The 144179-nt window shown below is 39.1% G+C and overlaps 1 protein-coding gene and 1 long non-coding RNA gene across 2 annotated transcripts; both read right to left on the reverse strand.

The window, feature by feature from the left end:
- Positions 1-2397: 2397 nt before the first annotated feature.
- Positions 2398-29207, reverse strand: CHODL (chondrolectin). The gene is made up of 6 exons (XM_085593000.1): positions 29016-29207; positions 13370-13682; positions 12535-12692; positions 8376-8459; positions 6979-7081; positions 2398-2940 (listed from the first exon to the last, which is right to left on the reverse strand). Exons 1-6 carry the CDS (start codon positions 29107-29109, stop codon positions 2856-2858), a joined length of 837 nt encoding a protein of 278 aa, XP_085449126.1. The 5' UTR covers positions 29110-29207; the 3' UTR covers positions 2398-2855.
- A 1416-nt stretch (positions 29208-30623) lies between these two features.
- On the reverse strand, positions 30624-50716 carry LOC146768582 (uncharacterized). Its single transcript, XR_014958654.1, has 3 exons — positions 48332-50716; positions 48055-48143; positions 30624-45052 (listed from the first exon to the last, which is right to left on the reverse strand). It is a non-coding gene; the product is annotated as an uncharacterized LOC146768582 (long non-coding RNA).
- Positions 50717-144179: the final 93463 nt, after the last annotated feature.

The raw sequence follows: 144179 nt of genomic DNA on the forward strand, positions 1-144179 counted from the left end.
AAACAAAAAAAAAAACCAAAAAAAAAACACCAAGTCCCAAACTGCTTTCGTGTCTTTGTAAGAATTAGAGAACCAGGTCCAGACCAAAATCTGCAGCTTTATCAAAACATCTGTGATCACAAAGAACACAGATAAACATAATTATGATAGAAGAAGGTAAGAAGATGTTTCAGACACAGGCTCTCATATGAAAGACAGTTTTTTTAAAATTAATATGTTAGAGTTGCAAATTTTATCTTTCATAGTGAACCATTGTTTCTCCTATTACTCTAAAAAGAAGAGTATTTTCCTGCAAGTATAAATTTATTTGGATGAAGCAATTACATTAAAATGCTTAAGTAAAATGTGACCTGATTTTTGCATTATTTACCATACATCACTATTGTATATTGTGCTTCAGTCTGTTAATGAAATACAAAAGCCACCTGAAAGGAGATCCAGTCACTAGAAAATGTACTTCCCAGGAATACAGTAAGATTATTTTATTTGTGTGTTTTTTCTTGCTTCCCAAAATGTGAAGCATAAATGTATTTTGAGATATACATTGATAAACTGCCTCATCAGACTGAAAAAGTTCTGTTATAAATCCTGGCATAAAAAGATACATCCTATAAACTATTTTAATTTAAAAAGCCATTTTATTTTAACTAATTATGTCTAGATAAAACTAACATAACCTTAATCAATCATATATATCCTTTGGTCAACATCCACAGCTTCAGTTGCTTGCAAATTAACCTATGGAGGAACCAGTCAATACTATGTCAAAACACTTGGGCAGATTAATTGCAATTATAGTCAGTTCCAAGATGCTTTGAAACAAAGGATGGGTATGGTGATAAATATGGAATTATTTTGTCCCAATAGCCATTATTTCTTATTTCTACATAAAATCTGAGCACACTACAACAGAAGTGCTGGATGCCAAGTTCCCATCTGCCTTCATAAGGTATAGTTTGAGACAGGTCTGTGTCAATACCTGCCCAGCCATCACTTTCACTCTGTGAAAAGCTCTCCTGAAGGTGTTTTCATTCTCCTAACTCCTGCTTCAAAATCACTTCTACTGCCATATTGATAGTGACAACTTTACATGTCCTTTGGAAGTATGAAGCCTGAAGAAATAGTTAATCCTTAAGGTAAAGGGAGTGAATCCATCAAGACCATACAAAGGAACTAAGTTCTTTTTACCACAACTCATCTTAAGGAAGAGGTCTCCCTTCACCTCAGCTGAATTAAATCAATATTTACATCTGGTCTTGGTAATTTCTCATTGCAAAGGAATCTGAAGTAGGGGATTGAACAAAGAAAGAAGTTCCTACTGACTGGAAGAACTATAGAATATTTTAAGTAGGAATAACGATTCTTAACCTGAACTACAGGAGGAGTTTTCTTTGAAAAGGAAGAAAAACCACTGCAGCTTTGATACTTCCAAAAGTGCTTCAGCAATTGCACAGTCAGTATTAATGGCAACTTTCGAATTTTTTTCTGTGCTCAGGAAAAATTGAGAAACATTTATGTCTGAAGTGATGTGGTGAACATCAGCCAGCACAGTGCAGGCAATCCTTCAGTTCTGCTTTGGTCAGTCTCTCCCCAGCCAGTGGTAGTTATGAATCTGTGTTAAAGCCAGCAGGGTTTAACTCAGGCTCTTGACATTTTGCTGCAATGGCAATAAAATCCCTTAACTTTTGCTCTGACACCAGATTGTCACCAACAAATCAACCAGAGTGCTCCTGCCACCACCCCAGACTGCTCCCAATGACTGGCACAACCATTCTTAAGGCACAGAAAGCTCTTTACCAAAGAGAATGGACATTAATGATCCTAATCATAACTCCATATGTATCACAGTTACCTCTAAATCTATCCATCAATTAATATAATTAATGTGTTTCTAGATAATAGTCTGAGCAATGTCGGAATCAATCTATGAGTGCCATTTCCAAGAAATAGCCTTTGTCTTCTCTTTGTTCCAACATTATTCCTAACAAACTATTAGCTATATTTAAATGACTTTTAATGTCTTTTTATGTAGACTTACTGAAACAGTAATTTTAATCTTGCCCACTGTGGTTTTTTTTTTCCATCAGAAAAATAGTTTACTGAAGTAACAATTAATAGCTGCTTTTAAAGGGCACACTGTTAATGAGGTATCACTTTCCAAGTTATTTTTGTTGACCTTGGGCCCATATGACAAAAAGTTATAGTCATTCCCTGGAAAAATGAATTCATTCTATGACAGCAAAGGACTTTGATGAATCCTTGAATTTTGCCACATCAGGCTGATGTCACAACATGGTGACTGTTTATGTCAGCAACCATGTCATTATTTAATAAAATAATATTTGTTCCTGAGGTTCAAAAGCTGTGTCAAGTGTGCAAATAAATACTAAACAAATATTTTGTATCAAACTTTTATGCAAAGATAAATAATTGTTACACTGTAAAATTGTCAGTTCCATTTACTGTTCATTGACTATACAATACAATGCATGAGAGACTAAAAGAAACAGAGGTTTGTTTAACTACAAACAGTCTTAAAACTGACATACACTGTGAATATTTCCCCATAAAAACTTCAAATGCTCTGTTCATTTCATTGCTCACAGCTAGCTAACTTACATCTCTTAGCAAAATAAACACATACCCTTTATTTAGCATGACATATTTTGTTACTGAATTAATAAACAAACATCATATAAAAATGATCTGAACATTTGCCTCAAGGGGGAGCTTACAGTTCATTCTTGTAGATCCTTTGCATTTTCAAGCCATTCCAAGCTAATGTTCTTTGATGACATTATAATACAGCCTCACTGCAAAATGTTATTTTTGCTTTGTTTTCAGTCACTAAATAATTATACCTCCATGCTACTGTCCTTCCTAGGCGTCTTTGAAATCCATAGCGTGGACTGGTTTGGACTGGTTTTTGTTCTTCCTTTACTGAAAAATAAAAATATAAACTATTTTCAGTGCATGTGTGCCTTTGCAGTTCTTATTCAGCTCTGTGATCAGACCTGAGCACTCCATCCCCAAATCTCAAGGCCACATTTGGTGCTTTCACAGTGTGGGTTCCCCACCCACAGTGGCACTGTTACCAAAAATAACAGACTACCCTGCTTAGCAGTGCTGCTCCCAGGAACTGTATTTAATTGGCCTGGATGGCTTTTTTTTTTTTTTTTTTTTTTTTTTTTTTTTTTTTTCCAGTTCCCATCCAACCAACTCTGTACCTCTGATACAGAGTAGACTTTTCAGAGGATCCAGTTTGACCAGGGCTGGTGGGAGCTGAGCACTTCCCTTGTCTGGGGGGAAGCAGAGCACCCACACCCCTCCAAATCCATGCCCAAGGTGCAGCCCACCCACCCCGGTGGGTACCACACCCCTGCCCACCCTGGGACACCAATGGGTTCACTGAGCATCCTGCACCAGCAAGCCCCTTCCTTTCTGGGCTTCACCTGACACCTCATGAAGTGATGGCACATGAATCAAACTCCTAGCAATGAATGACTGGTAGAAAGCTTCCTTAAGGCTAGTTTTCAGTCAAAACTGTCAATAGTAGGTTTTGTGTTTGGTGTTTTTTCAATTAAAAAAAAAAATATATATAAAACTGGTTCCAAAGAGTACTTGCTCTGTAATACTGCTGATGTGTTTGCTCTGAGGCACCCTGGAAGTTTATGGCAGTATTTCCACATGGCTACAACTGCCACAATACACCATCTTCCCTCCCTTGGATTGGCATATGACAGGGCACTGCAGACTACTGAAATAGGAGCCACTTCAGGAGCCATTTCAATGAAGATGCTTCAATCTCTGGATAGAGTATTTCACACTGATGGGGTTTTTTTTTCCATTTAAGTAAAAACCAGAAGAGGAGAAGTAGCCCTACTTCTGTAAGGTGGTAACCTAAGAGTCCCAACAGTCCTATACATTCAGTTTTACTCCTTTCCTGGTGTGTAAATTAAGTGAGTCTGAGTTGATTTAAAATGTACTTCGAGGGTGCTGAATGCTGCAGTAGTTTTCAGTCCCTCCAGACTTACCTCTGAAGTCCCACAAAGTACTGCATTATGTACCTGAGCCCATTGGAGTGATTGAAAAGACTCCCTTTGGCTTCAGTGGACTTTAGATCAGGCCACAATGCTATAAACAAAGCAATGGCAATGAATCAAGTGGTTCCAGAGCTTCCTTCTTAAAGAAACGAAGTCACTGCCTCCTTCCAGATTAACCCAGCGAAAGCAGGCAGAATTAATGATGAAAGGCTTTGAATGGAGAGTCCTTGCCACACAGCAGGAACAATTTCTAAATACCTTGGATCAGAACTAGAGCTGTACCAAATGAGGTTATCTTCAGCAAACCTACGCTGATTTTCACTGCTGGTTCAGGAAACAGATTTTAGTGACAAAGGTAAGATGCAATAAATTGGTTATTGGTGTTTTGAGCGTATTAGTGTTTTGACCATCAAATGCAATCATAGAAACTGAGAAATATACCAGGTTGGAATTTAAACTTTCTGCAAGGCATTCAGATGATAATGGAGATGGGTCTTTGAAGCAGTTTCTCCTTGCTTCCCTGGAAGAAATGAAAGGGAGAGCATCTAAGCATGAATGAGCTGATAATTTCTGCTAGCTACAGGGACGAGGTGTTGCTTTGCCTTATTACTACCCTTCAAGAGCCCAATGACAGGCAAAATTAGTCATGACCTTTCAAGCTAGGCATGTCCTGGTTGGCCATGGGTTGTGGCTTTCAGAGGAAAGGTCACCATGTTGTGGAAGCCTAAAAAAGAATGAGAAGTCAGGTTCATGTGGAAAGTTGGGGATCCCTCCTTCCCCAGCAGGACAGAATCCCTTTGCTAAAGTTCTACAGTGTCCAGATGATAAGTTCAAGTGATTGTTTCTTTTTTTGATTTGTTTTTTGCCCAAGAACTGCATATTTGTGATGAGCCAAAATGGCTTGCAAGGCAGGTCGTAAGTGGAAATTGAAAATGGATAGGAAAATATTTTTTAAAAAACAAAATTTTGTTTCAAAACATAAATTACTTAATTTTTGGTAATTTAAATGCTTTTTTAAAATTGTTTAATTTCTTTAATTAAAGGTTTTGCTGTAACTCAAATTGGACATTCTGGGGGTGGGGTAGGTGGAAAACAGCCAAACAATAAAAAAAAGAACTGTGTTTTACACCAAAATAATTTTGTCCTTCATTTTTTTGTCATTTCATCTATCAAACTAACAGCTAACAGAAAAAAGGGAAATCTTCCAAGGTGAATTTCCAATATCTGCATCATGCAATTTTGAAGTCTTGGAAGTTCAGATGAATTATTTCTGGATGAACTGCTATAGCATCAAAGGCCTGATCAAAGCCCACTGAAGTCAACACTACTTTGATTTCAGTGGGCCATGAACCTCTCACTGCTTTCCCAGGAGTATTCAAGGGCTGAAACTTTTCTCAGCCCTTCTCCTCAGAAGAGAAGCATCTGCCAGAAAAGCTACTAAGATGTACCATACTTACCAAGAAATCCAGGGCCACTGTCATAAGGGTTCCAGAATTCAATTCCTATGCAACTGCTAGTGTTATACATATTATTATTTTACTACTCTTTTCTCCTTTGACCTTCCCACCTTCTGCAGCCTCAGTGGTGAGGTTTATATATAACATTTCACAGGCTTATATTTGCCTGTCATAAGACAGGTTAAAAAGTGTTCATTTTCCTTTTCTTTATAGAAAATGCATAAAATAAAAACACAGTTAAGTTTGTTATGCAGACTTCATAACGTCTGCTCTTTATGGCTACTTGTTTCAATGAGGCATGGTACCAAGGAGTACTGAAAATATCACTGTACATTCACTCATAGAGACAGAAACAGTCTTCACATTTGGAGTGTCTTCTCACCTGAAATAAGTTACTGCAGCTATTGGCAGGAAATACTAAGTAAAAATCATAAGGAAAAAATAAAGAGCTAAAAGCAAGGAGGAACCTTCTTAAAATTTTCTTAAGACCGTGATATCATATTCCTTTTAGTTATTCTTGTTCTTCAAGAGGGAAAACATGTTACAAATCTGCTTATTATTCTTAATATTTTATGTAAACAGAAGTTATCTATAAAACATATTTCCGTTTAAGCTCTTCTGGATTACATTAAGTTGAGAACACTTCCTGAACTAAAGGAAAAATGATATTTGAGAGTTTCAGAAATACTAGTTCAGAAAAAAAAATTATATGCTGTCATGTCTTTATGTAAATATATCATATTTTGAGAAAAATTAAAAGTCCAAAGAATTTTAAAACATGAAGCAAATTATACTGTATTTAAAAGGCTGAAATGTTTCTTTTTTGCATAATAGTAACCCTGCTTGATACCACAGCTATGAATACATATCTATTTATTTTATGCATCCTCTTTAGCACATACATGATGCACAAAGGATATCGCCCTAGTATGTGGCTCAAAGCAAGCTTTTGCTTTTCATTTTCAATTTCAGTGCTCCAGTGGTCCATCCGTTGTTTGCATGGTATGTGCAGTGGAACAGGATTAAGCAGCTGCTGGCCCTTAGGTTTGTCCTTGGAGTAAATTCTTACTTTAGCTTAGAAAGTGAGTCCTTGGGTCCACCCTGTATCCATGAGGGACCCCTCTACAATTTCCCACAGCCCAGGTACTTTGCAGGTGGTAATCACAATGAAAGAGGTGAAGCCAAAGTGCTGACAACTGCCCTGGCTATTGAGTGGTCTGCAAAGAGAATTTCTTCAGAAACAGGTGGAGTCCCAGCAGCAACATTCTTTGAGACCTGGAATTATTTCAGCATGTTGTGGAAAAGCCTGAAGGTGAATGTTCAGCTGTAACAGCTGTAAGCTACTTGCATTTTAATAGATGAAAAGGCGTGTATTTGCATATTTGGGGACAGATGTAAGCAGTCTTTCAGTGGGAATAGCTTGCCAAAGGAAATATGAATTCTGCATTATAAAACCACTATGGATGAGTATATTTTACCTTTTATGAAGCATCTGGAAACAGCAAGTCCCAAAAGCCACCAGTATCAACAGCAGCAGTGGTATAGTGGGTATTACAACATAAATTAAATTTGGAATTATACCTACAAGATAAAAGTTCTCATTAATGTTTCCCATGTTGAAAAGCTTTTAACCGCGTGAGTAAAAATCGGGAGTAAAATACCAGGAATACATTAACTCATACAAAAGAACACATATATTCCTTCTATAGGAAGACCTCCAAAGAGAACTCAGCAGTATCAAGGATAAAGCAGTACTTGAGTTATGTGCAAAACATATCTTCAGGTCTTCAATTCTGATATTTTCCAATTTTGTAATCCAAAATTCAAGTGTTTTAATGGAATACATCTCACAGCCTAATTTTTTTACAGTCCATTTTAACTGTAGACTCAGTTGTCCCTTGTATGTGGATTCCCTGCCCATGCAGGACCACAGGAGGAATGATCCTGGCTCTTCTCTTTCTCAAAGGACACATAAAGCCTCTCCTTGACTAATGAGGAGAGCTAAAGGTGCTCCACTGCAGGTTCCTGCACAAAAGGAGTGGGAAAAGGTACAAGAAGAGACTCTATCATCTGCCTACAATAGAGGATGAGGTCTGCAGCTTCCAGAAGGGTACTTTTTCCCAGTAACTATATGCCCATGTTCTGTACTAGTACATATTTAACGTACAAATTGTGGAGATTTGTTTACCTATTGTCCTATTTTGAAAATATTTTCTCTAGCAAGAATAAATGTGAATATTCATTTGCACAGTTTGTATTAAAAGGAATTATTGATTACAAACCAGAGTTCCTCAATATAATAATTCCTCTGGAGTTACAAATAATGGAAACACCAGTTAGGAAGCTGGCTCAAATCCAGACAACCAGTGGGCAAACATAATCCCATGGTGCAACCCTGTAAAATCCAGAGCTGCTCCTTAGACATGTTCAGTTCCTTGAAGCAAACCCAGGATACAACTCCTCCTGAGCCTCGGGGCTCTATTCAGAAGATAAATTGCTGAATGAAGCAGCCAGGGGCATTGCAGAATCTGGGCAGTAGGCACCCATTTCCCAAATATCAAGTGTCATCTCTACTGGGAATCTCAGCAAGGCACTGAACTCCTCTTAGCATGTGGTTTTCCAAAAACACAGGGTACCTGGGGGAGCTATGGACACGGTGTTTATTTTAATTTTGGAGAGACAAGGAAGTAATTTGTTTCAACAGCAACTAAGAGGACTAAGACTCTTGAAATGTTATTCAAATATATGTATTTTCAGGGCTCTTCCCAAGGAACCAGACTGTTTCTTCCTATTGACAAAAATGGAAACTGAAATATTTATTTAATTCCACTGTTAATATTTTTAGCAGAGCACTATTTCAACATGAACACATTACCTGTTTCAGTAGCAATAATATGATACTGATCTTCTGGTTTGCTTGTGTCATAAGGATTTCCTGCTGGCACTGTTGGAAAAATATCTGAAAAGGAGATCAGACATTTTAGGAAAACAGTAAAAAATATGGCCATTATGTTGTTAAATAAATTAATAGTAATTACATTTTCATTTATATTGGTAAAATTAATATTTTTATGATTTATTAAAAATACATGTAAACAGGATTTTATTACAAAATTGGAATTATATCTGGAAGAAGAATTACAAGCAATGCTATTCTGAACAACAGCCATATATTTGTAGCTGTTGCTGTCTGAAGAATTCATTTTTCCTATGTTCCAGTTCATAATTGTGCCTGTTAAACTTGAGTAATTTTGGAGGCTCTTGAATGCTATCCTTATAATTATGCATTCACCAACATAACAGAATTTAAGGTGTCAAAATTTCTTACCGTATTCTGGCTCTGCTCTGTCTCCTAATTCTTTTTCTAAGACATTATCTGTTAAATCAATATTTGAAATTGGTTGTTGAAGAATGAAAAATGTGTGCAATAAAACAGATGTTTCCTTTTTTTTTTCATGCAGTATCACAGAAACGGATACATTCCCCAAACAATAATTGCTTAATTTTTCAGCATTTCATCTTCTTACCAAAGACTCTTTGCAGACTAGTGTTAAATCACCTCTAGTTCATACTTTTTGCTCCTTAGAAGAAGGCTATAGTTTAGTTTCAATTCTTGGTGGGACTGATTTAATGGCTAATAGTTAAACCCTAACTTCTTGTGCTGAATATAGTGCCTAACATATCCAAAGTTTCATTTGTGCAGACAGTTCTAAAATATATGAAGTTCTCTCTATCATAATAGTGCTATGAAACTACAGTTCTGAGTGTCTTGATAAATACAGACTGCTAGAAGAAATTAAAATAGCAATAAAGACAATTATTTCACCTGCTCTGGTAAAAAAATAGCTACATTTGGCCTTATATAAAGAAAGACACCAAGATACCCCAAAGAACTGAGCTACTGTCTCTTGAGAGCAGAAGAGGAGATGAGTTTTTAATTTGATTGCATAATCAAACCTACAGGAGCTGGACAAGAACTAAATCTGGTTGCAATTACCAACCTATAATTAAATTTAAGATTGCTGAATGATCAATATGATCCAAAGCCAGACTGAACACTGCAACAGTAAACACTGTCAAGGAAGGGCTTGGAAAAATAAAAGTGTCTACCAGAAATGTAGCTGCTGCTTGAGCAAGGCTGTCTAATGAGGACTGTCCTGGACTTGCTGATGATACAATTAGATGCAATTTTATCAGAGTCACCTACAAGCTGTTTTGGCCTGTGGCTGGTATCACATATTGAATACAGACAGGAGAGTTGTGAAAAACAACATACTCAGATAATAAACTGAAATTCAATATGCATGTGGCACTTTAGCACTCCTGGTGAAATGGATGCATTTTGCACTCGTAAGAGGTGACATTGAAGCCTTTACAGTGATTTGAGGGGGGAAAAAGGTCATTTTTAAGTCTCACTTGGTTTGAGATCACAAATGTAATTTTCCTATAAACATTTTGTAACTTTCTTCAGGCAGTGAAAGAAATGTCATATATCTATTTATATACATTTCTGCATCTACTCATTTCCTCCATGTGACAGAAAAATACATTTCTGGAGAATAGTCTGTTTTGCTAAAGAGCACAATTCCCATACTTTGAAAAATAAATGGCGACAATTCAGTAGTACTTTATTTAGCTGCATAACAATGTCGATACTAACAATAATCTACCTATACATTGTTTGCCTTATATGCCTCATCATAAACTAATAACCTACTTCTACCTAGAGAAAGAAATATAAATGTATTTTCATTGTTACTGTTATCACTTTGTTTCCTGACAATCCAAAATACCCAACATTTTCTCAGATGGCAAAAGCACTAGAAAAAGAAATTTTTTATCACATCTCAACAAGAATAGTAAGTAGTTCACTAGTACAGAATAATTATCTAATTTAAATGTGTTTCCTTTTAAAGTTAGGAAATACACCTGAAACCAAATCATTTTAATAAAGCCCGCAATTTCTGACATAAAAATGTTGGGGTTTTAACAGCATAAAATAATTTTATTTTGTTAGCCTATTTCAAAATATTTCAAACACTTCTAAAAGTGATTAAATTGTCACATTTCCTTGAAAGGCTTAGGATGATTACTGATCATCATAAAGGAGTGATAACCACTGAATTTCAAAAGCAGGAACAGATTTAGTGGATGATAGTATGCCAAAACTATGTCAGTATATCAACTCTGCCAAATAGTTAATATTTGCTTGCAATATTACTGTTAATATCCTCATTAAGTGACCAGAAAGTGAAAAAGTTATGTATCCACCAAAACCAGAGGAACAAAATAGCCTGGATCTCTACAGACAGACCTCTACAAAGAGAGTGATTATTTTTTGATCATCAGCATAGAGAAAGGCAGAAGGAAACTGCAGAATTACATAGCTCAAACAGCTGCTAAGAGTAGGATTTCATAGAATTATAGAATGGTTGGAAAGGACCTTAAATAATAGCTTTTTTCCAACCCCTTTCTATGGGCAGGAACACCTTCCACTAGACCAGGTTGCTCAGAGTCACATCCAAGCTGGCCTTGAACATTCCCATGGATGGGGCATCTACAGATTCATTGGGCAACCTGTGTCAGGGCCTCATCACCTTCACAGCAAAGAATTTCCTCCTACTAACTAATCTAATCCTACTCTCTGTCAGTTTGAAGCCATTCTCCTTGTCCTGGCACTCCAGACCCTTGTAAATTGTCTCTCTCCATCTTTCCTGTGGGTTCCCTTCAGGGACTGGAAGGCACCAAGTAGGTAATCTCAAAGCCTTCCCTTTTCCAGGCTGAACAATCCCAGTTCTCCCAGCCTCTCCTCCCAGCAGAGCTGCTCCATCCCTCTGCTCCCCTCGGTGCTCCTCTGGCCTGGCTGCAGCAGGTCCCTGTCCTTGCTGTGCTGGAGCCCAGAGCTGATGCAGCCCTGCAGGTGGGGTCTCAGCAGAGCGGGGCAGAGAGGCAGAATCCCCTCCCTGCCCTGCTGCCCACGGGGCTTGGCATGAGCCCAGCACACGGCGGGTTCTGGGCTGCCAATGGCCAGGGCACGTCCAGCCTCTCCCCACCAGCACCCCCAGTCCTTCCCCCAGGGCTGTTCTGGGTCTGTTCATCCCCAGCCTGGATTGGTACTGGGGTTGCCCTGACCCAGGAGCAGCAGCTTGGACTTGGTCTGTTAAACCTCATGAGATTCCCATGGGCTACTTCTTGAGTTTTTATTAATTAATAAATGAAATAAATCCATAATTTCCTATGAATTCTGACTTTTAGTTTAGTTTTGTAAAACAAATACACCAAAAGTTGTTTGAAAACATTTGCATGATCCTGCTGAAAAACACATTTTTATTTACTTTAAGTACCACCAAGAATAGAAAATTTTACAGGCTCAAACTGGAAAGTTTACTTTTTACGTCCTTTCTGGGTTTGCACCATGTTCTAGTTTATAGTTCATTTTTCCACTATTGACATATACAGAACTTATGTCATGTCTGAAAGTGCAGCCAAATTGCCTAAGATCTGTTTTTTCTGTCACCATCTCAACTAGCATGCATCTGCTTTTCCCATCTCTCTAAGTCTACATGCATGAATGCAGAAATTTTTTCCTGCCATTCTGGACTTCCTTCCTCATGCCACAACTTTCTTAAAAACCCACCACACATAATTTGGTATAAATGGCAGGGCTGCAACTACAAGGACAGTGCAATATTTTCTACAGGAGGACCAAGATGTCTTGGTCATCCTACCTAGAAAGTAGAAACTGTACACTTAAAACTCTTTGTGAAGTAAGGGAATTAATTAAATAAAAAAAAATCCCGGAGAATGCATGATAGTGTAGCTAATTTTGAAATAATTCTTATTAGATATAAACAGGCTTATTAAATGCATTAAAAATGTATTTTAATAGTTGTTATTGACATATAATATCCCCTGTTAATGCCAGCTCAGGCACGCACCAAAGGAACCAGTACCACAGGTCAAAAGATACTTGAAGATTCCCTCACAAACAAGACAATGTCCCACCAGTGAAATATAACTTCAGTTTTACCTACCTGGGGCATATTTGCAGATAAAATTGTGCTTCATGTTGCATCTATCATCATTCCATTGATAAAGGTATGGCCCTCCCAGACCAGGGTTTGCAGTTGGCTGATGATACATCACCACACAGGCTTCACTTCCACAGGAAGGCTCATCTGTGTACCAATTTCTAGTTTTTGAAGATAAGGTCCATCAGGATGACAAAAAAAAGAAAAGAGTTTGTATCAATGAAGAAATATCAACCCAGTCTCATCCTCTTCAAGACATCCTGCATTTCCCACAACCCTTCTGTGAAAGGCTCAAGCCAAACATCTCTGAATCTTAAAACAATTCTGAGCAAAGCACATCTGCAGAAATAACACCCTTTCCTTCTTTCCTCCCTATTAGAGTCATTTTTGTCCCCTTGTCTTGAGTTCTGTGAGTTGCTGCTACTCTGACCTTTGGCTTCATCAGGAAGTTAAAGGCTTTTCAAAAAGGGTAGAAACAGAACAATGTACGCTAAGCACCTCACAATAATTTATTTGGTGGCTGGAGGTGGCCAGAGCCTTGCAGAATTTACCTGCCTGCTTTCAGACCACACCCAAAAGACTCTGTGTCTAGCAAAACAACCTCCAAATGTCATGCAGAGGCAAATTCAATGTGTGGGAGCAAAGAAATTTGTAGGATGAAGCCACACAATGCCATCCTATCACAGCTTCAAATTCAAAACCCCGATTGCCAGCTACCCTTCATCTGGAGAAATCAAGTGGGAGATGCCACAAATTTCATGCCATAAAGCAAGGTTTGTCATTTCAGGCTCCATCCCTTTCCGTGGAACCTTCTCAACAAGCAGTTTCACACATTTACCTGAAAGGTGACATACTTCCATCAGCCCACTGGTAGAGGTCGGGGCAAGCACTCGAAGTGGCCAGTCCATCCCCACTTCTCCACAGCCCAATCCAGAAGTCGCCATCAGAAATCCCGGAGCCTGATCTGGTGAGGTTTTGCAGCATGTTTTCTATGAGCTGCTGCTCAGCTTCACTTTCCAAGCTCAGTAGAGCCCCGCCATCGATTTCACAAGCCTGGCGGGCCTCCTGGAAGCCCACGCGCCGAGACAAGTCCTGGAAATAGGCCAGTTTGTAACACGAGTGCTTGAAGGCCCCATAGCACACCTTCTGGCCTGAAAAACAAAACCATGGGACTGCTCAGAGTACAGCAATGAATATCAAAGCTGCAAGAAAAGAATAAGCACATAATGCATATGCTGGTGAAGGATGGGAGATTTTTGCCTGAGAGGATTCATGGTGATAACCTAGCACCACTGAAGTCCTTTGCTCTAATTTAAATTTCTAATAGCACACAGTTCATGGGAATCTATGCCATCTTGCTGTGGCCTGTGAAACTCTCCAAAACACTGAAAATTCCCAATAGGTTCTAGAATAATATTCTTTACTTCATAATGACTGTACCATCAGGACTCTGTTATAGCCAGGATCTTTTCGGAGGGTATTTCCTTGACTATTTCATACTAATGAACCAACTTCACTTTTATTGTGTAATCAGAGCTATTACATTTAAAAATAAAAGTTTTAAATGCACATGTTTAGTGGCAAGAAATTGTTTTTTTGATCCCCTAAGTTAACCTTGAGAGGCTGTATATGAGAGGAAATCAGCCACTCTTCACTACAATGTGCCTAAGTACAACCTGTAAAGGTCTATGGGAGGAGAGAATCTGCTCCTTACAGTTCTTTGTCTGAGAAAGATATATGTCTGTTTCCTCAAAAGGAAAAATAATTATAATTTTCAACTACTAAGATTCTCTAGAGTTTTTTCAAGATATACAAGAGGAATTAACACACTCACTTATCAGCCACAACTGAAATCCAGTATGTTTATTCAGGGACAGAAGTCTTCTAAATATAACCATCTCTTAAAAAAACTAAAATCAAGTTTTTCCCCTATTGAAATCTATTATTGGAGAAGAAAAGTAGGAAAATTTATTTTGTTGAGGAAAAATGACTGAAGGATACCAAAGTAACAAAAACTACCAGGCATTATTTAGACTGTTTAGAAATCAACAAAAGTCATTATTTTACTGGAAAATTTGACAATCACAACATGCTGAGCTGGAAGAGATCACTGAGGACCATGGAGTCCAACTCCCAGCCCTATGAAAAGAAGCTCAAGAGTCACACTTTGTGCCTGAGAGTGTCCAGATGCTCCTGGAGCTCTGTCAGGTTTGATGCAGTGACCACTTCCCTGGGCAGCCTATTCCAGTGCCCAATCACCCTCTAAGGGAAGAACATTTTCCTGCTACCCAGTCTAAACCTCTCCTGATACAGCTTCAGGCCATTCCCTTGGGTCCTGTCACTGGTCACTGTTGGCATCTGAAGTATTGATAGTTCCGAGACTGTAGAAAGTCTCTGTCTTTCAGCCCCGCTGCCAAAGCAGAAGCCATAATTGGTCTGTGCTGGTTTCAGGGTTGTTTATTCTGTTTATCTCTCACATGTTCTGCTGCCCTGCCCAGCTCTGTCCTGCAGGGCAGCGTGTGGGGCTCTGCCCTCAGTGGGATGTTACAAACATTAAATACCAGAAACTCCCTGGGCTGCATTTACAATAATGTGCCAATATCTGTCACCTACGTTGGACAGTGTGTCCCCAGCCTGAACCAACAGAAAAATGCCAACACCACAGTGAAACATGGAGGGCATGAAGAAGGAGAAAAAGGACAAGACACACCCAATTTCCTCCATCTTGTCCCCTTTGAACCCCTTATCTAGAATCCTAAAATTTTACTTTTGCACCCATGCCACACTTAATTATTACTTATATCAAACACTCAGAGCTGGTAATTCATCCTGTAAGATTGAAAACTCTTTTCCATGGACCGAGATCACAGGCAGTGTCTCTGGGGGCTCTGTCCAGGGGGGTTCCTGACCCTGCCAGGCTCCCAGACCTGCCAGGGCAGCCAGAGGGAAGCCCTGGATTCCCACAGTCACCAGAGGGAAGAGATCAGTGTCTGCCTCTCCCACTCGTGAGGATGCTGAAGACCACAATGAGGTCTCCCCTCAGTCTCCTCCAGGCTGAACAGACCAAGTGACCTGAGTGAGTCCTCATACGGCTTCCCCTCAAGGCCCTTCACCATCTTCATAGCTCTCCTTTGGGCACTCTTTAAGGGCTCTATATCCTTCTTATATTGAGGCACCCAAAACTGCTCACAGCACTTGAGGTAAAGCCACACCAGAACAAAGTTCAGTAGTCTATTGTACTAGATCAGATTTGCATTTGAAAATCTTGTATGTAGTCTCATTTTTAAGCAAAACCAGATACATGACTCATGTAAATAACATTTGAACAAGACTTATCCTGTTTCACCTTAAAAAAAAATGTAATTTGTCACTAGGAAACAGTAACATCCTCGCATAACTTCATCTATATTTATGTTTTCCCAGGAAATTTTTTTCTATGCACAAAGAGTAAACATCAAAGTAAATAAAAACCTTTAAAGCTACATAAAGTTCATTCTTTTTACATTAGCATTGCTTCATTTTTGTATTAATAAGTAGGATATTTCCAATAGCAGACAGCACAAGGGCTGAGTCAAAGACATCTCTGTATTTGCACAGAGCATAGTTTCAAGTACTTGCACAGAACAAGCAGATTGTATCAAAGATACATTCATATAGGAATGGAAAAACAGGACAAGCTCTTGAATTTTAGCTAAATCTGAAACTAACTCTTATTGTTTTGAGACCATTTCTGTTGTAGAAAGCTACATTATAGGGGCAGTAGGCAGATACTATGCTTAACTTTCTCGGGTTTCCTACAAGTCTTATAATCTTTCCTGAAAAAAAAAAATAAACTCTGACATCTTCACTTTATAATACCCTATTGAAGTTCATCTGGAGAAGGACTATCAGGAAGAAAAGCAACTTTTTAATCTCATTCTTACCTTGGCAGATTTCTGAAAATTTAGTTGTTTATCAGTAATTAATGTACCAAAATAACACAGGAACAAGAACAGTCTGACAAACTTGTGCCACAAGTATGGAAAAAAACAGGCTCCAAGATCAGGCAGAGAGCCAGTTTTGACTTTCTCTGATAACATCCTGACAACACAATGTATGCCCCAATTTCTTCCTGGCATTTCTCTTTATTCATATAGGTTAAGAGCCTTGCCCCCAATAAATGTAGCAAGGGCCATAGTCCTAGCTGGGCAGTGGTGCTGAAGAAGCAAGGGACAGAGCTTTTAACAGAGATTCACATGAAATAAAGGGCATCCTCCTAGACTTTGTGACCAAAAGAACTACTATAATCAAGGTAACAAAGTGATAAGTCTAAATTGTTGCAAAGTGGGAAGTGCAAGAGCAAAACCTCCATGTGACATCCCAGATCATTCCCTTCTTCTACAGTGCTGAAACTCCAATTTTGTTAGCATGATCAATTTTCCTCAGGAGATCTGTCTCACTGACAGGACAGAGTGCACAGGGCAGGAAGAGTTGATCAACATTTTGACCCTCACTGCTGGGTGAGTGGCAATGGCTCATTGCCAGAGTACACATGTGTATATAGCAGCACAAACATCCAAAGCCAAGCACTGAATTGTTCAGGACATTAATCACTTCCAAGGAAAAGTGACCACACCTTTCCCTGTAGCTGAAGATTGGATTCAAAGCATTAATTCAAGATGTACATGCAAATTGAGGATGAAAGCTTTGTCCGTTCTCTTGCTCTTTTTATTTTCCCAGACAATCTTTGAAATAAACTCTCCCATGACTCCTTTCATTCTGTGCACATACTTCTCCTTGAATCAAGTAGTAATTTATGAGCAAATTCAGGTGTCAAAATATCCTGGTCACAGTCTCAGTCATGCAGGAATATTCAACCAATTGCAGTGGGCAAGCTGATCATTATGGTTAATAATTCCTGCACTGTTCCTCCCTCTCATGGGAAAATATCATCTTTGCCTTTATAATACACAGTCCACTCCCCATCCCTGCACGTCTCTCAGGTGGCTGAAGTGCTCCCCTCACACTCTGTTCTCGTGTACAGCCTCTGCTTTTCTGTGACTCTCCCAAAATCTGAATCAAACCTTCTAGCAGAAGAAGTGGATCCTTGCTGGCTACCCAGCTGAGCTTTCTCAGGATGCTCATCTGCCAGCCAGCTGCTGTTTGGAGACTCAGGTAGAATCATAGAATCCTTTAGAATCCTGGCAAAGACCTTGAAGGCCATTGAGTCATGGCAAGTGCTGTTTCTGACCTGCTCCAAGGCTGGTATCCAGAAGCTGTGCTGTGTTCTTGTCCAACACAGGGGCTGCATCAATGCTCAGCTCCGTCGCCCACACCAAGGAAACCAGCTGAGGCTGTATGGAGCAGCAAGGAGGATGACAAGCATTTGTGATGCACAAAGGCAAAGAGCTACTGCAGCCCCTAATATGTGCCCAGCTTGCCACCATTGTGCACTCAGAGCAGGGAGTCCTCTCAGAGCCATCAGAATTTAGATGTGAAGGCCTAATTTCTATCCAAGGGTTTCCAAGTTAAAATCTTGAAGCTTTGTGGAAGAAATTTTCTTTCTTCCCTTAAACTGACCAGAATAATTTTTAAAGACACCATTTTTATTGCGGATATTTGGACAGGGTTAAATAACTCTAAAATCAAGTTTTACAACATGAAAGAATTGAACAAATTAAAATTTGCATGAAATCCAACTCCTAAATTACTGCTCTTTCATTTTTTGCTCTCTCTACCTGTGGTAAAAGAAATAATTTCTTCCTCACAGGCTGATCATTTCTGCGAGAATATATGTCCAGAAACCAACAAAGAAAACAGCAAGAAACAAAGAAATAATTGGCATTAAGACCCATAGACCCAAAGAGTGTGAATGAAGCGTGTGAGGCAGAGCAGTACGGTTTCTGGAAGAAGCTGTGAATTTCTCTTGTTCTAGTTAATTTAATCCCTGTGTTTAGGCAGTGACCTACACTGAATCTTTTCTTTCTTCTTTTGAGCAGACTTTGAACCAGTTCCACCACGGCAGATAAATGTGTTAATGGAAATCTGCAGTTGTGCCTTAATAGCTGGCAAATCATTTGACATTTTAGTGCTCTTCTCGGAACACACTGAGATGTCAGTTTTAAAGCTTCATTTTTTTTCCCTCTCGCTACTAATTTCTGAACTACAAAGCAGAAATAATTTACCGCTGAAAAATGACAGAATGGACAACATTGTACAGCAGACAAGTATGGAAATATCAACTATGTGCTACTTTACCTTATTCTACCATATTTCTGCAGACTCCACAGTTAGTTCTGAAGCAACATTTTGTTATTTCAGCTCTATAAATTGAGTTCTAATTTTCCTGTCACAATTAAATAGAAACTAGATTTGTAAGCAAGACTATCGGAATGAATCATGTTAAAATATTATGCAATGTGAATAATCTTTTTTTTTTTTTTGTCTCATCATCCCATTAGCTGATGAAAGCAAGTGAACAGGATTGCTCCAGAAAGTGCTAGCTACCATTTCTATCCATATGGGTCAATTTTCATCTTTGGGTGTTTCACAGAAGCTCCATAGTAGAATGTTCACAGCCTCAGGAAAAAAAAAAAAAAAAGTATTTTTAAACTAAATTACTCATTAAAATACTTCTGCAGATAATTCTACAGGGGGAAAAAAATCTAATTCAAGAAACAAATAAATAAGCAAATTGCAAGCTGTTATTTCAATCAGTTATATCTCCATTATGTTTTAATAACAAATCTTCATTAAACAAATAATAAGTTCCTTGATTACTGTCATGACAGAAGTTACAGCAAAGTGTCATTTAGAAGCAAAATTGCTGATAAAATACACAGGCAAAGATTTCTCTCCCTAAGAGCATCAGGCTTATTACTAAACTAAACCCCTGCAGGCCCATGGGGGGCACAAAGGTCATTTTGAGTGACACACCTTGCTTAGATGGAGTCTTTGAAGATATCAGGTAGAAGATAAGCTCCCTGCTGATAAAACCCATTCCTCTTCCTCTTGAACCTTACAAACTAACCTGCAATCCAGGATTTGATACCATTAACATCCACCTAGATTAGGTCAGCCACTGCATGTGCACAGCATATGTGAAGAGAGACAAAAATGAATGCACAAAACCTGATGTACTGAACTCCATTATGTTTTTGTATTTTGACTTTTTTTCTCCCCAAGGCAATGGATTCAGCAGAAAAATCAGAAGAGCATTTGGCAAAAACAAGTGTGAAATATTTAACATTAACCAGAGCAGCATGATCCTGATGGAGACCTCTGAAAACAAAGTGACAAAAACACAAGGACTTAAGTTAAAGAGATAATGAAATAGCAAAACAGAAATTTAAGGTAATTGACCAAAATATTCTCTGCCTGTGCTATGAAGACTAGTCTTGGTTTTGAGCTTGCATGAGTGCAGTGACCTCAGGGATGACTAACCAGCATCCAGGACACTGGGCACAATTTGTTTTCACCTGTCCCCATGTCAGAGGGACACCAAGTCAGTGATGCAGTCCAGAATGTGGCCAGGAAGAGACTAAGTGGTAATACATTTTCTTAATCACATTTTGTTTCTAAGCTGATGCATCTTGTCAGATGGTCTTTGTATCATCCAGTCAGAATTTGCCTGGATTCAGCTGCTGGTCATATTTTGCTATATTATGTTACTGCTGTTGATGTTTTACTGTATCATATTTTCATCCATCCACCAAATATAATTTTTATGATTCATATTACTTTTTAAAAAATAAACTGTGATAACATTTCATAATTACATTCTGTCTGCATTTATGATAAAATCAAGTTGCCATCTTCTCTCCCAAAGTTTGTAACACTGAAGACACATCGTTCTCCAGCTGAGTCAGTGTTCAAACCACTAATGTTTCTCAGCTCACAGTCCTGAGCAGTTTAAGGAGTTCCACATGCATTCAAATAAAATCTGCTGTACAGATCACATGCCAGCCTTTATCTGTACTGACAGCTTCATAGCAATCTCTTCCATACCTTAGCAGGTAATTTATCCTCCAATCCTCCTAATAACCAAGCCTTCTGAGAGAAAAGAAAGTTGTTACTGGTTTATTCTGGATTAAGGATTATGCCTAAATTGTTATCACACAGTTTTTTCTTAAGTGATCTCTCAGGGTGAAATATTTTCAAAGGTTCTAGGTCATTTTTAATGGCTTCTATAAAAAACCCTGAGGGCCACATTTGTCTATCCAGCAGCTGTGCTTCAGGCAGACATGCACAGCAGACAGCTTGTGTGCATCATATCAGAGCATGCAGCTCATGTCTAAATGGAGGCTGCCCCCAACCTCTTGTGCAAAACTCATCTATCCATCAACCATTCTTAAAATACTACTTGCAATGGAGTATCTTTCTTGCTAAATTCTTGGGCAAGTGAAAGTTATAGATGCATTCATAGACAAGAAGTCTAAAATGATAAATAGGATTTTTTTTCTATTCTTTCTCAAACACTGGCCAGATAATGTAACTTTAGCCATTAACCATCCCATATCTTAGCAAAGATGATGCAAGAAGTCTTTAGACACCAAGGAAATAGTTGTCTCTAGGACTAACACAACTTTTGTAAAAAGAAAAAAATAAACAGGGATGATGAAGTTTTAAGTAAAATCAAATTGCTGTATTATATCATTTATACAGAGATTTAGTACAGTTATGCAGCTTATGAAGCTACACAAGATGCATTTGTTCTGTCCAGTCCTTTTGCCATGGAAAGTGATTTTCAGTACATTTATTGCTGAAAATGGGGCTACACCTTAATGTCAGCCTTCACTAGTTCAGTTATTGTGTTTCTAAGCACTTTTGGGGATAGGGAATGGGCTTATTTCTGAATTACAACTGTTCTCAATAGACCCATAATAGCTACACCTTTAAAAAATCAAGCAATCAAAAAGGAGACAGTGCAAAGGAGCACCTGGCAGTGTCCATTTATATATTAAATATTCCTCATTCCTAACACCTGGATGTTGCCATCAGCTGAATAGAAGTGCAATTAAAATTGGATTTGAGAGCTTCCATGCACAGTGCAGAAAGATTGCTGGTAACAAAAATGGATAGTTAAGAGTACACATATGACCCCTTATGACAAGTATTGATCTAAGAAGGTTATTTTTGGGGAGGCTTGTCAAAGCCTCTGTGTGCCCTCTTTTTTAGGTCTTGGGAGGATGCAGGAAGATTCCTTGTCCTGCAAAATCTTCTTCATCAGGTTGAATAAATTGGCGGGAGAATTTGTCTTTTCCACAGCAGATTAAAAGTTTTTCTGGATTTTCAAAATCCCTGATGTGGTGCTTCAGGCTTGTTCTTGGTGTACTGGGAACTGGAATACCAGAGGGTATGAAAGCTGCCATCTTCACACAGCAATGATATGAGACTTATTCACTCATTTCCCAAAGAAAGCAACACACATTTATTTCTTGTACCTAGCTTCTCAGCCCTGGTGCACAAAGGAGGGAACATAGGCCATTGATAACAGAGGTGTAAAGCACTAGCTTGATGTCTAAACCTCATTAGAAGCTAATCAATACTTCACCCCCCATAATTACCATTGCAGGAAAACTACAATTACGTGAACCAATTCAGTGTGTCTTCAACTGGAAAATTAATATCCATTTTTATGAAAAGGTTTTAGTCACCTATTCAAATTATAACTCAGAGTCAAAAAAAAAAAATCTCCAAAGTATTTCCCAAAAACTATTTCTTTTTTTTTCCCCCAGGTCAAATCATTAAAGCCCTGACAGCTTTCCTTTCTTCTAAGTGAAACATGCCTTCATTTTGGCATCAGTTCTGGTTTCAGCTATCTAACACATCATAAATTTAAAGCATGAGATCCATTTAGCTTTTCCTGTAATAACTATTCCCCTTTCTTCTGATCATGTGAATTTACAGGTGTATATCACAGGGCTTGCCATGGCAGTCAGCCACTTCCTTCTCTAAAGGGCCAGCTCACAGTTGCACTGTCCTGGGGGTTCACAAAAAGTGGCAACACAGGTGCTAAAACAACCCCCTAAAGTTTCCAATTGCCTTCCCCTTTTTAAGGAAAAACTTGGACAAAGTCAGGCCGATGATAACACTCAAGTGTCAATGGCATCCATTTGAACCTATTCAAAAGAGGAAATACAGTGTATTGGAAAGCTCTACATATCTACAAGTCTGCTCTGGGATATGGATTATTTTACCCAGAACTTTAAAACCCCAGAACAAAAAATAGCCCAACCGAACAAAACATCCCCTTAAAAGCTGAAGTTGTTAGCAGTGGGCTTCCTTTGTTTTGATTTTGTTCTTTTTTTTTTTTAAATTCTTATCAACACAGTAACACAATACATTTTTATATATCATAACCTAAAGAAGACCAAGTACTCCATAATTTCAACAGTTTATTAAAAAAGCATCAACACTGATAAGACTGTCCCAGAGAAACTGTGGATGTCCCATGCCTGGAAGTGTTCAAGGTCAGGTTCAATGAGATTCTGAGCAACCTGGTCTAGTGTAAGGTGCCCCTGCCCATGGCAGAGGGTTGGAATGAGACCTTTAAGGTCCCTTCCAACCCAAACAATTCTGTGATTCAAATTAAGCCCATTCATCAATAGTTTCCTGTGTAGCCATGAAGCCCAGACCAGAATTCACAGAAGCTTTAAAGATAGGCATACTATGCAGCTAAATTGTTGTTAACTTGCTGTGGAATAGACATAATTGACAAAAATTGTAGTCTGAATGTCTTAAGTATGTGTGCCAGCCTAGGGGAGCAGGAATAGTTTTTTTCTCCTATTCCAAATCAGCAGATTTCCACAAATACCCACTTTTATACTCATCAGTCAGTTCCTTCAACAGGTTTTCTCCTAGGCATAAATGTAAGCACTTCTGACGGTTTCTGCTGATGGCTTATTTCTTACTTTTGCCTCTAGAAGGAAATAGTTCAATAACACTTTGGTCATAGAATCACAGAGTACCATTCATTTGGAAGAGACCTCCAAGGAGCATCAAGTCCAACTCCTGGCCCTGAATAGGACCATCCCCAAGAACCCCATTTGCCCAAGAGTGTTGGCCAACTCTTCCTGGAGGTCTGCCAGGCTTGGTGTGACGGAGCCTGTCAGGCAGTGACCACATCCCTGGGGAGTCTGCTCCTGTGCCCAACAATCCCCTGGGTGAAGAATCTGATATTCCTGATATTCAGTATGAATCTCCCCAGTCAGCAGATCCCCCCTATGTCAATTAAATGAAGAAAAAAGGAGAACAGAGAAAACCTACTCCTTCTCAATTATATTTCATAACAAGCATCATCCATTCTCAGTAATTTTCAGTGAAATTTGAATGTCCTTTTTCCAAGTAGGCGCAGTTTCATGAATTTGTAACCAAAGTATTTGCAATAGGTGTAGGTAATATATATGAGTGCAAATTATATTAATTTCCTTGGTTTAAGAGTTTCCTAGGGTGTAACACCCTTTATGCATTTCAGGAGTGTGGAGTGCTTTCTTTTTGAAGCAGTTCCACAATTAACAGAGAAACCTAGAAGCAAAGCCTTACTCGTTCACCTGCTCCTAAGAAAGTAGGAAAAGTCAATCCACATGGAATCATAAAATAGGTGACAGTTTACTTAAGGCAAAAATTGAGGGGAAGTTTAAGGGGAAGAAAATATGTTAAAATATTATAAAGGATAATTTACACTAAGAGAAAATTCAAAGGTTAATTCACATTATATGTAGTCTTTGAGACTACATGTAGTGGGATTAATCTCACCAAACTTCAGTTCTTTCCCAAAAACCTGTTCATACCTAAACTGACTTACTGACCTCCCTGTGTAGACAATTAAACAAAACAAACACAGATAGTGTTTGTTACAGCAGCTCTGCAGTATATTCAAAATCCAAATTTAAATTAAATTAATCTCATTCTTAAAATACAAACTTTTTCCTTCCCTTCTTATAAAGAGAGCCTCGAGTCATCAACTGGATCCTGCACCTACATTCAGATGCACTTGTAGACATGCCAATTTTTTAGTTAGGACTCATTATTTCTTAAGATTGCTTGAAACTGAAGGTCCCAGTGTTTGTCAGTGGTGGCAGGAGTGACTGCTTCAGCAAGAGACTCAACTTCCAACTAGTGAGTGACCAGTCATAGTATGGGATTAGAGTGTAGCAATTACTATCAAAGGATTGTTTCATCTTACCTATTGTACATTAGCATCTACCATCTCTGCTGATCAGAGATTTGCAATGAGAAAACCACTGTGGGAATTAGTTTCAGAAAAAATAATGCTTTATAAAGAACTCTTTATGAACCAAAGTACGTTCCTCTGCAAACATCTTCTAATTGAGAAGTTTGATCTACACAGGATCAGACCTGAAGTACACAGAGTTAAAATCAAGGTACAGAACATGAGTTCGACCAGGGAAGAAACCAGATTTCTCTTTCTGGGAGCAAGAAAAGCCATGTGAAAGCAAGCAGGCTGTCTATACCATTCCACAAGGTTTTTACCATAGCTCCTTCCATGGTAGGCATTTCCTTTTGGACTCTTTAGCCAAGTCAGTGCCTTTCTATTTTTGAACAAAATGCTCTGAGCAAAAAGCTGTATTCCTGGGAAAACAGCATGCTGGTCTGAGACACAGCACTAGGATTGTCTATGTATCTTTTCTTGTCCCTGAACAGAAATGCAGCCTGGCCAACCTGCACAACTCTCACCCATGGGAAAGGTAAGCTATACATGGTTGACAAAGGGGGAGGAGAGTCACCTCTAATACAGAAAGCTGACTCTAGAAACTGATTTAAGTACTTGGGTATTTCTACCCTGAACAGAAGGACTCCTCCACCATCAGATGTCTCATCAAAAATGGGTTCTCATTCCACAAGGTATTGTGGAATTTCTTGGTTTGCAGCAAGGTGTGTTTAGCAGAAATATGTATTATATTCAAAAGTCATCCCCTCATTTCACTCTAAGAGCCCAGCTCATTGATTTGTCCCCAGGAAGTCAGTGCTCAGTACAGCTGAATAAGGATGGGAAATAATAAAGGAGTCCATGGGAATTCAATGCCCATTTTCTCCTGCACCTCTCTGAGTCTCAGCTTTAGTGATTACTGAGGCCTTCAACTGAGCAAAAGAATCTTGTACTATCTGGGCATGCCTATCCAAGAAAACTTTTTCAGTATAGAACTAAATGCTGGATATTTCCAACAAAAATAGTTTAACACACACCTGTTGCACATACAGATGAGATGGCCATTTTTTTATCAGATATTTGCAGCTCAGAATTTGAAAAGATATAGCATCTTGAAACTTATACTTCACACAAAAAAACCAATAACCTACAACTGCACAGTAGAAGGTTTCATCTAGAGAAAATGCTTGCACTTTGACAGACAAAATTCAGGTGTAATAAGCAGGCCAAGCAAATTCAATTAAATGAAATTATGCATCTTTTGAGAAAGGGTTTGTTATCTCTAGTCAGACCAGTATCCATGAAGACATTGCTTACTTTGCAGTACTTTATGTAGAACACAAATCTTATCATAAGCCATGTGAATGAATATATCCACTTCCTTAAAGGCATCTGAAGCAACAAAGTCTGTAGGTTAGGGAAAACTCTGGTAGTTTCCTGACTCACCAAGTGTTTTTCCTATTTAGTGTTTTATATATCCAAATACTTTTGCACCAAAATAGATAAATATTGTTTTAAAATACTACATCACTATTTAATCTGCTATTGATGTACAGCAGTAGCAAAGAGCAAAACTTTAAAAGCCATAGAAATACAACTAGACAAACAGCAGTCATTAAGCTATAATATCTATGATTAATACATAGGCTGTTAAATGATTAGTAATAAGATTAGCTTGCATCTCTCCTGCCCAATAGATACTTAAAGTAATTGCATCTTTGCAAACTGCATTATCATCACTTCATGTACTTTATGATGTCATGGCACAGCAAGGCAGACTCAGCACTTTCTCCTGAGCCTTCTTTGGGTTTTTTTCTTATAGGAATCAATTCTCTGGCAACACTAGTTGGATACGGAGGCTGTGAGCACTGCTCACAAAACGTCTGTCTAGATATATTAAAAATTAAAAAACATTTTGCATCACTTTTTAAACTTCCCAAACTAAAGATGGCAAAGAAATAACACGAAAATGCAAATTGTTTGCTGCCAACAATAGTTTTAATTACATCCTAGGAAAATTAACATACTTGGAAAAAGCAGCAGAAACTCTTTACTTTAAAAAAATGGCATTACAAAAAGGCAGGCCTTTTCTTCTCTGTCCTCTTGATACTGTGATCAAAATGGTAGCAACTTTGCAGTTATTGCTAGGTCTGCTGCAAACTTACTGCAGTCAATGGGAGTCTTCACAAAGTCCAACCAGCAGTCAAGCAGTCTCACAAACAGCTTAGGTGAGTAATAGGAGCTATATATTTATTTGGAATGAGAGCAGTGGAATTTCCTACTATGCCAGATTATTAATCATGACTGAAGCATAAGTAAATTTTTTTAGGAATAGGTCTGTTTAAGATATAGACTTATGATTTCAAGCATTAGCTTGCTTAAGTCCAAACTGCTAGTTCTTATACAAGAGAAAGGTAAGAAGAGGTGACAGCACACACTGCCCAATTATTCAGTGGTTCCACTTCTTGCCTAAAATAATGTCAGCTACTGCTAGTACTACATCTATCATGTGCATGGGTCAGAACACGGGTGTGGTCCTTGAAAGAAAGAAACAAGGGGAAGAATAAAGTTCTTCCAGTACATAAAAATATCTACAATAAGCAAAAATAAATAAATGTGGTTGTTATTGCCTAGGAAACCTTTATCTAATGAATACAACTTCAACAAATAAAATAATAGTACATAAATGGTTCTTTCTGTAAGTGGCTTCAAACCCTCTCCTGTACTCTACTAGACAAGTATTATCAGCATAGTACAGTGACATGAGGCTCATCATATGATTTGAAAAGCTTCAGGGAAATATGGGGCAGAGTCTATGTCCTCTCAAAACCCCCAAAGCCTAATGTGCATCTAGGAACCGTTTGACAAGGCAGTAAACACACATCACACATGGCTTTAAAAGCTGGTCCTGTTTCCTATGTCTCTGCTACACACAGAAGCTGCAGTTTAAGATTAAGCGACTGGGTTTCTTCAGCCACACATGGATTCCTGCACTGACACTGCTAATGCCAAACGCATCTCATAGATAATTAATATTCACTATTCCTTAAAAATAGCAATGTTACATAGCAGTCATATAAATTGTAATACTTAGGACTTTGATGCATCATATAAGCCAGTATAATTCACAGTATAACAGAGGTATATTAAATGTTTCAGGCTATTGTTGAGGCAAACAAGCTTTTTCAAAATGTTGGAAGTACTGCTACTTAGATATTATTTCCTGAAGATATTGTTTTACCAAAAGCCCAAGAGCCCATCTCAGTTGTATCATTAGAACTTGCTTCAAATAGAGCATGATCAAAGTGGTCCAGTGACTGCCCTCCCTCAGCAACTAAAAAAGTTATCTGAATTCAGCAATCAAATGCTTGCAACAAAAAAAATAACCTACAAAAAAGTTTTGTTGATATGCCACTGTTACAGCCACTGAAACAATAGTACACAAATAATTTGCATTGTTCTGGAGACACTTTGTAAGAGCCATGTTCTTACCCACGTATAGACACACATAACTTGCTAACAAGCAGAGTGGAGTGTGGAAATCTTTGTTTCCAGGCAAATGCATGGATGTATAGGCACATGCAACATACCCCAAGTGCCTGCCAGCTTAATCTGGAGGATCTGAACCGAAGTAAGCTTAAAAGGGGTCTTTTCATTAAATTTAGCCATTTCTGAGTATATGCACCTGTATACTGCACAGTGGGAGTCCACAGCTCTTAAACTAAACCCAAGCTCCAGTGTCACATACAGCTTTCTAAAGTACTGTTTCCTTTTGGTTTTGAGAGTTGCGGGTGCACCCACACACAACAAAACTCTTTATGCCGCACATTCATAAAAGTTTGCCCTCTCCCGAACAATATCGCAGACAAAGAAGAAAAATCCCTGCCCGGCTGCCAACAAAACTCAGCGCACGGACGCTCCTCGGGAAGACGCTCTATCTTTTTAAGCAATTCGAGCGCAGCCGGAGCGCGCCGGGGATGAAGCAGCGCTAAGAATTAAGAATACGGGGCAGGACAGGAGCGGGGCTGCCGCAGGAGCCCGCAGCTACCGGCCCGGGGGTGAGCTGAGCATCCCGCAGCGCCCCGGTCCTCCGCAGCATCCCCGCGTTCCCCGCAGCATCCCCGCGTTCCCCGCAGCATCCCCGCGTTCCCCGCAGCATCCCCGCGTTCCCCGCAGCATCCCCGCTCCGCCGCGGGGCAGCAGCGCCCGGGAGGCGCCCCCAGCGCTCGCCGCCGGTGCGCGGAGGGTCCGGGCAGCGGGCTCGGTCCCGGCTCCGCCCTGCGCCGCTCCCGGAGCGCTGCGCTCCCGCGCCGGCCCCGCACCGCGCACTCACCGCTGAGGACGCGCCCGGCGAGCGCCCCGGGCCCGCACAGCACCGCGGCCGCCAGCACGGCCGCCAGCCCCAGCCCTCCTCCTGCGGCCCCCATGGCGCTGTCCCGCTGCCGGCTGGCTCCGAGAGGCGCTCGGGGCAGGGCGATGCCGGCCGGTGAGCGAGGGACGCGCACCCAGCTCCGCTGCTGCCCTCCGCCGCCTCCCCGCCGTCCTGCCTTTATCTGCTTCCCCCGGAGAGGGACCGCCCCCGCGCCGCCCCCAGCCCCAGCGCCCACCGCCCCCAGCCCCTGCCCCAACACCTATCCCAGCCCCTATCCCAGCCCCTGCCCCTGTCCCTGTCCCAGCCCCTGTCCCAGCTCCTATCCCAGCCCCAGCCCCTGTCCCAGCCCCTGTCCCAGCCCCTTCTCCAACCCCAGCCCCTGCCCCTGTCCCAGCCCCAACCCAACCTGTCCCAACCCCTGTCCCAGCCTGTCCCAACCCCTGTCCCAGCCTGTCTCAGCCCCTGTCCCTGTCCCAGCCCCTGTCCCAGCTCCTATCCCAGCCCCTGCCCCTGCCCCAGCCCCTGCCCCAGCTCCTATCCCAGCCCCTGCCCCTGTCCCAGCCCCAACCTGTCCCAACCCCTGTCTCAGCCCCTGTCCCGGCTGCAGTCCCTCCTGTCCCAGCCCCTGTCCCGGCCCCTGTCCCTGTCCCAGCGGCAGTCCCTCCTGTCCCAGCCCCTGTCCCTGCCCCTGTCCCTGTCCCTGCCCCTGTCCCTGTCCCTGTCCCTGTCCCTGTCCCTGTCCCTGTCCCTGTCCCAACCCCTGTCCCAGCCTGTCTCAGCCCCTGTCCCGGCCCCAGCCCCTGTCCCGACCCCTGCCCCTGTCCCAGCGGCAGTCCCTCCTGTCCCAGCCCCTGTCCCTGCCCCTGCCCCTGTCCCTGTCCCAGCCCATCCCAGCCCCTATCCCAGCCGCAGTCCCTCCTGTCCCAGCCCCTTGTCCCTGTCCCAGCCCCTTGTCCCTGTCCCAGCCCCTGTCCCTGTCCCAGCCCCTGTCCCTGTCCCAGCCGCAGTCCCTCCTGTCCCAGCCCCTTCTCCGAGCTGCCGCTCAGGTACGGGCTGCGCTGTCGCATCCCGCTCCTGGTTGGAGGCTGCGGGCGCCGGGTCCCTCCCAGCATCGCTGCCGGGTCATTTCGGGTTACTCACTGTCCCAGTGGCTTGGGAGTGTGATCCAAACCCAGGTCTGTTAGGGTTTCATATCTGTTTGAGGGCTTTGCAGACCTTCCTGGTCTGTGTTTTCTCTAAGAAGGATATAAATGTCCTGTTGCCAGCTTGAAAATGTGGGAATATAGGTATACAGGTATATACCTGGAAAGCACACATACACACTAGACTATAAGTATATATACTGGAAAGTCCCCTTTCCTCATTGCCCCAGAAGATACTGTAGTTAAATCCATGTTGCTGTCACTCTGAAAATGCACTGGAAATTCTCTGGATCTCTTCAAAGGACCACTTTCAAGACTTGTTCATTCTTCAGAGTCATGCTGAGGATTTATCTACAAATACAGTTCAGACATTTCTGTGATTACTTGTGTACTTTATGTATTTTGCTTTTAAATAATACATCTGCACTGTACTGCAGATGTGCTTAAGGAACATCTTGTATGCAAATTACTAGATGGTTGACCAGTTAATTTCTTCTTTCTCAGAACTCAAAGATCATATATGGCATATTGTTAAGTCATTTTCCCTTTGGCTGTTTATAGACAGGTTTAGAAGTCAATACATCTCAGACTATTATGGATTTTAAAACATTTGATGGATTCCTAGCTGCCTTAAAGCTACCTGGGATCAGTTTTAAACTAAAAAAAGCCCCAAACCCTTGAGGTTCATAAATAGCATTGGAAAATTATTTCAAGCACTGTTGTGTTTTGCTACCATTTTTTTCGATTTAATAGCAGAGCTATTTGTTTGTTTGACTGATACAGATTTTTCCCAATTAATTTATTCTTCCAGGCAATAACTAATTTTTGTCTGCATCTATAGGTAAGTTGAGCTGTGATCATACTGAACAATACATTCTGAAATGGAATAGTTACCTTAAATCTCCATGGCATCTGATATTCAACCTTTCCTTCATGTAAAGCTGATGGTATGCAGAAAGAGAAGAGCACAGTCCAGACCTAGGATGAATATAATGAGACTTTTAAAACATTTTTGGTAATGTGCATGCTTTTAACCTTCTCCTCTGTTGCTAATATGAGGGAGTCCAAGTTTCTTCAAAAATCTTGGATCTCAAGTGATGTCCAGACAAAGGAGGTGGGAGAATTTAGAAAGGTGTTAACAAGTATTCTGGAATGTGCAGTCTCCTACTCTCTCGGAAATGATGAATGGATAACAAAAAGGACAAACCTCTCTAAATTGATGGGAATCATATGTTGAATACTACCCATAGATACTGAAAAGTCTTCTATCTTTTTCTTACACCTTTGCAAGTTTTCTTAGCTTTATAACTCCTAAAGTAATTTTGAAATGCAGCAATTTTATATTTGCACAGCTGAAGAAAGGCTCCAGGCATCCCCACTACCTCTTTTCCAATGAAATTAGCAGGATACAAGGGAAACAAGGGAAAATTCTCTCTTCAGTAAATTGTGCATCACCTTTCTGACGTGCTTTGTGCTGGTTTGTTAGCCAAAATTGTATGCACAGTGCTGTCAAGTGACTGGGCAAACTAGAATTTTAGCAAACACAGTAATTGCATTCTAACTCTGAAGCCTAATGATACATAATTCAAGATTTTGGTACACAGAATATGAACAACATCCAGTGCACTAAAATTTTATACTTATTTTGGCTAAATCCTAGCAACTTGTATGTCCATGAAATTACTCTTTGGATGAGGACTATATTTTCTCTGGCATTATTTATTTGACATGTTGCAAAGTTATATTTCCTCATCTGGAGAACAAGAAACTGGAAAGAGAACAGTTTATCTGAACAAAAAGCTTTCAAAATGTTGTTTTCTTCAAATCAGGGCTAGGTACTTTTCTAAGGTAATTTTTCTTCTGAGTGAAATTATTTAATAAATCAAAGAAGAAAATATGTAAAATTGAGCTGTGTTGTTCCAAAAGTACATAAATCAATTTTAATAAATATAATCATTAAATGCTTCTCATTGCTTTATGAACACTTGAAGGACCAGATTTGGGCAATTTTAAAAGATGACTATTATTCAATATCACTAATCAATTTTCAAATAAACCTAGAAGGGTAAAGAGTACATTAAGTTGGAATAGTTGCTCTTTGCAGCAACTTAAGAGTTCCTCTACTTCATGATTCCCCAAGGTGATAGTGCTCTATACTCTGCTTTCATTAAATGCTGTTAAAAACCTGAGTTACAGCTGTTTTCTGAGTTCATTTCTCTATATTGAATTTTTAAAAAATTTTTTTACTCATTTATAAAATTCTCCCGACATTTGCCCATGAGCTTGGTCTTTGGAGCTACCCTGGTACACAACTGAAAGTAGGAGGAGAAAGCAGTGGCTTGCACATGGGTAATTTATTAGATAACTGCTAGAACTCCATCAATTTGATATCTCATTGGCTTACAAAAATGGTTTAAGCTACTTAGCTTCTTCTGCCAAGTTTCTTGGGGCTATAATGGCATGATATTTTTAATGGGTAATTTATTCTGTAATTATGGAAAAGAATTCAGTACTTATGTTAAAAACATTTGAGAAAATATAAGATATACTAGATGAGGGAAGGGGATGGCAAAAATTTTAAGTTTCCTTCACCCCTTTTAGCATTTACCCATAAATATTATACAGATCAAAAGGAAAAAAAAAATAAAAAGAGGAACAGGAGAGGAGAATGGAAGTGTACCATTATTTGGTATTCAAGTGTCTTAAAAAACTATGTCCACCCTGCGCGATAGGGTGTGGCTTAGAAATTCTCAACCTACCTGTGAATTAGTGGTTTGCATAACTGGAGCCAGTGGTCCCCCAGTTCCCCTGGCAGTGTTCCCACCTCAGCCTGTCCAGCTCCCAAGCCAGCAAATTCAGCATTACCTCGGGTGTTTCTGCAGAGTGCTGCATTGCACAGCACAAAATGCCACTGTGGCTCTATGTGCAATGCAGCAGGACTGACAGCTACAACAACTTCTGCCAAGGAGCACCAAAATAATTGAATTTCCTTCTATTATAATCCATTTAGATGTAACATATAGCAGAAGTAGCTTTTAAAAAAAAAAAAGAATAACAAAACAGTTTAGATAAACAGGATTTCTTAAAGGCCACAGGACTTTTTTTATATATCAGTACTAAAGCTTTAAGTTCACAAATTTTTTAATCTTCTGAAACTCTGTTATCTTGCATCTACTAAAATGACATGCTTCCCCCCACCACCGCCCCTTAAAGTCCCATTAAATCTAGTTCCTCAGTAAAATCTTCATGGATAGAGACCCAGCTTATTAATATCTCTTGGGTTTGGATCAAACTAATCAGTAATGGAACTCTGCATTTTAATTAAACCTGATTCTCAAACCAGCAGTGATTCTAAGTCAGCAGCAGTTCTGTCCCAAACTGAGATAAGAAACTGAGTTTCAAACTGCCAAAAAGAACATTTTGAAAACTTTAAAGCTTTATTATGAAAACATATTCAAGGCAAGGAGGCAAATGAAAACAACTAGTGTTTGAAAATGTATAAATTTATCTTTCTGGATAAAAGTACTTGTACACTGGAATTCACAGCTGAGACAAATTTCTAGCCTTTTCTTTCTCTGTCTTCTCAGTGGAAGCAACAAGTGCATAGCAACATTCCCTTAAAACATGTGCCTAGTTTCAAAGTCCAGCTGGTCTCCACTGGAGGAGGTTAAATTCTGTCTTTGGATGAGAACAAGCATGTGCATATCTTTACCTGATCTTTGACTTGAATGAGAACTCAAGTCCTGGTTATTTCTGTTTGCCAAATCCACACAGCAAATTTGTGAAAGTATTAAGATTAGTATTCCTCTTTCACACTTTTATCCTGCATCCTCTGCATACCAGAGGTGATGACAGAACTTCATTTAGCTGCTGGAGTCCCTATATTTTACAGCTACTAACAGTATTTACATAAGCCTTGTACCCTGCATGAAAGGTGTGCTGCATATTTCCCTCTTTCTGTGATCCTTGTGATTGTTTAATCTGATTTTGTGCTTATTTTCTCCTAAAAACTTTCTCTGTTTCTTAAAACATGACCACTGGGCCAAAACATCCATTCTTTCCTTCTAAAGTGCTTTCAGGCATTTGAAAAGAAAATGTGATTTAAAGGAGATGCAGTGGCCAATAAAGATGACTCAGGTCTGCTCAGCAGCAGAGATTACCTGACAGTCTCAGGATCTTTCCTTTCCATGTGGAACTGAGCTGTGGGTTGTGTTTTGCAGTTTCTTCTTTCCCCTGGAGGCATTTGTACCTACCAACAGAAAGGGTTCAAGGCTGTGGGGACAAAAGGAGTGTCATGTATTGTTTTGGGGTGCATAGTGATGTTTTCTTTCTAGCACTTCATTGCAAAGCTTCTCTTTTCCCTTGGCTCTACCAATACTTCTGTTCCTCTACTCCTCACCCTGTTATCCAATTTGATAATTCTGAGCGTGTTTCTGCAAGAATCCTGCAATGTTACCCTGTCTAAACCTTCTTCCCTCAGCAGTTGCTCTCCTGAACTGTGCAGATGCTGATAAAACTGCAGCTCATTTTTGCTCCTCCTGATAAGTCTGAGCCATGTCCTGCAAGCCCCATAATGCCATGAAAGCAACTCAGCAGTGCTGTTTAGTCCTGGTCTCCTAAACAGCAAGATTCAGTTAAGTCCTGATGCTGACACATGGAATCCACCATCAGATGAAGAAGTGAGAGTACTCAGGCAGCTGTGGAGTAGGAGGGATGTCTTCTCTTTCTTCTTCTCTGGAAAGTTCTTTGTATTTCTTAAGAAGAACAAGGAATCCTACTTGTTCCTCTGTCTTTGCTTTTGTCAATGTCTGAACTTTTTAACAAACTAAGCTAAAATCAGCATTGGAATAGCAGAGAAAATAAGACCTTTGCTTCACAGCTTTGTCTTCTTTTCTAATACATTCTGATCAAATTCTGCAATTTGTTTGCAAACACTCTCACCATGGCTTTGTGCTATGAGTTTGTGGTGCATGTGTTCCTCTTTCTTCCAAGCAGGAGAAGGGGCAATGTTGATGCTGACATTAGCCCAAGTCTTCTTCAGAGGAGCTGCTTATCCAGCCAGGATAGAACAGCTCATATCTCTTAGCCAGGCTGACTGATGGGTTTTCCCATGGTGCAGAGGGAGTGAAAGGGAGTATGTGTGTGCTGTGTCAAAGCAGACCAAACTATGCTCAGTATCAAGCTGGATACACCCACAGTGCAACGAAGATGTGTGCAGAGATGACTTCTGACACCTCTGCTGCCTGAGCTTTGTGGACTCTGAGTTAATGGAGGCAAGACCAACTGAGGCTGAAATACAAGAGCAAAGAAAAAGAAACACCAGAAACTACCAAGATTATCTCATGTGGCTCCAGAGACTGTCCTATTTGGATGTCAGCAGCTGATGATTCAAGATTTTCCTGCTGCCCTTCTGGTCCACTCTTGCCAGCCATAACAATACCACTTAAAAAAAAAAAAAAAACTCAAGGAGAAATATATTTCCTGGGAAAAAAACATTATCCTTCTTGAAGAGCCAAAATTCCAAAATTCCATGAAAGAAAAACAACAAAATTCCATGCAAGAGGCCTGACACAAGTCAGCTTACATCAGTGCTATGTAGTCAGGGCTTCCCAGCCTTGTGTGAACTTCCAGCCTGGCAAGGCCTCTCTGCCTGGGACTGAAATAGAAGTAAGAAATCCCTGGATCTCTCACCTGCATCTCCCTGCTGGCCTTGAAAAGGCTCATAGCTTGAAATTTTTGTATTGCCTCCCAGCTCATGACATCCTCATGTGCAGACACCAGATCTGATACATTTCTGTCACTGAAGTCCAGATTTCCACTAAGAAAGTGCTCAATTTTTGTGGTTCAGCTGCTGATGACTGGGTGCCAAGGCAGCTGTATGCCAGCCTTTCTGTCTGAGCAGTCAATGCCTCAGACTTGTGTACGTTTGGGATTTTTTGTGTATTGGAACAGTTTAAAAGTAAAAGTTTTCCGTAATGAAGATGGGCAGCTTGTATGAATACAGCTTGAGAAAGAGGAACAGGATTGGGTGGAGAAAAACTAGAGTCCAGCTGCTACCTAGATGCAAATTAGGCAAAACCTACAAGCACAGACTTGTTAGATTGAGCACATGTATCCTTTAAAATTCCAATTATGGAAAATGCTCAGCATAGCAAGATTATTGCCTTTCCTTCATACCCTACATTGCCCTGTTTGCTGGCTTTTTAGCATTTCATTTAAAAGACTGAACATTATGGCTCATTATTATCATGATCTGGTTCTCTGACTGGAAGCAAATGAGCTGTGATGATGACGCTCTGGAAGAAGCTGTCCCAAATGTCATATTGCTGTTCTAATCTAACGAGTAACACTACACCAGTGACCTCCATGGATTTCTTTGTCTTGAATAAATGGTGGGGCTTTCAGATGCAACACTATTTACATCTCAGGGGACTGTTCCATCATAGATCTGCCTTCATGGGGAGGGCTACCATGGCCTCACAACTCTGAGTATTTCAGATGGTCGTAATGGTGGCAGTGACTCCTCGCTGTTTTGGGATTCTAATTCCTGGAGAGCTGGGCTTAATTCAGTTGCAGATGTCAATTGTTGCTAATTCAGCTCTGCAGCAATAAGGTGGCTGATTCAGCAGGACAGAGAATTCATTTTCTTCTAGACACATATCTGGTATCTCTTTTCATGAGCTAAGCTTTTTGTGATCCTCCCTACCTTGCAGAAGCAGGAGTGCCAGTTATAACTACTGTTCTTGCATTCCCAATGAGGTTTAATCAATGCTAGGGATGCCAGGAACTCGGGAGACTGAGCTTTCAAGCTTCTGTCCAAAACTGGGCTTTGGCAAGTGACACCATCTGAACATGCTACAGCTCTTAAATTGTTCTGTTCTCCTCCTTTCCATTGCTTAATCCCTGTAACTTCTTGAAGTGCACCCGGGGAAGGAGGAGGTTAATCCACATAAAATACCCTGCATCAGCTAGTTGAATAGATAACATGCATGAAATAAAAAAAAAAAAAAATCCTCTCTCCCAAGCCTAATTAGTAGATTTTACTTCATCTTTACAGAGAAGACTGAATAATCTCATGAGACTACATTGCTGAATTGGAGTTTCCATTCTTTCAAAAGTCGAAGATTTTTTTCAAGGAAAGAAAATTAATAGACTCTGCATCACAAAAAGAAATCTAGAAATTAAGGACATAAAAATTCCTAAACAAAAAGTTGGATCTGTAAAATCCTGGGAAAGAATATATAACTTTATGGAAGAGAAGATTCAGTTCCTAAAGAACATTTGACAAAGCTTATTTTTATTGCAAGAGAATATACTACCCAGGATGCTCCTTCAAAAACAAAATTCTGAGGGGCTTTATCTTAAGTAAACCTAAGTAAAAATAAACATAGGCACTTCAAGAGTGCTCCTGCACTTGGCACAACAAGAGCTCTATGTAATAAGCTTGTGCAATACATTCTCTGACTTTAAATATGTGGCATACCTTAAGGATATATGCTCATTAAAATGATTCTTGTCAAAAACTATATTGCACGAACTGACCCATGGGTTTAAGAGTTTCTGAACTTGGAATGCCTTCAGCTCTCCAGAGTTGAACATCAAATGACAGGTAGTATCTATGGGGAGATGGGATGGAAATTGCTTCATGTCCTCTTGGAGGAAATTTGCTGCTGAAAACTGATTACAATGCTTGTTATTTCTTTTGGAGTCACCAGGCCATTCTTCTGTATGTGGTGCAAACCCTTGCCTTCAGTTTTGCAAATGAGCAGCAGAACAACTCAGCTGTTAGGGAATGGATGTAGTGAAACTGCTGACAGTACTGCCAAGAAAGCTTCCGCCGTATGGAGAGTTCCACAGGTGAGAAAATTAAGTTTAACCTTTTTGGATTGTCTTCCCAAGCAAAGGCCAGTGTCTCTGGATGTGTTTGGATTCTCTTTTTATCAAAATACTGCTAACAAGGACTTTGGTGAGGTAAATATGCTACTTAACCAAAAATAAAAGCTAGTTACTTTTCATAGAGGAGCAAAATAGAATTAACTAAGTTAAAACAGTAAAAGAGAAGAATAAAGGCTAAAAGTTACTATGGAGTCAGCCTGTGGGGTCTATTAGCTTAGCTTTGGAAGCATTCAAGTAGTAGAACTGCTCATGAGATTTTAAACTACACCTATAAGCAGCAACAGAAAACCTGTTCATTCATCTTTGAAAGCTCACATTACAGAAAAAAATATTTGTTCTCTTGGAGCTGTTGATTAATTAGGATTACTTCAATAGGAGAAAAAGCTTGAGAACTAATTTTTTTTTTAACATTTAGTTTTAGGGAGATACAAATATATCAAGTATTAGAGAACATGTATTATATAGACACACACACACACACACACACACACACACATATATATATATATATATATAGTTATTCTACATGTGTGTACATATTAAAGTCCCCACAGCTAAAATAGAGTGATAATATCTATAAAATAATCAAGTGCTGTAAGCATGAGTTTATCTGTCATAAAAAAATGCAAAAACATTCTAATTCCTATGTTCTGCAGAAGCTTCTTCAGCCATGAAACTGAAAAGAACATTGGTCATGTCATTTAGTGCATGTATCCATCTTTTTGCTGTAATTTAAAGAGTTCTAGAGGCATATCTGATACAATCAGGAATGTTAGATTGCCATATCTTCCTATCTTAACTTTAGCCAAGTGATCAGGTTTAGGTACTTGTGCCTTTTTTAAGTGTTTTGATTGTTTGGTTGGGTTGACTTGGGTTTTTCTGGAGGGAAATAATGCTAAACAAGCAATTAAAAGATTAAGAGTGTGCCTACTGGAGTCAGAGGGGTGTCAGGAAAGTGTCTTTGCACCTGTAAATGCCCAACTGCTACTTTTTTATTACTACATATAATTACTTTTTTAAAATAATATCAGGCTATTTTCCTCTTCTTTCTTTGTAGATTCTTCTTTCCCTTCTACCTGGATTTTTGCATTAGGCCAGACTCCTTTCTTACATTCAAACTGGGCAATCCAACTCTCAACAGAACCATACTGTTCTATCCTCACTTTTTCTTTCTTTCATGTTTAAATATTGTTATTCTTCAAGTTAGAAGAAAATTTCCCACTCAGGGAGATAACTTCAGTACATCATGATCTCTGACTAGATTAATCTTCTCCTTTGGATGCTGCATTACCTCCCTTTATCCCTCTTTATGCCCCAACTTCTACCCCACCAATATTTGTTGCACACAATTCCTCTCTGTAGAGAGCAGGGAGCAAAATTGATTAAATCATTAAATGCAAAAGATCTTAGTGCTTGTGCCTGTTCCAGCTGCCTAATATGCAAAACCTGAGAGTGTTTTTTCAGTAAGATGGACTACAGAATTGCAGCCAAGTAGATGCATGGATACTGTGATAAAATTAGTGGTCTTAGTTGGTTATGGAAATGTTGTGGTGCTGAATTAACTCAGGAAGTAATTGCTCTTGTCTAGTTGTTAAAAACATCAGAAAAATGCACGAGATAAATTACATATGCAGTAAGGCACTTTATTTCTAACAGTCTCCTGAGCATGCTAAGGAAATTAATATAACGACAAAGTATCTTTAGAACTTGCAACAGCTTTGCTGTAGGAATATCTGAGAGGAAATGAATTTTTACTTTAAATTTTGGTTTTCTTGTGTCTCCTGAAGTGTTCTTCCATTCACATTAAAATTGTTTTCCATCTTGAAATGCAGAGGCTGGGAATGAGAGGTTCTGCTGTCTGCTATGGAAGCTGCATTTCAGAAGGTTTGAGTATCTGTTTTTCTGATCTGTTTTCTGACCTGTTATAAACAAAATCTGAAAAATCTCAAGGCATCCTATTCTAATCACATGGGTGTGACAGACCTTGCCTTTCTTGCCTTGAGGCCCATGAGGTGCTTGCTGCTGACTTGAATAACCCAAGATTTTGGAATCCTTTTTCCACAAATAATACAAACTCAATATCTCTTTCGGGCTTTATTGATCTTGATTGACATGATGCCACAGAAATATTCCCAAATATCCTACATATGTTCCCAGGCTGTCATTATTTCATGGAGCTATATCTGAGATGGTTTTGAGCCACATGATGGGTTCTTCTGGAGATGGGTGGATTCCTCTGTAGTCCATGTGAATAAGGTCACAAACAAAATTTGATTTAAAAAATAATACCAATAGTTAAAAATCATTGCTTATAAAAACTGGGCAAAAATTGTGACATTGATACTGCTTTCTAGAGTGTCCCTACACTGCCATTCTCCAGGGGTATGAAGGGAAAAGAACTAAAAGAGTGAAACATGAACAATGAGCTAAAGGAAAATAACCTCTATTTCAAAAGGCTCAAAAAGCTCCTCAATGATTTTTCACACTAATTTGCAGACACCAGGAAAGACAAGGATGTTAAATTCCCTTTTGTTTCTTCTTGACCTGTGGATAACTTCTACAGCATCATTCCTGATGATTCAGTACTCCTCTGTTTAATATTTTTGCTCTAACCTTGTAGAGCACAGAAAAATAAACAAGAAAGTCTGCTTCCATCTTGAGGCCTTTCCTAAACCAAATATTTTCACACTTCCAGTACAAGCTGTCAAAAGTTACTTAGGAAAAGTTCTTAATTTTGGTTAAAATCTATTTGAGTTATAAGTTTGAGGTTTTCCTTCTGCATTATGAAAAAGAAAATTTATTTTATAGGCATAAAGCTTTGTTGTAAGCATTAATCTGTAGAAGCCTAATGGTTGAAATCCTCCATCAAGTAAATCCAGAGGAAACTATTATGTAGAAAATATCTTGTAAAATTATTTTTTCCTCATGATTCTAATTATAATTAACCTGGAAGCTAATTGTCACATTCTCATTTAAAAAATAATGAAAACATAGTTTTCTTCTTCATATTTCTTCATTCTGTGCTATTGACTGAAGCTGCCCTTTTCACATTGCTCCTTTCCCATTAACACTTTCCACTTTATAACAAGCTAGAACTAGATATGCCACATTAGAGCTTTCTGCAGCAAGAGTCAAGGCTTCTGAGAATCCCAATGGTCACAAGGAGAAGTTTGACAAATGGTATTAAAAAAAAAAAAAGAAAAAAAAACAAACGTATTTTGATAGTGTGTCAAAAGAACTCTTTACAATTTAGCCTACTTCAAGCGATAGACTTCTCACTCGCTTATGAGATCATCACACATGGTCCATATTCCATAATTTATACTTCATCAAGTTTTCAGATTTCAGATCTACTTGCTCATCCATGAAAATCAATATAACTTCTGTATCCATTTATTAAGCTGTGGTGGAAAGGACATGAATCATCAGTGGCTAACTTTACTTTGTTCAATATGATACAGCATTAACTTAATAGCCTCTGAAGATCACATTTAGCTCTATCCCAGCACTGTGGCAACCATTTTTCCTTTAATAATGATTTGTATGCCTTAGCCCATTCCAATGCTGTTAATGTGTTTCAGGCATTCAGAGATATAGAGCTCTTCAGATGTGCAGCATTCACGTGTATCACTGCAGACGCAAGGTGCAAAACAAAAGTGGCAAAGGAATATACATAAATGTTGGTTTACTTCAAGATTTTGTATTTTGACAAAGAAGCATATCATTTTCTAAATGTCACCTTGATGCCATAGAATCCCTATCGAATCATAGAAAGGTTGGACCAGGTTGCTCAGAGCCCCATCCAAACTGGCCTTGGACACTTTTCCAGTGCCTCACCACCATCACAGTAAAGACTTTCTTCCCAATCTCTAATCTAAACCTATTCTCTGTCAGTTTGAAGCCATTCCCCCTTGTCCTGTCATTCCAGGCCCTTGTAAATAGTGTCTCTCCATCTTCTTTGTAAGCTCCCTTCAGGTACAGCGAGGCTGCAATTAGATAGTCCCAAAACTGCTCTTTTCCTCATGGCTCCAACCACATGACGCTGAATTCTGCCCATCCTCTGCAGCCAGGACACTGAGGAATCATCCACAGGAATGCCATGGATTCCAGAATCTCGTAGTGTTCAGAATTTCATCGTGTTTAAGTACCTCAGATGACCCTTTGATTCACTGATGAACTTGAGAGGCTCAGTGAGGCTGTTGTAATAAAAAGGACTTGAGGCATCACTGGCTGACTTTTCAGGCTTAGAGAGACTGAGACAAAACCCTTCAACAGTTGCCTCAGCAATAAATTTAAAGAAATTTTGGGTGTGCTAGTAAGTTCTTGATGAAAGCTGCTTGTATTTGTACATTAACTAAATATGAGGGCTTCCTGTTCTTTTGTGGTGGGACAGAGCAGGTAAAAGTGAAGTGTCAAAACTAAGATGGACAAGATGGACATAAATCCCAGTTTTGCAGTCTGTAAGTGCAACTATCAAGTTACTTCTGTTGTGGATGCTGAGAAATGTTTACCAAACTGCTAAAGAGGTCTCCAGATACACTTTCACATGTGTTTTTATTAATTTTGGATTATTTGAGGCAAGAGTATTGGATCAAAGCTGTTTCAAGTCTTTTTCAAAGGATTGTGTTAAAGACCAGACTATGTTGGGACTGGACACGGAGCACACCTGTAATGTGGTGTTGTGAAGCCAGTTAATGCTGTTTCCCATTTCACTGGACCCAGACCCATTCTGCAGCTGTTTAACAACCTCTGCACTGATATAACACTGATACTTGCAGCCAGGGCAGGGGAAATAGATCTGATGAAGGAGAAGAGACTCACACAGGACCACAAATTGCACCTTGGACACCTTCTCACCTGAGAGCTGTGCTGCCCATTTGCAATATCCCTATAACTACAGGCAATTATAGCATGTGAATGGCATCCTTGAAAATTAAATTATAATGAGTATTCTGCTTTTTAAAACATACTTCCTGAATAGTATCATGTGGACATTAATTAATTCTGGTAGACTCAGAAGAGGATTATGAAACTACTGGCTAGTCTATCTAATCAATTTATTGCATCAAAGCAACAAATAAAGAAACAGAAATAGGAAAAAACCATTCTGGCTACAGACTAGGTTTTCTTATGCTGTGATTAAAAATATCAATTCCCTAAGGAGGAAGAGAATTATGCTGTAAGTCTGCCGTAGCATTCATGGTACCAGAGCTAATATAATAATCATTACTCACGTCATCTTTGTGAAATAGAGGAAGAGAACAAAGGTGAACTAAATGGTCATAAAAAGTACTGGAGTTAGGGAAGGTGCTTTTCTGGAACACAGATTTCTCTGCATGCTATGGATTTCATTTTGACAATTTAAATAGACCTGATCAGAAAGCAGAATTTTCCCTCTGGAGGAATAGTCTAATTTTTCTACCTGCAATTCCTAAAATGAAAAGTAAATGAGAAGACTCAGGAACAATAATTACAGTAAGAGCATAGCAAATGTATAAATACAAATCTGAGCAGTAATGCCTTACTTCTAATTCATAATGAAAGCAAAGTATTTAACCTGAAAATGAATGCTGCAGTGGAGTCACCTACTAGGAAAATCAAAACAAGTGAAGTTTTTCTTCTCAGAATGACCATTTCTGAGTCTCTACTCTTGCCAGTGGCCAATTTCAGGTGACAACAGTATGACAAAGAATAAACAAGGACAGCTGCAGGAAGGTGGGAAGGAAAAATCCCATATGAAACTAAACTACACTGAGATTGATGAATAGCACACGTAGACCTTTTCTGGAAGATCTTTAGCCTGAGGTTTGTTTCTAAGGGAAGTCAGGAACTTAAGGGTTGAAATGAGGCTTAAGAATGTGTCCCTCTGCTTCTCAGAGATCTGTGCTGCAGCTCCTCAGGACATTCCCAGCCACAGGGCAGATTGGCCCATTGCTGGTGCTGGGTCAGACTGGGCTTCACATGCAGGGAAGTGTGTCCTGGAAGTGCAGCACATGCTGAGGTCCCAAGGGTCTCTTACACATCCTTCTTGTGCTCAGCAGAGAAATTTTGACCTTCTCTTCACTGTTTTACCTTTGCTCCAATTTCATAACTCACCATAACTATGGTGGGTTGACCACCATAATTCTTGATGATGGCCTGGGTTAGAAGGGACTTTAAAGATTAATTCCTACCCCCAGACAGTTTTCACCAGGCTAGATTGCACAGAACCCCATCCAAACTAGCCTTGATTTCTTCCAGGGATGAGGCAGCCGCAGCATCTCTGGGCAAACTGTGCCAGCACCTCCCCATCCTCACAGTAAAGATTTTTATTCCTAATTTTAATTCCTAATCTAAACCTAATCTCTTTAAGTTTGAAAACATTCCCCTTTGTCCTGTCCAATGATAAGAAAGGGCAGTTTTGTCACTGTGTCCAAGCTTTGAGATGAGTTTCATTTCTAGCTTTTTCAGCATCCTGGAATGTACCTAGCAGTACTTCAGATCCCAGTCAGCAAAGTAAGGTTGACAGTACTGCTCTTACACCAGTTATCAGTATTTTCTTTTAAAAGAAGCATCTGATTTGAGGTAGGCAGGATTTCCTTCTGGATCATCCTAGCAGAGGTGGAAACAACAATGATCAGAGCATCTGGGCAGCTGAGAAGTATAAATAATAATGCTGAGCACAAATCATTCCAGCAAAGAGCTGCTTGCATAGAGGATCTCTTTGCTTCTATTTTATCAGTAGTGTTTTGTCTGTATTTTCTTTGCTAAGACATTGTGCTTCACTGCCATAGTGAAAACAGAACAGTAGAGCAGAATATTCCCTGTTGATAAATTTCTTCTGCAAATTAGTCAGCCTCATTTCTTCTCAAAGAGAAAAATGTCTCCTTTCATCTGCCATTTGGGTTGGTTGGTAATTAGTCTTCTGAGCTGTGTCACTGGACATCATCAGGCACTTGGAAATCTTGACAACCTCTTCAGCTGGTAGATAAGGCAGAAAAAACAGTTCTGTTTTTCTATTGTCTTCAATATTACAAAATATCAATATTTAATATTCATAAGTTAGCTGCTAAATGTTTACATGTTTAGTCACTGCAGTATTCAAGCTCTTACCATAATGCTAACCAATGAAAAGAATTTTATTTTTTAAAGAATTTTATGGTGTATTCACAGACTGTGTGCAGTATGCCATTTGCACAATTAAGCTCAGTCTGAAAAAAATGTCAGTTCAGAAGAACTAGAAATGATAACAGCAAAAAATGCATTCAGTACTAAAAAAGGTGCAGTGTTAAACACTATAGAAAAAAACTTGATGAATGTGTGCAGACCACAGTCAAACTACACAAAATTTGTGTCATTATGAAATTGTCAGAACAGTGATTGGGGAAAAAGACTTCTGATTTCGCTTTATCTGAGTGCTCCTGTTGCATGTCCAAACGGAGCAAGTGTTGCCAGGTATGTGGTTTCTTTTTTATTTCCTGCTGCTGTGCCAATCCAAAAAGAGAATTATTTACATTTGGTTGTCAGTTCTTCTGCCAATAACATATTTGCCTTTATATGTGTAACCTCCTTATCTCTTACACCTGTAAAATTGCACAGATTGAAGCCCTTATTAAGGACCAGACTAGTGCCAGTTTGAGCAGGGGTGAAATTAGGCCACCAGAGACCTCATTTCTCCTGGAAAATGCATGAGCTGGGAAGAAAAAGTAGCTTGGCTTTCAGATTTAAGCATGCTCTGACAGCACTGCTAGTAATAAAATCCAAACAAAAAGCACTGTTTTGCATGTGAACTGAACAAATGTAATCTGGAAGTTACCGACCCGCGGCGTACCCAGAATCCCCAAACCAGCGTGGTGTGGCAGGGCCATATGGCCCGTCTGAGAGAAGCTATTTGCAATACCCAAGCCTTGCATACCATTCTTTAGCTTAAAGAAAACTCTTAAGAGTTTGTGCTGGTTTTGGCTGGGGCAGAGTTAATTTTTCCCCACAGAGACTGGTGTTTTGGGTTTGTGCTGAACACGGAGCAGATAATATAGAGATGTTTTTGTTATTGCTGAGCGAGGCGTGCACAGAGCCAAGGCCCTTTCTGCTTTTCGTACTGCCATGCAGTTTACTTCACAAATATACATGTGTGCCTCTTCATCTGCCTGTTTTTTAGTGTACTGATAATGCCCACTACAGATGGTATTTTGTTCCCATGGATGGCGTGATGGTTCCATCAAAATTTTTGACAGAAGCCAGCCCGAAGGTTGTCTAGCCAACCACTCAGCCCACACACTGAGAGATGAGTCCACCAAATACATCCCTTTGCTGTCTGGGTTTTTCAAATTCCCAGCAAAACTTCTGAAAAAAATAAAAAATAGAGTGAAACCTTCCTGCCAATTGCATTAGGTAGCCAAAGGATGGCTCCATTAAAGTAAGCTGCTGGCCTGAGCATGGATCATCCTGGCTTATGCTGAGACATCCAGAAAAACAGAAGATACACAGCTTAAGTGGCTGTGGATATTTATTTTATTTCTATAGCTCCCCTCCAGGTCATTCTTTTATGTAATCATATAGTTTTAGTGAGTCTGGAGCTTTTAGAATATAGAGGTCTTCATTATAGATTTTCTGCCAAAGCCCTACTAACAATAAAGATTTTTTTAACTCTTTTTTAAGGAAAATTTGATAAAATGTATTTTCTATTTAAGTCAAAGGAGCAATCCTGTAAGGGTGAGGTTAAAACAAGCTAAGGCATCCTAAGATATTTAAAACTGACATTTATTAGAGCATATAAAAGCACAGTTTTATTGGTTCACTGCAGAATTTACAACTACAGTTAAGAATATTATCTTACAGTATATTTCAAAAAATTCTATTTTCTGTAACATACTAGCTACCTTAGCTGGTAAAAAGTTTTTCTGATATATGTACATTACTTTATTGACTTGCACTTTGCTCCATGATAGATTTATTCCTTTAAGTGACACCGAAAGTAATAAATATAAGACTTCAAAGGAAAAACACTTTTATTGGCACACTGGGGAGAGAAAGTAAAAGCAGTGTGTAAAAGCTTGGTACAAGCAGTCTGCATTTGTGAAATGAGACCAAGTTAATGAGGAAAACCAGTTAAAATGGAGCTTCAGCATACTGCTTGTTTTCCAAGAGTTAAAAAAATAAAACACTAAATGCTTGGTTGTAAATTTTTTGCTGAAGTACATGCAGCAGTATATTTTATTGTCATATGGAAAACTGAGGGGTTTTCCCGATTCCAAAAATATCCCACTGAAATCCTTGCCACAGTTTCTTATTATTGTAGGTACTGCTCAGACCTGGGCTATGGAGATGAAATTCACTGTCAGAGTTCATCAGGCTGTGTAGGAGGGCTGGAAAAAAATGCCACACATTTCTGTTGCAGTTAGGTTAGTTCAGGTTACTAGCACAGAGGCAGAGGTCTGGTCTTATGTGCACAGCAAGAAGCTCAAGAGCTGTTTTGCCCTGAGGAGGTGCCAGCTCTTTTCACATCCCGTAAGAAATGCGCTCACAATGCAAATAACTATACATTAATAGCCCAAAAAAAGGTGATAGTAGTTATAAAATCTTTTTTCTGATGCTGGGAGCCCCGAGGAGATTCCATATGAGAAGGATCTATGGTCAGGGCACAACTGGCAGTGCAGAACCCACCCAGTGAGGTTCACCAGCTTAAAGATCCTGGAATTCTGACAGAGCCTTGGTCAAAACACAAATTCCTCAATCAGTGACAACAGCCAGGACTGGGATATGCACTTAGGTTTGAAGAGTCCCTTGAACATGCACTTTAATCTTCTCATTAATAAAGCTGCAGTTCCTGAACAGGTGCATACAATATTCCAGTGGAACAGGACAATATGCATTTACTCAACATTGATGCACGTTGACTACAGGTACATCTACAAACTGTAACTGACTGTACAGATATTGACTAGACAGCTGTCAGATGGCATCCACAACACACAGCCACTCACCTAAATTAACCATTGTGGGGATCACAGACTCCTGTGGTGTTCTTCCAGGCTAACCAGTGCAAGGGCAGTCTGAGCTTTCTTGCTGAGATCTGAAATAAAGGCAAGCTACTGTGCATAGACAAGAAGATTGGCAGGTTTTTGGAAAATTGAATTGCCAATTAAAGTTAATATAATAATAATAATAATAATGTTACAGTTTTCAATATCTAGACATTAGTGATTTAGAATAATGAACCTCAAATTCCATTTTATCCAGGAATATTTATTTCAATGATACCTATATTATTCATCAAATCCATGAAGTGTCTTAAATTTTCTGTGTTAAACTTGACTACTCTCCCTGTACCTTACACACTGTGCTTATTTAACTCCTGCCTTCCCTCACTGTTTAAGAAGTCCCCCTCTGAAGTCTGAAGAGGAGGACCATGGCAGAGATCAACCTGCAGCCTGGAGAGGTCCATGATAGAGGAGGTGGTGGATTTGCTTTTATTTCTAATTGCCCTACCCTGATTTGATAGGTAATAAATTAAATTCATTTCCCCCAAGTCAAGTCTGCTTTGCCCATGATATTAATTAGTGAGTGATCTCTCCCTGTCCTTTATCTAGACCCCAAAATTTATTCTGTCCTTATTCTCTCTCCTGTGCAGTTGATGAGGGGAATAATAGAATGGTTTTGGTGGGTACCTGGCAGCCAGCTGAGGTCCAGCCACCACAGAATCAGTCAGTGCAGGGTTTCAGATGGAAAAACAGCTTTGGGCAAGCCAATATTCCCTGGCCAAAACAGACAGACAAGCAATTTCTAGAGGCCAATATAGACTCAACATTCCAGGTGTACAGTTCTCTGCATTTCTGCTTCTGCTGGTCATTCATATTCCAGCAGCCAGGCATGTCACACCTAGAAAGTGTAGATCTTCTGTGATGATAAGCTTTTGGAACCAAATGAAAATGGTCCTGATGTTTAACAGAATAATAAAAATTAGTATATTCTAAACCCATATCCTTCCTTTAAGGAGATCAAGCCAGATCAATTCAGTAACAGCAGATAAATCTCTTGTCCCTTTTAACATTTACTAGCAAAGGCAGTAATTAATGCAGTTCTTTATCCTGGCTTTAAGGCTGAGGGAGTTTTGTTAATTTGAGACTTCTCCGACCACCCAGAAGGGTGCCATCCTGGATCATTTGAAATAAAGGTGTTAGCAGAATTTTTCACTGTGAAACTTTGGCTGCATAAATTTATCAGTGTCATTTTTTGTTTCTACATGGTTAATTAGACCATGACAAATTTCCTGCTTTAGCAAGGTAGTTTCTAGGTTTCATATCATAATGTCATAAAACTTGTACTACGCACACTTTCTTGAAAGGACCTAACAGAATCTAGGAATCCAGATTAAATAAATAGTAGACATTCTTTCTACACATTCCAGCTACAAACCAATTGCATTTGTTTTTTTATTTTAACTTTTTTTAAAGGTATTAAAAACTGCAAAGAACAGGCAGAGTTGAACTGGGAGCACCCCTACCAAGCAGTCAATATGATCTGATGATAATCTGATGTAACTTTTCCCATAGCCTTGCAAATCAGCCTGATCTGCTCATTCACATTGTGTGTTTGCAGTGATAGGGCTAATACTTTCCTTTTTTTAACTAGAAGTAGTGACGTGATGAGAACTATCAGTTGGCATCGGTGATTACAATTTTCTATTAGCAGATGATGCTTATTTAAGTAAGAAACTTTGAAAAAGCAGATTTCTCTTTCACTGGTTATTTCATTAGATTTTGATCCTGAGTTAGACAGAATAGTGAAAATAATTATACATTTATCTTTTGAATAAGATATTTTATGATAGTTTGAATTGTGCTGTTCAGCTCTTTCTGATTAGAATCACTCAGATTTGAGATTCTAAGTTGCTTTGTGGCTGAGATGGCACAACCAGACATCCTGGCACTCAGAAGCATTCTTTTCTTACTAAATCTTTTGTAAACTCCCTGTCTAGCCTAAACCACTCTAGATGCACCAATCAGCATCAGTGGGAGAGTGAAGTTCATTATTACTGAGGCAGTGCAGTACCCTAACAGTACTTCTCCTTTAAAAGATCCTGGTTTATGAGAAGATCATAATCACAGAATGACCTGGGTTGAAAGGAACATTAAATATTATTTAGTTCCTCCTCGTTGCCATGGGCAGGGAGACTTTCCTAGACCAGGTTGCTCAGAGCACTGTCAAACAAATGGGATCCCTCACAGTAAAGATTTTTTTTTTTCTAATATCTATTTCCTCTAGCCTTAAGCAAATAATCTTTTCAGAGGGGAATTCATTGATCAGATAACCTTTTCAGTTTTAACACCTCTGAGCACACCTGTAGTTCCATTATTCTTACTTGATTTTCCTCTCACACTTTGTCATTACTTGTGGTCTATCCAAACATAAGTTCATAATTCTGATGGACTTGTAATGCTGTCTGTCTATATATAGTTATGGGAATAGGACATGCTGGAGAATTGTAGCCAGAGTCAGCAGTTAAAATATCTGCAATGAGGAAGGCAGGAATTTATGTTGATGGAATTGGAATCAAGCTCTGCAGGTGCCAGCCCATAGAAGTTCACTGAAACTTCATGGCCAACAGCCACAGAAATTAAATATCTGCTGAATAGGGTGTTAAATTAGCAGGGCTGCTGAAGCAGGCTTGCTGATACAACGTTGTCATATTTTAGTGTCAGAACTGTTTTGTGCATGTTTCTGACAAAAAAAAAGATTAATTTCACATGACAGATCACTTGTTCAAAGAGAGCAGGGCGATTAAGCTGTTAATACAGTTTTCTATTATTTCTATACAAGTATTCAAAGAGTATTTCTTTAAATACAGCTCGACGTTGTGTGGTAAAGGTTGAGGCACCTGTGCAGCAGTGAATGAAGGCTATCTAAATATGAATGACTAATTATCAAGGAACAGGAAAACACTAGTTGTCTTTCATGACTGAGATGGCTTCATCCTATTCAGAATAATCTGTTGGGAAAATAATTAGCATAAAGAAGATGGAGTTTTGATAAATAACTTTGATGTTCATAATTATAGTAATTTTTTGTATAATTTCTTTCCTTTATGCTTATGTTTTATTTCAGGTTTTTTCTTTCAGTCATAAAAGCTGATATTAAATATTAAAGCAAACCTATCTCATCTCACTGTAGACAGACTCCTTAGGAAAGATTCTCATCTTTGTATGATAACAGTGGACTTAGCATGGATTTGCTGTTGGGATTTCTTTCCATTTCTCTGAATTTGTCTTCCCTACCATAATAAATCACACTGATTAATGTATCAGGAAGGATGTAGAATTATTAAATTTAACAACACATTTAAGGAAACCTTTTTCCCTTTACTTGTATAGTATTTTATATTTAAAACTTTATTCTAAACAAAAATTCAACCTCTGAAGCGTTGAGCAGAGTGGAAATACTTGGATCATTTTGCCATCTAACAACTTCCTAACTTAGCTCCAGATTCTGAAGGAATAGTGACTGTTAGAGGGCTCTGGATGTTGCCCGCTTGAATGGTGCTTCTTGCTGTGCTTTATGGTATAAAAAGATTCTTATTCTGTCCCAGCTTTCTTTAAGGCTCTATAAAACATCTTAGTGTGCTGAGAAATATAATTTCTTTACACAAAAATTAAAAAAAAAAAAATCACTTTAGATATTAGTAATGCTTTTCAGATCTATTTAACGATGACTCTATAGAATAATTGCTACATCTCCTCTCTCATTCACTTTCTAAGGAATTAACTACTGGGTACTCCTAGTAGCTAATTTGGTGTTAAATTGCTCATATTGTTCTTCCTATCATAGACCAGTACTGACTGAACAGTTATTTATTTCCTTTTTCATTTATTCCAGCATTTGTGTGCATGTGTTTTTTAGTAGGAATGCTAAAATTTGGGTTGCTTGCTCTCTGAAACCCTGCTTAAAAACACCATGTTGTTGTAAAGGATATTTTAATGCTTTTTTTTCTCCACAAACCCTATTTTAAAAAGTCTATCAGCTTTCTCATAGGACATGTAGTTAAATTCTCTTCCTGTCTACTCACAACTCATCATTTAGGAGGATACCTATTTATGGCCAGCTATGCTACAAGAAGATGCATGAAACACAGAAGAGTGAAAGGATTAATTGTTGCATGTGTCCCATTGAAATCCAGGGAGAATTTAGTGCCATCAAATGGTTGTTTTGCAGCTGTGAAACAGCAGTGAGTGAAGATGAAGTCAGAGATAACTTGACCAGCACAAGTCCATGGAATCAACCAAAGGTGATGACAGATCTGGTCAAGGTCCTTGCAAAGCCACTGTCATATTTGAAAGGGCATGGAAATCACAGGGACACCTCTGATGAATGGGGAGCATAAATGTCATATTCATTTAAAAAATGGCCAAGTAATCTACCCAAGGAACTGCAGGCTGGTTAGCTGAACTCCAGTCCCATGAAGGAATCTACTTCAGAATGTATTTTAATGTGTGTAGAGCAGAATGTGGTGATGGGGAACAATTGTGGATTTACAAAGGGTAAAATCATGCCTAAGCTGTCTGATTACTTTCTGAAGTAAAACACGTTGGTCTGTGAATTAAGGAAGAGTAATAGATACAGAACCATAGAATGGTCTGGTTTGGAAGGGACCTTAAAGATCACTTAGTTCCAGTCTCCCTGCCATGGGCAGGGACACCATCCACTAGACCAGGTTGTCCAGAGCCCCATCCAACCTGGCCTTGAACACTTCCAGGGATGGGGCAGCCACAGGTTCTCTGGGCAGCCTGTGCCAGGGCCTCACCACCCTCTCAGGGAAGAATTGTTCTAATCTAAATCTACTTTCTTTCCGTTTGAATCCATTCCCTCTTGTCCTGTCTCTCCAGGCTCTTGTAAATAGTTTATTTCCATCTTCCTTGTTGGTTCCCTTGGAACCTGGAAGGCCACAATTAGGTCACCCCAAAGCCTTCCATTCTCCAGGCTGAGCAATCCCAATTCTCTCAGCCTTTCCTCATAGGAGTGCTGCTCAATTAAATACCATTTACCTTGACTTTATCAAAACTTTTGACACTTTCCACTTTGACACATTTTTGTTCAAATCACAGTTTTATGGCCCTAATTGTAGGCTATGAACAAGTGGAATATTGATGAAGATTACCCTGGGATCTGTCCTGTTTGATCTGTACCTGCAGCCTGAGGACAGGGAGACAATGGAGCAGGTTGTCCAGAGAGATTTCACAGACGCCATCCCTGAGGTTTTCAAGACCATCCTGGACAAAGCTCCGAGCCACCTGTATGACCTTGTAGCTGACACTGCTTTGAGCAGAAGAATGAGCAACAGACCTCAAGAGTCCTTTCCAAACTGTGAACTTAAATATGGGGTTTGAGTTACGGGAAATCACTGGCTGAAGGATCTGCTAATAGGTGAATTCCATTAAATTCTCATTTTCTGTAATCTTGATTTGGTGTAATTAATCTCAAATTGCAAATTTTTCTATAATATGGCAGAAATAGCAGAAAGGATAGAAAGACGTGGCAAGTGCACTGATAGTCTCAAAAAGTTGATTTGATTCCAATTCTTTATTTTTTTTCCTGATTACTTAGTGCTTTGGACATCATGGATTAAGGGAAAAAAAAAAAAAAAAAAAAAAAAAAAAAAACATGTATTTGGCTCCTTGAAGCCAGGTTCCTTAACCCTGTACAGTTTGTATTCTAGAAGCACATACACATGTTCCTGCACATCAGGGTAAAAGGAATTATCATCACCAGAAGCCTATGGTAAAAATTAATATCATTCAAATTAAATTGGTGTCCTTAATAAAAAAAAATTTCTTATTTTTTAAATTTATTTCTTTTCATTCTATGTAAGTCCAGTTGCTACTAGTAGTATGGAATGCCTTCTTAGGGACTTGCTACTACCCACACTGTCTTCCCACTTTGCTGACTTCTTAGTAATTTTTTGGTTCCTTTGAAATAGGAATATTCCTTCATTTTTATTAAAAATGCATTTTTAACTGTTGTTTGAGGTGTAGTTGCTCAGAATAATTTTCCTGAACATTGAGTTCCAGTTTGGTATTTCTGATGTGTTTGAGACCTCTGCACAAGAATGCTTTGATAGCACAGCTGTTTCCTAGTAGTTCCAGATTCTGGACCATGGGGATAAAGTGAAAAGTCTGGAGAATATCATCAGGGAAGTGGCTTTTATTTCAGGGTCTGTTTAGCAAGAAGTAATAGGAGGGGTCTGCACATGTTTCCCTGAAAATTATTTCCCAGTTTCATTTGTGTTTGTGAGAGGATGAAATAGCAAAATAAAGAAGATTTTATCTGATTACAATTTGAGCAATTGCAATTGATGATTCAATACTTTTTCTTAAGAAAATTTGTAAGAAATCATGAGCCAGACTGTTGTGAAATTCAAAATGATTAATTTATTTATTTGACACCAGTGCAAAAGAAATGTCATGAAAGGAGTGAAGATTAAAAATTCTGCTTGTTTTCATCAGCTGTGATGAAGAATGTAAATGTATGATAAAATAACCTTAGGGCAAAGTAGAGGCATATTCAAAGCATCCAATTAGCGAGTCTGGCAATGATATTAAAGAAATAATGATGAGACAAAACGTTTGAAATGTTGGCTAAATGATAGCGATGAGACAATTAGAAACTGGTGTGGCAAAGTGATTCAAGCCTTCACCAAAAGCTCTTTTACCAGTGATGAGAATCTGTTTTACTGCTATTCTCAAGGTCGTGTAATCCACTGCCTTCAACAGCAGCATCAACAATTGCCACACAGCTGGGGCCATGTGCAGGCACACGGAGCTGTGCTTGTCAGCAAATCCACAGGCAGAGAAGACCCCTGCCATGTCTCTGGTCATTCCATTTCTCAGATTCTTTACCCTTTCTCACTGTCCTAGCACTTCATTCTCCTACATAATTCCTACTTTTTCCCTTGTGTTAATTCCATATCCATGTGTCCATTTTTTGTCTCCTTCTGTCTGCATATAAATCTCCAATTCACCTAAGACACTTACACAAACACTACTTTAACACCTCATTTATCCATTGTCCTGATTCTCAAATTTTAATATTTCTCTATCAAAATTACCTCTGTCATTCAATTCCTTCTCCTCATCTGCATCCTGCCATGACACTTGTTTTCACCAGTAACAGCTTGACATTTAAAATAAAAGCATTATAATCCTTTTACCCACGCTGTTCAATTTTATTAGTGCCTGGATTTTTGAGCATACCTTTTATACACACTTTTTTAATGTTACTGTGCATGTAATTTCTCTTAAATTACTTTGATACTCCAAGATGCCCATGGTCTTCTATCTGAAAGAAAAATGAAGAAATAAGAAGGCTGAATAATGTAATTACTTGTGGGGATTTGATCCCAGCTGGACATCAGGTGCCCACCAAAGCCACTCTGTCATTCCCCTTTTCAGCTGGACAGAGTAAAAAATACAGGAAAAGGCTTGTGGGTCAAGCTAAGGACAGGGAGTGTCACTCCCAGTTACCAACAGGGGCAAAACAGACTTAACTTGGGGAAAATAGTTTAATTTGTTATCAATCAAATCATAGTAGGATGATAAGGAGTAAACTCAATTCTTAAAAACCCCTTCCAAGCAGCCCTCTACCCTTTGTAGGCTTAACCTTTTCCTAATTCTCCAACTCTTCCCCCTGCACACCACACGGGGATGGGGAATGGGGGCTTTGGTCAGTTCATCTCACATTATCTCTGATGTTATTTCAAATATTTTAGAGCCAGGTAAGAAAAAATTATATGCAAATTGCACAATAAAAATATTAAAAATATTAAAAATAAAAAAATAAAAATAAAAATAAAAATAAAAATAAAAATAAAAATAAAAATAAAAATAAAAATTAAAATTAAAATTAAAATTAAAATTAAAATTAAAATTAAAATTAAAATTAAAATAAATTAAGATATATATAATAACTATAAGTATAAATATATAATAAATATATAATGCATAAAAAAATAAACCAAAAAAAAAAACCACCTATGCAACAAAGTAAAGACAGCAGTATTTCAGGTCTAGATTTATCCTTCAGGTATTAATTGCTGGTACAAAACACCAGCACACGATTCTGGAATAAAGAGAGTGAGTTTAAAACAAAGCACCATTGCAGTCATAAGCAGGCATAGGCAGGAGAGACACTGTCCTTGATGAAGAGATTCTGAGGGGATTACCAATCACAAGTATTCTGCAATTATCCATGCTGAATTTTTGATGTATTAAAACTCCTGCACAATGTAACCAATGCTTTAGTCTTACAGTGAGCCATTATTTATTCAGACAGAAAAATATAAGAGATTATTCTGCCATGAGTACGAATGAAGATAATTTGTCATGCTAAAACATCATTGATGCTGGATCTTCAATATACCTGCTCTGAAAAAAAAATGGGTTTGAACTATCAAAAAAAAACCGCTGGATCAGATCATTATGATAAAACTAAGATAACTCTTCCCTTAAAAGTAGCAATATTTTTCAATCTAAACAGCCTCCAAAAAGCCACTCCATTTTGCTGTGTTTATCTTAGACTACTGTGATAGCCTGAATGCCACACTTGCTTGGTTATTTGTGCTGGTGGAGGCCTTTTTTTCCCTCGTGAGTGTCCTTTCTCTGAGAGAACCTCAGAACACTTATATTTGAAACTTAGGGAGGTTCATTTAATTAAATCCCTTTTCTATTATTGTATATGTATACTCTATTTGTTTCAAACAAGAGTAAGATATCCTATTCAAGTTGTACCATGAGTTAAATTCATGCTGCTCTGACTTGAACAATCCACAACATCAGCCAGGCAAAACTGGTGGTGTGAGCTCCAAATTGTATTATACACTTTGCCTCAGAAAATCTGTTGAGACACTATTGCAGTGACTTGTCCCCAAAGAGGTACAGCAAAGGCACCCAGAGATGCATTTCAGATTAGAATTTGCCTCTGCAGAGAATCATAACTATCATTCAAAGAAATTCTGAATACCATGTTGTCAGACTAAATGATCAACTCAAAATTCATTATTTATTGTTTGTCTCTCTTCCCTGATACAAAACAAGGAATCTATTGATTTTTTTTTCAAGCCAATTTTTATTGTGGTGCAAGGCATCAAAATTGCTATTAACTATAATATTGTTTGGGCAGTGAAATAGTCAGTGCTATTAGTTAATGTGCAAGCAAATATCGACCAGCAATTTTGAACAATAAATATAATGATACGAGACATGAGTGTTTGTTCAGCATTTATTCTTACAATCCAACAACTGAAGAAAATCTCAGAGTTGGAATCTAGCTACCATTAAAAATTATGCAGTGGTTTCTTTTCATCTAGGTTTGGAAAAACTGGCTGTGATCCAAAGGTCTGATGACTTTATCTTTAGAAGAAAATCAATGATATGCAAATAGTTATTGAATTGTCCTAGACTAAGCAAAGCAGCTCAAAGATTGAAACAAAAGGAGGGGTTTTAATTCAAAGAACAAATAACAGTTTGCTACTATTTCCCTTGGATGCAGCCAATGTTTGTATTAGTGGAGATTTTTTTGTTTTGTTAAGGAAAACTAATGGGATGCTGAGTGACAGGCACATCTAACAGTGTAGTTACCATGAACTTGTGACAGGAGGAGAAATATTTTAATTTTTTCATGTGAGAACACTTCTACAACAATCTCTCTGCCATGCCTAAGTGCAACACCGTGGCACAGTCTCTCCTGGTGCCCCTTGGCTTCCTGCATTCCCTTTTCTTGGGAAGGCTGCACTTCTCAGGCTCTGCTCCACTGATGGCACAAAGATGAATGCAGTTTGTTACCCAATAAATATAATTTTGTACCTGCTACTGGAACTCCACAGTCCCTGGGATGAGCTAACTTGAACAGGTGTCTCATGGCCAAGTCAATGGGAATGGCTTGCAAGGATAAAATAAGATTTAAAATCACAATTCAGAAAATAAATTTCTCAGACTAAATTATTGTATAGCTGATGAATCTTTAACACTAGCAGAATTGCTTATTTGGTGAGTTATTTTCATGCATAAGTAATGCCCCTTTTCAGATTTGAATATTGGAATTAGAGAGATTGCTGCTGGAGACCTGCTGAAAAGTGAGAAATATTTGCTATCTCCTTTGTGTAGGGCAGGATGTGGTGAAATGAAACAGAAGAGTAGCTGACCTCTTTATTGAAAACCAAATGATTTTTCTGTTAACATTAGCTTATATCACTAAAAGATGAAAGATTTATTATTGAATTACTAGGAAACACAAAGAATACAATTAAGATCTGAAACTGTGGCTGCATGTTTTTAATTCTTCATCACAGGCGGGTCTTTCATAAATCATTCATCTTTTATGAAATACATTATGAGAATATGCGTAATGCTCATTTTCTCAAAAAAGAAATTAGAAGGAAGTCAATTATTTCAGTAGACTATATTATTTTAAAACACTGTTTTCCATCAGTTTTGTCAGTTTGTCAGTGCAGAATAGCTGCCCTTCATTTTTTTTTAATTAATAACATGACACTGTCACTCAGGAAGTGTCTTACACTTGTCACTGCTGGGAGATATTGCCAGGGGTAATTCCCAGGGGTGGTTCCCAGGGGTCTCTGGATTGCCTTGGGAATGAGAGGGGCTGAACTGTGTTCCCAGAGTGGCCCTGCCCATCTCCTGCTCCAGGAATGCTGCCAGGGAAGGGGCTGGCAGCTCCAGGCAGTCCCTGGGCAATACTGGGGGACTGTGGGGCAGCTTTTGCTCCTTCCCAGGGAGCAGGGGGTAGGGAGAAAGCTCAGGGGAGAAGCTGTGGAATGAAGTGGAAGGAGACATGAGATTTAGAACACCACCACAGGCAAGGGGTCAATGCTAGGAAGGTGGTTTTGTACATGTAACAACTTTGACTGTGTTATTAATAAGGCTTTTTTTTTTTTAATTAAATAATTTGGAGTATTTGATTGTGAAAATGCTAATTGGACAAGTATACTGCTTACTGCCTATTCCCATAACAATATTTAGAGTGCAAGAGTATTTACCATACTGTCTCAGTTTAGAGACAAATTTAGGAGAAGATACTCTGGAATGGGTCATTTCCTCTAACTCTCTTTCTACCAACATAAAATAAATACTAGTGCAAAAAAGTGGAAAAGGAAAAACCAACAGTTTATTATCAAACTGAATGTCCACAAGGCATGGCAAAAATAAGCAAAGCAAGGTGTCCAGTTTATCTCGAAAGATTGCCCCAGGATTGATGCTGCAGCTTCTCCAAGGCCAGGGGAAGGAAAAGCTTCTTGCCTGGTCTAACAAAACCAAGCTAGCCAAACAAAACCCAGACCACACCTCAGCCCAGACACCCGGGGAGCGAGGCTTTGGAAAAAACACCAACAAGCCCAAGGCTCATCTCTGCTCTAGAACCCACCTCAAAGATACAGCAACCATTCTGGGCATAAAGCAGAGGATCAGGGAATACATTGTCACCCTAAAGCCCCTCAAGGCATATAGACAATACTCCTAATTTATATTAGATGCTAATTATTATAATTAAAAATTAATTTGTTTTTAAAATTGTGTTGGAAAGTGCACAAGTGATTAACTCTTCCTCTTGTATGATGAATAGTTAAAGCAATCTTGTCCCTCAGTTAATTTGTACATCAAGGACTCTTCTGGCATAATTTGCTGCCTGTTCTCATTTCATGTGAACTGCAGCAAGCCATATATTTGTTCAGCATCTCAAATACCTGACTTTCTCACAGGAAAACATCTTTACAAAATGCTTGAGAAACAGGAAAACTTCTATATAATTTACCACCCAAGGCATAGAAACAATGGTTTTTGGAGTGGGAAGTTAAACCCTGGCACTGCAAGGCTCAGGGTTCAGGTACTTACTGCCAGTAACAGCAAAGCTTATCCATAATTCTACTCATTCCTAAAAATATGAGTGACCATAACACTGATTGGGAGCTGTGGACAGGAGCAGAGACAAGAAAAGGATGCTGCTGGTTGCTCAGAAGAGTTCATGGTCTGGAATTGTATCTGGTCATTTACAAACTCAAATTCTGTCTTCAGGACCTCAGATGTGATGGTTCATGTCCAAAGATTCCTCTGCCTCTGGGCAGCAGGGTTTTGTGCACTGAGCAGGAGTAGGTTTTGAGGTGAGTTCTCTACAGAGCTGCAAAACCATCTTGCATGCACAGAAGTGTTAAATCCTTGTTGCTTTAACGACCACAGTATCCTCAGGCTGACAGGACCAGTGGTTGTTGTCACAGCTGACAGAGCTCAGCTCCACAGCTCCCATGGCCACTCTTCTGCTTTTCCCCACATCACCAATGGCTCAGAAAGGAGTGGGTGTTTTCCTTCTCCTCCCCCTCACAGTGAGAGGTGCTCTGGCAGGGAAGAGAGCAGATTTCACAGGAATCACTGTCTCTTTAGCACCACCAAAGTCTCTCTCTCAGAGAAATATCTGCCAGATAAAGGGTATCAAAGGTGATTTTTTTTTTACAGGATTCACCAGCAGAGGTGAAGATGGTACATTAGCAGAAAGTATTTGCTAATAAAATACTACTTCTCGTTTGGCTTGAAAGCTTTTAAGTGGAGCAGATGGCAGCACTATCAATGTAATGTAAGATAAGGGATGTTGGCTCATACTGGAATACTACTGACCTGACTATTTATGCACTTGGAGATTTATTTTTTTATTTTTAATAACTTGATTCCCTTTACCAGGCAAGAGTTACTTCCAAAGAGGCCCTGTTGTTGTCTGGAAGTCATTTGGAAACTATTCAAATATTGTAAAGGTCAAATTAAATGACTGGCCTTATTTCCAGAGTGATATACTTCAAACCATAAGATCCCTTCACAGCTGAAGAAATTATGAACCTTTTCTTACAGAGAGAGTGGATTTTTGATAAAGAATTATTGGGAGAGTTTTCTAAAAATAGGTGAAAGCAGGTTGAGAGCATTGGGAAAATCCAGTTGGTGCAGACATGGATTCACTTACTTTGCCTTCTTAGTTTCAGTACTCATCACTCAAGAAGCCACAAATAAAAGCCAGTTATCCAAATTTTGGAGGATTTGCTGGAGTGTTTGCTGGATCTGGAAGCCACCATTTTTTAAAAACTAGAATTACTACTGTGTATCTGAAACAGTGGAGCACATAGACTAGTACTAATGTATATTAGTATCATATTTTACTAGATGTAAAATATTGGACTGAAACCACAGTCCTGTTTGACCTCTAGTTAATACACATTGCCAAAATATTGTCTGACTTCTAATTGTTAAGTTTGGGTTTTCTACTTAACCTGTCTTGTTCATAGTGATTGATGGAGGACTGTAAGATCTTTAAATTTTAACAAGTAAATCAAATATCTTTGCTACAGAATCCAATACAGAATCTAAACCTATTAGCTTTTAAGGATATCTCGCCAGTAGGAAATTATTTAATCTATTTATTTTAATTCTTCTGCCTGTAGGACATCTCTCTATGTCTTGGAAATAACATTTGACAAGGACTTCAAGATTATATTGTTAAGATTATAATAATAATTAGATCCATTTGCAACATTTCCTAGTCATATTATAATACAACTGTACTGTAGAAAGAACTATTCAGTGCTTGGAAGAAAGAGTCTGACTGTTGTCTTGTGGACATTGCAGATTTTCAGGTGCTGTAAATCAACATTGCTTCCAAGAGCTAAATATCTTGGCTTCTATGCTTTAAACTGCTTTGTTCACAAAAAGCATTGTGATGGTAATTTTTTCCCTGGCAATGATCAGTTTTCCATTTGCAGGTTTGCTTTCCTCAATCTCACTTTCATTGAAAGTGAAATGAAGGAGGTTGGTTGGTTTTTTTTCACTTCAGCATTCCTTTGGTGATTTGATAAATGATGCTTAGTTAGCATAAATTTTGCTGACAAGAGGAGAGGCCTTTTTAATTCTATGTTGTCCCAGGATAAACGTCATAGATTTTTCATAAGTAATGGTGATTTTTAATTTCTTAGATAAAGTAATAGGTGTTAGACGTTATTTCCAGTTATTTACATGTATATTGATGTGGGCACTGTATTAAAATGTCCTGTCTGAGATCTGACTAATAGGTTTTGCTTTGTATTTTTACACTCAAAGTGAAATCTTACACATGAAATAGTAATTCCAAACACTGAACTTTGGCTCCCTGTGTCCCAACTAAACTCACTGTCAGACTTCTTTCCCTCTAAAACTTTTCTGTCCATAACTTTTCTGTTGACATATCTGTTATTAGCTGTTAGTCTCCTGTGCAAATATCACGTTTCTTGTCTCTCACTCAGTTCATAGGTCTTTCCAGCTTTTACTCTGGTTACAATTCCACTTAGGTATTTTGTGGAGCAGGTACACCTGCTCCCTATATTCCTTCCTTCCTGAAGATCATTTATGTCTTTTTTCATTCTTTCTAAAGAGCCACCTGTTCTCCAAGGTGACAGGATGGCTGTTTTGCTCCACTCCTCCATTCTGCACTGATTTGCTCATTTGCTTCACAGTATCTGAATTTCTCTGGCATGTTCATTCCCCTCCTCAGTCATGCTGATCTGCTCTTTACTTAATCAGGTGAGTCTTTTCTCCTTTCTGCAGGAAATATCTTTAGTGATGAGCAATATTTGACCTAACATCAGAGGTCTTAAAGACAATTTTTTTTTTTTTCCACAGGTGGTTTTAAATTAATCCTAATCCCCTGTAGATTTCTACAGTATCAGGCTTCCAAAATTATGAACTGAGCCTATATAACAAACATGTTGACTGAAAAAACAGGATATGATGTGACAGCCACAGCAGTGTATTAATAGGGATGAACTGTGCAGACTACAAAAAATACAATTTCTTAAATGCATGAGGTGAGATTTCTTTCTGCATATTTTCCATGGATGGGATCATTTACATGGTTTTGCTCTAGCCATGGTCTGAGATGAAGATGTGCTGAAACCACACAACAATGACTGTACCCGCTCATTGGGGTGGGGTGTGGGTATAATTCTGTCTCGTACACCATAAATCCTGTTTGGAAAAGGGTGATTTTGACTCTGAAATGGATTTCCACATGAACAGCAGAATGATACAAGCACAGTTGATGCTCTTTTTACATACTGAATCTTTGCAGTAAACTATAGAGGGTAATGTCAATGTCAAGAGCAGGTTGCAAGAATATATTATAAATGAAAGTGTTAGCTGGGTTTGGCATAGTAGCCTTTATTCTCTCCAACGAAATAGTAGTTACTTCATCCAGAACTGTGTAAGATATCAGTACATGAAGACTGAGTAGATGTTTGCTGCTCTTTTTGGCAGAATTTGGTGCAACAATGGGGCCATTTCTGGAGCACTGTCATGTGCAGCACCATCAGCCCCCCTGTGGATCAGACGAGAACCAAGATGTAAAGGTTGCTTAGGCACACTTTCAAGCTGATGGAATATTCTGGAGAGTTTAACGTGCCAAAGTAAACAGTATCTGAAACAAAAATGTAATGAACTCCAACTGGCCCCAAAGGACTTTTAAGTGCTTTTAATTTTCAGGCAGTTTCTTTCAACTCTTGGCCTCTGAAACACATTGTTCGCTGCTCCAAATAAGGATTGGCCTCAGTTAATGACAAATGTTTTTCATTAACTACGTTGTCGTGAGATAATCATCCTGGTTCTTTGACCTCTTAAGTGAAAGACAATTTCTGACACTGTAACAAATCTTTATCACTTTGTGCTTGCAAAATTTTAGTTATAGGACCATGTCTGTAAATTTAGACAAGGTGTAGGTCAAGTGTGACTCCCTCATCCTCAGCTGATGGAAAAACTGATGAACTATTAGTTTCTTTTTCTGTTTTTCCCTGTTTGTTGGTTTGGTTTGTTTTTTTGCCTCTGTGATTTGCAAAGTGTAAAAATCATGAAAATCATCACTATTTCAGTGTATACGCTTGCTGTGCAATTTTGTTACCTGGCCACTTCAGAAGTTGACTGTCAACACTATTTGTTGCCTGTTCTTTATGAAGTAGAAGCCAGGTCACTTTGCTAATTATTAGAGATAAGCAAGCCAAGCCAGACAGACAAAATGCAATACAGTATTAATAATGAAGTTTATAAAAATATTCATAATAAATAATGTAAATTTGAACAAGTTTTCTAGTATTAAACAAACTTTCTAATGAGTGTGTTGCAGTAACACATGGTGTAAGACCAGAACTATTTCCTGACCGTATTTTTCTCTCACTTAATCCCTGACAGTCCATGGGAAAGGTGCTGCCTGGAGTGACTACTGAGCTGACTCATTTTTATACACATTTCTCAGCTTGCAGCTTGCCTGCAATGTCCCTAAGACTTCTAATATGTCTTTTGTCTTCTTTCTTCAGGGAAAAATGCTGGAAATGTCATCCATCTACCCTTACGGATGCAAGAGTAAGGCTGTTGGATTCACAGAGTAAGATGATGATGTGTGTTTTGAGTCTCTTGAGATACTTGTCATGTTGAAATACACTTAGCAAAATGCCTCACACTGAACAAGAGAACAAGCAAGTTGCTGTCTTTGGACAGCAGATATGACCTGGATGAGGAACATTTGCACTGTGTTCTCCATCTCCCTTTTTCCCCTTACAGTGGCTGGGTTGGTGGGTGGGCAGTTAAGAGGACAATACAGCAACTACAATGCCATTTACCACCATTTCCAGCTATTCCTAAGTAGTTTCCTAGAATTGTCTGAGCAGAGATCAATAAAGCTTCTTTAAGAGTAAGCCCAGGTTTCTATTGGCATTTCTGTCTAAGAAATTGTAGAGGAATGAAAAAGAAGTTTTAACAATCCAGGCACCTGAAAACAAATAAAAATTCATGGAAACAGAGAAGTGACAGCATAGTTTGGTTTGTTGGGTTTTTTCTTCCCAGTTAATGAAAGGAAGAGGGGAACTGTGCATTGGATAGCATCCAGAAGAAGGATTTTTGATGTCTTCTGTAGGGCAGGTGTATGATGGAGCCAGACACCCTGGTTCCTGGATCATGCAGCCTGCATGCCCTTCCCATGACTATTCACCTAAGCTTTCTCTTCTAATGGAAACCTGAGTAATGAGGTTTCCTTGCACTATAAATGACATTGTAGCTTTGCAAACACATTTCCAGTTACAGAGATCCAGGCAGTATCTGCATCATTTCAGGCAGTGGCCCTGTTCCTCCACTGTTCTTCCAACACTTGTTCTTCACAAGTGTATGGGTCAAAAAACATGGTCAGGGCATTTGTGTCCCATGTGGCATTGAAGATCAAGGTTCACTTCCTAGAAATATGAAACAATTTCACTGAATGCAATTCCTATTATTGCATTCACAAAACCTTTGATGATGACAGACGTCTTAGATATTACCGCTCTATAATTATATTTAAGTATGCAATAAGGTTTTGGTCTTTTGTGATTCCTACCACGCTTGTGGAAGAGAAAGAGATTACAGGGCTGGGATAAATGGCACCTTGTGTCTCTATCTGCACTTCCCATCCCTTGTTTCCTAGGGGTGTAGGGAGCTCAGCTTGAGTGCCCAAGCCACTCTTTTCAGTTTGACAAATTGCAAAGTGAATGAACATGTTAACAAAAGTCTTGGGCATCTCTATCTCAAAGAAAGGTGTTGAAGTTTGTAATTTAAAATCTATCTCCTTCCTTCACACAATCCAGTTGAACACAGTGAGACAAGAGACAGAAAGGAGATTTTGTTTGCGCTTGACTTTGGGAGAACTTTTCCACTGAGTAGTTTTATTACAAATTTTAAAAATTATTTCTCAAATCTTGCTTAACCTCCTAACTACATTTTTAGTGAACCTGGCTAGCAACATCATTAACATCACCAAGTAACGACATTGCTATTGTAACAATGCTGTTTATAAGAGGGGAAGCAGTTCTGGAGGGGAATGGGGGAAGCAGAAGATTCATACAAAGGAAATCAGGGCTTTCCACCAGCAATTGTGTGATCTCACCATGAGAAATGTGCATCTGAGAATTTGGAAGGGAGTATAATCACTGTGCCTTTTACTGTACAGTATCGAGGAATCTTTCAGGTGCTACAGGATGGTATCCCCTGTAAGAGGGGCACAGGAGATTGCATCTCCTGTATTAATCAATGGAGATTGCATCTTCCATTAATTGTGTCTAGTTAAGCAATCAGTATCAATAAAGCTACTAATAAAATAGGGCATTTCTGTTTCCTAAGCAAGGATATTCTAAAGTACACTCAAATGAAACACCTTGCTTCTCCTTAGTTATGCATTGCAGATGGGCTATTGCTGTGGGAAAGAGCAGCATAAAGCAAAATATGATACTACAAACAAATAGTAATGGGAAAAAATAGTAATGGGAAATTGAACTTTTCATTCACCTTATGAGTAAAAGCACTTTTACACAATGGGACACCTGGTATTCTGCCAGAGTGAATTAGCAAATCAGTATTGGTGGAACTTGAGAGAAAGAATAGGAAACTGCATGTTTTATTTGCATTCTGCCAAAGGTGATTAGAATAGCATGTCCTAGCCTAATGACTTAAGCAGAAACAGAATATATTCTTTAAAAAGTGAACAAATTCTTAACTTCCTAACTGAATAGGTTCTATGAGTTCTAGCATAAGTATAATAAATACCCATATTGCTTACTTTTACACCATTTATTTAGTATTTTCATGGACTCTTCTCATGTATCAGTTACAAGAATTTCTGTGTCCTGCTTTTCATAAATGTTTCTGCTGATTCCCACAAGTCCTAGTTTCACTGTCTTTCAGCAGAGATGGGGATAACAATTCCATGCACTGAAAAAGAGGCTGGCAATTTGACAGAAATTAAAATGACAGGCAGTGGGATCGTTTCCATCCTCCAGCAGAGCCAGAAGCAATATAGCTGGATCAGTAGAGCAGTGAGCCAGAGGTGCTCAGTCCATCCCAGACCACAGCAATATGGCAGGATGCTTAGGGAAGCAATAGATTATTGTCCCTATCCCATTTGGTATCAATTAATAGGTTTTCTGAACTCTTCTTTGCTCACTATAGATGTCCCTGTAAATCTTTGGAAGCACAAAGTCCACTGCCCTCTTTTTCAGCTCTTAGTAAAGCTGAACTTTAATTACACATTTAAACTCATCTTTGGAAGCTTTATGGTGTTCATATATGATGAGTTCACTTGGCTTTATGTTTGACAACAGGCAATACCTGAGTTTGGAAACCAAGGACTACATTTTTAGCCTCACTGTACTACTATATAGCTAAGGAAGCCACAGGTGAAAATAGTATAGCTATGGGATGAATTAATCAAACAATGGCCAAGCTTAACACTTTAAAGTAAAAGTATGGTTATTACAAACAATTCAAGTAACACATTGGCCAAAGCTGCATTTAAACATGACAGATCCTTTCAGATTTCATGGAGTCTTGTGATCAACTCATTCCAAGGTATTGATTGGTATTAATTTTTGCTCTTTATCTATTTTGATACATCAATTTTATTTACAATTGAAGTAGATTTTTTTTACATATAAGCCATGAGTTAATCAGAATATATTTTTTCAGTAGTCTAAGGTAATGTCATTGTTTTTCAGATGTGCTTATTGCTATGTTTCTGTTTGAAAGCAGAATGCAAGATAGCCATCCATTTTACTCTAAAGGAACCCTGCTCATTTAATTCCTCTCTGTGTGGCCAAAAGAATTTACATTGTCTGTAGAAACGATTTCACAGCACAAGAAAAAGAGGCTTCATCTGCAATTTCATAAAATTTCTCTGTGGATTATTTTGCTGGTAATAAATTGATTTGAAAAGCATCTGTGTAATGTGAAGATGAGCTAGTACTCCTACAATTATAATTTCAACCTTTTGCCTGGTAGATATTTCTACTCATCTAGACTTTTTATCAACCTCTTAAAGCCATCTAGACCACATGCTAATCTATTGTGTCTTCCCCTAAGCAAGATCCTTTCTTTCTTCTTCTTTTAATCACACCTTCCTCATCCACAAGCCCATCACATCCAATTCTTATCACATCCATTCAAGTGCATTATGTAACTCAGAGTGGCTTTCTACATAATGAGAGGGGAATTCTTAAAATTTCAGTAATCCTACTGAAATAATCCACGAGATTTAAATTATATCCCTACATTTATCTTGAGTTTCATTTGTAATTTTGGAATACTAATTACTTAGTTTTTGCTAATCTCTCAAATGGTAGGTTTTTTTATGTGGTAGCAATTCTTGTTTTAATATACAATAAGCATAATACTGGATTAATAACAAAAGTAGCATTACTTTACTTTTGGGTCTTATTTCACTGAAATCTCTAAAAATCCACTGAGGAACCCAGGTATCATTCATAATCCTGTCCTTTGTGAAGAGATAAAATGTGTCTCTATTTTAACAATAAATTACTTGTATTTCTGTGATAAAATAGATTAAAAGCCATCATGCAGCAATGAAGGTCAAAATTCAAGGTGCATGGCTGTTGCAGATGGCAATAAGTAGAATATTCATTAATCCATAAAAAGGAGGTGATCTTTTCAAAATTGAGGTGATGGAGGGAGAAGCTGAGTCACAGAAAGATGAAAGAGTAGCCCACAGTTGCCTCAAAGAGCAAAAGGAGAGCAGAACATCAAATGCAAAATTATATAATATCCCAGGCTCTATTGAGTAGCTGCTCCATTCATCTCTGCACTCCTCAGTGGAGCTCTGAAAGAACTAAAGAATATGTAAATGAAACATTTGGTCAAAAGCATCCTGAATTTAATTCCACTGTTTTTACTTTGTCAAAATTGCTCTACAATTTAGATTTCTCTAAATCTATGCACTGCTAGTGAATCCACTTGCTCCTGCTAGACATCTTTTTCCAAAGAACAAGGTCAGTTTTAGTCCTTAATCCTACTGGGATGATTATTTGTTTTGCTCTAGGAAAATAACATGTATATAATTATTAGAAAAATCAGAAAAGACAGGTGTGTGTAAGCTCAAAACTTATACCTGATTCCTGTGTCAGCTGTCTTAAATTTACCTGTGATCAGGAGCTCAATAATTTGTGATCATCTGCATTACCAAAGATGCTTTATGAGTGCTAAAGCTAGATCAAATTAATTTTTCAGAATCATATTGATATCATTTTTAGATAAAGGACTGGGGTGTATCAGCGACAAAGAAATGTGGGATGTCAAGGTAATGTTAATGGGACTAAACCAAAACATTTTTCAGATAAAATGAAGCTCCACAAGAAAAAGGAAGGTAACAACCTTATTTCAGAACAGAGATGCTCAGGTCTGCTCTGTAATTCCCCCAGCTGGACCATCCCATTTCAGGCACTTACTCCACAGAGGGATAAGCTAAGGAGAATGCACAGAATGTGCTGCAAAGTTAATTACTTAGGAAAGCTTTTGTTTATTTACAAGTTGCAAGATAAAATAGCAAGAGAAGAGATCACAGCTCAGACAGCTCTTGAAGGCTACACAAGAAATTGCTTTCCAAACCATTTGTCTCTTACTGATGGGGCTGAAAGAATGGTCTCATTTCCTGCCCATATGGGATGAGAGCTTGAACAAATGTACAGCTTATTACCATTGCTTTACAAGCAGTTTTAGAAGCAGTTAGGAAAACTTCTGCTTTCAGATCAGAGTGTGGCTTCGTCAAAGGCCAGGTTGTCCAGAGAGCAGCCACACAAAGTGTATGTAGCTGAAAGAGATAAAAGAGGATTTGTTTCCCCATGTATCCTTGCTTCCAAGTCTCCATGCTCACTTGAATAGAGGCAATACACTTCAGAATCGTTCAAAACTTTTGAACTCCAGAACCTAAAAGAAAAAGCTGGCATGTTCCTGACATGGTCATTTATGTGAGTTCATATAAAATGTGTGAACATTAACTCTTTCTCTATGGTCTTTCACTACATGCTCCACTTACCTTATTTAAACTCTCCAAAAAAAAAAAAAAGGCAGATGAAAACTCCCTTCATTTACTATTGACAAGAGCATGTAGTGACAGGAAAAGGGGAAGTGGATTAAAACTGAAAGAGAGTAGGTTTAGGCTGGATGTAAGAAAGACAATCTTTACTGAGAGGTTGATGAGACACTGGGACAGGTTTCCCAGACAAGCTGTGGCTTCTCTGTCCCTGGAATTATCCACAACCTCTGACACAGGGGTTGTAGCAACCAGCAAACAGTCATAGCTCAAACATCCACCTGCTTAGGGAATGTATTTCAAAGCCATGGCAGGTATGTAGTAAAGAGAAACCAGCTCAGGGGGGCTCTGCTGCTACAGGGAAGGTAAGCTAGTACATACTAGGGAGTTACTAAGCCTTTACATCATCCCTGGTGGATTCCTACTACCCCAGCTGAAGGTTAATGGGATAATCTGCCCATAAATCCAAAAATGGGAAGGCTGAAGAATTCCTTGAAACAGAGTTCTCATACAGCTGCTGGAATGCCTGAGTCAGGTCATTGCTCCATGTGCTGCCTAAGTGTCCTTTGGGGAAAAGGAACAAATCCACACCCTGGCTGTGCTGGGTATTGTCCCACTGTAGCTTTTAAGGTCCACAGAGTGAACTGACTCACAGATTTCAGTGAAATATTACTGATTTAGCAGGACAGGTTACTTCTGAGTCAGTGCTCAGGTCAGTTCCCCAGCAGCAATTACGATGGCTGCTCAGTGCAGTTGTCTGGGTGCACAACCAAGGAAGGCAGAGGAAAATGAGGCAAAACCCCTCAAAACAGAGGCTTCTGATGATGATTTCACAGCAGAAGACAAGTTATTGTGAAACAACAAAATTAAGCCATGGTTAACAGGCAATACCTGAGGGCTTTGAATCAAAATCATAGCATAATTTAAATTGGAAAAGAACTCTAAATCATCAAGTCAAACACTAACCCAGCACTGCCAAGTTCACCATGTCCCTCAGTGCCATATCTACTTATCTAAATACATCCATAGCTGGTGATTCCACAAATTCCCTGGGCAGTTCAAATGCTTGACAGCCCTTTCAATTAAGAATTTTTTTGCTAACATCCAATCTCAACCTTGCCTGGTGTAGCTTCAGCCTGTTTCTTCTTGTGCCAGCTCCAGCTTCCTGTCCAGTATTGTAGGAGTGAAAAGGTCTTCCCTGAGCCTCCTTTTTCCCAGCTGAACACCCCCAGCTCCCACAGCTGCTCCTCACCAGACTTTGTGCTCCAGACCCTTTACCACATAATTATGTTGCCTTTATTATATTTCCTTTATTATATTACCTTTACCTACTAATTATGGTAGACCAAATGTCAGCTGCTTTCAAGTGAATGTTAAGCGAACTGAAAGCTCCAAGTTTTGTGGGATCAGGAGGACTTCACATAATGCTTCAGGTGGCCAAATTTTTCCAGGTACTAGTTTTTAAAACAATTTTTTTTTGATGGTATAGCTGTGCCATTATCCTTGTGTGCCCTACAGAAAATAAGGCTGGACCTGACTAATGGCAAAGACCACAACAAGTGAAAGAGCATATTTATATATACCAATGAAATTTTGCACCATGCTAATTTGCACTTGTAAATTTGTGGCCCTTGCAAAGGGTTTTTGGGCTTTTTGGTAGTTTTTAATGTAATTCACTATTCTGAAAACTTCTAGGATGAACTAGGTATCAGACTTGAAGCCAAATGTCCCCCACAAAGAGAGTTAAAATTGGAAGAATACAAGTTTAAAAATAAACTTTAACTCATGAAAATATTTATGACACGATTTCACATTAAGTATTTCTGGTTAAAATCTTTGAAAGTCTTTCTTGGTACAAAACAGGGAAGTTATTGGATCCAGGAAAAAAATTTGCTTAATGCTACACAATCTTTTGTCTGGCAAGGCCTTAAATGTAGGTGTTTAAGTGTACATTGCCTTTCCAATTCTTTTCACACTGTTTTCAGTAAACATGCAGAACTGAAATAAGGATACTGGGTATTTCTCTAAATGACTCCACTTTCACAAATGGATTCATATTGATTTTGTGAATGCATCTTCCAAACAAATAATCTGTTCCTGCCAGCTAGATGTGCCAGGCTCTACTTCAACTTAATTACCACACAAACATGCAAGAGACTGAAATAAAACCTTGCTAGTTGAAAATGAAGAAATTTTATCACATCTTCTACCCCAATTTCTTCAAGCAGATCATAGAATAACTGATTGATTTACACTTCTTCCACCTCCCTCATGAAGCCACCCCTCCCAGTCAAAATGTGAATAATACTGTGCTCTCTGCTACCCAGGTTTTACAGCAGTGCACAATTGGCTGTGAGTGCTGCAGCTATTGCTGCTTCCTAATAGATTTATGTGTTATCTATGCAAATCCCTTGTGCTATGAACACAAATCATGCTTCTCATGAGCTTAAAAATCCCTTAAAATAATGCTGCCTAAATTATAGCCTTGCTGAAAATACCTTTTCGTTTTTTGAACAGCTGTGTGTTTGAGCTCACTGCTAACTTAAGGCAATTGGATCATCCGGCTGAACTTTATTTCAAGGTTTGCTTTGGCAGTAGCCTGGTTGTTAAATATTGATGAATCTGTATTTGAAAGAAAAACTGTGCAGAGGTCTCAGCAGAGAGGGCAGGCAAGGAATATCACTCGGGACTGCAGAGGGATGCATCTGTGTTGGACAGAGCCCGTGCTGCTGCCCTGCTTGCTGTGTGTTGTATGAAGGGGAGTTTTTGGGAACAGGAGTAACTCTGCCTCTCCCCCCTGGTCCCTTCCCTGTGCACTGGCTGAGGTGATTCCTCTCTGCAGGAGCTGATTGTGCCTTCCCTGGCAGGAGTCAGGGATGATTTGGGGAGAGAAGCTGCCACGGTGCAGAGCAAGGCAAGGAAAGAAACTAAAGGGGAAATACAGAAAAGGAGGGAGTACAAAGAATAACTGCAGAATCCCTAAGAACATGAATATATATATATATATATATATATATATATATATATATATATGTATATATATCTTATGCATTTCTTCAGTGACTGCTGAAGGAAGTGGCCAAAGCTCCAGCTCAGAGTCCTATTCCCATCACTCTGTTTTAGGAACACAGGACTGCCAACACTCATCTCATTCCACGTCTCACACAACACAGTTCTGAGCACCAGATTCCCAGAAGTTTCCTGCAACAAGTTGCTATAGAATGATTTCTCACAAATCTAATATCTGGGTCAGTAGTGAGGTTCAAACACATAAAAATGAAAATCAGTCTTTTCAAAGAAAAAGTGATCCTATCAAAGGGAAGATCCCATCTAAAACCAGAAAATTGCTTTTTAAATTAATTTTCGGAACTTAAGGAACAAAGATGTATGCTACTGTTCCCAGACTCAAAAAAAAAAAAAAAATGCAGTATACTGTACTAGAGGAAAATAAGCACAAAAAATTTTCTTGTTTTCCCACTGAAACTCAAATAGCAACACTGGGGAAATGTCTCATCATTGGCAGCTGCCAGTGCTGTGCGTGTTAGTTTCAAATGACCACTTTTAATTACATTGCAGACAGTAAATGGAAGAAAGCAGGTGGGGTTTAGTGGAAAACTGGAGAGGCCTAACTTCTTAGAGTTTTATTTTAGTTTAAATCTCATAGAAAGAGAAAGAGATTTGTAGCTCTACTACACCCAGAATACAGGATCCAAGAAGATGGGGATATGTCATCCTAAAAGTTATTCAGCTGAATCTAAAAATTTTAATAAAATATCAGGGCTACATTGTGCCTACATCTATTTAAAAGTCATTGCTGCCTCAAAATCAATTACTACAGAACTGGAAACTCAAAGACTGTGGGATTTTAAGTTCATAGTACTATTGGCAACTGTTTCAGGTACCAAAACAAATTTTGCACCATATTAAAAATGTAAATATAAAGAAGATGCTGTTTAATACAATTTTATGGATTTGAAAATATTTGTTTGAATAGCTGTTATCAAATTATAATCTGAAAACATTCCCACAGCATTTTGCTTTTACTAAATGTTTTTATGTTTAACACAGGAATCATGCAGTAAAAGTAAAACAACCAAATAGAAGAAAGGACTAGATTCAGGGATGCACTTTGAATTATGGGATCTCTTATATGAGAGTAAAGCATTAGCTTTCATATTTGTAGCATTTAAAAAGCATTCTGCAGCATTGTTAGTAAGTATACCTAGTGCAGCATCGTGGTGAATGAGCATTGAAATTTTCCAGCAGAAAACAAATAGAGTCAAATTCCAACGTATGTAAAACTGATGCAAATCAATTTCCTGTCTGGGCTGAAAATCAAAGCTGGTTTTGATCCAAGTACTGTGCATAAATCAGGTATTCATCATATGTAAATTGGTACAGTTTCACTCCTTCCCTTTCAGTCATATTTTTCCAAAGGATAATTTTTCTGCTATATACATATGTACCCCACAAGCTGATCAGTTTAAAGCTCATCCAACTGTATATTCAAATCATTCATGCCTTCACAAAAAGCAGTGAGTCACATAGGTGACTTCAGTATCATTCTTGTGGCTGCAATGACATTAATGAGGTTCAGTGCTTCACACTGTCCTCAGGTGTTTCCATTCAATCTTAATCCCTAAAAAATAGGAATTGAGCTTCTAGAAAGAAAATATCCCCTGAGGAAGTAACTTTTGAAATATATTATAAATAAACCCATGATACTGACATTTATGACAACGAAGAAGAAATTTAGATTTTAAATGGAGTCATATTTAGAAAGCTTCATCAGGTATAGGAGCACTGCTATGAAGCCATTTTTAATCCCATTGTGCTCAAAATGAAAGGACATAATCTTTGTTCAGTGATGGGTATGTTTGTGAATAGCTTTGTCTTTGGAGGACTTATTTTTTAAATTGTAGATGAGTTCAAGATTAAATTGGGCAAAACACAGAAAGAAATACATATAGAAACTACAAAAAGTACATAGAAATACTGGGATTTCCTGAGTTAGTTTAGTTCAGATCTCAGATTTCAGCTTCCATTTCCACGGGTGCCAAAGTTTGGGTCTTTCTACGGATAACAAACATGAGAAATGCTGGAATTGATACAAGCCAGGAAATTCACTTCAAAGGAAATTAATATTAGATCCAGAATATGATAGACCATGTTTTGGCATCATTCTCTAAGGAGGGAAGATAAGAGATCATTCTGTATACAGTGTGGTAGGCTGGTGATTCATGGAAATTGAAAAAAAACAGCAATGTATTTATGGTTTTCACGTAACAAAGACACTGTGTTTTTATTATGGAAGAGCTTAAAATAACCTTCAGCATGAAGCATGACCTCCCCTGGTGACATAGACCATGTTCATGTGACCAGCTGGACATTGTTATCTAAATTGCTATAAGTCAATTTGTTCACTAATTTGGGACAATCATGTCTGAAGGCTCCTGTAATTTATCAGCAGGGTTTTTTTCAGTACTGTTTGAATAGCTCACATTTATCTTCTCTGCAAGCCCACAAACCCTAACTCCTTGCACAGGCTAGAAAAAAGTTGCATTCCACAAGAATGATGCCCATCACAGAGTCATGCTGAGGGTGAGACATCATTGGACTGAAATTTATTTAAGGCTATTGGACCTGCTCTTTATCTTATATTAGATGAGGTAATCCTGCAGGTATACTGGAATACTTAGTGAGGGAGTTCTCAGAAACTATTGGACTGCTCAAAGCTTCATATACACCTAGTGATTTCCAATCCTGAAGGAAGAAGTTGATAACTAGTTGGGAAATATTGCCTACAGGAGAAGTAAGACATTTGAGGGCATCCTGCCTCCTGAAAGACACTCACCTGTGCCAGGGATTTAGGTTTCTCAAGTGAGAAATTAATTTAATGTAGTGAAAGCAGATTCTAAGGCACTACAATCTCCTTGGTAATTCCCCTGAGCCCACCAGGGAAAGTGCAGGACTTGCTGCACCTCTCAGAGGCAGGAAGAAAGAATGAAACACCTACCCACGTGCACTTCTGCAGGATGTTGGTTTCCCTTCCAATCTACAAATTCTCACCAGCTGAGCAGTGTCAACCTATATCCTCTTGGAAAATTCACATCTTGATTTCTCTTGGAATTCCTTGGCATAACTCTGTTAGTAGACAGCACTGAGGACATCTGATGCCCCCTTTTTACAGCATTAAGACAACATTCCATAATTCCAGCTCACTTTTCCCAGCAGTGATGGTCACACCCCTTATAAAGTCTCTTTAAGAAGCTTTTTCTTCTGGAAGACCATTTTAGGGATTTAGTGGTCCATTCCATTTGATTTCTCCATTAAGTCCCAATCACAAGGAAAAGCAAGTAAGGACCAGGTATGGACTAAACACAGGAAACACAGGAAACACAGGAAATCCAGGAAGAGGAGCAGGATTTGCCCATTGTTTAAAGTGAGTCATGAATACAAGTCAACTCTTTTATGCATATTTTAATACTTTGTGCTTCATCTGAAAGGAAAAGTTCTTGAAAATGTGACCTAAAAACTCTGGCAGCAACTTCATCAGATATAAGCATGACTTGTTAAGCTGATAATGTTCTTCCTCCCCCCAGGAGCTTTGTGGTCACAGACTCCTGAGAACAAAGAAGCACCATATTTAGTGTACTATTCACCTGGAACCTTGCCAGGCATGCCAGATGAAGAGGTTTGTCATAACCCCTGTGCTCTCAATTGGTATGTTGCCTGTTGATATAGAGGATGGTGTTTCTGGAAAAAGATAGTGTGGGCCCCATACAGAAATTCTAAATATTGTCCAATCTATTCAAGCCAGTGAGAGGTATGGTATTGATTAGAGATGGACAAGTCTCTTCACCTTGTCTGAATAAGACAGAATAGGGTCATGAGTGTGTTGGAAAGATGACCACGTTCTTCTCACAATACATTACTTTAACATATCTTTGGCCTATTCCCAGATTTCCTTTTAAATCCTGTTTCCCCTCAGGACTGGAGAAGTCCCACACTAACTGTAGCCTCACTTCTAGTGAGTTGAATATTAGCAGAAGCTCTGTTTTATTTTTACCCCCTCTTATGCCATGAAAACATTCATCAAAATGTGGCATGATGATGAGGTGTTCACATGGCAGCAGGTGTGTCAGGCACTCCAGCTGTTGTACTTTCACCTCTACCATCAGCTGGAATCCTTTCAGACTTTGACAGCCACACTGATACAAGTGCAGTGTAGAAGTTTTGTTTCTATAACAGGTCTAATTCCTATCCAGTGCTTGATGGTGGGTTTTTTTCAGAGACTTTACACATATTTCTCACTTTCCTGGAAGGTGAGGGAAAGCAGGAGGGCAACACAGCAGCACATCCTTGCCAGTGTCTTCCTAACCACATATTTCAGCTGTAAGAAGAAAGGGAGGTAAAGCAGTGCCTGATGTGATGCAGTGGGCAGGCTACAAGAGCTCCTCAGAAAGCTGTGCTGAGTGTAGGCTGAGAGCTCTGGCAGTGCACTGGATACTTTAAAGCCTTGGGGACTTTTTGGAGTGACAGCTAAACCTCAGCAGTGCACAGGTACTGGGACCTTTGCTGAGGGCAGCCACGTGTTCCTCACCAGTTGCTGCAGGTGTTGCATCACTGGAAGTAAATTTGGCATATGAGCCAACGTGCCACCTGTCCTGAGACCCCACACACGGCTACACACCCCACAGGGGATGTGGGCACAGGTTTTGATCCAAGTAGAGGGTGAGGACTGGCCATGGCCACAAGGAGCAGGGGATCCCCCCAGGATGTGCCGTGGCAGACCCCAGCCTGTCCTGTGCATGATCACTGTGTGCACTGGAGATGGCATCACATCATGCTAGTGCTTTCACTTCATGTTTGTATGTCCTCTTCCTGAGAAAGCTGATTACAAACCTTTTGCCATATACTGGATTCATTCCATGAAAAACATTTGAAACTTTTGGGGTTTTTTTTTTTTTTTAGAAAACTCAGAAATGTCCTTTGTTTCCAAAACTGCGTTTTATAAAATCCAGACCATGAGCTAAACATAAAACTTCTGATCACCATTCAAATAAATTGATCTCCCTATCCACATAAAATGTGCTTTGTTGTTTCAACATAATTGTACAGTTCAGCTTTTATATTTAATTGAGGGGTTTCTGGCACATGTCAGACTGTAGAATGAAGAGAAAGAGAAAGCTATTGGCTCAGTCAGTCTAGGTTTTCACTGTCTGAATTACTTTAAGAAGTAGTCACAGAGGAGAGAAAAGAAAGACATGCTGGGACCATTGTTGGATGAGCTGATGAAGGAAAAAAGGGAATACATTGACATCCCTGGGCAATATTAAAAAAAATCTGATTTCTATTTCTGTAAAAACAATAATGGCCACAAGCCAGTTGCTTGCCACCTCCTAGGAGCTGTTTGTACCATAGACCTGCAGTTATGATTAGTTTTAATTTTTTTTTCATGTTTTCTGAAAATTTCTTATCAGCTCTTGGACTGTGCAAAGAAAAGAAAAAAAGTCAACTGGAAAAACAGACAGCAGATCAATAAACAGCAACAACTGGCAGAGTAACCCCACAGAACTAATCTTTTGGTATTTCCAGATTACTCTCCTGAAATCTGTAGGTTTAAATTACCTCTGGCTAAGGAACAAATGTGCCAATGACTAAGATATTTTGTAAAAAAATAGTCACTGTAAGTGCTGTCACCAGCTGCAGATGTATTGATGACCCAAGAGCTCCAAGTCACATGCTCCTCAAATGGAATTGGAGTTCAAATACTCCTTCCAAGCATTTTTGTTTAATTTAATTAGATGTCTCCTTACTCAGCCATCCTGCATATGTGGGTTTCAGTCCCAAGTGTCTGAACAAGTGTCTGCCCAGCAGACCCATTTGCCTGCATAAAGTAGCCAAACTCTACTTGTGGACAAGTGAGGAAAAGTTGGACACTCTCAGGCCAGAATTCCCCAGCGGTCCTAAATTCTGGTAAAACAGCAAGGAAAGGGAAAAAAGAAATTCAGGAAGTGTCCATCTGTCAGCACTCAAGCCCAAAAAAAGGACTGAAAAAGGCTCCTTGCTGCTGCTCCAGGCACTCTGACAGACCAGACACAAAATGAAAGGTTGAAAGCCCAAACTCTCTAGAGATACAGGGATTAAAGCAGTGATTTGGAGCAGCATGTCAGGACCAAACAGAAACTGAGGAAGCTCTGTGATGTTCTGATGTGCCACAGGCTGAGGTATAGCAATTGAACTGGCACATTTCTGCATGGTCAGGAGTTTGCTTCCACTCTGCCAGGGTAGCTCCAAGTCTTTGTAGAGACAAGTTGGGAAAGAATTCCACTCAATTTCTGAGTTCAGTCAGATAGTGAGTTTACTGGAGAACATTTTTAAGGGTTTACTTGGGCTGCAGATAAAGAAAAATGATGTATGGGGGGGAAAAGCAAAAGCAAGATTCCTTGCCAAAGTAAAACTTCTCTGATGGGTATGTATGTATATGAAAGTTTCAAAAAGTGTTTGTATCACAGGGTAGAGAGAAACAAATCTCCTTTGTGAACTACAGTTATAATATTACCAGAGAAATCCACCATGCTCTGGCAAACCAGAAAAAGGTGTCAGCAAGAAATCTTTGTGCAGACATGGGGGTGTTTCAACAGACAAAGCAGCGTGTCCTTTGGGGTTTGCATCCAGCTTGTATCACTTCCTTATTCTCTCTGAGCCTGGGCAAGCTAATCTTCCACCAAACCCCTGCCAGGTAGACACAATTTTAAATTGGAGCACCTGCTTTAGTGTAAGATAGACTGGGCTTATAGCAGAGTCTCAGCACTTGGTGTCTTGGGTTATGGTTTTTGACACATTCACTTTGCTGCCTGGACCATCTACTTGTAATTGCAAACTTGACTTTTAACATAATTAGTGGCAGAGCTCTGCTTTTTAATGTCAAAAGATTTGTTGGCTGCTTTTCCCAACCTGCTGCTCCCAGTGCTTGGAGCCCTCATTGAGCCTGAAAGCCCATTACTGGCTGTCATCAGTGAAATAAGATATAGGAAAAAATGCTGATGCATCATTTACTGCAACTGGAAACCACTTAATTAATATACTAGTTTTATGTGTTTAGTAATTAAAATTTAATTAATTCATTTTCCTTCTAAGTGTACAGAAGGGGTAACTACTCCTCTAACAAGTGCTTTATTTATTGTTTTAAAGGCATTTGGATTTTGTCTTATGAGATTTAAAACATTCTCTTCATATGCTTCCCTTTTCTCCTTCCAACTAGCTCATGAACTAAGAACTGAATCAGTAGAAATTATGCTCTGAGCTGATGGCTCATCTATTTCCTTTCTTTGGCTGCCTTTACAAGTAGGCAAAGAAGGTGCTGACTTGGCAGGCTTCAGAGCCAAGACTTTTTAAGACCAGCTAGTGATTTGGAGTTCTTGTGTTTTATATGCCTGGCTTGAAGCACTGTAGAGGCAATTGATTTTCAGAGGAATAGCACTCAGCACTTTGTAGAAATCCAGGCCCTTCATAGCACTTTCAGAGTTATTGAATACCTCTGAAAATCTGGGCCCAGGTCTTTGAGTTCAGGATCTGACTGGGAAAATCTGGGTGCAGTTTTTCTCCACTGGGCTTCACTGGGCAGGTGAAGCTCTTTGGAGGAGAGAGTTTTTCTTCAGATATCTCTTTCAACTTTCTCATGCTTCTTTTCTTTCCTGCTCTGTTTAGGAGCTGGAAGGAATTGGCACAGCTTTTAGATGAAAATAAAATGCATGATATATGCTCTTTGGGCCCCTGGAAGAACGCTGGAGTTCAGCTTGAGATCACAGATATTTGGGTGAAAAGCAGAATGACAGAGTATTTTGAATTTCTTATTTTGGATATAATTATAGGTAGATTCATAGAAGAGCATTGTGGCAAGCACATTTCTCTCCCTCTCAGGATTTTTCATGGAGGTGCACAGAGAGAAATGAAAGAGAAAACAATTTCTATTTCTGCTCCTTTTTTTCCTATGTGGAATGTGTTTGGAGAATTGTGTACCTGGAGTGAGTGCTTGGTTGGATTCTGGTGAGGATTGTTTGAACCTGATGGACAATCCAACCCAGCTGGGGCTAGGCTCTGGAGAGAGGGTCACGATTTGTGTGAGAGTTAGAGAAAGTAGTATGTAGTTTTAGTAACCTTTTTTTATATGGTATATTAATGTATTTTAGCATAGTTATAATAAAGAAATAATTCAGCCTTCTGAATTGAGTCAGACATTGTCATTTCTTCCCATTGGGTTTGCCTGCATTTACAATAGAGGATGAGTTCTGTTTTCTAGCCAGTGCCTTCTTCAAGTCACAAGAGTGGGAAGAGCATGAAGCAGGGCCACAAAACCAAAAGAGTTGTATATGTCCACACTCTCCTGGGACACAGCAATCCATGGAGGAGTGCAGCAGGGAAAAGGTCTGTGTGCTTTCTGCCTCACTTCCTGGAGCATCAGCAATCACACCTGACTGCTCTGGCTTCCAGCAAGATGGAGCTACAAATGTTTTCAGGCCACAGAGTGGGAATAGCCAGAGAGGAATAAAATTTAAAAAGACAAACCTCTCTGCATTCACTTTCTAACCAAGCGAAGCACTGAGAGAAGAGCAGTACCTACAAAGGATTTTTTTTTTTTCCCCAGATGCATAACAAAAAAGGAATCCTTTACCAGACAAAATTGTCTCAATTTTTATATAGGGACTATTCCATAAGCACTGAGCAGAGCTTAAGCTGGCCTATATCAAGTAGAACAGGCTGAGACTGAACAATATAAATGGAGTGAAATAACAAAAATCTTAAAGGGGGAGAGTTTCTTCAGGTTAAGAAAAGTTGACCTTAAATCAGCAAATTGAGCTGTCAGTCTAACATTGACAGCTGTGCTGTGCTATCCAAAACTCAGTCATGGGCTCCAGAGACTCTTCAGAGTGGGTTATCTCAGCACCTCAAAACAATCCAAGTATCAATTTTATAGGTCTAAGCAAACTTGTGGTGCAAAATGTGAGAGAAGATGAGGGGCATAAATTAAGAGCAGTATATTAATGATACACCTATAAAATTAGGTAAATGCACCAATCAGTTTTGGAAGAAAGGATATAGAGGAAGTGAATTAGAATTGTGTTTCTCTAAATTTCAATGGAAAAAATATTCTGATTCGTTATTCTCACTGAACTACTTTACTTTTTAGCTATAATTATTTCACCCACATGTGCAAATTTGGACAGAATTTAAAAGAAAAAAAATCATGTGCAAGACACTGTGTGGAAATCAGTGTGACAATTAACTCCACTTTAAACATTCTTCCAAAGAATCACTTCAGAGACACTTAATCATAATACAAAGATCAGGACAAGGAATATCTAAACATTCAAGAAGTTTACTTTAATGATAAGCAATAGCTTTCCTTCCTTCTCTCTGCCCCACTGTCATCACAAGAAGAAGCTTTCAGTATTTTAATATTAGATATTGCTCCCCATGCATAAACTATTTGCATTGCAATATAAATCTGAATAATATTTATTCCACTAATATGAATTAATCTCCTTAAAAATGCAGCATTGTGAAACTTTAAGTAGATAGAGAAAGCTTAAGAGTTTTCTTAGGAATTCTTCTGCTAATCCTCTATCATACCAATAGAAATCATGTAAGAGAGCAGAATAGAAAAAAAAAAAAAACAGCAAATCCTGTAATACCCAGTTACTTTTTAACTGTAGTGAGCTTTTACTAATTTATTACTAAAGGAGATTTGCTTTTGGACAAGAATAAAATTAGTATATGAAATTCATTATTGTCATCCAATATTAATATAAATACAGAAATTTATTATTACATATAGCATGCTGTCCAGTTGCACTTCCAGCATTTTACTTGGACCTTTTGTTAGACACATGTTATCTTGGCTGTAAATCCATAAGACAAAAGATCAAGGGTTTTTCAAAATTTTTCTTTTCCTTTCTCAAGAAAACTTCAATATAAAAAGGCATAATATATTGCTCACGATGAAAAAACATGACACTATAAAGGAAACTAAATTTACTGACTTTTTAATGACACCCTCCATAGGAATGTCTTTGTTCAGATAAAGATGGTGCCTTTCAAAGTATCAAATCTGGTTTGATAAAACTAAACAAACCACTAGTCCTTCAAAAATGTTGACTTGTAATTCAGTGAGATTAAAATAGATGAAATAGCAAACTAGACACAAAGGTCTCTCCTACTTAAATCTGAAAATTTTGCTTCACCAGTCAAATGGCAAAAAGTGCAACAATTCTGGTTGGACTTGTCTTAGACAAAGTATTCTAAGCATATTTTTATATTAAGGAAATATTTTTGCCAAACTGATCTACAGTTCAGCAGAGAAATGTTTATTTGACATCTATTTCAGTACCAAGATTAGCCTTTGGTAAATTCTAAGGAAACATATTTATCTCAACCTCCTTAATTTCTAACTCAGTGCTTCCCATCACACCATCGCTCTAACGTGTAGCTCATACATGTTGAGGCTGAGAATATTTATTGAGAAAGACTTGCAAAAATTGATTGCTAAGATCATGTGGCTTGGAGGAAGAAGGAAAGGAAAGGAAAACACCTTCAGGAGTTCAACAGGATAAAGTAAAATTTGGATTTAAAATATTTTTTGCCAAATTCACCTTGAAAATTGAAACTTCTTTGCCAAATTCACCTCGATTTGCCTTGAAAATCTTAGTTATACTCAGCAGAATTGTGGCAGATTCATCTTAAAAAGCCATATGAATGAGATTGTTAGCACCTCAGAATGCTAATAAATTTTCTCTTAATTCTATGAAATTTGTTTGAGGCTAGATAGCAACAATATTGTTCATGAACAATTTGAAAAGTCAAATGCATTTAAATATAACTGGCATAAACAAGAGCATTTTAAGACTATCATCTCCTCGAAAACACTCATCCTCTTTATCTGATGAAATCAAGAAAAAATAGGCCTGTACATAAGTCCAGCAAATTGAAAATGTTAAAGATAATAGCAAATAAAGTGTCACTTTGACATATGAGCAATCTTTTACTTTCTTTTGTAGACAAAAATGTTAGAAAAATAGATTATGAATTTTTCGCTCTGTTGTGTCTCAGAAAAGATAAATTAAACTTGTGAAATAACTATTAAGAAAACTATGCCATATTATTTAAATAGTATATTAAATTTACAAGCCACCAAGATGAACAAAGGACTGGAGTACCTCTCCTGTGAGGAAAGGCTGAGAGAATTGGAATTGTTTAGTCTAGAAACGAGAAAGATTCATGGTGACCTGATTGTGGCCCTCCAGTACCTCAAGGGAGACCACAGGAAAGATGGAGAGAGACAATTCAAAAGGGCCTGGAGTGACAGGACAAGGGGGAATGGCTTCAAATTGACAGAGAGTAGGATTAGATTAGATTAGATTAGATTAGATTAGATTAGATTAGATTAGATTATTAGGAAAAAAATCTTCCCTGTGAGTGTGGTGAGGTCCTGGCAGAGGTTTCCCAGAGACGCTGGGGATGCCCCATCCCTGGAAGTGTTCAAGGCCAGCTTGGATGGGGCTCTGAGCAACTTGATCCAATGGAGGGTGTCCCTGACCATGGCAGGAGGACAGAACCAGGTGACCTGTAAGGTCCCTTTCAACCCAGGCCATTCTAGGATTCTATCATTCTAAGAGATCTGCAGCAAATATTTTGTTCTGGGTGTGGTCCAGCCAACTGGGCATGACAACAGTAAGAGCTACTCTCCCTGGGGAGCAAAAACATCCCTGGCACCTTTCGCCTACCTTTACTATTTCCAAGCTGATCCTACATCATTACAGGAGGGGTTTGCAAAGTCTTCAGTGTAAATGAACTTGTTGGAGGAGCCGTGAAGGTGCCAAGACTTTTCCCTGCTGAGAGGAATGGAGGATTTCTTGCCCAGGGAAACGGAACACAGGCAGGGTGGCCTTTTCTCTTTTCTGCTGCTCCAGCAACACGGTGATTTTTAAGGTCCCTTCCAACCCAGGGCCATTCCAGGGCTGTGTGATTCCATGATTCTACGGCCATAACTGTGTTTGTGCAGTTGTCAGGCGCCAACACAAATTGAAGCAGCAGGTGGGTGGGATGAGGAATTCCGTAGTGCTTTGAGAACATCGTGGCTGTGCCTGAAGATTGAATGAAAAAATAAAGAGGTGTGGCAGCAGGTTAGTCTCTCAACCTGTATCTCAAGAAATTTGTACCTATCCAAGCAGACTTAGATCTTCTCTTTTGTTCTCTGGTCTGACTTGTAATCAATAAGCACTATTAAAATTAAATACCTCATTGGCCAAATGCCAGGATTCACAGGACTGTGAAAGCAAAATATGCAACTAATATCACTCTCAGGGCTACTCAAAAATAGAAAGTATTAATAAAATATTGACAGTTAAAATGTAAATACTGAATTTATTTTAGAAAATGCTGCTTTAACTGTTCCTGTTTATTTTCCCAACATTGTAATTTTTTTTCTAGTCTCCCTGTCTATCTTTTATTTCCTATCAAATATTGGAGTCTTAACATTTGCTGTATTGATGTTCAAGTGCTGTTCAGATTGCATGAAAAGAGATACAGTTTGAGGTAATCACTTCACAGAATAGGCAGCAGAATGAACCAAAATTTTCATGAAGCATCAGATTTTCCCTTCTGAATCAGAATTTTCATAATGGGGGGTTTATTTTCCTTTTTTTTTTTTTAATGGAGAAAAAAAACTGTCTTGTATTTTTAATTTCATTCCAAAAACCCAGAGAAAATCCGAAACTTCTGAAAATCCCCAATTCCCAAAAGTTTTGTTGTGATCAATGTTTAAAAAGTTTAGCAGCTCTCAAGATGGGTAATTCAATTGTAAAATCTAATTTTTATAATTCTGTTCAAAAAGTTATCAAAGTCTATTAGCCAAGCATCCAAAATGTTACAGTGCAATTTTAATGATCAATCACAAGACAGTAACACAGAGTCATCATAAAGGCCATGGATATTAACATTCATTGAACAAAAAAGATATGTCATTGATTTGTGTGAACCAATCTGGTCTGACAATCTGGTAAACAGCAACGAAAAAAGGGATATAAAATTCTTAGCTGGTATTTCACAAGAATAATTCAGCCAGTTTTTGCACAGAACATAGGCAAGGCTGGAGAAAATGAGGAAGAACAATTAAGCAAATGAATCCCCACCTCTGCAGAGCTGGCTGACCTATGGCAATGGCTGAACCTGGGCACCGATTCCAGCGAGCGCCGCCTCCGGAGCAGGAATACGTGCAGCAGCTCTCACACCTTGTAATTCATCAAGTAAATACTGCAGGGGGTATAATCAGCAGAATTAATTCAGTTAGACTTGTCAGAGCCTGCCAAAAACCTGTGCTTGATGGTTCACTTCTTCATGAGCATTTCCAGCAAGTGTTTCTCCAGTGCTAAGTGGCTCGGGTGCTGCTGCTGCTGCATGAGGAGCCACAGGAATATGCTGAGTTTTGTAAATGCATCCATTTTACAAAGTCCATGAATTTCATCCTAATTGATCTGAAAGAAAAAGCAGCTCCCATCCCATTGCTATGTTTTCCAAGAACCTTTTATGAACCAGCAAAATCAATATGTTTCTGTAAATAAAATGTGAACTATATCTGTGTGGTTATAAATTTGATAAAAAGTGGTAAAAATTAAACTAATAACACCTTAATAAAATACATATCTCTATATTGGCAATTATGTCTCCAAGGCCACATTTTACTTGGAAGAAAATAAAAAAAAACCTATGGAAACAAATATTTTGTAATGGTTGGAAGTAGATGATCTTTAAATTCCAAACCAATCTGTTATCATTTACTGCTAAGAGAGGGTTTTGCTTTTACGTTTGGCTGCTTTCTAAATGCATTTTAGTGTTGTTACTTTAGTTGCATTTTAGCCATGTTGAAAAAAGGCCTAGGAACCTATGAATGAGCAGGGTCACCTGTGGCTGCAGCTGTGTGCAGATGTGTCTGGGTTGATACTATCCCAGGCTAGAGGAGCGTGGATCTCTCTGAGCTCAGCTCTGCACCCTAAATCCAGCACTCAGCCAAAGAGCTGCAGCTTCACTGGCCCACATTTTCCATGGGAGAAGCTTAGTCCTTGCAGACTGGAGACTTGTCCTGTTTTTCCAAGCCCAAAGTTAGGCATGCTTCAGTGGAAAGTCTTTCCATGGAATGCTACCAAAAAGCTGCCTGTGGTGTTCAGGCAGTTTATGGGATGTGTGCTGGTTGCCTCTACCAGTGCCCAGAGCTCCTGAGCTGTTCATTGCCTCTGTCTGGCCCAGTTCTTGTTGCCACTTTGATTCAATGCCGCTTTTGATTCTTCTTTCTTAACTCCACAAGAAATGCTGCCAGCTCCTCACTAGTGTGTCCAGCCAAGAGATTAATGTCTTGCAACCATGAAGCAACCTATTAAAACACATCTGTTCCTTTGCTGCCCATCATGAAGTACTGTTCTCTCTTAGAAATGAAAAATCCTGTCAGACACTTTTATTTTGGTTTCTCTTATCTATTTTTTCACTCTGCAAGTCCCCAGTGACTCTTCCAGTTTAACATTCAATTTGCATCCATTTGTAGCCAAAGAAAAAATTATCTCTGTGTTTTCAGTAGATGATAAGTCTGCCAGGTGCCTCTAGACCATGGCATTAATCAGTTTATGGGAAGTTTCATCTAAGGCTGGCCAGTCACAGATGAAGTTATACAGTTTTTATACAAATGGACGAAGGCCAAAACCACCTCCTTTCCTTGGGCAAGTGGCATTTTGGTTTTGCTCACACCTGCTGAAATACAAGCCACCAATCCTCAGCGTTCACCCTATTTTTTAAAGCATTAGCTCCAAACTGCCTACTGAATTGTTTTCAGCCAATTTAATTCTGTGCTTTCTGCTACAGAACTTCAGCAGAGTTAAAGCCTCAAGCTGTCTATTAAGACTTAAAACCCCTGAATGCTGAACAGTTTTACACATCAATGCTTTTAAGGTACTGTGGTTAGCCACATCACAGAGAAATAACTTGCTGGCTTCATTTCTCTCCTGTGGCATCTAATTTCCACTACACAGTATTTAAACCTATTTATTCAGTTATGGGTCTGATAGGTTTAGAACTGACCTCTCAGTATCACATTCTCAAAGCTACCAGTTGTTCTGTTTTCACTACATTTTCCAGACAGGAAAGCAGATTTTTTCTGTATTCATCATGTTCAATCCATGTTATCCAGTTGTTAAGTTTCTCAGTAAAATAAAAAAGCTCAAATGGTTGTTCCTTGAAAAGGTTCTTTCCAAAAAGATTGAAAAAATATAACTCAACCTGTGCTCTGACTTCAGAGCCCTGGCAATAATTTAGGCAGCACAAATGGAACAAATTAAATCCCCAGTAATTTTCCCCCTGCAAGGAGTACAGAAATATAGGATAAATTAAGATGCAGGGTTACTTGGGTTTGGAGCTTATATGTCCCAAACCCAGCATTAGGAACTATTCTCTTTTGATGTCATCTTTCTTAGAAAATGTAAAAAAAAAAGCAGAAGATTTTTAAAGGCATAAGTTATGAACTTGTAGTAGGATTATAGTTTCTCTGGTATTAGTCCTCTGAAAATTCACTGTGTCCTGAAAAGTATAAACTGCCCTTCAGCAGTGCACCTTCTGATCATAAAGAGCAGACAGATACACTTGAACCTGGTAATGTTCAGCTTCTTTCACAATGGTTCTTATTTAATACCTCTCCAGGATTTTTGTCCCATTGCCTATATTTCAGAGAAACAAGACAATATTTGTTTTATCTTGAGACCCTGCAATAAAAATAAATTATTTGTAGGCATCACTTTTGACACCACATGCCTTTTTCTGTGCTCAAAGTAAATCAGTGAATGCTTCAGGTTTTATCAATTTTAACATTAATATGATCACAGATTCACAAAATCACTTAGGTTAGAAAAGCTTCCAAGATCATCAAGTCCAAAATCACCACCTTGTCAACTAGACCAACAGCACTAATTTCCAAGCCCAGTCTTGAACGCCTCCAGGGGTGATAACTCTCCCACTTTCCTGACAATTCCAAAGTTTAACAACCCTTTCTGTGAAGAAATTCCTCCTGATGTCAAACTTGAACCTCCCCTGGTGCAACTTGAGGGCATGTCTTCTTTTCCTGTCACTTGTTGCCTGGGAGAAGAGCCCAGCCCCACCTGGCTATACCCTCTTTTCCCGGAGTGATAAAGTCTCCCTTGGACCTCATTTTTTCCATGCTAAACTGCCCATCAGAAACATTTCCACTGCTCCTGCAAAGAACCCCTCAGCTGTTGGCTGTGCATCCTACTCTGGCTTTGCAAACATTTGCAAAGCAATGAACTATAGTTCTTGTTTTGGCATCTTTATTCATGTGATGCACACAAGCCTGACATTTGCTGTTTGTAGGGTTTTCTACAGTCCTCTGTAGGACTCACTTTCATCCTCGCTGCCACATGCCTCCTTTATTTGGAGTTGTCTTGTGTCCTGTTTATTGTGGTTTTCCAAAGCCTCATGAGGCTCTGGACAGATCAGGTGGGTTCAGAATTTCCTCAGGGAGTAAATGCAAATAGTGACAGCACAAGAGGGAATGGATCCAGACTGACTGAGAGTAGGTTTAGATTAGATGTTAGGAAAAAAATCTTTTCTGTGAGAGTGTTGGAATCTGAGGTATTGATGATTCTGAGATTGTAGAAAGTCTCTGTCTGTCAGCCCCGCTGCCAAAGCAGAAGCCATAATTGGTCTGTGCTGGTTTCCAGGTTGTTTATTCTGTTTATCTCTAACATGTTCTGCTGCCCTGCCCAGCTCTGTCCTGCAGGGCAGCGTGTGGGGCTCTGCCCTCAGTGGGATGTTACAAACATTAAATACCAGAAACTCCCTGGGCTGGATTTACAATAACGTGCCAATATCTGTCACCTACGTTGGACAGTGTGTCCCCAGCCTGAACCAACAGAAAAATGCCAACACCACAGTGACACATGGAGGGCATGAAGAAGGAGAAAAAGGACAAGACACACCAAATTTCCTCCATCTTGTCCCCTTTGGACCCCTAATCTAGAACCCTAAAATTTTACTTTTGAACCCATGCCACACTTAATTATTACTTATATAAAACCCTCAGAGCTGGTAATTCATCCTTTAAGATTGAAAACTCTTTTCCATGGACAGAGATCACAGCCAGTGTCTCTGGGAGTTCTGTCCAGGGGGGTTCCTGACCCCTGCCAGGGTCCCAGACCTGCCAGGGCAGCCAGAGGGAAGCCCTGGAGTCCCACATGAGAGTGGTGAGGCACTGCAACAGGTGGCTCACTGGAGAAGTTGTGGATGCTTTATCCCTGGAAGTGTTCAGCAAAGGGTTGGAATGGGCTCTGAGCAGCCTGGTCTAGAGGAATTTGTCCCTGTCCACAGCAGAAGGGTTGGAACAAGACAATCTCTGAGGTTCCTTCCAACCCATGCCATTCCATGATTCCATGATTCCATGAGGTGGGAGTTCAGAAAGCAGGGCCAGTGTCAGAGAGTGGTGACCTGGCAATGGAGCCCTGCCTCACAAGCAGATATCACAGATGGGATAATCCTGCTGCCCGATGAATTAGAGCACTAATCACTGCCATTAGCATCAGTGTGCCTTCCTTTCCTTGCCAAATTCTAATGGCTCCTTAAGTGATTATTCCTGAACTCTTCCAACAGCTTCTTTAAGGAGGGACTTCTCAGGTCAAATGAGAACACTGCAGCAAAGATATCTAAAACAGTGTTAGTGATTTAGACTGTGCAATTACAGAAAGTGAACACTTCTAGGGTGTACTTCAGCTTACTCTAAGGTGGATTCCTTTAATCTTTCTCTCTAATGGCTGTATAAACCACTCAGGGAAACAGCAACAACGTAGGTATATGAAACCAAACGAGGATTATTAGTATTTCCAGATTTCTGTGATGAACTCACAGAAAAATATGCCATATAGGTTTATATCAGTTGTAAGTTCTTTTGTGTTTCCACTTCTCTCAAGTCTTGTGTGTTTCAATTTTTGGACATGGGATGCAAAATCCACAGGTTTTGTATAATAAGCAGCTTTCCTACTGACTATAGGTGAAAACAGTTGAACATATGAGTGTCAGGACTGGATATGTAGACAAATAAAATTATTTTCAGCCTATTTTCTGTTTTGATGAAGCCTGTGGCTTGAAGGGGCAGTGTAAAACTGTTTAAAATCTATCTGTACTTCACACTTCAGAGAGTATTTTGCTGTATCCCTGCTATGCCCAGTCTTCAATGATCATCCTGGAAAATAAAAAAATTCTGTGGCAATTTAATTGTGGCCTTCCAGTACCTCAAGGGAGACCAGAGGTAAGATGGAGAGAGACAATTTACAAGGGTCTGGAGTGACAGGACAAGGGGGAATGGCTTCAAACTGACAGAGAGTAGGTTTAAATCAGATATTACAAAGAAATTCTTTGATAGGAGGGTGGTAGGGCATTGGCAGAGGTTTCCCAGAGACGCTGGGGATACCCCATCCCTGGAAGTGTTCAAGGCCAGCTTGGATGGGGCTCTGAGAAACTTGATCCAATGGAGGATGTCCCTGCCCATGGCAGGGGGACAGAACCAGGTGACCTGTGAGGTCCCTTTCAACCCAGGCCATTCTAGGATTCTATCATTCTAAGAGATCTGCAGCAAATATTTTGTTCTGGGTGTGGTCCAGCCAACTGGGCATGACAACAGTAAGAGCTACACTCTCCCTGGGGAGCAAAAACATCCCTGGCCCCTTTTGCCTACCTTTACTATTTCCAAGCTGATCCTACATCTTTACAGGAGGGGTTTGCAAAGTCTTCAGTGTAAATGAACTTGGAGGAGCCGTGAAGGTGCCACAACCTTTCCCTGCTGAGAAGAGTGGAGGACTTCTTGCCCAGGGAAAGGGAACACAGGGTGGCCTTTTCTCTTTTCTGCTTCACCAGCAAGACAACAGCAGCCTGGAAACTCTGCAGCACGAGCAGTCCAACTAACTTCTCACTCTGCTGGAAGCATGACAAGTAAAGGGGAAGAATGTTCTAGAATACAAAATGAGACAGATGGTCTGTTAAAACAAATTAGCAGCAGCAAATCTCTCTAAAAGGCAGTTGGGGTCTACCCAGAAAAAAACTGAAAGAGCCAGAGGAAGCCAAATTACTGCTGCTGTTCCAATTTTATGGATGCACAGTTGGGTAAGCCTTCAAAATAGAGGGCCAGAGTATTCCCTGCATGTGTTTAGGTGGAGATGCCAGTAGTTAATTTAGCAATCAATCAGCATTCAAGGCAAGGCACTCCAAATGTAATGTTTGTATTGAATTTTCTGGGCAGGGGTAAGATGAAGCTGAGGATTCTCTCTCTCTCTCTTTTTCTCCTGTCTCAAATTTAACTGTTGGAAGATTGTCAATGTGATACATCTGTGAATAAGGTAGATGCAATGCTGAGAAGTAGAAATGTATTAAAGCTACTGGATTCCTAACTGATTAGGAATCCCATCCAAATACGGTACTTCTCTTTGGCTTGTGCTAAATGCTGAGACAGGGAGAATTTCCCCATATCTGCAGAACTACCAAGGCCCTGTTTCTGCTTCTAGTGTTTTAATTCCAGTAGTTAAAATCATGTTAACAAGAACAGAAGTTTTTCAAAGGGAAAAAAAAAACTGTTGAATTCTATGACAATGACATTTGCTTCATTGCAGTGAGGTGCACCATGCCAGTATGTATAAAACAAGCTGCAAGTAGCAAAGCTGTCATCCATGCTTGCACAAAGGCCAACTTCTAAACCAGCAGCAAATGGTCAAAATGAGAGCGTGGTGGCTCAGATCAGAGAAGGTGGCACTGGTTGCTAGGGCAGTATTGATGGTGTTGAAGGATGGTGGATGAATATAACACATTTGGGAATTTTGTTACTGGATGGAGAAGAAACTGGGGAAACCTTGTGGAAGGTCACTGAGCCATCATGTGTGTAATGGGAGTTTTTAGAGGACAAAACTGAGCTCTTTATTGTTTTCAAACACAGCACAGAATTGAACAGGTAGAGCCTGTGCACAAACCAAAGATGCCACAGCCACCTGCTATGATGATCACAAAATTCCACAATGGGTCCAGTTGTAAGAGAGCACAGAGTGTCATCTGCTCCCATCTCCCTGCTCAAGCAGGGTCATCCCGGAGCACAGGATTGCATCCAGATGGTTCTGGAGTATCTCCAGTGAGGGACACTCCACAGCCTCTCTGGGTGATCTGTTCCCGTGTTTGGTCACTTCACAGTGAAGAAATTCTTCCCCATGTTCAGGTGAAACTTCCTGTGCATCAATTCCTGCCCATTGCCTCTTGTCCCATTGCTGGGCACCACTGAGCAGAGCCTGGTCCCTGCTCTGACCCTGCAGGCACTGACAGACACTGATGAGGTTCCCTCTCAGTCACTGAGTGACCCAGCAGAAGTCTCCAGGCATTGGATCTGCCTAGGCAACATGCACAGCACTGCTTTGTGATTACCTTAACAAGAACTCCCCATTTGTATCCAGTGGCCTCTGTTAGTTCTTCTGAGCATGGCATCTTGGCTATGAGGCCTTTTTATTTGCCTTTCTAGAGAAGTCTAACCCATCTCACAAAGAGGAATGCAATCGGGGAGAAATACCTGCAATATCCTTTCAACTTCATAAGTCAAAAAGAAATTACTTCTTCACATTTCAATACTTCACCACGCCAACCAATCCTCAAAAATAGAGCACCATGTGTGGGATATCTGCTTACCTCCACTGAGAAACTTTAACTGGAGAGGAAGAATTGGGGCTGCTGAAGATGAATCTCATAGCAGCAAGGGCCAGGGGAGCAGTGCTTGGGAAGCTCAGAAGATGGAAAGTGAAACAAGTTGTGGAGGTGCAGTGAAACTGGTGCTGCTCTAGTTATATTTGCTGACAGACCACTAAATCAATTCACAGTGAATTTGCACTCCCAGCTCATGCATGAGGCAAAGAACCAGGTTCTCACCACCTGAAACCTGATATGGAAATTTGTTCCTTAGAAAGTGCCCTGTCTCTCTGGGGATTTTAATATTCACATGTACTCCTTGCAGCAGCATGCTTGCCAAAGAAACTGCATTTTCTTGGACAAGCATCTCTTTATAGTCTTCAATACAAATATGGGGGTCAGGTCACTTCATGTCAGTTCTTTATTCTTTACTCTGCTATACCATGCACAGACAAAGAAGCAATAACTCTTTGAAGTTATTATGCAGCATTTTCTCTGGAAATGTTGACTTAGATTTACAGAGATAGGGCAGGGAACCAACAAAAGCTGCCACAAAGCAAAATGAGCAGCAGGGCTCAGTAAAATAGGAATGGATGAAGATAGGAGACTGATACAAAACACTTTTTCTCTTTCCCTGTCCTTCAATTCTGGCAGGGGACAAAAGACCCACAAGAGGAAAAGGGAATCTCTCATCTGTCAAGTGCCCTGGGAAACAATGAGACAAGTCTGGAATTTCTACCTATCAACCAGGTTGTGATCAGCTCTGCCATTCAGCTGGATTCTGACAGACTTTCTAGGTAAGTGAAAGTCAGATCAGAATTGGCTTTACGAGACAAAATCCTATTTGTGTGATTTGACACTAGGACCCCATATCTATTCTATTATTGTTCATGTGAAAAAGAAACCAAATTTGACCAGCACTAGAGCAAGGATGTGTTTGCACAGCTACATTCTCCTTTGTTTGCCCCTACAAAACTTGTTCCAGAAGGTGTTTCATCCTGCCATGTAAATATTGCTGCCTTTGTACATCCTTTGGTTAAATTTTAATTCAGAGCAATTTTACTGGAATCAAGCTACCTTATTTTTCTTACAAGTTTCATTATAATAAGGTTATGTATATGTGCCTATATGTATATACATATCTAAAGCAGACTGAAACACCTTTTGAGACAGAAAGCAGGCGTCTGAAAATGCTGATCTCCATGTCTGGCTAAGAAGGAGCAGCATAGCAGCTCTGTGCTTTCCCAGCATCAGTTCACTCCAGCACCAGTTCACAGCACAGGGCTGATTTGATTTTCAGGGATTGCCAGCAGCCTCCAGGGGCCAGCTGCTCTGGAAACCAGCCAGGAGTAAAGTGGCCCTGGCCACCAGCCCCTGTGCTGATGGCAGGGGAAGGAGGTGCACAAACTGCTGCAGCAACTGCTCAAAGATTCCTGACATGGGCAGAAAACCAGCAGCTGCCAGCCACTCTGGTTTTAAGGTCAGCTTTAACCCAGCAAACTGGTGCAAAACTCTCCTCCTTCTTTGGTGGATCTTGTTCCATGTGTGTGAGCTTCTTTACATTTCACTCATCTTGTTATGCTGGAGTCAAAAAGTAGTTAGCTGTAAAACAAAAACAAAAAAACAAAACAAAACAAAAAAAAAAAAAAAAAAAAAAAAAACACCAAAAAAAAGAGCCCCAAATATATTTGCTTACTCTCTAAAATCAAATCAACTTAAATTTTATTTGTTTTCTACATGTATGTTTAACTTCCTCTCAATCCAGGGAATAAAGTCATCAGAAGGGTACTTGTAGTGCTTCCTTAACAATATATGAGATTATCTTAAGGGTCAAAGTGTTTTTTCTTTTGAATGTCACATTTTGGAAGAAAAAAAAGAAACTCTTTTCTAGTTTTATAAGCACACTTAAATATTGTTTTCCAGTTATTACTAAAAGTGACATTCTCACACTAAAAGTTATTACAAAATATCTATATATCAATATGACAATTAATAGCAGACTTGCATCAAAACAAAATTTAAACAGGCAGTTGTGTGTACTTCAGCAGATTCTTAGTAAATCACCTGATAAATTACACTGTTGTAGCTAAGGGGGTGAAATAGTTTCAAAGCATATTTGTCCAAATATCATCTTTTTGCAATAAAACTTCTGCAGGCCTCCAGTAAAAAACAAATTTTTTGCCTTTTTTTTTTCCTCAAACATGTATATTAAATGTGTTGCTAGAGCTCTGGCAAAAAAAAAAAAAAAAAAAAAAGCAAGTAACTATGTACTTTTCTAAATGCTGTGCCTGCAACTTTTCACTTTCTATTTCAAATTCTCAATTTTAGTAAAAATACAATAGCCAGTAGTACAGAACTGTCCTACAGTATCAACAGTGCTTAAATCTATTCAGTTAGCTTCCTTCATTTGCCTCAAGAAAAATACTCCTGAAATAAAATTTTACCATTAATTTTTATATTCAAGGAAAGTTGCTTTTACCTGAATTTTTTTTGAGATATTTTATGGATTTGAGTAGTTTGAAGATATTTTCATCCTTTTCAGTGTTATTATACCTAAATATTTTACGCACTAACCTACTCAATTGAAATGTGTTGAATGTGTGTGCTTTGATAAATACTATAAACTATCTAAAAAGTTACTCAAAAGTAGACAATGAAATGCCAGATTTTGCACATTTTCAAAATTTGCATGTTAAAAGACGTGCTATGTTAACCACAACTGATTTATGCTGATTCAGGAGTTGACCCTTGCAGATATTTTCAGTGTTTCCATAAGTTCAAAGACATTTTTAACAAATTCTTAAATAGAAAAACATCACAGTATAAATAGGTGTCTTCTTTCCCTCACCTGTGCATACACAGAAACAAGGTAAATATGGAAAATGTGCTTTCAAAATACATAAACAGACTTAGTGTAAAATCTAATGCTTTGTCCACCTAGGCAGATGAAATTTTGAGCACCTTTGGGATCCTAACAATTCTAAATACCTCTGCTGTCAGAGGAAAACTATACTTTCAAGCAACCCTTCACATCACCCTGTGTGCACTTCAAAGGTTTCTGTCTACCTTTTGAAGTGCACTATCCATATCCAACACTAAAGCTTTTCTAAGTGGAGACTGGCAGCTGCAAAAATAGACTGCAAATCTGGTTTCAGCCAGACTGTAAGTAGATGTAAAGACATATTTTAAAAGGTCCTGAGAGCCTGTCTTGATTACGGTGCCAAGAATTTCCACCTTGACATTTTCACTCAGTAACTCCTTTCCCTAGTGGCCCATCAGAAACCTCTCTGCTCCTCATCACCTCCCCTTAATGCTTCTTAAGACAAAACAGGGCTGGAGATAAGTCCCTGATGTATAGTGCATCCAATGAAAGGCTGGAGCAAATGGTGAAGGCATTATCTGTAGATAAAAGCACAAATATTCTTTCCACATGCTGCTGTGTGGATGGCAATAGGAACAAGATAAACTCTCTGTGCTTGTGTCTGTAATTCTATTATAGAAAGCAACTGCTGTGGACTGCGTTCTTGCATTCTTACCCAGAAGCTTCCTCTGCTGCTTCTGTGCTCCACACTGGAGTCTTCAGTCCACAGCATTTTGCAGGTACAGAACAACACTAAGAACTTGGGAACCTAACTAAGTCACCTCTTTCTGTATCCTTAGGTGTCAAAATGCCTTACAAAGGCAGCAGTCATAGTGGCATCACAATACAGCTGTAAAAACACAGGTATGTTATAGACTGTCTTGGGTCTTCAGAGAGGAGCAGTTGTTGGTTGTTGTAAGGTTGTTTATTGCATGAATGCATCAGCCTTGAAGGCAAAGAGTTCAGAGTATCAAAGTTTGTGATAAAAGCTTTCTGGCATAAAGCCCCGACCAGAAGCAGCAGCAGCTCCCCCAGCTTTTTTCTTCTTCCCTTTTTTGCATCCCAATACAGAGGAATTTTTATTCATAGATCATCCAATCAGCTAAAAACACGATTCTAAAATATTCTTTCTACACCTATCAGAGCTTAATTCTAATGTGCGAAAGTAGTGTCAGTTCTTACACAAAATCTACATACATAATTTAATGTATTTACCTGAATAGTTCTCTCTATTCTATCTAGAAAGGCCAGCAATGTTCTACTACATTTTTGTTATTTCTGGAGCTAAGTTAAACTCAGCTTTAGGGCTTTTACTAGCTAATGCAATCTCTGAAGGCACTTAAGATACATTTCTATTTACTTAAAACTAAAATATTCCACTTCTATCTGATATCTGTGTGGCTTAATACATTTCAGCTTCTCTAGAGGTTCTAATTCAAAGCCTGCATTCTTTTCTCTCTCTGAGGGACTAGGAGAGGCTCCTTTTTCATGCATTCCAACAACAGGCACACACTGGCACACACATTCTCTTTGGGGTTGAAGTGATCTCTTTAAGCCCACCAAGCACACCAGTGTGAGAAAGGAACAGGCCCTTGCAGCTCAGGTGCACAAAAAAATATTATATCAAGGAATCCACAGTATTTATTTTTAGTCTCTAGCATCTGGTATTCACAAAGAACACAGATTTTTGTTATAGCTGGAAGTTTCTCATTTGAACATCTCAAATACGGGTCTTGTGAACTCAAACATCATACAGTAACAGCCAGATATTTCCATAAAATGAGATTATATTACTACATAAACCATTTTGAGTGGGTGTTTTTCTCTGTAGGAGCAGATGGGATTTTTAAAAAGCACCTAACAATGACCATCAAGAGGAAAAACATTTCTCATTTATTGGGACTGAAAGAACAAAAGAACTTCTGTATTCCTCTTTCTGGGAATTGGGTTTAATGCTGTATTTGAGTCTGTTATGGTTCTCTATTTGATTGTGATGCTTGGCACAGTTAGAATCAGCATGTTCTGAAAATGCATAATTATTTTGAGCGAGATCACCTTAACAGACCTTTGAAGGAATGATGTCAGATAACTTTGTAATATATGGGGCCCACTTACACTGAGCTTGTCAGAATTTTAAATGGATGACTGTCAGTGCTGGCAGGAGGCTTGCCTTCTTCCAGGAAGAGTATTTTATTTTGGTTTATATAGCAAAGGAGAAGGGAAAGCATGAGAAAAGCTGTAAAGACACTCTAGGTAAATCCAAAATATTTTAAAAATACCCAAGGAGGTTGATAAGATGTTGAAGTGTTTTTTTTCTAAGATGAAAGTAAGAAATTATTACTTTTGTTACCTCTGTCAGTAGCTCAAAGCTCTTGCTCCTCCTTCCTGCCTGATCAGTGTTTTAGAGAAACTGTTCTAGTTCCTTCCTGTGCTCTTACTGATTCCATTTTTGGTAGTGCTCTATAACAGTGCAGGATTTATCCCTGTTATTTGCAAAGACAGTGTATTAAATTCACATAAGCTTTGGCTTACTTTTCAAGATTTTCTGAGAGGTTTTAATATAACTATGGAAAAACAAAGCTGTCGCATTCTTTGTCTTTTATATTTAGCATCACAAAACCCATACAGTGTTCAGTGCTGTCGTGTTTTCATAGCATAAAAGTCTTAATATTTTAACAGTGCAGAATAACTTACCAGTATTAATATTTGCATTTTTAATAACTAATGTTCATGATACCCAAGAATTGCTACTGAAAATTAATTCTCAATGAAGAAATTATTTACAATAAGAATACACTGGAGGAACAGTAACATCTGGCTTAATTCTTTGATTTTTATTCTGAAAAGGTTGTAAAATCTAATAAAATTAATTTATAACAAAAAAAAAAAAAAAAAAAAAAGAAGCATCACAGCACGTTTGGAGAGGTGGAACCACTACACTAGAATTGTCTTGTCTAGAGCTGCTTTCTATGTATCTATTGCATTCAAATGTTGATAGCTGATAGTAATGGAGAGGTGGTGTTGCTCTTTCCTTTTAAGAAAAAATTAAGGTCCCTTCCAATCCAAATCATTCTGTGATTCTATGGTTTTCAAGGTCATATCTGAAAATGTACATGCTTATATATGTGCACATATGTAAGCAACATGCCCAGTGTAATGCAGGCGAGTTCCTCTCTCTCACTATCTCTGTAAGCTCTGTGCAGAGCTCAGCAGGCAGAGAGGGGAGGGTGGGCGAGTGGGAGAAGGAAGATATGGAAAACAACATCAACCAAGCCTGGGGGATGGGCTGTGATTGGGATTTTACCAAACTCCAGCTGATTTTTCCAAACTCAAGTGAGTTGTGTGCAGCGTGTGCCTTGTCCTGTAGAATGAGCAGTATGATGAGCTGGGATGTGAGCCCCAAAGCCCACACAGCTTTGCCAGGGGGTTTACTACAAGTAGTAGAATACCACACCTCTACACCTACTCCAACAAATCAGGGCATATCCATTCTCTTCCGTGAGCTCCAGACACAACTGACCCTAAGCACTTGTCCAAGCCTTGTTCCCTCTTTAGCATGCAATTGATATACATGTTTTAATAAAAATATGCATTACAGAAAAAGAAGCTCTAAGCCATTTTGTTGAATAACAAGCCTGAAATAATTTCCTATATTATGGAGAGAGGTTTAAGAATGAAGTACACCCTTGGACAGAAAGTAAAGGCCTAAAACTTAAGCAGTGATTCACCACAGAGACAGGGAGGGTAGTCTGATGGTTTGCACCATCTAAGATATGTCACTGATACAGCCTGTAATGGACAGGGGATGGGAGTCAAGATCCCTGATCTCCATATTCCCTGAAGGATGTCTCATAGAAACTTTGTAAGGTTTTTAAATATCCTTTTCCAGGCTTTGTGCCTGCTGGAAAGATTTGCTTATTCAGCATCTGGAGGTGTCAGCTTCAAAAACGATGGCTTAGCTCAGGGGCTTAGCAATTAGACCCTGATCCATTAAAATACTCTGTTTAAGAGCTCTCTCAACCCACTCCTTGCCCGCTCCCCAGTGCAGCAGCAAGGAAAGTAACAGGGCTTTCTGTAAGTAGTGTACATTTCACCTCAATGGCACTTCAAATGAAACATGCAGTTAAGCAGATTTCATATTTGCAGGATTCCTTCACATTTCAGTTGGTTTTAAAATTTCCTTCTCTTGTTTAAGTTTTTAATTATTCCTTGCTTTTTCCTTTTGTATCTTATAGCTAATATTTTAGTATTACTGTTAGAATAGTTTTTGAAATTTTCCAAGGTATTTTTGCATTGCACAAAAAAACATGAACTGTGGACCATTTCCACAAGAGTTACCCTATCATAATTCATGATAATTCTGGTATAGCAAGAGAAATCAGCAGGCTAGTCCTAGTCAATACATCAGAGAAAAATTGATTGCAAATATGTGTCATTAATTTATGCTAGTATAGGGTTTGTTCATTCTGAAAATTGGGATCATAGACTGGGCTATGTTTTAATATGCACAAGTAAAATGCTCTCTTTTTAAAAAAATATTCACAAGTTCCAGATATGGTGTGATTTTTGGGGTTGTTCTGTGCAGGGCCAAGAGTTGGATTTCAAAGATCCTTGTGGGTCCTTTTCAGTTCAGGATGTTCTGCGATTCTCTGATTGCTTGGTGAGGTTTTACAGCTCATGAAGAAAACTCATGACCTTGGGCATGGCCTACAGTGCTGGTGCCCAAAACGTTGTTATCATCAGGGATATATCCAAATCTTTCCTTGAATCCATTCACAAATAAATGCCATAACCTGGAAGGGTAAAATACAAAAAATTTATTTTAATTACTTCATTTTTGTTGGTGCTTAATGTGAATATGCTGGGTGTGGTAGGCATGTGAATATGTGAATATGCTGGTCTGTGGTTATAGCCAATGTGACAACACATACTGTCCCTGGAGATGTTTCCCAAAGACCATCAGATGGAAAGACAGCTCAGCCTGCTCTGACTTGAGTACCATCCTTTTCCCATTCCTTTCTCTTCAGGAGAAACAAGAATCTGTAAGCCCAGGAAGTATCTAGAGCAGAATTGAAACAGTCATCTCTCTGTTGAGCCCTCAGTGGGTCACAGAGAGGCAAACACAAAAGTGCTTTAATCTCATTTGCATTTTATGTCATCAAAATGGCTCTAAGGGTGAACACATTGCACTATAACTAATCCTAAAGTTAAAAAAAAAAAAAAATGTAGGGCAAGCCCTGCAAAAATAATCATATTAGAACTGAAGTGATGAGATATTTGCATTTAAGGAGGATCATTTTGACATTCTGAGCTTTTATTCTGCATTCCTTTCATGCTTTGAACTTTTCACTTATAGCCAAGAGGGTTACAATCTTTATTTATTCCTTTTCCACTGTTATTTTCTGCAATATTTGACCCCATAACCTGAACTTTAAGAAAAATGTTCTGTATTGCAGGGCACATAATAAAATTAAGGGAATGATTATTTTTTTAAATAAAGCCTTTGTACTAATTAATATTTTTTTAATGCTGCAAAAAATAACACACCTTTATATGTGGATAGGAACATGTGCACATACATATATGAATGACTAATGATTGCGTGTGTTCACTGGACATTGTGAGTACACGCTTGTTTTCTTGAAGTCTCCAAAATTCTCTCATTCATAGCCTAAAGACTATATTTAGAACTTTTGTTCCTGGAGTGCAAAGTGGTTTTGATCAGATTAATTTTCTTTTAATTTTATTTCATTGACTAGTCTAACACTGGGTTCATCCATGAAAGGTTTCTTGCATATTTCCCTAGTTTGCTTTATGAGTGTGAAATATAGGTTGAGTAGTCATTGTTCTATTCTATCAGTTTCTAGACTCTGTAATCTTTTAATAGTCTCTTCAACTCTTATCTATTCTGTTCCTAATTCCTCATTTTACTGCCTTGGTTATCTGATTGTAGTGCAGGGAAATCTCCACCTTCCTCACTTTTTAAAGTCAATGCAACAATGACTTTTGTTATAGTTCATCATTTCCTTTTAGCTAGATTTTTTTTACTGAACTTTCTTCTGTGCTCAGTTAGACAAAACATTACAGCAGAAACAGCACAATCTGTTGCTAGCCTCTAACCCTATTAAAACCTATTACCAAACCTCAAATGCAGAGTAGGGAAAATTTAGGCTGACCTGTGTCCTCTCAAAGTGCCACAAGAAGTAGTGATTCTCCTGAGTCAGTTCCACTGCCTGTTTCTAGGGGCCACTGAGCTGAAAATAAACCTTTTGACTGAAAATCACTGTTAATCACTAATTGCCCTGTTCATTAAAGACCCCAGTGCATCACCACAGGTTCACTCAGCATTTCTTTCCTGATTGTAATCCCATTCCTTTTTCCTACTACAGTGTTAGGAAAATGCTGTAATACAATTCTACTTCTTAAAAATTCTTCCAGTTCTAGCAACACACAAATCAGCCACGTTTCAGTGGCACTCTCTGCTCTGACACAGCTGCTGTCCTCCACTCCTCCTGGCCTTTTCAATGCTGCAGTAAAAGTTCCTCACAGATCTTGACAGGTGCCAATTCCTTGCACTCCTTCAGAAACCAACCCCAAATACAGTCAGTGCCAGTGACAGGGAAGAGAAAAACAAGCCCATGAAAGTTTCTCCTAAAGTTGTTGGGACTCAACCCATTGGGAATTCAATAGGAATTGCTCCACTGATAGCAAGAGGTAATAAATCTAAGGGCTGTGTGAGATCTGGAGAGCTCAAACCTGTGGAGCGCCAGAAGTGTCTATGCTTCTTTTCTTGATGTAGATAGAGCAGGGGCCAGAAATCACCTGCTGGTCATCTGCTTCAGAAAAGAAATGCTGAAATTCCCCAGAAACCTGTGATCTCCTGGCCCTATTGCAATTTTGTCTAATGTTTGCTGGTATTGTGTTGGTTAGTGCTAGAGATGTGCACAGTACAGGCAAACAGAGTTTTGCAACCCAGTAAACAAGTAATTTCTGGATTTTGGAAATAACTGATGAAGACCAGGAAAACATCTGGAAATTCTCAGGCCATGATACTTCTCCATATGCAAGATTTGTAACATTTTCACAGGGTGAGATCAGCTGTGATTTAGGAACAGAAACAGTCCTGTTCAGGTTTTGAAGGATTTTTTACACTAGCATGAAACCTTCTGAGCATTTCTAATGAGCCTGGATTTTGTTTCACCCATCACAGCTTGTTGTTGTCATAGCTTTCTTTAAAAACAGAAGCCAAAAGCATAAAAATAAAACCAAAAATTTGCATTTAAATGTTTTGTTCAGTGGGTAGTCAAGCCTTCACAATTTCTTTACAGAATGAGCACCTTTTCCTTCCTATACTGAATTTAGCAGCAACTTTCTTGAACACTTCTCTGTTAGGTTAACTGAAGTCACAGAATCTGACCAAAATGAAACAACAGCTACTTACTTGCATCTATTCTAAAAAGTTACCACTGCACTCCAGTTAAAAATTAGAATACTTTCAAACAATTTACCAATGCCTGCTTATTTTCAATCCAAAGAACTCCAAGTATTATTCACTCCTCCATCTGATCAAATTCATCTGCAAATATTGCTCTTCTCCTCTCAGTCAGGTGAGTTTCTGTGATAAATGTCTTTTATCTCTGCTGAAACTTTGGTATCCATTTCTCTCCTTCTAACAAGGATATATTTTAAGAGGCACATGTCTTTCCACAAAATTAAATCTGTGGCTGAGATCTCTAGCAATTCATTGTATGTAGCATATTCTACTATTCTTCACAAATTCACAGTTCTACGTGTGTATGTTTTTAGCATGACCCAGGTTTTGTTGTCATTGTTGTCCTCTGAATTTGCTGGTCAGTGTGATAGATACTTGAGCCTGTGAGAGGGTGGGAGGAAAAAGTTTCTCAGCTATAGGCTAGTTTGTGCCCTGCCCTGGATTCTGGGAAAGTAATTTCACAAGTGTGGCATTCAAACCATTATCTGGGTTTCCCCAGGTTTGATTGCATCCAGGGCAATCAGGAGCATGATGTCTTACACGAGATGCTTCAAACCAATCAAGGGAAATGTCTGATAAGAAGCAAATCCTACAGAGGTGGGGTAATGCTGTCTTGAGGCCAGCTTCCCCCTTTCCCCATAAGACACAGCTGCAGAGAAGCAGAGTCCAATGGCAGGCACATCTCTAGAGGGGAGTGTGGACCACCAAGGACCCCAAAGCACCTCCCGACTCTTTTGGGAACTCTCCACCAGATGATTGCACATGCCCCATAGTGTTGTACAAGACCCAAAGAATCTCCTTCCTGATGAGGCATTTAGATGTTCCCAAAATAATTTTGGTATATACAATCTGATTAATTATTTTTAATGGGCTTCCACCACCAACAAATCAAGACTGTGACCAGTCTGGCCACTGACATAAAAATTGCAGTGATTAAGTCTTGTGTCTTTACCCATGGCTGATGACATCCTTCTCCTCCATTATCTATCAATCTATGTCTGTCCTTTCCTTCCTCTTTCTTTTTTTAACTTATATATTTTCTTCATGGTATTCTCATACCTTTCTAGAAAAGAACCAAAACAGCTGCTACCTCCTTTCCATTGTGATCAAATTGTTTCAAAACAAATCTTCCTCATTGACACCACTCAATCCATGTTGCTTCACTCTAATTATCTCAAGGGATTTACTAGCAGAAAGCTCAGCTGCCTTGCCTCAGAGGCAGGTCATTACACACAAGAAAATCTTTAACATTTTAAAGGCCACTGATGTTTGCTGTCCTCAAAAGGGCAGGACTTCCCACCCCAGCAAAGATTCCCCATAGGATATAAACAAAGTGACAGGGCACCAACTCAGTTAGTTGTGTGAGTATTAAAAGATAGAAATGATAATTGTGACAGCCAAGAGGCCCTCATCCATGGTCCAACACCTGGCAGAGCCCACACCAGCACACCAATTCACTGATGTGGCACAGTGGGGGAGGGATTGGTGTGATCAAGGCCACTTGCTGCTGATCATATACAAGCTTATAGGAAGACATGGCTGGTGCCATCATAATCTTCCCTTACTGAGTACCCCAAGGGAATGAAGGGATTAAAGGAAAAATAAAAAAAAGACATTATCTCAGCCAAGGTTTGAAAGCAGCTGGAGAATCAAGGATGCAAGTGAGAGAATGCAATTAAGTTTGCTCATGCAGCCTTAATCCACTCATTGTCCATATGTTTCAATTGCTCAGACAGAACCTTTTTCCATAGGTAGTTTCCCCTTTAAATTGTGCAGAATAGATCTCCTGAGTAACAAAGTGATATGCAGTTATGTCTGCAAAATACTGGACAATCTTTCTGCATCTGTTGAAAGGAGTATAATAAGCAGAGCAGACTCCAGGAAGGGAATGAACAATATCCGTCCTAAGTGTTTCTGCATGATGTTCACTGCATTACTCCAAGGAGTATTTTTACAAGCCTTGACCAGTTGAGACATTCTCATTTTCCAGCTGGTCAGCTTGCAGTGTGGATATAAGCTTTGCAAAGTGCTGATCACTCATTTTTGCAACTGTAGTTGGTGGGATAAATAATTTTAGTGTCAACGTACAGAGAAATTAGTGGGATACAGATCTTAAATGCTAATGGACCATGTCATGCTGACAGCAGTGTGCAACTACATTTCTAACCCTGAGCCTACCTCAGGATGTTATACAGACCTATACACAAAGGGCTTAACAATGCCAAGTTTCCTGAAAAGTCAGGTTATGTATCTCATACTAAAAAACTAAAACAATCAATTTCCTCCTCAGTCTTAATTGTCTCATCTAAAAAAAAATGAGACTAATAGGAGCACCTTTGCTCATATGAGTAGAATTAAAGCTTATTAAAGGCTGTGAAACACTCACCAAAATTAAAAAGTTATATAAATGATGACACTGAGAAATTGAGATAAAATTATTGATGAGAAAGATTGCTTTAGTTTCAGTGGTCCTGTCTGACTTGCCTTTAGGATGCTGTGAATAACAAAGTGTACAATGATTAAAAGAAGACAATAGGGTTTTGTTGAGGCACCTCTGCTGACCTGCTCCTAACTGGAGACTTTTTGTTCTTGTAAGGCTTTTACAGGCTCAGACTCACTTTTGGGGAAGAGAAGCATGGAGCAGATTCTGGACATCTCCCCTTCCTTAGATGTCATCAGCATGTACCCCACTGGTATGCTGGGAATGTGGGATGCTTCTTCCCCTTCTTGCTAAAGGTGCTCCTCTCTCTGCTCTGCATGAGCAATTACAAAAATTAAATGTTTAGTTTTTCATAGCAGAGACATATGAGAAGCATATATGAAAACAACTCTGCCATTTGTTTTGATTCTTTCTACTGAATTATTGTTTTCTGGGGATTTCCTTCCTGGTATGCCATTTCTGGTATGGAGAGTTACAGGTAGAAGGGAGCTGTTTTATAATTGTCAGCTTAAGTTACTTTTCCATCATTTTTACTATACCTTCTGGTAGTTTTTTTTCCCCACAAATGGTACTTCTCTCCTTATAGCAGAGTTGGCACATCTTTACAGCAGTTCTTGACTTTTGTGATTTCTGCCAAGCCAAATTTCACAGTATATAGGAGCAATAAATTCTGTCCCCTAATAGATGGTTGGAATTGGAGTAGATGTTTCAATTTTAACCTCTACCCCCATCAGCATTAAGAAGTGACTGCTTGCCAATATAAACCCCACAGTTACCACAGCTGTTTTTCTACTCAAATGTTGACTAAAGATGAGCTTCTCAGACAACATTAAAAGGACAAATGATAGCCTGTTAGAGAAATTACTGCATTCTGCAGCAGCAATGTTCCCTTCTGAGTGACTGGTCCCTAAAGCTGGAGCAATAATTAAATCACTGCAAGATCTGTGTATAAGATAACTCTCACAAATACCCTGGTATTTGTCTGTATGGTCGATTTAGCTTTGTCATTGTCATCTCCATGGACCTGCATTCAGCTACATCCTGTTGCTGCTGTATCCAGCTGAGCAGAGATGGAAGCTGAGGAGCATTAAGTGCACCTGGTGTCCTCGTCCCTCTTCACCCCAATTCCTACTTTCTCTTAGCTTCTTGAGTGGCATTTCTGGCAGGAGACAGAGCCTTGCATAGCCACAAAGAAACACCAAGAGTATACAATCACTACAGTTGGAAAGACCTGTCTGTGTGCTCAGTACCCTAAAATTTGATCCTTTTTGTATCCATATTGGCTTCTTGTTCACTTCCTCTGTCCTAATAGGCAGTTGTACACATACACAAACACACACACACACACACACGTATCAAGATGCTTCCCAGCCTCAGATCCTCATCCTGCTCTACAGAGAGAACATCTCCTGTGAATATTCTCCTGTCTGATTTTGCTCCAGGATGTAAACTTCCCACTCATTCACAGCCTCCTCTGCCGACAGCAGCTTTGCACCCCCAAGTCACAATCCTGTGCTGCTCTAGTGCCAGCTCTTGTGTTACTCAGGCTGGTGTTTTGTGCTCTTCTGACCTTTTCCAGGCAGTTTTAGCTGGTTTATTGCTGAGAGATCCAACTGGGTTGCTACTCACCCGTTTTCTGGTAATTCTGTGCAGCAACAGCTTATTCTGGTACCCTTTATTACAGAACCAATTATCACTCCTATAAAAACAATAAAAATATGGGGCTACAGATTAAGAGGCCAGACAATGGAGATGGGATAAAATATCAATTGTATTTCTTAATACATTCCAAATGCTCTTGGCTCAGATATTATTCTTAATTATATCTCTTCTGCTGAGTGATCTTTTTTGCTTTATCATAGTGGGTATTGACTCAAATATTACCCATCCCCCATAAATTTGTTGAAAAACTGTAAAATAACAAAAGAGTAACTCTAATGTGATTGCACTTTGATTTAATCCTGTTCTCAACATGGAGATGCTAAATTCTGAGAAGGAGCTTTCAGCTGCAATCTGTAGGATTTATCTCCAAGTATGCAGGGGATACAATTAGGTGAGCAGTGTTCATCTCCTCTACTGTGCCATTTAACTCCCACAAAGAATTTTTCAGCCAGCAGAGAGGTAATTTCCTTCTTTGCTCCACAAAGGGATGTTTCCAGAAATATCTTGCTTTGATTTGATAACTAAATAACTGATTTGATAACTTTGATAACTGAAACAGAATGATAAAGTATTTTGCAGGTTGTAAGTCCCACAATAATGAAATATCAATAACCCCTCCAGCTGATAAAACCCATCTTGTAAACAGGCTTTACATTAATTTAGGTGATGTACAAATTTGCACTTAAAATAAAAAGAGAAAAAGAAAATAAAAAAAATAAAAATTAAATTGCATAGCCTATTTTAAACTGCAGCACAAAAGATTAATTACATATTGCTCCTATTTCTCAGTTCTCTGAGAGCTATGGCAGTAGACAATTGAATACATCTTTATGTTTTGCTCAATAAATGGAATTGCTGCCAGTGCTTAAGATTTTGATATGTTCATAAAACATCCAGTCTATTGCACCATGACTTTTTCAATACAAAAAAAAAACCCAAAACAAACTCTAAAACTCAGAGGGCAAACAACAAAAAAAACCAAACCAAACAAACACCCTGCAGACATCCATACTTTCAAACATATTTATTTCCTCTATTTTAAAGAAATAATTTCTCATCCTAACCCACTATCACTCCAATAATTTGGACAGATTTCAAAAACTTAAATCAAGCAGCTGAATATGAAAATACAAAGTCATAAAAAACTTATTATAAACCTTGTCATATTTATGCAGGCAAAATCAGACCCTAAGAATTTTGTTGGATTCAAAGGAAATAAATTGGAAACTAAGGGAGGTTTTGGCTCATTAATTATTGCAGTACTACCTTGAATTATACTGAGCAACTCTCGGGAGCATCAATTCTTCTGTGGAGATATCTGGAATTTCAGATAGGATGATTCACATTCACATCAGTGATGAGCTTTTGCACAGGTAGTAGTGGGCTTCTCACAGTACACACAGGGCAGGCAGAGTCCATAAATTCTTTCTTTATCTTAGTGGCTTGTACAAATTTCCAAATATGTAACCCCAGAGCTGATGCATCCAAGTAGTTTTCCATTTTGATTGAAGAAGGGTGTGCTGATACTGATCTTGTCCTTATTGTAGATTGCCCTTTCTATTTATCAGACAATTTACTATTTAAAATTATTATTTAAATATGTACAATTTAGCTGGTTCTGGAGACTGTCTCCCAACATTTTAGAGATAGGATTAGAAATCCATTCAAACCAGGTGTGAATGTGGTGCATGAAGAGGAAATTTGAAATCATGATGAACACTACAACTAAAATTTAATTTTGCCAATAGACTACATTAAATTTTCAGGCATTAGTGATGGTTGATATAATATTCAAGGTTAATTTGTATTTCAGGTTTGCCCATTTTTAGGTAATACATGTTCTTGTTGTGCAGGGATTTTGTAATAAAAGAAATGATTGTCAGAAATAGCTAATAACAGGCAGGTTTTTCCAGTAAGACACATTGGCTGTGTTGATTTCCATGAGTGTAAAATTCCAAGTCAAATGAAATTCAGCAACTCCAGACTCTCACCTTGTACATGGAAGGAAGGAGAGGCAAGAGGGAGTGAGCAAGGGAAGAAAAGTGCTAAGCAAAATTATCTGTCTTCTCTGCTTATCTCTTATCTTCAGAGGGCCAGTAAGTGATAAGGCAGGAGTACATATCACGTGGGACAAAAAGAGAGGAGTGAAAAATATTTTCTTTGGAAGGGCTAGAAAAATCTCACAGAGGGGAGCTACAGACCTGCATATTTAAAACCTGCATAAAGCCACAGTCGCACAGGGAAAATGAGCAGCTCTGCTTGGGAAAAGCAGCAGTCTGGAAGCACTGTTGAAATAGAGATTTCGGACTTCACTTGAGCTAACAAAATGAATGTATCATGAAAGAAACCTCTGCCATGGTAAAAAGGGCATAGGGAAACATAAATCTCTGGAGCTTCCTGCATAAAAGACAATCCCAGAGAAGACCAGGGAATGCAAAGGACCCAGATAAGGAGATCCCTCTTTCTCCAATCATGTCAAGGCTAACAGACATACTCAGATAGGACACCAAAGGACCAAAAGCACATGCACAGAGGGGAAAAGTTCAAAAGTTCAACCCAGAGGAAGACCACGATCTTCAGCCTCAGAAGACCACCAGGGACCCCTGTGGGACCACCACAGCAAACCACACGTGCCCAGAAGGGCATAGACCTATTTAGCATGAGAGGACAGACAGGGCCAGGGGTTGAATATGCATAGAAATGTATTGCATATGGAACACCTTTGTGAATAAAGATGTGGGACAGACGGCAGCTCAGAGGACAAGTTTTTGGAGAGCGATCTCGCTTGTGCTGAGTGCTGACATACATGCCCACTTCAGAACTACATTGAGTTGTGGAGTCTATTTATTTATTCCGTGTATTGCTTCACTGTGAGCCCTGTTCCTGAGCCAAGCAGGAGAAAAGCAGCACAGGGGCTGAGTGCCCATCCACACACATGCAGAGGTGATGGATAGACCCATTAGATTTCAGCTTTGTTGTGAAGTCAGAGTGCTGTGATGCTTCATCATGTGATGCTGCTCCACCAGGACCTGATCTGTCTCAGTGAACAAATTTGATATTCACTCTCTAATATCTGCCTGATTGCTTAAAAGTCAGAATTTTCTGATATCAAACACCCTCTATCAGTTTAAAATGGTGGGGTTAGGATTAATAAATCCCCCTCACTTCTATGCCCACAATTTTTTCTGTTGCCAGAAGTCCATCAATAATTGTATTTAGGCAGTTTCATTGCACTGTTGTGAGCAGAAAGGGTCATTTGCACTGAAAAACCTCTTTTCATCTATAAAACCAGTTTTACTACCAAAAATTGAACAATGGCCATTTAGTCCTGCTGAGGGTAGAAACGCACTTTAAAACATGACATTAATTTTTAAATAATGAAATTACTTTCATATGTCATGGAAATACAAGGGATTCTGCCATCTTCTCTACTATATATATATATATATATATATATATATATATATATATATAGTAATTAAACTTTCTTTCTGAGGTCAATATGAACTTAAATAGATGAAACAGAGCAGATCACTAGCTGACTACTTTGTCATTTAATTTTGTATGATGTTGCAAAATTTAAATCTCCATTGGAAATACAGCAAAGCTTGAGGATCTTCAAAGCTAAGAATTTGGTTTTCACCCCTTTTAAGTTTCTAAAAAATATTCAAGGGAGCTCTCATTAGGTATTTTGCATGGTTCAAGCCTGGGTCAGGTTTTGTACAGTATTATAATGCAAATACCAGATTTGGAAGAATTATAAGCAACTGCTTCATTTTGGATGACTTATAAATATACCCCTTACTTTTTTTTTTTTTTTTTTGCATTTCAAAGTTATTTGAGATCTGTTCATGATTTACTGCTTTCTTACTATAAATTGTAATATATTTAAAGATAGGTCATTATTGTAAATAATATTTACTTCCAGATGCTGGAATCAGATAAATATCTGAGACTGGGTGGTGTACAGACTTAGAAGCTGATTACACTAGTAATTCTTTACTTGGTGTGTTCCAACATGCTGGTTGTGTTTTTGGTTTTAGGTGAAATACACTTCCATGACATGGTGTGATTAATAGATAATTAAAAAATTGAATTGGTAAAAGTGGAGGTGAGTGAACTGAAGTTTGCAGGATGGAACTGACATATATAGGGTGGGATGGTAGGAGATACATAAAACATTTGAATAAATTTAGAGTCAGAAATGGGCAGTGATAGAGCTTTGATGGCAGCATGAAGATTCAGCAGCAACATGACCTCAGTGCATAAGACCAACAGGGAGGCCAAATATTCTGATGGCACTGCACCAAGCTGTGTGTTTCTAAATGCTACTGATGATAGTAAAAGGGTTTTAAAATCATGGGGATTTAGGGTTAAAAGGAAAATTAAGCTTAGTAGGTACTGAAAAGATAAATAAATATCCTAAGTACATGAAGACTTTGTACTTTGCTAGAACTACACCTGTGTAGCTAGTACATGATAAATGATGTAATTGTTAGATATGATGATTGTTTAGTAATTAAATATAATTACTGTTTAATCATAAGAATAATCATGACAAACTGTGGTCAAGGGCCTAAAAAGATCACGAGAAACTCATGTAAATGTATACAATAGAACAATATAAGTTTAATAATTAATATGTAAGTTATATAACAATAGAACATAAAATACATTCAGCTCAAAAGCCATGTCAGAGTCAGATTTGGTCTGTACCTCTGATTCCCAGAGCTCTCAATAAAATCAAATCCCGTGATTATTTGTGTTCCTGAACGCTAACACTGGCATCCAACATCAACTTTCATGGTGTCAGCCCAGAGAGGAAGAACATTTGGGTCTGGTACCAGCCAGGCCACTGCTTCAAACATGCACCTCCTCAGACAGCACCTGGCCATCTGCTGTGGGCCAAGGAGAGGTGCAAAAAGAAATTCCTTGGGTGTAGTGATATTTTTACACATTTCATTCATGATCTTGGATTCCTGTCCAGTTCCTGGAGAGAGAGGACATTTTCTTTCCCCCTGTACTTGGTGAATTGGTTGTCACTTTTGATCTTTGCCAGTGGAGATGTTGCCACTCTCATTGAGCAGCAGCTTCTGACACCTGCAAGAGTCATGGGCACTGCTGGTCCTTCCTCTGAGACAGGTGAGGCTGCAGGACTGGGCTCAACCTTTTTATCCTCCAGAGCATCCATCCAAATTGTGCAGATGGGTAGCGAGTCCCACCATCTGCTACCACTTACAAGTGAGCATTTCTACTTGAGGGTTGGTTCCTCTCCTGAGGTGCTCCAGTGTGTTTTTCACAGCTACAAGCTGTCCATGCAAAACATTTATATTGGATTCAGGTTGGCCCTATATGTAACAGGATAACAGGACTGCAATCTGTGTCAATCTGTAAAGCTGCAATCTTGCCAGGAAATCTTGATTGCTTTCTTTGCCAGAATTATGAAATTATTAGGGAAGGCAAAGTGGGGCTTTTTCAGCTGAAAAGAAGCATTTAATCAGTGTGTCATGATAGCCCGTTCTAAGAATTATTTTAATTGCCTTAGATAGGAACAGAATCATGTGGGTCAAGAATTAGCTGAAAGGCTATAAACAAATGATTGTGTATGAGAAATCATGGTGCTGAATGCAAAGTAGAGAGTGAAGGGGTTTTCTTCTTTGTACAACTCCTGAGTTCAACTCCAGAGCCACCATTTAGTTTCTAAAAAAACACTCGCTCAGGACTTCAGGACTAAGTTAAGGGTTGTGAAACCATAGAGAAGTGAGAAAGAACTCACCATGCTAAGGGTCCAACTCACAAAAGCCCAGAAAAGGGTGCTCCAACTCTCATCAGTTTTAGTTTGGGCATACGCTTAATGAAATCACATTGCCAAAGTTTTTTTCCATCTGAGTCTTGTGGTCCTTCACATGCTGCACACTGGAGAGGAGCAAAAGGCTGCTGTCACAGACCTGCTCATCAGGAAAACGGGGAGCTGGAGTGGAAGCTAATGCCAAATGCTTCTCCCTCCTCCTCAAATCCGGCCGCTCCCGCACAACAGTAGACAGTGACAGGCAAGGAGAAACATGGCCAGCTGGAGGGCAGCAAAACTGGCAAGTGGGGTGGCATTTTCCCAGGCAGGAAATATATTGGAACATAATGTTGTTTTTCAGAGCCAGGAAAATGCCACCACAGGAGGAGGATGGCTAAAGAGTGACTAGAAAACCACAGAGAGGCATGGCTTGTCAGAGTTGTCTTTTTAAATTGTGGGCTTGGTGCAGTGGGCACAGCCTCTGTATGGACCAAACACAAAGTTGTGCTTAAAATCAGCATCTTTAAGAAGTCAAATTTAAAGTCTCTTCAGATAAGTCTGCTGTAAAGCAACTGGAAACCTCAACAGCTTTGTATGAGGTGAGCACCCAGTAGTTATTTTCCTCTCCAGCCTCAGGGTGGTTTTGAACCTGTTGTGAATTCCACCCCAGTGACAACTTAGGTTTTGATTGAGAGCTGCTCCACACAATCTGATTTCTTGGGGGCATATTAAACTGTTTGCTGACCAAGTGGAAAACTGCCCAATGCAGTCAAACTTTTGTCAATTTTGGATTAAAAAAATGCAAGACAAAACAAGGAATTCCTTCACCATTTCCCATGGTGTTCAGCCATGTCCAGGACAGCAGGGCTCCATCATGAGTAAACCAGTTCCTTCTTCTTCCCTCATCTTTATATGCTGAGCATGACACCACGGGATGTGGAATATCCCTCTGGTCAGCTGGGGTCAGCTGTCACAAATCCTTGCTGCTGGGGTGGTATGAGAGGCAAAAAATGACTGTGTTGTGCAAGCACTGCCAGTAATAGTGAAAATATCTCTGTGTTATCAACACTGTTCCAGCACAAATTGAAAACATAGCCCCATACTAGTCAATATGAAGAAAATTAACCCTATCCCAGCCAAAGCAAGAACAATGTGCTTGCTAGAGGACCAAACCCACATGAGAGTAAAAATATTTTGAAAACCTAAACAGTTTCTTGGCAGATGCATGCCTGGAACTCTAGATTACAAAGCCACAGAATATGTTGAGTTGGAAGAGACTTACAAAATCATTGAGTCCAGCTCTTAGTCCTGCACAGGACAGGAATGCTGCCATGTAACTGAGGGTGTTGTCCAAATACTTCTTGAGCTCTGTCAGGTCTGATACTGTGGCCGCTTTCCTGGGGAGCCTGTTCCAGTGCCCAGCCACCCTCTGGGTGAAGAACCTTTTCCTGATATCCAAACTAATCATCCCCGACACAATTTCAGGCTATTCCCTCAGCCCCACCACTGGTCAACAGAGACCAGTGCCTGTCCCTCCTCTTCCCCTCACAAGGAAGCTATAAGTGAAGAGGTTCCCCCTCAGTCTCCTCTTGCCCAGGCAGAACAGACCAAGTGCCCTCAGCTGCTCCTCATACAGCTTCCCCTCAAGGCCCTTCACTATCCTGAGACCCTCCTTTGACACTCCCTAATAGTTTAATGTCTTTCACCAGGACTCGAGGTGAGGCCACCCCAGCCAGAGCAGAGTAGGACAATCCCTTCCCTTGCCTGGCTGGCAATGATGTGCCTGATGCCCCCAGGACATGGTTGGCCCTCCTGGCTGCCAGGGCACTGCTGACTTGCATTCAGCTTTCTACAGGCCAGGAAAGGCCCCCAGTTCCCCTTCTGGGTGCTGCTGTCCAACCACTCGCTCCCCAGACTGTACTCAGCACCAGCACTGCCCTGTCCCAGATGCAGAATCCAGCAATTTCTCTCATTGATGATGATTGCCCATCTCTCTAATTTGTCGAGATCTTTTTCCAGGGCTTCTTTGTCTTGGAGAGAGTCAACAGCTCCTCACAGTTTTGTATCATTTGTGAAGTTGCTCAGTATCCTTTCCAGTTCGTGACCAGGTCATTCATGATGATGTTGAAGAGCACAGGGCTGAGGATGGAGCCCCACCAGTGACAGGTCACCAGTCTGATGTCCCCCAGTCACTGTAACCCTTTGTGCCCAACCTGTGAGGCATCACTCACCCATCCCATGCTGTGTTTATCCAGCTCTGGGATGGCCATTTTACCCAGAAGGATCAAAGAGAGACAGGATCAAAACTTTACTGAAATCCAGAAAGATCACATCAGCTGTCTTCCCTTGGTCAGCTGGGTGGGTTACCTTGCCACAAAAGGAAACTGAGTTTGATAAGCAGGATTTTCCCCTCATGAAGCTGTACCAGCTGTGATCAATGGCTGTGTTTGTCTTCCAGGTGTTTTTGAATGCCCCCCAGAATAATCTCCTCCATAACTGTACCAGGACAGAGAGACTGACAGCCTGTAGTTTCTGGAATAATACATGAGGTAATGGATTTCAATCTAAACCATCAAGCACACCAGCTTTGTGCTATCTCCTACCATATGAAAGTAGCTTCATTACTTAGAAAGCTTGTTAGTGATGCAGTGGATGTTAATCAAATCTAACATTCAGCTTCAATGTGGGCTGAGTCTTTAATTTTCAGGTTTATGTGACAATTTTAACACTTTGAGTTGCTTGTTACTCAGTCGGTAAGGAAGATTCTAGTTGTCACACCTTTCTTAGAGACTATACCTCTTAACTAAAGCCCACTAATATGCTAGTGAATGTTATTTTTCCTGTGAAAAAGGTGACTGAGCATCCCCACATCACAAGTACCATCACAACCTTTGGACCATTTGCTTTTTGTGCTACTTCAGGATTCTCTACTGCTGAAAACAAATGCATTGATGCAAATGTTTAGACAAAAGATAAAACTGTTTAATTGCATACCAGCTTAATAATGTGAATAATCTGAATGTGAGTCAGTATGGCTGGGATGTTGGATTTAACTTCTTCCTTCTTTTTTTTTTTTTTTTTTTTTTTTTTTTTTTTTTTTCCATAATAAAAGCTGTTTTGCCACCTCTCTGTAGCAAGGGACATACTGGAAGAGTGGCACACACAACCTTTTGCCATTTGTGCATCCATCCTGAGTGAGCAACAACCTGGCCCTCGAGATTATAGTGGCAGTCATGGAGACTAATGTAGCACCTAATGTGTCATCTGGCCTGCAAATGGATATTATTTAAACAAAGCAGAAAACAGCCCACAGCCAATTTTCACGTATTTGGGCAGACAGGGAGGAGGGGAGAACCAAGTCAGTCTGTGAGCATTAAAACTAATGGTGCCTGATGGGTTTTTATCTCAAAGTCTCTCTGCTGTGATGCTGTGATGCCTGCTGAAGGGTGAGCTCATGCTCAAGCCTTTTCCTCAGCAGGGTTACTGATTGTAGACAAGTAGCATCTCTTGCCCCTATTCAGCCACTTGTAGGAACTTAATGGCTTAATATCTTCTTGTCTGTCATATTTGATCAAAATTGGACAGGAGATTCTGAAGATATTTAAAAGGAGAGTAGTAATAGACACACATAGGCCTGCACACATAGACTAATCATATAAATGTCATTTCCTTATTACACCAGAATAAAACCAATCATCACTGCAAAAAAACTGCATATAAGACATATCTCATCTGCTTCTGCTTCAAATCTAGGGCTTGCAGAAAGATTTTCCAATATGCTTAGGTACCTTCTTAATTCTGTTAGAAGTCAATATTTAGTATCCTTATGGTCTCCAAGATTTTACCATCACATGTATCACAATACCTAAAGCTACACGTTATAGTTTTAGCAGGTGTATTGTTTTATTTTTTCTGATACTTACAACAAAGAATAAGGAAATATGTTTAGTATGTTCTTATAAATATCATAATTAAATCATATATTGTTTTAGTAAAACTTTAACTACCATTAATAAAAAGCTACCTGCCTTACATACCTATACCTTATATACCTATACCTTATATACCTATACCTTATATACCTATACGTTAGACAAGATGCTAATTCTAGTTCTGTTAGATGTGAAAAATGTCCAGTGTTCCTGTCTGAAACAGTTTGTGGTAAGCAGTACATGATGCAATTTCATTATATTCCTTCATATGTGTTAGAAGGGTTAAACGGTGTCTGGGACAGGTATTTCCAGCTGGACCTGCCTTTGAAGGTGGGACAGTAATTCTCTCTATTTGGTGGCAATTCCCATGATTTCCCTCTGAAACTTTCTTTTTGAGTGCATTTTATAAGGTATCAGACACTAGAGCCAAAAAGTTCAAAGGAACATTTTGGATTTTGTCTGAAATTATGAAAGTTTCCATTCCTCATACTTACCAGAAAAAGCTTAATGCTAGTATAAACCTAAAAGAGGGATTTGCCAGTGTTTTTGACCAGGAAAATAAAAGGGTTTCCACTTGCTTTCACTATTTGGGGAACTCATTACTTTCTTAATACTTTTGGCAGCACTTCCTTCACCAGGAACAGATGCCTGCATCATAATATCTCCATAAAGTCTGGAGTAGAAACCATCCATTCCTTCCTGAGGAATTATTTTGTCCTGCACTTAGAAGCAGATGCATTCCCCACAGTGCCAGCCCACCATGGCTCAGCCCCTCCTGGAGGTGTCACACAAGTGTTCCAAATCAGGGTTTGCTCATTCCACTGCTCCAGCTCCAGGGAAAACAAACAGGATTTCTAGGTTTGCACATGAGCTCCTCTGGGCAGCTGGAATTTGATGCAGGGTGTCTGAAGAGCTGTCTTCTGACTCAGGAGGGGGATGTGTACATAACACAAATAATGACTGCTCTCAAATTGGAGAGGATGTGATGGTTCTACTGTGGCTTGGAAAAAAAATCTGTTGGAGAAAAGTCCAACACTCCCAAAGCCATAGGCTATAGGATAGCACCCGGAGGCTTGAAGTGGAATCAGATCCCTCTAGAGAGGGCATTGTTGAAGCCCACAATAAATTGTAGTGCTTCTGACATTGCTCAAAGTCTAAAGGCAAGCATCTTATTTAATTGTATCTTTCTACAGAGAAAAAGACTAAAATTAATGGTTGAATAACAACAATATATAACAGAAAAGTATTAAAGGGAAGATTAATTTTCTGACTTGATAAAATCTTTCCTATCCAGAGGTTCTTAAACTATTATCACACTCTAAAGAAGGCTTGCATATGCTGACACCAAATTGCCAGAAAAGACATTGCTCTCATTATAAAATACATTAAATTGGCTCTTCATAATACTTTTACAAAGAAGCAATAATGTACAGTTTATGAGAAGCAATGTAAATTATACCTGCAACCTATTAAGCTCCCTTTTGTTAAGAAGCTCTGAAGTGCTGATATAGTTTTGCTATCAGCATGTCTGCCATTTTATTGCAGTTATTCATTGCCCACAGCAATTCAACAGAAAATTAATTAGCATCAGCCTACTATAAATCTCAACAGTATTAACTAAAATGCCAGTTCTGTAATCACTTTTCATTAAAGCCAAAACTACTAATTAAAATTGATTTTTGCCTGTGCTTTGGTAAACTGCTGCCAGTGTAAGGATCTCAGCAGTAATGCTGGATGAAGGGAGACCTTTACTAAAGTGGATTTTATATATTGTCTTATCCCCTTTATAAAGATAACAATGTGTGAAAGGATAAGGGCTTTGAGAGCAGAAGCTGTCAGGTTCCATGGAGAAAGGGAAAAATGTGAAATCACTAGTGAGTGTAACCTTATTAAAACAGCAATATGCTGCATTTTCAATCTGGACTTTGTCTTTCAGGCAAATGGCTATTAATACACCTTAATCAATAAGCTGTGGAGTATTTTTTGATTAATAGTTCTAGCCATTTCAGTTTAAATTGAACAAAGATATGCCAAGTACTTTTGCCTCAGTATAGTCACCTTCTAGAGGCTTTTCATATGTCTTGGGCAATCTCAGTGCTGAAGTTTACATATGGTTTTGGAGATGAATTTGCAATATCCAAGTTTTTCTGCAGTGTAGAATATGTGCACATGTGTGAGAGAGACAGCTTGTTATTAATGGCAAATTTAAAACAAATTCCACTTTTGAGCAGCATTTTAACACCTGAGTATTAAGCAGTACTGGAACCTTCTCATGCACAGATTTATGACTCTTAAACAGTAGAGAAAAAGATAGTAGCAGTCAGCTGTTTAACCTGTGAGTAAACATTTACTTCAGCAGTGGTTTTACTGATACTCCCTAGGATCTGAAAGTTGCTGAGATATGGGAATTTTGTATTTCTGCCTGTTATCAGTTGGGGAATTACTAAAATAAAGTTAGCTTAAAGAAAAGTGAAGGGTATGTGTCATATGAAAGAAGAGCACATATTTAATTTTCTGATAAATCTGTTTTTGTGGTTAATAGACCTGCTTTACCAAGTTTCTGCCTCCCTGGACTTGATAATTTCTTTATTTTTTTTCTTTCAGGTCACCACTCTCCTAATTCTGCCCCTCACCTAACTCAGCTTCAAAACTGTTTGCCTTCCCTTTCTAGCCCTTTATATTATTTTTTTTTTTTTTCTGTAGCCTCAGTCTTCCTGCCCTGCTTATGGTCCAAACCATCATTTCAGGCAGGTTTAGCTCAGCCAGTTCAGCCTGTGCTCCTTTCCCCACTGTCTCACAGCACATTCTTGCCCATCCCTGTGCAGCATCACTCCTGGATTCAGCTGTTATTCCCAAGCTCCCAGCAGTGCTGCTCCCCTACTCCCATTTCTCCCTCATCCTCACCAAAAAATGACTCTCTGGCCAGTTTCTTATCTTGGCCATGTCTCCTTCTAGGCTGGATCATTCCTGATGGGGGCTCCTTCTGGAATTGGTTTGTTTGTTCTCATTCAAGTATTTCCTTCTGCAGGTTGCTGATGCCTCACAAGTTTTCATCTCAGGTATTCCTGCTCTAACATTCCCCATCTCCCCAGAGGCTATAGCTGTTCACAAATCCATCCCCTGCTGTTACAGAAGTAAAATTTTGTCCCTTTCAGTGTTTTGTTTGGAGCTGGTTGCCATGGACATACTGCAGATAAATTTCCCATTAAAGGCTCAAAAACTCTGAAGGTGTGTTGCCTGAAAATAACTTGTTTTCATGAGAATGTAAAATGTTAAAGGTGTTGTCACTATTTCAGATGTGGTACAAGGGTATTGTAATGAATGACTGAATGTAGTGGACGTTATCACATCTGTGCTTAGTTCTTCCTTGCATGATTTCCCTTTTTTATTGCAGTGTGAGCAATATTCTGGATCTGCTGTTTCTGTCTAGTTATAGTAACTCAGATATGCTAAATGCATAATCATAGCCTAGAAACAAACATAAGAAGTGTCAATGCCAAGGATTTAATTATAAAATACATCAAACAAAACTATTTAAATTTTTTTTTCTGAAATGAGTCATGATAAATTAAGTGCTTAAACTAGTAATAAGAAAAATCTGCAATACATTAGACAGGCAGGAGAGATTGCTTCAATTCCAACCCAGTGCATTTTCTAAATTTCCAATACTTGTAATGAAAAATAAAAAAAGAGTCATATTTTCTTATAACTGTGCCATAAATTGGGGATATAATCTCATCATGCATCTGCTCCATTTGCCATCAATTAGTTTGATGAAAACAGGCTAAAGCTGTGCAGTTATCAGCAGCAGAGATTAAATACACTTCAGTTTTGATTATGCTCCTTGCTTTACCCATCCAACCACTGGCTAAGGGGCACCACTACCATTTGTTACAGCTCTGATAAAAATTAAATGCTTATCATTTCCATTTTCAAAAATATGTTATACTGTAATTTTTTCCATGTAATACTTCTTTTCAATACATGGGGAGAAAACTAAAAATATGTCTAGTGCTGATCAAAAAAGTAAAAGTATGGGGAAAAATTTAATTATTTATAAAAAGTTAAGTTAAAAATTGTAATTAATTAAGACCACAGTCATCTAAAAAATGAGAACATGGTCATCTCACTAAAGTAGTTTTCCACATGAGATGTTCTTCTTATTTTCAGAATATTCTACTGAAATTTTCAATATTTTTTCATACCAACCTAAAATCAACTTTGCATTGCCATCAAAACTTTTCAGAAAATTAATATAACATCTCAGGTTGCATTGATGCAGTACAGCTAACAAAAAGCAGGAAGAAAAAAAAATAGAAATTAAGAAGAAAGTAATTTCAATATTGTAAGTAACATCAATTCCTGTTTTCAGCCAGATAGGAATTTTTCCTGAATTGAAATATTGTAGTGACTTTTAGAATTATTTGAAGACTATTTCTCACAGTTCCAGTTGTCGAATAGCAGCATATAGCATATAGAAGAAGTTAATACAAAACTTCATACAAAACCTGCAATAAAGGCATATCCAAAGCAAATATCTTTGGACAAAAAAGCCTGTAAGTGAGGTATAGTAAAAATGTATATTTGTAGTCCATTTCAGGCTCTTTTTTTTTGTTGTTGTTTGTTTGGGTTTTTTAGGGTTTTGTTGTTGTTGTTGTTGTTGTTTTGGTTTGGATTTTTTGCTTTATTTTTTGGTTGGGGTATATGTATATGTATGTATGTATACATACAACTATGATTCAGTAGTTATTGAACATGGCATTCTGACTTCATGAATCATGTGCCTTCTCTTAATGTGAGTCACAGAATCCTAGAATGGTTTGGGTTGGAAGGGACCTTAAACATCATCTTGTTACAATCCCCTGCCATGGGCAGGGACACCTCCCACTATCCCAGCTTGCTCAGAGCCACATCCAGCCTGGTCCTGAACACTTCCAGGGATGGAGCACCCCCAGTTTCTCTGGGAAACCTGTGCCAGTGCCTCACCATCCTCACAGAAAAGATTTTTTCTTAATATACAGTCTCAACCTACTTTTTGTTAGTTTGAAGCCCTTCCCCCTTGTCCTGCCACTCCAGCCTCTCTCCATCTTTCTTGTGGGCTCCCTTCAGGAAGTGGAAGGCTGCTACAAGGTCTCCCCAGAGCCTTCTCTGCTCCAGGCTTATTTAAGTATTTAAAGCACAAGAAAATAAACTGGTCTTTTCTTCACTTTTTATCCTAAAAGGCAAAGCTTTGAGGCTATGTACAGTTATACAGTTAAATATTAAAACCATCCCAATTTTAATGTATAAATCTTCCATCATCTGGACTCCAAAATATCAGACTGCTCTTTCAACCTGCAGTTGCCCCTATTCAAACATATTTAATTGGCCCTGCATTTTAATACATCCTTAATATAGTAATGATAAATTTTATTCTTTATAGGTTCATGGATTTCAATTGTTTCTCAGAGCTGGGAAAAGCCTTCCTGAATGAGATTGCACAAAACATCTTAGTAAGAAAACAATACCAATCCACTGCCAAGACCTTAAGTATCTGGTATTAACTCCTCATGAGATTTGAAGGCATACAATATTTTTCATTACAAAAAAAATAAAGTGGAAATGGTCCAAATTCACCTCAGATGCTTCATCAAAGATTTGTTCTGCCATCATGGCAAATAAATTAATAGCTTTTCTACCTCAGCCAACATTTTGTACTCCAGTTCAAATACTCTGCAGTCATTTTAATGCTGGGTTGAGAAAAATAAAAATTTTTTCTCATCTTTCTAGCATTTATTTTAAAAGGAAGGAATGAGGCAATGTGAGAGAAGTGAATGTCTATCTAGAACATTGGTTAAATATCCATTGGAAAGTTAAAAACTGGTTATCAAAAACCACAACATTTTTCTTTATATCTGTATTTTCAGTATGATATTCAGTGATGGAATTCTTTCTTGTCATGTCTTTGTCAGTTTCTTATATTCTCCAAAAAAGGAAGTTGCAAAAGGCAATTTTGCTGAAGATGATGAGGATGCTTATGGCCCTGAAGAAGTTCAGTCCACATGCCTGAGCTGGCCCTCCAGAAGATTTTTGCATCCTGAAAAAGTGGATTTTTACTCTTCTTGTAGGACGTGCTCTTGTGAGAGGAGCCTGTCACATCACAGACAGCTCCTTGGATTCTGACAGGTTTTTCATGTTCTATTTGTGGGAAGCAACACTACATCAGGTATTGAGAAGAAACACTAAAACATTCCACATTTGTCACAGTTTCATGCAGTACTGGGGATTTCTTATGTATAGATTTTTCCTAGCTCTAGAACACACAAAATTAATTAACTAAATAAATCAATAAATAATTTAGTTGAAACCGTTCCAGAATGGTGCTGAATTTCTGAAACAATTAAAGATGAGAGAAAGCATTACTCATATACAGTGCTATGGAGGCCTTAGTACCAACTGTGAATATAGAGTTGTTTTCATAAAAAAGCAAATTCAGCATTTTTAAAAACTCTTCTGAATCTTTCTCTTGACTCAGAATTATCTCAGTCATGGTGATGGAATTCAATTCATCCCTGGATCATCCCATATTTCTCATCCAAATAACGAAAAAAGATCATGATATCTCAGATGACAAAAAGCCAATAATGTGGACTTGGTTGCCCTTCACTACTTTTTAAATTTTACATTCTCAATAGGTTTTCATCCATTTTCTGCTGTAGTCAGAGGCCCTGCCACTCCCCTCTGGTGAAATGGCATTATCTAATGGCCTTCAGAAAGAAATGTTTCAAGAAATCAAAAATGATGAGAGGAAATGTCTGCCCTCTGCACACTGACAGCTGAGGTCATCTATCACTGCCAGTAAAGCTTTTTATTTTTTGTGTTTTGGCGCAAATCCAGACTGTGCCAGGTCTGCAAGATTAGTTTTGATTAGATGATATTATAGTTGGCCTTCAGTTAGCTTCCCTTCTTGCTCATCTTTAGCAACCAAAAATCAGAAGTCTGGTCTCAAAGGCATAAGATTGGTTATTGCTACTTATATTTTTGAGGTTCACTTTGGTCAAGCTATCAATAATAATTATTAAGGTTAGAAGCTTACATTAAAAAAAAAACATTTAAAAAAACCTGTAAAATATTTAGTCACATTACTTCAGACTCTCTTCTGCAATAAGTTAACTAATTACCATTAGACTCAGGAAAAATCCTTCAGTATTGGTGTGCCAGAATGAATCTTCCATGGCTGTAGTTTCTGAAATCCTGCTTTCAATGTTGCTTGTGAACAGAAGCCTGGCTGTACTTGAGGAAGGGTTATTGTAACATTTGTCATCTGCTTGTGTGCAAAAAAAAAAAAAAAAAGGAACAAAAATGAATTTATTGCTATCAGATATCCAAATCAAATAAACTGGAGAAATCCACAAAATAATGTGTATCTTGTTCCTCTTGTGGAAGTTCATCCTTTTATAATTGGACTTTGACATTAATCAGTTTTGTCATTCCTACCTTTTACATAATCTTTATGACTCAAATCTTGAGATCAGACTGGAAATAAAGTACAAAAAAGCATTAAAGGGTACCCATAGATGGTAAATATTTTATTAAATGGATGAGTCCTCTGAAACTAAAACTCTCAGTGAAACAAAGGCATGTTTCTTTTACCTATGAAAAAAGCTAAAGAACATTACTTTTTACCACAGACACCAAAACAGTGTGTGTGTCTGTGTCTGTCTGGGTGGTTTTTCTCCTTAACATACATCCTACTCTTGCTGTCTAAAAGGTATCTGGGTGGCTCAACAAAGAATGAGAAAATTAATATACATTGATTGCCTGTGAGGAATAATATACCCCAGAAGGCAACAGTTCACCTCGCTTCATGTACAGTTAGAGAAGCAACAGCTACAATTGTAATGGTTTCCAAGAGATGGCCAACATTGGCCTTTTTTTGTTGTTTTTAGAGAGGTTGATATGTTTAGGAGAAAACCCACAGAAGTCAGACCCACAGTGTGCAGTGTCCATGTCCCTTGCCAGTCAGCACCCAGAGGGGAAGGAGGATGAGGAGCTGAAGGCTGCAGCTCCCCCAAAGCACCTGGGTAACAGGATTTTCTTCCACCCCTGATGTGTGTGTGATCACCAAAATTCAGGTGGGTGTTACAGAGAGGTGAAATGGAAACCAGGAGCACTGCCAGCCTGCGTCCCACAGCAGCCAGTTGGTCATGGATGTTTCATGGATGTGCCACTTTCATTTCAATAAGACAACAGAGAACGCTTCCAAGCACCTGTCAGTTGGCAAGAATCAGCATGAAGAGATTGTAAATGGATTTTACTGGTAAAAAATATCTACAGGGAAATGCAAGGTAAAAAGCATTGTTGTAAAGAACATTTCTCCCCACCATCTTTGGTATAAAAACATAAAAAATAAGGATTTTACACTTAAAGAGCAAACATTCAGACAGTTTATGCTTATGATTCAAATTGTTTTATGGTTTGAATTGTAAGCAGTTCTGTTAGCAAGAGGTGCAGCAAATTGATGTAGAGGGGAAGGATGCTGAGCTCTCAGGGATATGATGGGACTGAAAACCACACAGAGGACCCAGCTTGAGGAGCAGGATGCAAAGAACACACAAACCTCCCTCTCTAGGTGTCAGCAAGCAGCCTGTGTGTTTTGGCCTGCCAATATGAAAGTGAATGTACCAACCTGGATTTGTCTCATACTTGTGCCCTGTTGTCATTTCAGAAACAATGGAGCAATTTGTTCTTTCCGATTTATCAACTCCAGATCCATTCAAGCCTAAAGGATGTGATTAAATTATTAAGGTCATAAAATGCTGCAGTTTCAAAGAGGCTTGCTCAGATTATGTTTGCTGGAAACACAAGACAGATTGTAAGGTGGTTCACTCACCACAAGGATGGTTTGCTTTGTCACAAAAAGTGTAAATGTGAAGGAATGTGTCCATGCTAGAATGCCATGAAATCCAGGAGCTACAGGGAAAAGAAAAACTACATCACATGATGAAGAAAAAGGAGGAGAGATATGATAGCAGCCATTCCAACTGTTATGGAAGGACCATTTTAATTAATGACAAACTATTTTTTAAATTTTGTAAAAAAAATTGAAAACTAAATGAAAATATTTAGAGAAAATATGTGGAGTCAAACAGTTATGGGGTGCCCCTCAAAAGACACTTTTTTCCAAAAGATTATTAACAAAACAATATAAAACACCATTTTCCAAAATGAAAATAATTTTTTTTTTTAAATATCAACCAGCTTTTTCATCAAAATGTCACAAAAAATCAGCCATTGTTTTTCACAGGAATTCAATCTCAGTGCTCCCTTGTACTGGTGAAGAAACAGAGATTTTGCTTCTGTTCCAGTGACAAAACCATTGCCTTCTGTATTATACTGCTGGGCTGCATGTTTGACAGCAAAATGCTGGACAAATCTAACCTCTGCTTGATGCCACAGACCACAGGAGAATGCAGCAGGTCTTTTCAGCTTCATGGGTTCAATAAATCTTGGCTTGTTGCATTAATAATGTTTGTTCAAATTGATCTGAACTTCCATGTAGACTGGACTTAGGAATACTCTGACAATGTAGATTACTCTTTTATTTTATTTCAAGGATATGTATCAAAATTTACAGCATGTTAAAATAATTCTAACAGTTTCCAAATGGGAATAACAGTAACAAGACAGAAGACTGGTATCTGAAAGTCAAATGAGGACTATGTATATGTAACATATATGTAACATATATGTCCATTTTCACTATTTCTCTTTCTTTACAGCCATTGTGGTCAAACAGGGAAGCACCCCCAAAAGAGCCTCAGTACCTGAGCAGAACACAGTGTTGTTTCAATCTTAACTCCACATTTCCTTACTCTGGTGAACTGTTGGAAATAATACCCTTAGTCTAATTTCAGCACATTTTCTTCATAAGATAACAATTTTACATTCTGCTTAAGCATGGAATAGTAGAAAAAGGCAGAATAAAAGTGCTTTAAAGGAATTATTAATAAATGTGCTGAAATACACAGACAGAGATTTCTCTTCTCATTTCAACAATCATAGAGATTTTATTACGTTAACCCCACTGTCCACTGTGAACATTGATTGACTAGATGAATCATTTTGATTCTGAGGCTGTGCATATTTCTGGCTCATTTGGGTTTGATGATCCTGGAAACCCTGAGACTGGAGGTGCTTAACAGCTCCCTGCAGAGCCCAGTGTTCTTGCAAAAGACAAACCTTGGTGAACATCACATTTTCTTGTTACCTCTGGGTTTCATAGGAAAAGAGACACCCTGTGCAATTTAATACCATTACTGTGCTTTTCTTAAGCTAGTTTGGCAGAGATTCATCTCACTAATTTTAGACATCCAAAGGTGCACTGAAAATGAGAGAACATGAGTTCTCTGGGCTCCCTTGAGAGCCTGTGGAAAGTCAGGAACCTCTCAGCAGCACTTCATCACATCTGTATCACGTCCTTACCTTGGCAAGGGATGAATCACCTGCTGGAGGTGCACGCACCTCCTGACAGTGATTCATTTTAGCCCTGAACAGGCTGAAAAACTATCTACAACCAGGTGTTTAACTTCTGGACAAGCTAAAGGAAGCCTGATGAATCCCATCTGAAAGCCCTAAGTAGCCTTTGCTGTTTATTTTGCTTTACTTCAAGTCACAGGAGAAGGAGAGTTTATTCAGTTAAGACCCCATCTGGCCGTTGTCCCTGGTGACTCCATTTGATGTGCAAGTTATATATTTACACACTTATATTAATGGTGCTGGTACAAGGAGGCTGACACAGAGTCCCAGGGAATATATATATTGTGCCTTTACACTGGAAGGAGTCTGAGACAGGGCCTCAAGCTGCCTCTGACATTTATCCCATTCAGCTGAATGTTGTATGCCATACAATCCTAAAAATGTAGCTGAAGTTTGTTATGATAGTCAAATAAGCCTAAAACTGGTCTGTTCTCTCTCGCCATATTTCATGGCTTTGATGTGAGTTCCAGTGCCTTCTACTGCCAAAATAAAGAATTTTCTTATACATAAATGTATATTTTTTGGTAGATATGTTAGGTATGTTCAGTCACAGGAAGCATCAGTAAAAAGGTGAATAGAATTCCACTGTACTCAAAAGACAAGGAGCAAAATTTACAGACAATCAAACTTTAATTACACTGCTTAGCAGAAATTCCTTTTTCTTGGTCTTAGTATGGGTGGAGGGAAAATAAAAGATGGAGCAAATGAGCACTAGAACATAAAATAATAAGGCCTTCATTGAAAGATCTGTTGAGTAATGGACATGAAAAGAACATGAGACTGAAGGTTTCATATTTAATTTATAAAACATACAGACTTTTTTCATTTATATGTAACACAAAAGAAATGCAAAAAATATATACCATAATACCAACATACACCTGAAACACCATTATAGAGGATTCATGGTAATATTTTGACTTAATCAATCAGAAAAGTCACATTATTGGAAGGTGCCAGAGTATTGTGTGCTTATAGGGTGTCTGAATTTCATTCTATACATTTAGATTTAGTGGTCTTATGCTCAATCAGGTTCAGTGACTAAATTCTTGCAAAGTCAAGAACTTTCTGAGACCCAGACCCAGCTGAATTTGTTTGAAAACTGCAGCTCTCTGTCTCTTAGAGCAAGACAACAGAAGCAATATACCTTCATTAGAACAGGAAAATTCTGTTAGGACATCAAATTGAATCCTAGCAATGAAGGAGCTGGGATGGCTGCTTGGAGAGATTTCTTTTTCATGAAATGATGAAGAACAAAACCTTCTTGTCTATAATCAATATGACTGTCCTACTAAATAAATTTTTACTTTTTGAATAAAATTAATAGAGTCAGAGACACTGACTCTAATGCTAAGTCAAAGCAAATAGGATTTGTCATTTTCAGCATTACTGCCTGAGAAAAAGCTGTGTTATTCATGATCCTTTCATCCACTCACTGCTTGCAGAGGCCTGGGCACCACTCAGTGCCTTCCAGATCCATCACCTGCAAGTTCCAAACACTTCTGGATGTCATGAGTTGTAGGAAAGGACACACAGATGAAAGAATGGGACTCAAATTATCACAAAGGCAGACCCACTAAAAATGATGAATGATTTTTGGATAGCAGGGGGCTGGGTTTTCTTACAGCCAAAGGCTTCTCTTACCATGGAATCTGGGTGTGGAAGTGTTTTCCATTTGATTTTTCTTGCAAGCTGCAGGTTTCCTCAGCTTCATGAACTTCTGCACAAGTCTGGGCCTGGTACCAATAACAAATTAATTTACTCTCAGCACAGAGCCAGTGAAAGTCTACTTAAGCTTTCATAATAGAGGCTCTTAAATGCTTTGCAAATAAGCTTTTAAGTGCTTTGTAGATAAAATCAAAAGGTGGGGATGAAAATTAAATAAAAGGCTCTAAGAATGGGATGTATTTAAGTCTTAGCTCTTCTCATCTCTATAACCAAAATGGGTTTATAGGTTAATTACGTTCAAGGGAGTGAAAATTAGACTGTGATACCAATTCAATACATTCACCACTAAATGTGGGCCATTCTTCCACACTTTCATAGACATGCTTTTTAGTTTTCTCTTCCCTTCCTCTCTGCAATAAGCATTACTGCAGACATTTCTCTTTGCTCTTAAAGTATTCAGAAAAATTGGGTTTTGCAATTTGCACTTTCTTTTGTTGCCTCTATTCACATAAAAATTGAAGCGAGATGGCTGAGACAGAACAGGGTAGTTTCATGTTATCACCAGCCTGAAAATCATTCAGATCATTTTCTCTAATCCTTTATTTTACACAGAATTATTTTGTTTCAAATATACCTCTTTCGTGACGCTTTTTCAAGTTGCTCCCTCACACCACCTCCCAAGAAAAGAAGCAGCATCAGAATTCCCAGATTTCGAAGAAATTGTCACAGATCAGACTGAATACAGAAGTTCTGTCATGCACATAGCAATAGCCAAATGTAGAGTAGGCTAGAAAAGTACATGTAGGCAAGAAAAGTAAATTAGGGTGGGGGTTCAAGGGCCTGCTCTGGATCAGACAATGTAAGTGTTCAGAGGCTCAGGACTGGGAAATCCTTTTGCATTATCAATTCCTTTTTCTACCACAACACAACACACAGTTAAGCCACAAGAGCACCTACTGCATGCATATTTTGCAGCATCCCTGAGGATGCAAACTTACACTTACTAGTGTGAAGCAGAAGAATTAATGAACAACTGAATACACAGAAGGAGATCTGAAGACACCCGAGACATCACTTACATTTCTGTGATATCACAGCATTTCCTAAAGTCATCTGGCCTACTTCACCTAGCAAATTCAACACACCAGAGAGATTTATTTTGAGTTAATCAGGCCCTTAGGCTATGTCTGTACTAGTACAGGCCCAGGTTGAAGCTCTGGCCTGTGATTATCCAGATTGTCCAGACTGCTCCCTGTCTCTGTGCTCCCCAGCTCAGCCTTTGCCAGCTGGCACTCTCCCAGAGAGTGGGGGGATATTTGGGAAATGCACACCCCAAGGGCTTATTTCCGATATAAGGCACCAGGTGTACCATTATCCCATTAGGCTTTGCACCTTTTATTTGCCCTTTTGTTTCATCCTGTGGCAGACAAATTTTATTAGCATCATGCAAAAACACAGCCCTATGTTATTCCAGACACTTCAGGATGAGAAAACATCATTATACTGTGGTTAAGGGACCTGTGTTAGCATAACTCTTGCCTTCTCAAGCCCATTAATTCACAGTTATACAATGACTTCAGTGTAATACATCTGAGTTGAATATTCCTAATTTTGTTTTAAATTTATATCAATACCGAGCTGACATTCCCATCTACAATATTTATACTATTATTTGCTCTCTCACTGTTAACCTAACTGAAGAATCTGAGATTAAAAACATTATTGCAGTGCTTACTTAATATTTACACTAGCAATGAAGGAGGATCCAGCAGTCTCTGATACTTTTAATGTCATTTTTCCAGGAGGGAAAACTTTGTCTCTCTGCCACCTCTGGAATAGGGTCCTAGTGATGTTCTCCCTGCTGCTCAGTAGAGTCACTGTTCCAGCCCACAACAGTATTTGTAGGACATGCAAATATCTTTTTAGGTCCACTTTGTTCCACTGGTCAGGCAAAGCTATAAAGGCAACTAAATGGCTTTATTCAGCACATGCTTCAGCTCAAAACCAGAAGACATCTCATTGCCTGTCAATGTTCTTACATAAAACTATTGATGGAAAGCCTGGATGCCAAGAACACTGCTTCTCATTTTGTGCCACACAAATGGCACACTTTTAATGGATTCCTAAATATTAATCTCATATCTTCATTTGTATTGTAGAAATTTGTACACTATGACTGTAAATTCAAATCCAAGCTTAATACAATGTTGCATTTTAAAAGTCAGTATTATCCATAATGGTAGGAAGGAAGTAAAGGATAAAAGTAGTATCAGTAAGCTTCTTCAATTAAATCATATCTCATGCTTTCCAGATGGAAGTAAGACAATAATCTCAACCTGGTTATATTTGTTATCTATTCAATATCATGAAAAGAACATGAAAATAATGCATATATCTCCAGGCACAAGTGATGAAACTAAACTGTTAGATGATTCTTGCTTTTCAGCAAGAAACTGCCTCCTTTTCTGATATCCATGCCAACAGAAGAATTTTTAGGCTAGAGTGTGTGTATATATATATATATATATATATATATATATATATATATATATATACACGTGTATACATATATATATAATTGTTGCAATAAGAAATAGGCTAAAAATTTACCTTTGATAATGTAATTGTAAAAAAATCAGCATTTTTCTTGCAGAATACTTGGAGCATTATGGATTGTACTTCTCTGCAGTCCAGACTTACACTTTTGTACTCTTGAGAGTCAGATAATAATGACTTGTAAAGCTGCTTCAGTCAATTCACCTGCAATTTAAAATTAATAGTATATATTGACAAAAATTTGGATTAATTATCTTCATTATGTCTTTTCTACTCTTTAGTTAAATAAAAAAACCAAAGCAAAACAAAGTCAGATCTCAAGAAGAGCTCAAAATTTTAGAGTTAATATAATATACCTCCAAAATTTTATTCTTTCCAAAGGAAGGTTGACATCAAATGATTAAAAATTTAAGAGTACATTCCAAAGGAAGAAAATTGCAACAGGAGCCATGTCTGTTCATCCAGAGTTAGACAGCTAGGTTGAGGAGAAGAGAAAGGCTCACTTATCTGAGCATCCCCATCCAGGGAAGGTTAATCCTCATCAGGCCTATTAAAGGTCAATCAAATTTTGTCTCACAGCCATGAATTTTTTTGAAGGACATCAGAACAGTCAGATGTTTTAACAGCAAGCACCACACCCCAAATCTTTTTGGGGTACTTGCTGTTTTTCATTATAACAGTGAGCAATTAAAGCTGATAACCAAAACTGTAAAAAAAGCATAAAAGAGAGGAGCATGGGGAAATTAGTAAATGAAACAGAGAGCTGCAATGTATATCAAAGTGAGTGATTTAAAGTAAATAATAGAGGCAATAAAATCACCAATACAACTTTTCCATTAAAGTTATAATTAAAGTAAAGGAATAGTTCCTGATACTTAATCTTAAATGTAATTAGCATTAGTTGGCAAAGGCTGGCTGAATGATTGCTGCTTATCAATGTGGCTCTAAAAATAGTGACAGAAAATGAGTCTTTGTGGGCTTTAATGGTCTATCTGGTGTCACTATAAGACATGTGAAAGCACAATGTGAGCCACCTGCTATTTGCAAGGTAAAGAAGAAGGTTTATTCTCTGACTCCAACTTTTATACTTTTCCAAAGGTGACAGTGGATTGGAGAGTGAATGGGCCACCTCTCCAAAGACATTGGACAAACTACCAGTACATCAAGTTTCTCCTCCCCCATGAAGGAATGCAAAACAATGTGTTGTTTATAGAAATTGTGTGGGAAAGTTTTCAAACAGAATGTAAACTCAGAAGGCTTTAGAAAATCTTAAGAATGAGGGCAACAGTCTGGGAGGAATGGTCTTTGGGCCCACTGAGAATGGATTCCACGTTGGGATCTGTGGCTGGGAACAGCCCTGCTGAAAGGGACCTGGGTCCTGCTGGACACAAGCTGCAGATGGTTCAGCCCTGCAGCAACAGAGCTGAAACTCACCCTGGGCTGCATCTGCAGGGCACTGCCAGCAGAGACAGAGCTGGGATCATCCCACCCACTCAGCACTGGCCAGGTCACATCTGCAGCTCTGTGTCCACTTCCCATCCCCACGATGTAAGAAAGACAGGGACAGACTGGAGAGGGCTTAAAGGAGTGGAGATGAATTTTTAATGCAGTGAAAGTTTTTAATACAGTGAGAACAGTCAGTCACTGGGACAGCCTCCCCAAAGCCATGGTAGAGTCCCCATTACTGCAGGTTTCCAAGATGTGACTGGACAGGGTGCTAGATACTCTCATTAAAGATCCCCTTCCCATGAAAGCTTGGACCAGAAGAAATTTTAGGGCTCCTTCCAGCCTGGGTAGTTCTATAATTCTATGATTATGTTATTTGGAAGCTTAACCCAAAATGAAGCCTAACCCAAAATCCCAAAATGTTATCAGATAAAGCACATATCTGAATTACACTGTGAAAATCGTGCTGCAAAGCAATGATAAAAACAACCCTGCTACAGTAAGAGCACAGTACTCACAAATATTTGCCAAAAAATATTTATTAAATGTGAAGTGAAAAAGTGAATAATTTATAGGCACACTGGTCCTGAAAAAAAGCTAACATATAGAAGGTTACTCATTGTGTCTCAGAGTGGCAGATTTTTCTGGGGTGTATGTTTTTGGAGAATCACTTAAATAGCTGGCAACTGAATCTTTTGAAATATCTGTGCACTTTTCTGAAGGATAACTGTTTCTATAATGTAGCATGAGCAATATGAGCATATTTAAAGGTAGCATATGTGTTCAGTTTATGAACGTTGACTATTAAAATGATTTTAATTTTTTTAATATCCTGCTGTTATTTTTACAGTTCTGAGTAGGCTGAAGTGTCTTTATTTAACTTTATCTCATAGAAAAAGATTATCCTCTCCCTATTTGCTGCTAACTAAAAGTAGAAAGAATATGAAGGAAACTGTGCTTTGGGGTAAAAGTGACCCTTTTTTGACCAAATCTTCCTTCCTTTCTTATAGAATTTTGCTGATGCCAAGTCTGATGTGACGGTGTTTGTAGCACAAAGCTATTTTTAAAGCTGGAGGGAATCTGGAGAAGCGATTTCATGCTATTGCTAAGAAAAGATTTGTCTTTTCTCCTTCCTATGACAAATGCCTAGCAGATGTGAGAGGATTTTTCCCTTAGATTAAAAAATGTCGATGCTCCCTCATAACTCATAAAATAATAGGATGGTTCAATGAAACCCAAAATTCATCTGAGTAGTTTTTCTCCCCCTTTCTGGTGCCAGCACGTCAGGCAGGAGGCTCACACTCAATTATCACCTCAGCACAACCCCAGCCCTGGCAGGTGGCTGGGCAGGGAGGGCTTCAGGCTCCATTTGCAGTTCCTTCCTTCTTGCTGCTGAGTTACCCTGCAGAACCTGACACACACAGGCCTGCTGTAACATTTTTTGGCATTTCTTTCCTCAGAATCATTTACAGTGCTAATAGGCAGCCCTTGACTTTCAAGGACCTATGTACCATTCACTGCAGGAGTGGCATCCTTTTATACAAAAGCACAAACTGGTTTAGAGAGCTCTATACGTAGTTTCTCAAACTTGCATTATCTCATACATTAATTGACCTTTAAGAGCTTACTTTTCTGATCATAACAGAATAAAAATTTGGCATCAATTGTGTTTTAGTATTAAAAATAAAGAAGAGAATAGGCAAAAACCTGAAGACTACACAGCAGCTCAGCAACATTTCTTTTCTGTGATTGTCTCTCAAATACTATTGCATATAACAAGACTCCCAATCACAACTTATTATAATGTAAACTTTGCCCCAGTGCCATCTATGAAATTTCTCTTCCTTACATATGTTTCTTCCTATTTTCTTTCTTGTTCATATTGTCTGCTCACCTAAGCACAAAAAAAATACTAATTTTAAAAGTTAGGTTTTTAGGTGATTTCCAATTACCTACCCAGTAAGGCTGTTTTAAAATGAAGGAAAGACAGCAGCACTGCAATGGCTGAGGTTTTTATCCCACATGGGAGTTGACCTGTAAAGCAGCAATGCTAAAATCAGGATCCTCCAGCTTGGGCCATCCAGGGTCCATCTCCATGATGCAAAGGAGCACAGATAAGAAGCCTTTCAGAACTCTGAGATGGTCTCTACCTGCAAAGACACTTCCACAGGCTGTGCCCCACACAATGCCAGGCAGATGTATTAGCCTGGCTTGTAAGCTCTTTAATTGCATCCATTAGGGCGAGTATTTAGTCTAATGAACTCAGTTAGATTGTTTCCTGTTTCAAAATTAGCTTGATCATTACCAGTTTGATGATCTGTGCACAGCTCTTAAATTCAGCATAGATACACCTTAAATCTACATCCTGAAAGGCCTTTAGGGACATAATACTTATTGGAAATACTGTGTGAGTCAAATTTTTTATTTTATTTTTTTTTGTTTTTAGTTTGATGTGTTAATACTGCTGAAATGTTCACCTGAAGGGCTACAGTCAGGGCCTGTGGCTGATTTTCAGCATCAGACACTGAGGGGGTGGAGAGCAGCCAGGAACACTATGTTCAATGTACTTGCTGGAAAAGCTCAGAATTTTTTTTCCTGGTAAACATATTAAATGTGGCGATAACATGAAATATTGTCCAGTGCATGTGCATTAAAAAAAAAAAATAAATAAAAATAAAAAAAAAAAAAGAGGAGGAGGGAGGAAGTTTTGGAGTAATTATTTTGTATCAAAGCACAGCATTCTACTGCTGGAAAATAAACCACAGTTCCAGCAAGGATGATCTGGTAGCTCAAAATGGAGGAAGCAAATGTGAACAGAGGAAAGAAGAGCCCCAGAGCCACCACCCTCTGTATGGTCGCTCCTGTCCAGGCTGCAATAACCTCAGCACCCTGGAATGCATCCCATATTTTGGGGAATTCCTCCTTTCTTTAACTGGCACAGGTACAACACTTTAAATTATTAGAATTACTGTAAAATTTAGAATAACTCAGCTTAATTCCTATAGAATGTTTCACTTCTGTAAGCTACAGCAACATCTTAGATTATAAAATGTCTCTGGGAGCAGGAATGCTGAATTTGCCCCCAGGAAATCAGATCTCAACTCTATCTGGTCTGACGGTCATCAGTATCAGGCATTCTGGAGAAGAGGAAGGATCACCTGTAGGTCAGTTCTCATGACATTATACCACTACTTCCTATGCCTACCATCACAATTATAGCATCACCTCTTATGTCTGCCATCACAATTTCTGCTGATTCAATATTAGTTTGCTTGCTGAAGCACGAGGTTGAACACTCTTTTGAATTTGTTTTTTTGTTTTTTTTTTTAATTAGAGATGCGTGGGAAGAGTTTCTCCTCTAAGTCCTTTTAAAGCCACCTAAAGAGCGCATTTTGCAGAAATGTGCTGTCTTTATGCATAAAAAAAACCACATCCAAATATACTCAAATCGACTTAAATCAACCCAAATCCACCCAGCCCATTGTCGGAATCTGTGTTATTGATGATTCGGAGATTGTAGAAAGTCTCTGTCTCTCAGCCCCCCTGCCAAAGCAGAAGCCATAATTGGTCTGTGCTGGTTTCCAGGTTGTTTATTCTGTTTATCTCTAACATGTTCTGCTGCCCTGCCCAGCTCTGTCCTGCAGGGCAGCGTGTGGGGCTCTGCCCTCAGTGGGATGTTACAAACATTAAATACCAGAAACTCCCTGGGCTGGATTTACAATAACGTGCCAATATCTGTCACCTACGTTGGACAGTGTGTCCCCAGCCTAAACCAACAGAAAAATGCCAACACCACAGTGAAACATGGAGGGCATGAAGAAGGAGAAAAAGGACAAGACACACCAAATTTCCTCCATCTTGTCCCCTTTGGACCCCTAATCTAGAATCCTAAAATTTTACTTTTGCACCCATGCCACACTTAATTATTACTGATATCAAACACTCAGAGCTGGTAATTCATCCTTTAAGATTGAAAACTCTTTTCCATGGGCAGAGATCATAGACAGTGTCTCTGGGGGCTCTGTCCAGGGGGGTTCCTGACCCCTGCCAGGGTCCCAGACCTGCCAGGGCAGCCAGAGGGAAGCCCTGGACTCCCACAGCCCATCAGGAGCCAGGATTATAACAATGCTGGGGCTGAAAGATGCGGACACAAAAAAAGCAGAATGTAGAAAAGGGATGCCGAGGTTTCCGAGCGCTCGGGAGCAGGGATGCTCGGGCGCGGTGTCCTGCTGCCCTCCTGCGGGCAAACCCGGGACAAACCCGGGACAAACATCCAGGAGGACTCATTCATTTCCACAGGGAAACCTGACACTCACCGCATACGGAATGGTGGGAATTATTCTCTGCTCTCCCGCAGAGAGATGTACGTGATATCATCTACATGCAATAAGTGGGTTATGAAAAACAAACAACTAAACAAAACAAACCCCCCCCTCCCCAAACCCCCAGGCAAACAAAATATATGTTTTAGCTGAGTTACTGTCTCACAAAGGTTCAAGATCTCTTGTGTCATTGATAGGAAAAAGCTATGTATTTTGTTTTCACACCTATTACCGGAGCAGCATATTTTAAATTACAAAATCGTAGTATTGTAGATACTAGAGGTACTAGATACTAGATGGAAAATCCTAGTATTGTAGATACTAGATGGAAAATCCTAGTATTGTAGATACTAGATGGAAAATCATCTAGTTAAATGATCTAGTTAAAATCATCTAGTTGAATGATAATACTGCCAAAGGTTTGGCAGTGTTGTGGAAATAAGTGTCCCAGACTAAATGTGAGCTAGTTACCTGCTGTTGGGATGCTAGACAAATTAAATTTAATTGTATCTGCCTCCTTGCACTCACTTTATATAATAGTCACTTTCTTCGTAAAGCAGAGACCTTGGAGAGAGCTGGAAGAATTAGACCCATGAAACACAGAATAAATTGTTTAAGGCCAAGAGAAGTGCAGAACTGCTCATTTTTCAATGTTTTCTGTGATTCTTTCCTGCTCTGCATGCATTGGTATCACCCTGGGTGCCTGATTATTCTCATGTATCACAGAGGAATCCTAAAATCCAAGCTCTGGACTGAGATTTTTCTGGGGCAGACCAGGTGTTTTCAAGGTTATATGTAGCACAACTATGTACAGTGCATTCAGATGTCCTTTCATGTTTCTAGCTTTTAACTTGCTTGAAGTCATAATAGAACTGATGCCTAGAGGCTGACCTGGAACAGAGGCTAGACAAAGTTAAAGGAATAAAGTAGGTATTTATTAAAAAGCCTTCAAAGGACACACCTTGGGCAGTACAAGAGCCTGGCTGGGGCTCTGCTCAAGATGGACCCAAGATGGACAACTGGTCACAAATTTTCACACTTTTATAAGTTTTACATATTGGGGTTAATTGTCTAAATACAGCTTCAGGTTATGAAGTTCCATGCTTCCAGGTTGCTTTCTTCAATTTGCTGTTGTTTATAATTTTTGTGCCTGAAGCTGCAACGGTGTCCTTGGCTCTCTCTTGGGAAAGGATTGTTTTGTGTAACTAAACTGTGAGGAGAACTTGCTAACACTTCATATGAAGTTCAGAATCACACACTAAGGCAGTCTAAAATCTGGAAAATATGAAAGCTAAAATTAAGGCATTAGTAATAATAATAATAATAATAATAATAATAATAATAATAATAGTGCAAATAAGAACCCAGGTTTTATTAGATTAACTTATATGGCTAGGGAAGAAAAGGCAAAAAAATCCAGAACCTTAGGTTCTCCCAGTCTAACGTATTCCTGCTCCTTATAAATATTGATGAATGTATTCTTAGCAATAGTGAATTTCTACCAGGAGATTCAGAATTTCTAAAAAGAAGACATTTATCATGCTTTTTTTAAGCTGGGCACAGACAGGTCCTCCCCTAGAATGTAGTTTTATCACATTCCTGTATGCTGTAACATATCCTCTCTTATAAGATCTCTGATACTGGAGAAAAGGCACTTTGCTTTTGCTGTCAGGTATACAAGAGTTAATCCTTTCTACAGAGGTCTTGCATTTCTCTCTAGACTGCCATTAACTGAAATGTGCTGCAAGGTAACTCACAGTGCAGAAATAATGCACCTGAATGGCCAGGATGTAATTTAGTTATGTCTACAGCAAGTGAGCAATGCTCAACCCCAAGAGTGGCATGCTCCAAAAGTACTACACAGTACAAAATAATTCTGTGCATAGTTTGGATCAAGCTTTGCTTCCATTTGTATCATTTTTGCAATGGTGACATCCTTGCATGAGCACAAGTCAGGCCAGATTTATATCTCTTCTGTGAGGTGATTAGCAATAAACAGACAAAGCTGTGTATGATCATTGTGCTTTTATTCATCAGATGCCTCTGAAGGAACATTTGCATTAGAGCCCAGATCTTTGCTTGAATGAAAAATTATCCCCACTGGAATCAAACAAGGCTATTTGACATAAGTACAGAAATCAATTTAGTATCTCCCTCTGCCAAGGGACTCTGGGCCTAAGCCTGCTGCTGTTGAACTCATCAGATAGATTGGGCTCATTATCCTTGTAGGGGATCAAGGACCACTTCTACAGTCCTGCAGAAGTCTTCTAATCAGCACTAAGACCTAAATGTGCCCACAAGTGACTTTGATTCCTGCACAGGCATAAGGCTGCAAACACTTCTAGTGGTATTTCCAATACCAGAGAAAAATCCTGCCCTCAGACTTTCAGGCTATGGGGTCATGCTGTGGCTGTAGGAGGAGGGTTTATTCTCAGTATTTATCCTCAGTATGAAATTTTTCTCTTTCCACTTTTTTTTGGTGAGGAGAACTTGCAATTAATATACTTCAATTTCAAAAGAGAAAAAAAGTAATTAGAAAAATTATAGTAATTGGGGCATTCGTTGCCACTTCAAAAGATATTTTTTCTTCAGCATCCTTGCTGAAAAGTACTTTCAGATTTACTAAAGAAATGTTCTCCCCCCATCATTAGTCTTCTTTAAAATGAATCCTAAACAAATATTGTGGAATGAGTATGAAGTCACTGAAATCAAAGGACACAAGTCAATGTCTTTGTTGTATTGAAAAGTCTGCAATCTTAAGGAAAAAAAAACCAACACAGGAGTATTGAAAATTAAATCCATATAGTTGATATTGCAAATGAAAATATGTTTGAGCTTTAGACAATGCTCTCAGGCACATGGTGGGATTTTTGGGCTGTCCTGCACAGGGCCAGGAGTTGGACTTGTGATCCTGATGGGTCCCTTCCAACTCAGGATATTCTATGGTTCTATCATCTAGACAAAATTGCAGTCATAGCATAGAAAGACAAACAAGGACAAAAAGCATGGGCATAGCCACCTGGTCATTAGAAAGGTTGCTGTTGCATCTAAAATACATGTAAACTAAGCTCCAGGCAGGCCAAGACAAGTTTAAACTAAACAAATCTGACAAGTCTTCATCCTGAGGTCTTGCAAAATCATTACAAATCAGTACAAATCCTGTGGCCCGTTACTAGCAGTTTTTACCAAGCTACCAGGAGGCGCTGAAAACTTCCTTATTTAAAGAACAAGGTGATGTGGAGAAAAGGAAGCAGTCTGAAGCAGTGCAACAGCAGACCAAAAGCCTACAAACTGAATCCTGCCTGGAGCCAACAGAAACCATGAGCAAGCTGACAGCTCCTCATGAGAACAGCTCTGCAGCAGTGAAAAACAACTTGTTTTACCTGAGAAAGAGTTCTAAGGCTGTAGAAAACAACCTACTTTCCCTGAGAAAGAATTCTAAAACTGTGATAAACACTCACCATCTGTATGAACTGTTTTTATACCATTAGATAAAAAAATAAAAACTACCTCTCACAAACGATTTTCCCAGCAGGTAGGCACCAATCACACAGAATAACAACTTGTTACTGATCAATTAAGGATAAACAAGAGATGTTGTTTAAAAACCCTATAAATGAAAATGTGTGAAATAAACCAAAATCAATCCTTTCTTTTTACACCACAAAACAGGTCCTACATCCTTCTTTATCAAACACCACAACAACACAGTTAATTTCCTTTGGGAGTTGTCTGTTTTATCTACCATAGTTCTATACTTTCATTTATTCTATGTATCTTTCATTTCTGTTTTTCTATGAAAAAAACCCCACAAAAATAAAAATAAAAACAAAAAAACCCAACATTTTAAATATTGGCATAGGTAGGAAGCCAACCTGAGTACAAAAGAGAAGATAATGTCTAACAGAGGTCTCAGAGGCATAGAAATGAGATGTAAAGCAGCCAGAAGTCACTGCAGCCCTTCCCCTCATTTTTCCAACATTTAGTTTTTGCAGTGTTCCTTTGTTTCACCTGCAGCTGCTGCTCTCTGGTTTCACAGAGGTGCCACAAAACATCACGGAGCTCCCATGGGAAGTGCAGGATTTCCTGGGCCCCCAGTCAGCCTAACTTCTTAGACTGTTGGTTTGTTCAGCCTGGAGAAGAGAAGGTTGAGTGGAGACCGCACTGGGGTTTGCAGCTTCCTTAAGAGGTGAAGAGGAGGTGCAGACACTGATCTCTTCTCTCTGATCAGTGATAAGACCCAAGGGAATGGCCTGAAGCTCTGTCAGGGGAGGTTTAGATTGGATATTAGGAAAAGGTTTTTCACCCAGAGGGTGGTTGGACACTGGAACAGGCTCCCCAGGGCAGTGGTCACAGCACCAAGCTTGATAGAATTCAAAAAGTCTTTGGAAAATGCTCTCAGCACGTGGTGGGATCTTGGGTTGTCCTGTGCAGGGCCAGGAGTTGAACTTTGGTGATTCTTATGACAACTAAAGCTATTTTATGATTCTATGATCCAATTTTTCACATGTTCCTTTATTATCTGGACCAAATGGGTCATGTCCAAGCACGAGAGATGGTCCACATTGCAGAAGGATGCAGCATGACAGGGAAGAGACAGCAGGAAAAGCCATGAGCTGTCCCTGGAGTGCAGGTAAGAGCATGTGCATCCCATGATCACGCTCAAAGGAGTGGAAACAGCAGCTGACCTTCCTCTCCCAGTGTGCCAATGCCCATAAATTCCACAGCCACTGAGCCTGGCTTCTTTTTCACACCCCAACACCCAGCTCGAGGTGCCATTGCCTGAGCTGTGTTTGGCCATTCTGTGGCTGAGCCACAGCACTCACTGGGTACTTCCTGCTCCACATCAGGCAGTGGGACCTTCCCTATGATGTACAGAACCATCAAATGGCCTGGTTTGGAAGCAGCCTTAAAGATCAGCCAGTTAAACCCCCTGCCTTGGGCAGGGACACCTTCCACTATCCCAGGTTGCTCAGAGCTCCATCCAACCTGGTCTTGAACACTTCCAGGGATGGGGCATCCCCAGCTTCTCTGGGAAACTTGTGCCAGGGCCTCACCACCTTCACAGGAAAGAATTTCTTCTTCATATCTAGTGCAAACCTACTCTCTGACAGCTTAAAGCCATTGCCCCTTATCCTATCACTCCAGACCCTTGTAAATTGTCCTTCTCAATGTCATGGTCCAGCACCTTGGGTACTGCCAGGTGGGTATTCCAAAGGGATGCACCACCATGCAAGAGCCATGGGCAAAACACCCCCAGAGGCTCAGCCCTTGAAGATACCTTTGAATTTGGAGGGCATAGCAGCTGCATCCTACTGATGCCATTTCCACAATTGAGAGACAGGTCTGTTGGCCCTTAATATGGATTTTTATGCTAATCTTTTGCAAAGATTAAGGTAGTAGCACAAACACTTTAGGAAGATGAGGGCAAGGGAACTGCTTTGTGAGAGATCCCTGACAGAAAAAAGCTGCATGTTTCCTTGGCATTTACTTAATTTCCTATCTGTAATGTGTTTAAGGACTAATAAGAAAAAAACATAGTTATGGGAAGGAGCAGTTGACTGTGAAAACGTTTAAAAGTAATAGACATGGCTTTCCATGGCCTTTTGTGAGATGTGAATAACATTGTTGAGTTTTCCTGTATCCTCAGAAGATCCATTTAGACTAAGAATGAACTCCCTGCAGTTTTATGCACTCGAAAACCTCATCTCTAAAACTGGTGAATTACCAATTAAAAGTGGTAATGGCAACTGCACAAAGAAGTCATG

This window comes from Lonchura striata, chromosome 1, assembly GCF_050655825.1.
Source record: "Lonchura striata isolate lonStrDom1 chromosome 1, ASM5065582v1, whole genome shotgun sequence".
Lineage (NCBI taxonomy): Eukaryota > Metazoa > Chordata > Aves > Passeriformes > Estrildidae > Lonchura > Lonchura striata.

Coding starts and splice junctions, on each gene's coding strand:
- CHODL (XM_085593000.1), bottom strand. CDS start 29,109: ATGGGGGCCGCAGGAGGAGGGCTGGGGCTGGCGGCCGTGCTGGCGGCC. Junction 7,082..8,375: donor TATTATTGCTACTGAAACAG/GTAATGTGTTCA, acceptor TTTATCTTGTAG/GTATAATTCCAAATTTAATT. Junction 2,941..6,978: donor TTCCAGATGCTTCATAAAAG/GTAAAATATACT, acceptor TTTATTTTTCAG/TAAAGGAAGAACAAAAACCA.